General features: G+C 40.7%; 9 protein-coding genes across 16 annotated transcripts in view; 4 read left to right on the forward strand and 5 right to left on the reverse strand.

Moving 5' to 3' along the window:
• Window positions 1-30,627, forward strand: part of runx1t1 (RUNX1 partner transcriptional co-repressor 1) — a 73,552-nt gene extending 42,925 nt beyond the window's left edge. For 5 of the 8 annotated variants that reach the window (XM_054763566.1, XM_054763559.1, XM_054763562.1 and 2 more), the window contains 8 exons: window positions 3,704-3,793; window positions 17,138-17,319; window positions 19,755-20,017; window positions 20,428-20,525; window positions 20,793-21,009; window positions 22,029-22,097; window positions 25,930-26,162; window positions 27,368-30,627. In XM_054763566.1, the coding sequence (XP_054619541.1) occupies window positions 3,704-3,793; window positions 17,138-17,319; window positions 19,755-20,017; window positions 20,428-20,525; window positions 20,793-21,009; window positions 22,029-22,097; window positions 25,930-26,162; window positions 27,368-27,703 (1,488 nt within the window). In that variant the 3' untranslated portion in view covers window positions 27,704-30,627. The remainder of the gene's footprint in view (window positions 1-3,703; window positions 3,794-17,137; window positions 17,320-19,754; window positions 20,018-20,427; window positions 20,526-20,792; window positions 21,010-22,028; window positions 22,098-25,929; window positions 26,163-27,367) is intronic. The other 3 variants (XM_054763563.1, XM_054763561.1, XM_054763564.1) reach the window with 3 other exon arrangements.
• Window positions 30,628-50,039: 19,412 nt separating this feature from the next.
• Window positions 50,040-53,003, reverse strand: otud6b (OTU deubiquitinase 6B). Its single transcript, XM_054763494.1, has 8 exons — window positions 52,750-53,003; window positions 52,450-52,598; window positions 52,275-52,382; window positions 51,977-52,177; window positions 51,803-51,917; window positions 51,667-51,728; window positions 50,381-50,487; window positions 50,040-50,295 (listed from the first exon to the last, which is right to left on the reverse strand). Exons 1-8 carry the CDS (start codon window positions 52,823-52,825, stop codon window positions 50,211-50,213), a joined length of 903 nt encoding a protein of 300 aa, XP_054619469.1. The 5' UTR covers window positions 52,826-53,003; the 3' UTR covers window positions 50,040-50,210.
• Window positions 53,004-53,292: 289 nt separating this feature from the next.
• Window positions 53,293-63,295, forward strand: LOC129173048 (ras-related protein Rab-5A). Its single transcript, XM_054763496.1, has 6 exons — window positions 53,293-53,470; window positions 54,431-54,662; window positions 54,970-55,121; window positions 55,200-55,322; window positions 55,403-55,496; window positions 61,453-63,295. The coding sequence occupies exons 2-6, from the start codon at window positions 54,497-54,499 to the stop codon at window positions 61,566-61,568; spliced, it is 651 nt and encodes a 216-aa protein (XP_054619471.1). The 5' UTR covers window positions 53,293-53,470; window positions 54,431-54,496; the 3' UTR covers window positions 61,569-63,295.
• A 254-nt stretch (window positions 63,296-63,549) lies between these two features.
• On the forward strand, window positions 63,550-74,687 carry kat2b (K(lysine) acetyltransferase 2B). The gene is made up of 18 exons (XM_054763492.1): window positions 63,550-63,809; window positions 65,332-65,458; window positions 65,529-65,674; window positions 65,744-65,830; window positions 65,914-66,095; window positions 66,178-66,369; window positions 67,704-67,807; window positions 67,885-68,010; window positions 68,251-68,384; window positions 68,464-68,672; window positions 68,747-68,873; window positions 68,952-69,062; window positions 71,252-71,395; window positions 71,469-71,583; window positions 71,658-71,688; window positions 71,760-71,823; window positions 71,890-71,974; window positions 73,980-74,687. The coding sequence occupies exons 1-18, from the start codon at window positions 63,609-63,611 to the stop codon at window positions 74,171-74,173; spliced, it is 2,379 nt and encodes a 792-aa protein (XP_054619467.1). The 5' UTR covers window positions 63,550-63,608; the 3' UTR covers window positions 74,174-74,687.
• Window positions 74,449-79,795, reverse strand: sgo1 (shugoshin 1). The gene is made up of 9 exons (XM_054763493.1): window positions 79,679-79,795; window positions 79,358-79,499; window positions 79,085-79,284; window positions 78,951-78,997; window positions 78,757-78,815; window positions 76,493-77,233; window positions 76,247-76,417; window positions 75,967-76,126; window positions 74,449-74,959 (listed from the first exon to the last, which is right to left on the reverse strand). The coding sequence occupies exons 2-9, from the start codon at window positions 79,488-79,490 to the stop codon at window positions 74,824-74,826; spliced, it is 1,647 nt and encodes a 548-aa protein (XP_054619468.1). The 5' UTR covers window positions 79,491-79,499; window positions 79,679-79,795; the 3' UTR covers window positions 74,449-74,823.
• Window positions 79,796-82,663: 2,868 nt separating this feature from the next.
• On the reverse strand, window positions 82,664-89,918 carry LOC129173047 (zinc finger protein 385D-like). Its single transcript, XM_054763495.1, has 5 exons — window positions 89,558-89,918; window positions 89,158-89,355; window positions 85,049-85,233; window positions 84,333-84,431; window positions 82,664-82,912 (listed from the first exon to the last, which is right to left on the reverse strand). The coding sequence occupies exons 1-5, from the start codon at window positions 89,565-89,567 to the stop codon at window positions 82,691-82,693; spliced, it is 714 nt and encodes a 237-aa protein (XP_054619470.1). The 5' UTR covers window positions 89,568-89,918; the 3' UTR covers window positions 82,664-82,690.
• A 5,243-nt stretch (window positions 89,919-95,161) lies between these two features.
• On the reverse strand, window positions 95,162-104,336 carry LOC129173275 (ras-related protein Rab-25-like). The gene is made up of 5 exons (XM_054764028.1): window positions 104,129-104,336; window positions 103,572-103,767; window positions 103,211-103,404; window positions 95,617-95,697; window positions 95,162-95,549 (listed from the first exon to the last, which is right to left on the reverse strand). The coding sequence occupies exons 1-5, from the start codon at window positions 104,163-104,165 to the stop codon at window positions 95,425-95,427; spliced, it is 633 nt and encodes a 210-aa protein (XP_054620003.1). The 5' UTR covers window positions 104,166-104,336; the 3' UTR covers window positions 95,162-95,424.
• A 1,429-nt stretch (window positions 104,337-105,765) lies between these two features.
• Window positions 105,766-113,026, reverse strand: ubqln4 (ubiquilin 4). Its single transcript, XM_054764027.1, has 11 exons — window positions 112,837-113,026; window positions 111,774-111,925; window positions 109,708-109,859; window positions 109,364-109,626; window positions 109,113-109,271; window positions 108,814-109,036; window positions 108,479-108,618; window positions 108,319-108,402; window positions 108,087-108,202; window positions 107,833-108,007; window positions 105,766-107,752 (listed from the first exon to the last, which is right to left on the reverse strand). The coding sequence occupies exons 1-11, from the start codon at window positions 112,975-112,977 to the stop codon at window positions 107,600-107,602; spliced, it is 1,758 nt and encodes a 585-aa protein (XP_054620002.1). The 5' UTR covers window positions 112,978-113,026; the 3' UTR covers window positions 105,766-107,599.
• A 701-nt stretch (window positions 113,027-113,727) lies between these two features.
• Window positions 113,728-119,575, forward strand: LOC129173276 (lens fiber membrane intrinsic protein-like). The gene is made up of 5 exons (XM_054764029.1): window positions 113,728-113,894; window positions 117,400-117,575; window positions 117,650-117,799; window positions 119,159-119,293; window positions 119,366-119,575. The coding sequence occupies exons 2-5, from the start codon at window positions 117,401-117,403 to the stop codon at window positions 119,419-119,421; spliced, it is 516 nt and encodes a 171-aa protein (XP_054620004.1). The 5' UTR covers window positions 113,728-113,894; window position 117,400; the 3' UTR covers window positions 119,422-119,575.
• The last annotated feature ends 2,764 nt before the right edge of the window (window positions 119,576-122,339 follow it).

Raw genomic sequence — 122,339 nt, forward strand, 5'->3', positions numbered from 1 at the left:
CCTCATATTTGGACTTTTAACAGCCAATTTTGTGGCGTTGAAGGAGACGAGACATTTAAAGATTTTTCCTTCATAAAAGCGTTCTCTGGCAGAAGGCGTCTGATGGTTATCGGGCTGCACTCGGCACCAGTAACGACCCTCATTTGGGCCGAGGATGGTCCCGTGTCTTGACGGACAGCCAATGGGATCCTCCGGCTCAGGGCCGGTGACATATTTTCGGGTCTACCGCTTGACTTTTTTTGTTCCATGAGCCTCGGGATGTTTGAAGTTTGCCAACATTTTGCCTTTTAAAGGCTGTGCTCTTAAACTTTTGACGAACAGCCTATTTCACTTTTATTCTTCCTTGCGAAAACTTGCTTTTTTGTCTCACTCACGTTTCTTCTTTTTGCATTTTGAAGCTCCACTTAGAACCTCCTTGAGATCCAACAGTGCAAAATGTACATTCTTGCCATTTTGATGAGTGTGTAGATGTGGTATAGATGGCATCTCACTTGACTAAAAGGCTTGTGCATGTCATTTTTATGGATGTGGCAGACAAAAACAGTCAAGATTCAAGAGTTTTGTTGTCTTATGCACAGTAAAACAGGTAGTACTACTACGCAATGAAACGCAAAACAAATATGTTCGAGGTACAAATGAGCTTTCTCCTGTCACACGTCACAAACAAGACGTAGCCGCCTTTGAGTGCTTTTGCATGAGCACCCGCTGCTCGTTGAGAAGAGCCACAAGTACTTGCATGTTAGAGACGCCAAAAGTCTCTTATCGAGATTGGTCAGAAGTCACTAAGAGACAAAAAGAGTATGTAGAAGGCTCTGATTCTTTATAATATAGCAAGAAAGTCACTACGTTGGCCGTACTGATCCCTCCTGCTGCGTCTTCTTATTCTCTGTCTTCATATTCTAACGGAAGTTCGTTATAATGTGTTTACGAGCGAGGGCAAACAGATCTATCTAGAGGATTTGTGGCAGCTTTTATGTCACAAACAAGACGCAGGCGCCCGTGAGTGCTTTCAGACGAAGCAGGACCCGCTGCTCATTGAGAAGAGCCACAAGTGCTTTCATGTGAGAGTCACTAAACGTGTCCAATGAGACAGAAAGAGTCGGCAGAGTTGTCGCGAGTTTTGAAAAACCGAATCTAGAGGGGGTGAGAATACGAGCTAAATATAGCAACAACGTCGGCGACGCCGATCCCTCCTGCTACGTCTTCTTACCCCCGGGCTGTATGAGGTGTGTTAGGAAGCAGAATTAGGATGCCATCTGCTGTACAGAGTTGGAAGCACGAGCTACTTTCACAGACAGTCCGGTTATGGTGTGTTTATTTGGAGGCGAGAGCGGCAGAACAAAAATTGTTTGAAAAATGTGGGAATTTTCAGCAACCACTTTTAACTTTTGACCTGGACTTTGTCGGCCATCTTGGATGAGACAACAGATGTGCAGACGTAAAGAATCCATGCCGGCAGCTATTAGCTGGAAGGCAGAAGATGCCAGTGTCAAGATTTCTGGCACGTGAGAGGATGTGAGCTGGGAATAAACAAATAGCGGAGGAGGAGATTTGATTTTAATGAAGCAGGCAGAGCATCGCCTCCTTTTGGCTGGGCTTGTGTTTGTTTGTCTGCCTGCGTCTCCTGTGTGTCCTCTTTGGCTTGTCTCTACCTCCGCTCACGCTCTCTCCTCCCCCCCCGCCGCCTTATTGAGGAGAATGACACCGTTAATTAGCCGCTTTGGTGCCGCAGAGACGCCGACTCGCAATCTGGGCCAACAGATGTAAGACTGAATGCAACAAAATTCTGATGTGGGAAATAAGGCAGTGTTTTGTTGTGCTTTGTATTTTTATTCCGCGCCACGCGCCTCCCAGGTGGATGCTCACCTCGCGCTGTCAATCATCTTCACTGCCGTCTGGGAGTCGTAGCGCAGGCCCAAGGTTATAAATAACGTCTTCAACAATGCAGCTTTTTAGGCATCAGGCATGAATAACACGCAAAAAGCACATATAAAACATCTTTCACGTGTAAAAACAAATCATACACAAAATAATTACCATAAATTGGATTTTTTTGGGCTTTCCTTGCTCACCAGTTTTGCCATAATGTGCACTACGGTGGAAAAGTGGGGGGTTCAAGTGAGGTCAAATGCCATCTTGTTGCTGTCTAATGATTGTAGCCATTGAAAAAAGAATGGAAATACATTTTTTTTAAATTTGAATGCAACGACAAAATTAAAAATAAAAAAACAAGAAAAACAAGAAAACGTCCAACTATCTTGCTTGTTAGCAAATTAGCCAGCTAGCATGCTCTTGGGGAGGTTCAAGTGAGGTCAAACATCACCTTGTTGTTGTCTCATGATTGTAGCTCTTGAAAAAAGAATGGAAATGCATTTTTTTTTTATTTGAATACAACTTGAAAATTTTAAAAAAAGAATAAAATGTCTTTTTAGCTTGTTAGCAATTTAACCAGCTAGCATTTTTTGGGGAGGTTCAAGTGAGGTCAGATGTCGTCTTGCTGTCTAATGATTGTAGCTATTGAAAAACTGAATGTAAATGCAGTGTCATTAATTTGAGCGCAACTAGAAAATGAAAAAACAAAACAAGAGGAAAATAAGAAAAAAGTCCAAATATCTTGCGTGTTAACAATATACTGTAGCTGGCTAACATGCTCTTGGGGCGGTTCATGTGAGGTCAAATGTCACCTACTTGTTGTCTAATGATAGTAGCTATTGGAAAAAAAGAATGGAAATACACTTTTATTTCAATGCAACTAGAAAATTTAAAATAAAAACAAGAAAAATAAGGAAACGTCCAACTATCTTGCTTGCTAGCAATTTAGCCAGCTAGCATAGTCTTGAGGCAGTTCAAGTGTCATCTTGTTGCTGTCAAATGATTGAAGCTATTGAAAAAAAACAATGAAAATAGATTGTTATCAATTAGAGTGCAGCTAGAAAATACAAGGAAAAACCTGAACAAACATTTTTTTAAAAATGGTTTCTCTGTTCTGCTTGCTAGCAATTTATCTAGCTAGCTTCTATTTCTGGAGGTTCAAGCGACATCAAACATCATCTTGCTGTTGATTGCAGCTATTGAAAAAAAAAAAATCAAAAAAATAAAATAGTACAATATTTTTTTTATTAGAATTCAGCAAGAAACTGAACAAAAATAAGACAAAAGTTGTAGATTTGTCTAGCTAGCTGGGTTACACGACATCATCTTGTTCTTTTTGAATGATTGTAGATGTTGAAAAAAGAATGTAAATACAACATTTTATTGCCAGAATGCAGCAAGAAAATACAAAAAACCCTGAAGAAAAATAAGACAAAAGGTGTAGATTTATCTAGCTAGCTTGTGTGTCTGGAGGTTGAAAGGAGGTCAAACATCATTTGTTGTTTTTGAATGATATTTATGATTGCATTTGTAATAAAAATGCACTTCCACACTTGCCCAGATCTTTTTTTTTTGCTGCTGTTAAAACAATCAAATATTAGACAACAGTAGCATGCAGACAAATGTCCCGATTTCCTTGTTGCACATTTTTGAGGATGTGCCTGGCCTTGCTTGATATCTTTGATTTAGTGGCATAAAGGAAGATATTTGTTCCTGTGAGTGGGGTCCATATGGCTCCTGTTAGCGAACATTCCCCCTAGCACGCACAGTGAGTAATATTAGACTTAATGTCTTCCACATGGACTCATGTCTTGTCTCTCTCTGCCCGCAGAATTCCACGCTAACCATCGAGGAGTTCCACTCCAAGCTCCAAGAAGCCACCAACTTCCCCCTGCGACCTTTCGTCATCCCCTTCCTGAAGGTAGGAGCCGCTGGGAAGCACTTCAAGGACTTGAGCTGTGTTTTGCCAGTCAGAGATGATGAACGAGCGAGACGCACGGCCTCTTTGTGCCGCGCGTGTCGGATCGATGCGAACGACACGGACGACATTTAAGGCGGCGCTCGTTTGTTTCGGTCTGACATCTCTGGGCCGTTTTATTAATCCCCTTCATTCTCTCTTACGCCAGCGTTATTGAGCCGCACGCACACGCGTGAATGCGTGAACGCATGAACGCCAATGTATGCCGCCGCTCACTGCTACGCACGGCCTCCCGGACCATACGCACAATTTAACGAGAAAACTACAAAAAATACTAAACAGCAAACCCAGCAGTCACTTTTTACACAGAATAATCCAAATATTAAGAGACAAAATGTTGTCATCTGAAGGGAAAAGGTATGAATGTTACTAGAATGATGTTATTTTATCAGGAAAAATAAGTTGAAATATTAAAGAAAAAAAGACCTTTTTTTTAAGCCGTAAACTTAAAACAAAAGTTAAAACACAAAAATGTGTACGTTAGTTTGAGAAAAAAGTTATAATTTTACGAGAATAAAGTCAAAATATTATGGCAATAAAGTCATAATTACCGGAAGAAAATTTACAAGAAGAAAGGTGAAATGGAAATTTCATCAGAATGAACTCAATTAAGAGAGAATTCTTACCAAAAAAAGGTGCAATTTTAAGAGAATAAACTCATCATATTACCAGGAGAAAAAATGTCATTTTAGTCGCATATAGTTGAAATATTAAAGAAAAACTATGCCGTAGTATTTATGAGAAACGAACCAAATAAAGCCGTCATTTTGGGGAAATTAGTTTTGGGGAAAAGTCTGAACGTTCCGGGAATAAAGTCATAATATGATGGGAATAAAGTCATAATATAATGGGAATAAAGTCATCATATGATGGGAATAAAGTCATAATATTATGGGAATAAAGTCATCATATGATGGGAATAAAGTCATAATATGATGGGAATAAAGTCATCATATGATGGGAATAAAGTCAAAATATGATGGGAATAAAGTCAAAATATGATGGGAATAAAGTCATAATATGATGGGAATAAAGTCATCATATGATGGGAATAAAGTCAAAATATGATGGGAATAAAGTCATAATATGATGGGAATAAAGTCATAATATAATGGGAATAAAGTCATCATATGATGGGAATAAAGTCATAATATGATGGGAATAAAGTCATCATATGATGGGAATAAAGTCATCATATGATGGGAATAAAGTCAAAATATGATGGGAATAAAGTCATAATATAATGGGAATAAAGTCATCATATGATGGGAATAAAGTCATAATATGATGGGAATAAAGTCATCATATGATGGGAATAAAGTCAAAATATGATGGGAATAAAGTCATCATATGATGGGAATAAAGTCATCATATGATGGGAATAAAGTCAAAATATGATGGGAATAAAGTCATCATATGATGGGAATAAAGTCATAATATGATGGGAATAAAGTCATCATATGATGGGAATAAAGTCAAAATATGATGGGAATAAAGTCAAAATATGATGGGAATAAAGTCATCATATGATGGGAATAAAATCATCATATGATGGGAATAAAGTCATCATATGATGGGAATAAAGTCATAATATGATGGGAATAAAGTCATAATATGATGGGAATAAAGTCATCATATGATGGGAATAAAGTCAAAATATGATGGGAATAAAGTCAAAATATGATGGGAATAAAGTCAAAATATGATGGGAATAAAGTCATCATATGATGGGAATAAAATCATCATATGATGGGAATAAAGTCATCATATGATGGGAATAAAGTCATAATATGATGGGAATAAAGTCATCATATGATGGGAATAAAGTCAAAATATGATGGGAATAAAGTCAAAATATGATGGGAATAAAGTCATAATATGATGGGAATAAAGTCATAATATGATGGGAATAAAGTCATCATATGATGGGAATAAAGTCATCATATGATGGGAATAAAGTCATCATATGATGGGAATAAAGTCATCATATGATGGGAATAAAGTCAAAATATGATGGGAATAAAGTCATCATATGATGGGAATAAAGTCATCATATGATGGGAATAAAGTCATAATATGATGGGAATAAAGTCAAAATATGATGGGAATAAAGTCATAATATGATGGGAATAAAATCATAATATGATGGGAATAAAGTCAAAATATGATGGGAATAAAGTCAAAATATGATGGGAATAAAGTCATCATATGATGGGAATAAAGTCATCATATGATGGGAATAAAATCATAATATGATGGGAATAAAATCAAAATATGATGGGAATAAAGTCATCATATGATGGGAATAAAGTCATCATATGATGGGAATAAAGTCATCATATGATGGGAATAAAGTCAAAATATGATGGGAATAAAGTCATCATATGATGGGAATAAAGTCATCATATGATGGGAATAAAGTCAAAATATGATGGGAATAAAGTCAAAATATGATGGGAATAAAGTCATCATATGATGGGAATAAAGTCATAATATGATGGGAATAAAGTCATCATATGATGGGAATAAAGTCATCATATGATGGGAATAAAGTCATCATATGATGGGAATAAAGTCAAAATATGATGGGAATAAAGTCATCATATGATGGGAATAAAGTCATAATATGATGGGAATAAAGTCATCATATGATGGGAATAAAGTCATAATATAATGGGAATAAAGTCAAAATATGATGGGAATAAAGTCATCATATGATGGGAATAAAATCATAATATGATGGGAATAAAATCAAAATATGATGGGAATAAAGTCATCATATGATGGGAATAAAGTTATAATATGATGGGAATAAAGTCAAAATATGATGGGAATAAAGTCATAATATGATGGGAATAAAGTCATAATATGATGGGAATAAAGTCATCATATGATGGGAATAAAGTCAAAATATGATGGGAATAAAGTCATCATATGATGGGAATAAAGTCATAATATGATGGGAATAAAGTCATCATATGATGGGAATAAAGTTATAATATGATGGGAATAAAGTCAAAATATGATGGGAATAAAGTCATCATATGATGGGAATAAAGTCAAAATATGATGGGAATAAAGTCATCATATGATGGGAATAAAGTCATAATATGATGGGAATAAAGTCATAATATAATGGGAATAAAGTTATAATATGATGGGAATAAAGTCAAAATATAATGGGAATAAAGTCATCATATGATGGGAATAAAGTCATCATATGATGGGAATAAAGTCATAATATGATGGGAATAAAGTCATAATATGATGGGAATAAAGTCATCATATGATGGGAATAAAGTCATAATATGATGGAATAAAGTCATCATATGATGGGAATAAAGTCATAATATGATGGGAATAAAGTCATCATATGATGGGAATAAAGTCATCATATGATGGGAATAAAGTCAAAATATGATGGGAATAAAGTCATAATATGATGGGAATAAAATCATAATATGATGGGAATAAAGTCAAAATATGATGGGAATAAAGTCAAAATATGATGGAATAAAGTCATCATATGATGGGAATAAAGTCATAATATGATGGGAATAAAGTCATCATATGATGGGAATAAAGTCAAAATATGATGGGAATAAAGTCATAATATGATGGGAATAAAATCATAATATGATGGGAATAAAGTCAAAATATGATGGGAATAAAGTCAAAATATGATGGGAATAAAGTCATCATATGATGGGAATAAAGTCATCATATGATGGGAATAAAATCATAATATGATGGGAATAAAATCAAAATATGATGGGAATAAAGTCATCATATGATGGGAATAAAGTCATCATATGATGGGAATAAAGTCATCATATGATGGGAATAAAGTCAAAATATGATGGGAATAAAGTCATCATATGATGGGAATAAAGTCATCATATGATGGGAATAAAGTCATCATATGATGGGAATAAAGTCAAAATATGATGGGAATAAAGTCATCATATGATGGGAATAAAGTCATAATATGATGGGAATAAAGTCATCATATGATGGGAATAAAGTCATCATATGATGGGAATAAAGTCAAAATATGATGGGAATAAAGTCATCATATGATGGGAATAAAGTCATAATATGATGGGAATAAAGTCATCATATGATGGGAATAAAGTCATCATATGATGGGAATAAAGTCATCATATGATGGGAATAAAGTCAAAATATGATGGGAATAAAGTCATCATATGATGGGAATAAAGTCATCATATGATGGGAATAAAGTCAAAATATGATGGGAATAAAGTCAAAATATGATGGGAATAAAGTCATCATATGATGGGAATAAAGTCATAATATGATGGGAATAAAGTCATCATATGATGGGAATAAAGTCATCATATGATGGGAATAAAGTCATCATATGATGGGAATAAAGTCAAAATATGATGGGAATAAAGTCATCATATGATGGGAATAAAGTCATCATATGATGGGAATAAAGTCATAATATGATGGGAATAAAGTCATCATATGATGGGAATAAAGTCATAATATAATGGGAATAAAGTCAAAATATGATGGGAATAAAGTCATCATATGATGGGAATAAAATCATAATATGATGGGAATAAAATCAAAATATGATGGGAATAAAGTCATCATATGATGGGAATAAAGTCATAATATGATGGGAATAAAGTCATCATATGATGGGAATAAAGTTATAATATGATGGGAATAAAGTCAAAATATGATGGGAATAAAGTCATAATATGATGGGAATAAAGTCATAATATGATGGGAATAAAGTCATAATATGATGGGAATAAAGTCATCATATGATGGGAATAAAGTCAAAATATGATGGGAATAAAGTCATCATATGATGGGAATAAAGTCATAATATGATGGGAATAAAGTCATCATATGATGGGAATAAAGTTATAATATGATGGGAATAAAGTCAAAATATGATGGGAATAAAGTCATCATATGATGGGAATAAAGTCAAAATATGATGGGAATAAAGTCATCATATGATGGGAATAAAGTCATAATATGATGGGAATAAAGTCATAATATGATGGGAATAAAGTCATAATATAATGGGAATAAAGTTATAATATGATGGGAATAAAGTCAAAATATGATGGGAATAAAGTCATCATATGATGGGAATAAAGTCATCATATGATGGGAATAAAGTCATAATATGATGGGAATAAAGTCATAATATGATGGGAATAAAGTCATCATATGATGGGAATAAAGTCATAATATGATGGAATAAAGTCATCATATGATGGGAATAAAGTCATAATATGATGGGAATAAAGTCATCATATGATGGGAATAAAGTCATAATATGATGGGAATAAAGTCATCATTAGAACAAGACAATCTACAAGGAGAAAGTTGAAATAGTTGGAAAATTAAAACAAAAAAAACTGCAGAAATGGAAAAAAACAACTCTAATTTTACGAATCAGGTCAAAATATGAATTGGAAAAAAGGTGCAATTTTACAAGAATAACACTGTGAATAATAGTGTCACTAATATTTGGTGTGAAAGAGACTTTATGCACTTTTTAAATGAAACTTGTTATTATTAAGGGAGAAAACAAATCCTGTGTGAAGAAGTGATTGCCCCCTAAAGCTAATAAGAGGTTGGGCCCCCCTTAGCAGCAACAACTGCAATCAAGCGTTTGTGATAACTTGCAATGAGTCTCTTCCAGCGCTGGGGAGGAATTTAGCAGAATTGTTGTCATTCAGCCACATTGGAGGCTTTTCCTTTTTAAGGTCATGCCACAGCATCTCAATAGGATTCAGGTCAGGACTTGGACTAGGCCACTCCAAAGTCTTCAGCCATTCAGAGGTGGACTTGCTGGTGTGTTTTGGATCATTGTCCTGCTGCAGAACCCAAGTTGCTTTCAGCTTGAGGTCACCAACAGATGGCCGGACATTCTCCTTCAGCACAATTCATGCTTCCATTCATCACAGCAAGTCTTCCAGGTCCTGAAGCAGCAAAACCCCAGGCCATCACACTACCACCACCATACTTTACTGTTGCTATGATGTTTGTTTTCTGAAATGCGGTGTTACTTTTATGCCAGATGTAATGGGACACACACCATCCAAAAAGTTCAACTTTTGTCCCGTCAGACCACAGAGTCTTGGGGATTTGTGACAAAATTTTGACTTTTTGTTCAGCAGTGGTTTTGGTCTTGGAACTCTGCCATGCAGGCCGTTTTTGCCCAGTGTCTTTCTTATGGTGGAGTCATGAACTCTGACCTTAACTGAGGCAAGTGAGGCCTGCAGTTCTTTGGATGTTGTTGTGGGGTCTTTTGTGACTTCTTGGATGAGTCGTCGCTGTGCTCTTAGGGTCATTTCGGTCGGCCATTTGTGGATAATGGCTCGCTGGAGTCCCAAGGCTTTACAAATGGCTTCCACATTGATAGATCTAAATTAATGTCAGTTATGTTGTGCTTTAACAGGGGGTGGGGGGGCAATCACTTTTTCCACACAGGGACATGTAGCTTTGGATTTTTTTAATAATAAAAAGTTTCATTTAAAAACTGCATTTTGTGTTGAGTTGTGTTGTCGTTGACTAATATTTACATTTGTTTGATGATCTGAGACATTTAAGTGTGACAAACATGCAAAAAATAAGAAATCAGGAAGGGGCAAACCCTTTTTCACACCCCCGTGTTATGAGGACAAATAATTTCATTTTAGTAGCAGAGAGTTGCAATATGGAGGAAAACAAAATATATTTAAAAATCAGAATATTATGAAAAAGCAAAACAAAGTTGTAATTTTCAGAGAATTGGTTTGCGTAAAAGTTATAATATTATGCTAATAAAGTCATTATCACAAGATTTGTAAAAGAAACAAAAACAGCTGTAATTTGACCAGATTGAAGTCAAAATACGAGGAGAAAAAAGTCATTTTCTAACTACAAAAGAAGTCGCAATTTTACGAGAATAATCCCGTAATATGATGAGGAAAAAGTGTAATTTTAGTAGCAAAGCGTTGAAATATTAAAGACAAAATATGTGGTAGTATTTTGAGAAACAAACGAAATAAAGCTGTCATTTTTGGAAAATTAGGTTGGGGAAAAAAGCCATGCTATTATGGGAATAAAGTCAAAATATAATGGAAATAATGTCCTAGTTACAAGAAGACAATTGAAATAGTTGGAAAACAAAAACAACAAAAAAAACAGCAGAAATAAAAATAAAAAAAAATAAATCTATTCTGCTTGCTAGCAATTTATCTAGCTAGCTTGTACTTCTGGAGGTTAAAGTGAGGTCAGACATCATCTTGTTATCTAATGTTTGTAGCTCTTGAAAAAAAGAATGGAAATGCAATATTTTATTATTAGAACGGAGCAAGAAAATACAAACACTGAACAAAAATACGACAAAAGTTGTAGATTTACCTAGCTAGGTGGCTTGCACTTCTGGAGGCTAAAGTGAGGTCAGACATCATCTTGTTGTTTTGTACTTCTTAATAAACAACCACTTTCTCATGGACTCCACATCATTATTAAGGCCACGGCCTGGCAAAAACTTAGAGCCGGCGGGGGAGGGAAAACAGCTTGTTTGCCAGGTAGCTAATGCTACTTATGGCCATGCACAAACAATAAAAAATGAGAGTATCTCCTTCAATTTGGAGAAATGGACTGAAAGTGTCATTTGCAAAGACGCCACCAGGCAGCGCTAATGGCATTTTGACGTGTCATGCTAGGTATTGGAATGCATGAGAAAAGCAGGAGGGTCTCATCCCTGCCAAGTGCCAAGGTGGGATGCTGTGTTGTGTTTGTGTGCCGCCGCACAAAGATAAAGAAAAACACAAGCGCTCACTCGTCATCTTTCCTGCTTCCTAGCTTGTCTGCTTTGTCTTTAGCCTCCATCCTTCCTCTCATCCTGCCTCCTCTCCTCAGCAGATGCTTTGTGCATCACTGGAATCAAAGGAGAAACTCTTTTTTTCTCTCTCTCTCTCTCCATTGCAACTTTTCTGCCTGTCTAATTTTAGTGTCTCCCCGCTGCGGGACCTTAAATGCCAGCGAGCATATGGTAGCAGAGTGTGTGTGTGCGTGTGTGTGTGTGTGTGTGTGCTTTATAGGTGCACGGAAGCACAGCTGCAACAATGCACCCCGGAGCCCGCGCCGTATTTCATTATGCTAATGTTAGCGGCGGGTGACCCCTGTGTCCAACCCGCCGCATCTTTCTGTCTTTCTATTCCAGCGTAGCGCCAAAGTGCTGGCTGTGATGCTTTACTGGAAGGCGGCGGTGACGCCACGGCGGGACGTAGGCCAAACGCGGACCAAAACATTGTTTTTAAGGCTGAAAGTTAGCGTTTGTGTATGTGAAGCAAAGGCGCACAAAGTGAAAGCAGATGACGAATGTTTCACATGACTCATTCTCGGCCGCATTCGAGCCGCAGCACGTCGCTTTTGCGCTCCCGCGCGTCTTTTGGTGAGCGTAGCCGCAGCAAAGTCACACGATGACAAATGACGGCTGGCGTGCATTTCCCTTTAGTCGTCCTCTCGCGTCCCACGGCGCCACTAATCAGGATGACCTCCGGCACGTGAAATATGAGGTCAGCGGGGGTCAAAGCTTTCTATTTTACGCCACCTAGCTGCTCTAATCACAGGGCTATTAGTGCAGCATTAGCGCAGGCAGGTAATGCCAGGGACAGATTGACATTACTAAGATAGTGAAAGATGCATTTTGGTGGTGGGGGGGGGGTGCCTGTACTCAACTGCAGAGAGTACTGTAAAAAATGTGTAATTCCACAAAATATAAAAATGAATGACATGTTTAGCTTTCCCACAAAAATGAATAACCCTACTTGATGAAGATGTAATATATTACAATATTGTACAGACAGTGCTTAAATATGTGTGACGTTCTTGCAATTTCACATTTTTGTCAAACAACATGTAAAAAAAACAAGTCGTTTTATTCTGGCATTAAAAATAAAACTGTGAATTTCCCAGCTTCGCTCTATCACAGTTTTTCCAAAATATATTCATGAATAAATCATGATGTTTCGTGGTTGGATGTGCCTTATTATTAGTCCAGAAATATGCAGCTTTAAGTCAGTTGCACTTTTTTTGCCTAAGTGAAGCATTATAAGCATAAAAATGAAGTAAAATCCAAATATAAGCCGAAGACGTCTTCTAAGACATTGTGATGATATGTAGTATTCTGCACTGGTCACTAGGTGTCAGTAATGTTACATTGATGAGACAATAGCCACAGCAGGAAGTTCTGTACACAACAGGAAGTAAAAAAGGAACAACAAAGAACATGTCAGTCCATATTATGTCTTATACTGTATGTCTTATTTTCTGTTATGTCTACTATATTGGGTAATAGGAGTGTAAAAGTGACTATAGGGGTGTTGTTTAATGTCCAGAGGGCTCTCCAAAAGGAACTCTCCCAATGCTTACGTTTGCGTCTATTATGTCTTATTTACTTTGGTGTGAAAAAGTGTTTGCCTGCTTCCTGATTTTTTTTTGTTCATGTTTGTCACACTTAAATGTTTCAGATCATCAAACTAATGTAAATTTTAGTCAATGACAACACAGCTGAACACAAAATGCAGTTTTTAAATGAAAATTTTTATTATTAAGGGAGAAAAAAATCCAAAGCTACATAGCCCTGTGTGGAAAAGTGCACAGTTCCATGTTTTTGCATTTGTGGATAATGGCTCTCACTGTGGTTCGCTGGAGTCCCAAAGCTTTAGAAATGGCTTTATAACATTTTCTAGATTGATCGATCTCATTTACTTTCTTTCTCATTTTTTCCTGATTTTCTTCAGCTCTCGACATGATGTCTAGCTTTTGAAGCTCTTTTGGTCTACTTCACTTTGTCAGGCAGGTCCCATTTAAGTGATTTCCTGATTGAGAACAGGTGTGGCAGTAATCAGGCCTGGAAGTGGCCAGAGAAATTGAACTCAGGTGTGATAAACCACATTTAAGTTATGTTTTAACAGGGGGGCAGTCACTTTTCACGCAGGGCCATGTAGCTTTGGATTGTTTCTCTCCCTTAATAATAAAACGTTTCATTTAAAAACTGTATTTTGTGTTCAGTTGTGTTGTCATTGACTAATATTTACATTTGTTTGATGATCTGAAACGTTTAAGTGTGACAAACATGCAAAAAATAAGAAATCAAGAAGGGGGCAAACACTTTTTCACACCACTGTATGTCTTATGTCTTATTTTCTCTTACTATGTCTACTGTATTGGGTAACAGGAGTGTAAAAGTGACTACAGGGGTGTTGTTTAATGTCTAGAGATTTCTAATCATGTCAAAAGCTGTACAAAAAAAAAGAACAACTAAGAACTCTCCCAACGCTAACGTGTGTGAGTCTATATGATGTCTTATTCATGTCTTATTTTCTCTTTTTACGTCTACTATATTGACTAATTGGAGTTTAAAGATGACCGCAGCGGTGTTATTTCATGTCTGATGATGGTTCTACTAATGTTTCAAATCTTATTTAGAAATTAGTAAACAGGTTTTATGTCTTATTTTCTTTTATTATGTTTACCATATTGGGTAATAGGAGTGTAAAGGTGACCGCAGGGGTGTATTTCATGTCTGATGATGGTTCTACTAATGTTTCAAATCTTATTTAGAAATTAGTAAACAGGTTTTATGTCTTATTTTCTTTTATTATGTTTACCATATTGGGTAATAGAAGTGTAAAGGTGACTGCAGGGGTGTATTTCATGTGTAGAGGGTTCCAATAATGTTTAAAAGATGGTAAACAGGTTTTATGTCATATTTTCTCTTATTATGTTTACTATATTGGGTAATAGAAGCGTAAAGAGCATTAAGCATGACAGAGAGTACTAATTACCAGTGCTGGTAACTTGGGGTCGCTGTGACATCAACCTTACATTGGCTGCTGATCTCATTATAAAACATCGCGGAGAGAAGATGGAAGTTGTTCATCTAAATGTGTACAAACATAAAGAAGAAAAGTGGAGAAAAGGCATCAAGGATGGCTCCTCCTCCCAAGGCTGCAGTGAAGTATCGGCCGCCGTGATGCAACACTTTCACGCGCTTGCTTGCCGCGGCTTTGAAGTCGGCACTCGCGTTACCTGCGCCGCCTCGCTTTAAATACATCTCAGTGGAGAACACATCATGAAAAACATACCGCTGTGGTGAACGGGGAAGAGACTTGTGTTCATATCATAATGATGTGTTTTCTTGCATTTCATCAATAAAACATCAACGTGTCCTTTTTTGGATGAAAGCATTCTCCCTCGCCTCTCAAGTTCAACCTTTTTACAGCATTTGTATCTCGTTTTCATCTTTTCATAGCACATGCTGCTCTTCCTTTGCATCATTATTTCAAGGAGAAGCTCCTAAGGTTTGCCACGTGTACTTGGGAAATTCTTAAAAATGCTTCTATTTTGGAAACAGCTTTTGGAGGAAGTGTTTGACATAATTTATCATTTATTTTCATAATACTTAATCCAGGGGTGTCCAAACATTTTCCAGTGATGGCCACATAGTGAAAAATGAAAGGATATCAGCTTTGTCATTTTGGTGAAAAAGCCTATTATTAATATCAACGTCACTCTTTACTCTAATATTTTGACTTTATTCCCATAATATTATAATATTCATATTTTTTCCCCAACCTAATTTTCCAAAAAAATACAACTTTATTTTGTTTTGTTTGCTTCTCAAAAACATATTTTGTAAAGTCTTTTAAACCCATGCTGCTCAAATGACCTGTTTTTTTCTCATAATATTACGAGTTCATTCTCGTAAAAATGAGACTTTTTTGTGACTCTTTTTTCACAGCAGTTTTTTTCCATTTCTGCTGTTGTTGTTTTTTTTCAACTATTTCAACTTTCCTCTTGTAAATTTGTAATTTTTTTCTCGTAATTATATCTTCGCCTAATCCTCTAATATTTTGACTTTATTCTTAAATAATCTTCATACATTTCATTTTAGTAATATTATGACTTTATTCAGATCATTTTTTGCCTTTATTACAATGATATTCTAACTTTTTTCCCCAACCTAATTTGCCAAAAATTACAACTTGATTTAGTTTTGTTTGTTTCTAAAAATATTATGATTTTTTTTAATATATTTTAACTCTAGGCTTCTAAAATAACATGATTTTTTTCTCATAATACTATAACGAGTTTATTCTTGTAAAATTGCAACTTTTTTCTTGTTAGAATAGACTTTCTCTTAATATTTTGACTTTATTCTCGTAAAATTACGAGTTTTTTCAATTTCTGCTTTTGTTTTGCTTTTTATTTTCCAACTATTTCAACTTTTCTCTTGTAAATTTTCTTCTTGTAATTATGACTTTGTTTTCTGTAATATTTGACTTTATTTGACGTAACATTAGAAGGTTTTTTGCAACCAAATTTTCCAAAATTACAAATTTACTTTGCTTTGCTTGTTTCAAATAATATAATTTTTTTCATATTTAATATTAATATTTTACCTTAATGCTACTAAAATTGTGTTATTTTTCCCCATAATATTACCACGTTATTTCCATAAATTATGAATTTTTCTTGTTAGATTATAATTTTTTTCTCTAAATATTTTGACTTAATTGTTGTAAAATCACTGCTGATTTTTCCATTTTGCTGTGGTTGTGTTTTGTTTTTTTTGTTGTTTTTTTTTTTGTTTTCTTGCTTGATAATATTTTCAGAATGTGCCACGGGCCAATAAATAACCAAATGACCCCCAGGCAGCACTTTGGACACCCCTGATTTAATAGCTAGCGTGGTGGCGATGGAGAAATAAGATAACACGTCTGTTTATATCATTTGTGTTTTTTGTTTTCATTGTTTTCCGACACATTTTGGACGCAAAGAGCATATTAAGTTGCAGTGTTTGCTATACATTGCCATGCCCCTCCCCCATATAAAAACACTCAGGCGGCTCTGTCTTGTTTGTGACATAAAAAAACACAGAAGTAGCAAAACGAAAATGGTTTGTATTTGTAAACATATTTGGTTGTGCTTTATGCTGTTTTTGCTCACCTTTTGTCGCCCACACGTGCGTCATGACCACATATGCAAGCTAGATAATGACGTCATCTACACCACCCCAAAATCCACCACCACAAATAGATTGCCGTCCTGTAGTCCTCCAGTGACTTGCACACAAAAAAGTCACTTTCAAGAAAATAAACACGCTACTCAAGTCAGCCTCCTGATGTTGTTTTTTACCTCTGCATGCACTGTAAAATGTCACTACTAGCCTTGAGCCGTGACAACATTGGTTGTGTTGCTGATGGGGGGTTTTTCCTCTCCCTCCTGCAGGCCAACCTGCCCCTCCTGCAGAGGGAGCTCCTCCACTGCGCCCGGCTGGCAAAGCAGAACCCAGCCCAGTACCTGGCCCAGCACGAGCAGCTGCTGCTGGACACCAGCACCACGTCGCCGGTGGACTCCTCCGAGCTGCTGCTGGACGTCAACGAGAACGGCAAGCGGCGGACGCCCGACAGGTGGGTAGCCTCTGCTCTGCTAATCTACAGTATGACTGCAGATGGTGTTAGTGGCGCCCCCTGTGGGTTGTGTTGAAAATGCTTAGTATGACATGCTGGCGTACATGTAATACACATATCCTCCGTGTGTTATCATCGTTGGCATGCTGGGAAGCCCACCCGGCATGCCTTGCTGGTTATAAATTTGTATAAATGTTTTTTTTGCATGTATATTAGTGTGTGAGCGTCTCGCTTGGTATCCGCCTGGTTTGTTTGGTAAAATACAAAAAAGACGCACTCATTATGTAGTGTTTTACACTGGTCACTAGGTGTCGGTGATGTTACATTGATGAAAGAATAGCCACCGCAGGAAGTACTGTACAGAACAGGAAATTTAAAAAAGAAGAACAAGGAACTCTCCCAAAGCTAACATCTATATTATGTCTTATATACTGTATGTCCTATATGTCTTGTTTTATTTTTTATGTCTACTACATTGGGTAATAGGAATGTTAAGGTGACCATAAGGGTTTTAGTTCATGTCTAGAGGGCTCTAGTAATGGTAAAAAGCGTATTTAGAAGGTGGTAAACAGGTTTTCTATGCTCTAACTCCCAAAATATTCAATTTATTAATAAGAAATCTTACTTTGGGGAAATTCTGGAACCAATTAACCGCCATAAATGAGGGATTAGTGTACTTTGGTTGCTGACCTCGTGTTGGTTTGTGTTCGTACCTGAGAATGTACCTACTATACAAAGTGGATGTATGGTTTCTACGTGAAAGGGTCATGCATAAGACTGGTGGTCGGTGGGGGCTGTGGACATAAATGAAACGCCGTGGGAGAACATGGACGTCCCCCTTGGGCACGAACATTGTTGCTGCAGGAAGACGAGGAGGGAGGCGGGTAAGAATGGTGGGATGAGCCGAGGGAGGCAGGGAGCGATGGAGGGAAAAAGAGCATATGGAGCGCCGCGGATGAGCATTAGGATCCCATAAAAACAGCTCATTAAGAAGTTCAATCTGTTCATGGGAGAGAGATGTGTGTGTGTGTGTGTGTGTGTGTGTGTGTGTGTGTTTGTGAAGGGAGGGGGTGACACACACACACACACACACATGCAAGCCCATATGTGCAATCACACACACAAGCACACCTGGCTGCATTCATCTCTGCAAGCGGGCGAAAAACACCTGATCTTCCAGAAGCTACACGTGGGAGTACTGGATGTACACACCAGTCCAAAGTTTGGAGACACGCTAGCTTACGCTTTTCCCTGGCTGAGCAAATCTGTTTAGCATGTTGGGGCATCTAGATCAACAATACAGTCTTCCCTCGCTACATCGCAGTTCGCCTTTCGCCGGTGCAATTTTTGCATTTTGTTTTTACAGCAGATGTATGAGAGCAACCTATCAGTGCTCTTTTGTGTGTCTGTTGTTCTATTGCCAGTTACAGTTACCAGTAGAGGGTGCCGTATACATGTACTCATGTGAGAGTTAGACGTCTCCCCCCCACCTGTCAGCCGGTTAAATATACAGCCACAACATTCCTGATTGGCTAAGGGAGAACACGCCCATTGTGTTGTGCATTCTGATTGGCTGTTGTCAATCAGTCTCCTTTGTGCAGCACTGCTGTGTTTCCTGTTTGCTAGCTTTCATAGTGGTATAGCTAGGGCGCCATTATGGAATACTGGAATTGAATCTTCGGTTCATGGAGGACTACGCAGAGGAGTAGAATACTACAACAGGAGCATTATGTTTTAACAAGGGTACAAAAACACTACAGCCCAGCAGCGCCGGCACAAAGCACGTCAGAGGAGTGAATACGTGAGTCACTTCATTTCTTGTGTCCAAGAGATTGATCATTAAAATTCAAACAAAGGTTTGAACATTGAGAGTGTTTAAAAGTGTTTAGAAAAGTGTATAAAGTGTATGCTGGGGGCTTTTACAGCCTTAAAACATACAGTACATCATAATTGCAAACAAGTAAAGTTGTCTACTTAACAGATTTCACTTATTCCGGGCAATTTTGGGAACCTATCCACCGCAGTAATGAGGGAACACTACTATTTGCTCCGTTGGCTGGACAGGGACAGGACAGACACAATTTCTTATACAATAGCATGAGAAAGTGCCTCCAAACATTTGGAGAAAGTGTCTCCAAACTTTTCACTGTCGCCAAAGGTTTTTCATACAATAGCATGAGAAAAATTCTCATACGATAGCATGATAAAGTATTCAAGGTGGAGGTGGGACTGCATCAGGGATCAGCTCTGAGCCCCTTCTTGTTGGCTATGGTGACGGACAGACTGACAGACGAGGTTAGACAGGAATCTCCATGGACTATGATGTTTGCAGATGCAATAGCATGACAAAGTGTCTCCAAACCTTTGAATGTCTCCAAACTTTTGCTTGCCCGGTCGTGTACACGTAAGTAAAGACTGAGCTCGCTTCCTCCCAGAACCAAAGAGAACGGCTTCGACCGTGACGCCGCCCTGCATCCGGACATCCACCCTGGCAAGCGACCCTGCACCGTCAGCCCCGCCCAGCGCTTCAGCCCGTCCAACGGCATCTCCTACCAGCCCAACGGCCTGCCCCACCCGGGCCCGCTGCCCCCGCAGCACTACCGGCTGGACGACATGGCCATCGCCCACCACTACCGCGACACCTACCGCCACCCGCCCTCCAATCACAGGGAGATCCGCGAGAGAGCCCGCCCCATCGGTGATAACGTGACATTTACTACCTTTTTATTATTAATAACCAGCCAAACGTTTAGAGACACCTTGCCATTCAAAAGCACGTGCAAGTGTCTCCAAGCCTTTGACTGGTACCGCATGTTATAATACAGAGTACTTGTATACAGAGTATAATACAGAGAGAATAACACAGAGAATGCACATGTAGTCGCCACGTCCACCATTTTTATTTCTAGAAAGAATGTACATCCAGTCTTTATTTGTCACTCCTGTGTTGAGCCAAGGGGAGCATAACGTGGATCCAAAAGTAAAGCGTTCCAACGCTTACATGACTTTGCATCATTTGAGGTGTTCATATCACTGACTGACAGACTGAGTAACGACAGCGCCTCCTCCAAGAAATACTATAATATGCTGTTGGTCTGTTTCATAAAGGTATCCACGCGGGGGGCCGGCAGGAGGAGGTGATAGACCACCGGCTGACGGACAGAGAGTGGGCCGAGGAGTGGAAGCACCTTGACCATGTAAGAAAAGTAATAACATTTTTCTATTACTCTGCACCTTCACGCTGCATGCAGTCACTTTCGTCAACCTCTATGCTCATCTCTGTACGTGTACGCTACCAGTCAATAGTTTGGAGACACTTTGTCATCCCATAACAAGAGAAAGTGTCCCCAAACTTTTGGCTGTGTATGTGTAGATATAAGGGAATAAACCTGGATTTTTATCATTGCCATTAAAAATAAAGTGTTGTAGTCGGTCTATGTGTAAACTCAGCGCCTTGTCCGCTTTGCCCCCAGCTGCTCAACTGCATCATGGACATGGTGGAGAAGACGCGGCGCTCGCTGACGGTGCTGCGGCGATGCCAGGAGGCCGACCGTGAGGAGCTCAACTACTGGATCCGCCGCTACAGCGATGCCGAGGAGCTGAAGAAGGGCGCCGCCGGTGGGGTTGGGGTTGGCGGCGGCGGGCAATCGAGGCAGCAAAGCCCGGCAGCGCAGGACAACGCCACGTCAGGTTTGTCCATATTCTCGTATTTTTCACACAATAGTAAGTTGGAATTTACAAAGTTTAAAAGTGATTTTAATAATATGCCATTTTGTGAGCGTGTTTGAAGCGGGAGTTTAGCAGGAATGTAAAAAAATGCTGAAATAGCCACACTGTACACTGTTACACAAATACACTGCTAATAGATATGACCTGAGAATACAATGACCTGGATGAATGACAATGTTCACAGGCATGATAGATAGATAGATAGATAGATAGATAGATAGATAGATAGATAGATAGATAGATATACTTCATATCTATGTAATAATAGCAGTAATAATGGTGATGTAGGCAGCAGTGGTGTTCAAGATCCCGCTGTAAGTGACGATGATGATGGCTGGGTTTGCTTGAGAGATGAGGAAGAGTATCACAAGTAGATCAGACATTTTGATGCGCCGGTTTCGTGGAGACGGGGATCAGACACATTCTGAGCCTGGTGACGTCATAATATGAACATTAGATGAATACATTTACTCCCATCACAAACTTTGGGTCATACTGATGATTTTTCTAATTGACCTTATGCCTTTGTCGCTCATCATTTTCAAGCTACAACCTTTTTGAAATAGTGAGGTCAAAACTGGAAAAAGCTCTGGCGCCAAGGGGTTAAGCTGCGTAGCAAAGCCTTGAAAAGTGAGTGCTTCTCTCACTAAAGCGGAGCAAACAAGTGAGAGAGATGATAGATGTTTATCATAAACAGGATCTAGGGACACAACAGCATTATTAAAAAGTCCAATTTGCACAATGGGGGACTTTTAGAGTGAAAGACACCAACAACGTCGCTACAGTTTTTATGTAAAAAAAAAAAAAAAGGGTGGCGTTCCACAAGGCTTCCTTCTTAGCCCCTGTATGCTAATGAAAGACACATATAGAATATTCAAACAGCTGCATGTTACTGTATATTTCATGGTGCACATTAACAGTCATGCAGCAGAAAATGATACCGATGTCCACCCACCCCCCACCCCCAATCCGCCCAACAGAAATTCACAGGGAGCTTCTGCATCGGCCTGTTTCTGGTTACGTCCCTGAAGAAATCTGGAAGAAAGCTGGTGAGTGAGCAAGCTGCCTCACACACGCACGTACACACACACACACGCACGTACACACACGCACACACACACGCACACACACAGCAGCCTTCCTTATCGTCTCTCAGCGGGTGTATAAGCCATCTTGCCTCGTAGAAGCCCAGGCCATCTTTCTTTCCACCCACATGACTCACAGAGCTGAAAGTGGAGGAGGAAGAAGCATCTTTTTGAATCCCAATGTGGTCTGGCCGTCCCCCGCCCCCAACACACACACACACACACCAACACCCACACCGCTCTCTCTTTGAATGCATGATGTTTATTGTCACCACAACACTGCGCACACTTGCACACATGACGTGTTAGCTGCTGCTTCAATGGACCAATTATCCATATCATGATGTGCACTATCAGTCAAAAGTTTGGAGACACTTTCTCATGTTATTGTATGGGAAAGTGTCCCCAAACCTTTGACTGGTGGGGTATGTCAAGTGTTTCCCATGCATGAATATTTGTGGCGGGTGCTACATGGTTGCCTTTATAGTATACTGTATTAATTAGAACACATTATAATGGGACTGTCTATAACTCGTCTTAACACACCTCATACAGTAAGAAGCTAGTCTACCAGAGAATGAGAGCAATAAGAATCACTGTTGCCAACCGAGCAACATTGCTGCTATATTTAACAAGTAATCAGACCCTGCTAGATACTCTTTAAAAAAAAAAACAAAAAAAAAAAAACAAATGACAAATGTAGTGAAGAGAGGCTGTGAAAAGGGTAAGATGTGTCCTGGGATTGAAGTGGTGTAGAGCGGTAAAGGCATAGATGTATAGAGGTATAGATAAAGTATAGACGTGTGTGTTCAAGTTCAACAGCGCAGCAGTTTGCCTTCTGTTTGCTGGATTTATGCAGCTGTGGAAAGTTACTGCCACATTATAATGATATATAATCATATAAATTAAAATAAATAACCATAAATAAATAGAATATTTTATTATACAATAATAATAATAATAAAATACAACAGTTATAATGATATATAATGTAAATAAATAATAATACAATAATTTAAAAATATTAAAATAATATTTAAAAATAATAAAATACAATTATAATTAATACAATGAACAATTATAATGATATATATTAATATAAATATAAATAAATACAAAATTATATATAATTTATATTGTAAGGCAATTATAAAGATATATAATAATTACACTTTTTATGGCATATTATGGATCCTTATCTGCTGTGGCACATAACTTTGGTGCGTTCAAGGACCACTAAACAACGTGCGAAATTTTTATGCTTGATGAAAAATATGATCAACGTAACAAACAAACATGTAAAAAAAAAATGTTAAAAACCCGCATTGCTCTTCTCGACGAGCAGCAGGTGCTGCTGTTGGCCCCTCCCTCATCTCATAGCACCACCAGGCGGATCCGTCTTGTGACATTCTAGAAAGAAACGGCAATAAGAAAGTTCTAAATGTGTTTCACTCTGTGGGGTACATGCCGGTGGTCTGCAGCCTTGCATGTCTTTGTAGTGCAGCGTGTGTGTGTCGGGCAGTAATTGAATTATAGCAGGACATTTGTAGGAGCGCCGAGATGGAGTGGAGTCATTACTTCGTTCCTGCTCTTTCATTCGCGCGAAAAAGAAGAAGCAATTTTCCCCCCCGGAGGCTCCTCGTCTCTTCTTCAGGGATCCACTTTGTGTTTGCCATCAGCGCCGCGCTACATAAAAAGAAGACGGTGCCCCCGCCTGACGGAGCAGGAGGCGGCGTGGCAGAGTAATATGCATTTAAATTGAATCCGGCTTCGCCGTCGAGACGCCGCCGTGAATCTGCACTCGCCGCCACCGCCTTCCCGTGCGAGGCGCTTGGCGTGTAATCACAATTCCACGCGTGAGGCTAAAGACAAAACCACCTTGTCGTAAGGACGCTCCGTCGCCACGCACACGTACGACAAGTGTGAGGCGATGAAGCTAAGCGAGGGCAGCGTTATCCGTGCGGGATGAACGATGGCGCCTTCTGTTCCCGCACTTTTCACACTGCAGACTGATTTCAGTGTGACTGCTAAATATGTTTTTCCCATTGTTTCTTTTCAACACGACGCCACTCAATGCATCTGCCTGGAATGGCAAAATGTTTACAGTGGCTGATAAATATTCAAGCACCGCGCACGGTGTGCCGCGCGGGGCTCTGAGATGGCACAATGGAAATGCATCATTTAAATATAAATTGCCTCATTTACATACGCAATTAGTCAACTTACAGGCTTGACAGGAAGAGAAAGCTTCTTTATTCCACACAAGTTGGCAAATAGCACGTATCTTGGAAGCCACACCATGATGAGATGCTCATAAATGCTTTGATGATAAAACACTGCATATGCCATGGCAAAATGAAGACTCGCTTCCATTTTGGATGAAGCGGTTGAAGTGGTAACTAACATGTTTTTATTTGTTAGAATGTTGTGTGTTTCTGTACCATACCTGATATTAATATCTAATAATATATAATAATACCATACCTTACATACATACCGTACATCAGCAGTGTTGTACATCAACAGCGACCCCTCCGCAATTCGTCATTGTGCATTCGCGTGTGTGATGAAGACGCTCGCATCTTCTTCCGCTGTGGAACACACACGTAAACAAGAGGGTCGCGGAAGAAGATGCGGGCGTCTTCATCACATACACTAGAATGAAGAGGCGACAGTGCGCAGGGAAACGGGGGGAGGCAAATATAACGCCGAGCGATTTGTGGAGTCTGATTTTTTTTGAGGAGGCATTTTTGTGATGCAAATGTATTACTCTTTTGAACGCATATTGTTTTGAGAAGCCAAGCTCTTTACTTGAACGACCCCCGCAGCTAAGCGGAACTACGCTCCTCGTCACGGAAATCAAACCAGAACTGCTGATGGCGATGTCATACAGCTGCATGTCAAAAAATCCCGACTATCTCTTTAAGGGGGTATAGCAAGGTGTTATGCTTATATACTGTATCACTTTTCAGAACATAATCATGTTGTTTTTTAAATGTTTTATATATTTTTTTAAATTATTATTTCAAGTAATTATTTTTAATTGTTTTTATTCTTTATACATTTTTTATATATTTGTTTCTGTAGTTTTCGGTCATGTTGTTTTTTAAATGTTTTACATCTTTTTAATATTATTTCAAATACTTTTTAATTGCTATTTTATTGTTTATTTATATTTTTTTAATTAAAAAATGTGGCTTTTGTTTTTTTAATTAATTTTCTAATTAAGTTTCTATACTTTTCAGTATTTCGGTTCTATACTTTTCAGTATGTATTCATGTTGTTTTTTTAACGTTTTATATATTTCTTTATTATTACTTGAATTATTTTACATTTATATTTTTACTTCGTTTTTATTTTCTATCAATTATTATATATGTATTTCTATAGTTTTTTTAAATGTTATATATATATTTTTTAATTCTTTTAAATATTTTTATTAATATTTTTAATTTGTTACTTATTTATATATTTTTTAATATTCGTATTATATTTTTTTATCTATATATAAACATTTTTTATGTATTTGTTTCCATACTTTTATGTTTGTTTAAATTATTATTTTTAATACATTTTTTAAATGTATTTCCTTATTTTGTAGGATTTTAAAAAATATACATTCTTTTGAATTTGTTATTTTGCATGTAAATGTCAGGGTGCTGTTGAATAGAGTTTGCGTAAAGATGTGATGTCATTTCTTAATTCAGTATGTTAGAAATCAAGTCAAGTGTTCTTGTTGTGCTGACGGAGGTCGTTCCAAGGACGGGATAATGCAAAGTCGCTGACTGCCTTTCAGGTGCGGGAGGACTGACTTCCTGTGTCTCCGCCCTCTTTCCAGAGGAGGCGGTGAACGAGGTGAAGCGGCAGGCCATGTCGGAGCTGCAGAAGGCCGTGTCGGAGGCCGAGCGCAAAGCCCACGAGATGATCAGCAGCGAGCGGGCCAAGATGGAGCGCACGGTCGCCGAGGCCAAGCGGCAGGCGGCCGAGGACGCGCTGTCCATCATCAACCAGCAGGAGGATTCCAGCGAGGTGAGAGCACGCCTTACCATATCCCCCTTTCATACGTTTCTTGCTGAGCAGGATGGAAACCGCTTTTGCCCGTTTCCATCAATCCTTCTGCACTACTCGGCTACGACCAGCAGAGGCGCTGTGGAGTCATTCTCGCCTAGTTGACTGGAGAAAGACATGATGGGGAAGTTGCCATGCAGACCGGTATCATTCTGCTCAATGTGGCACTGGCATGGAAACAGGAGTTCAGAACATTCAGGGCATCGTGACATCTGACGCTAAATTTAGTTTTACATCAACATTACAAATATTTTCCTCCATTTTTCCAGCGTTATGACTCTTGACTATTATGACTATTGTCATTTCTAAAACGCTTTTGTGGTTAAAAAATAATAATAACAATAATCATAAATCAAGGTTGTTGTAGCCAATTAGCTGTTGTTAAACAATAGTGGACTGGAAGCCGATTGGTGCCACCTACCTCGACTCCTGTCTCGTTATCAATCGCATCTCCACATTTGGTGACCCTCGACGGGGGTAAAAATGTCGACTGACAACAGTGACAGCGGATGTCGGCGCTATCTGCGGCACACCCGTGCCCGTGGTTTCAACACATCAAGCCCAGTTAAAAATATTTTGAAAGTATTTAAAATCCACATATTGTATATAAACAGCAGTTTGTTATTAGCGCTTTTCATTATAGGGAAAAACCCGATACGGATGTCAACCGATATTACATCTTTATGCCAATATAGGTTGACCGATATTATCGGACATCCCTAGACATAACTTATCAAATTCCTGGAAAATGATTCTAGGAAATGACATTTTTGCAAAATATCACCCCGAAATTGTGGTAACGACACGATGAGAATTTTCACGTAACGGTGCGTCTCATCATCTTGTGACTTTTCTGTTAACGTAACAAAGCAATTCCTGGAAAACGATACGCTTTTGCCAACGATGATACATAATATCATTTTTGATCATACAAATGTTTCATGTGAAAGTATGACTTTATTCTCATCATATTTTGACCTTTTTTTTAGCATTACTTTTTTTGCAAAATATGATTTTCTCCTTTTTTGTTTGTTTTTTGTGAACATTTACATTTTTGTCAGCTAGTAATGCTTCCTACTGGCTAGGGCTTTGGCAGGGTGGTATCTGTAAAGCTGTTGTGTGCGTGTGTGTGTGCGTGTGTGTGCGTGTGCGTGTGTGTGTGGCAGAGCTGCTGGAATTGCGGTCGTAAAGCGAGCGAGACGTGCAGCGGCTGCAACACGGCGCGTTACTGCGGCTCGTTCTGCCAGCACAAGGACTGGGAGAAGCACCACCACGTGTGCGGGCAGACCCTCCAGACCCTCCAGACCCCCCAGCAGCAGCAGGGCGGCCAACCGCAGGGCGGCGCCCCGGGACCGGACACCCCGGCTCCCATCAGCTCCTCCGCCTGCACCCCCAGCAGCTGCACCGGGAGTCCGGCAGCGACCCCGCCCGCCGCGACCACACGCTCGTCCACCCCCGGCACCCCGTCGTCGTCCTCGGCGCCGGACGGCACGCCACGCTAGGAAGGGGGAGGAGCCTCACACGCACACACAGCATGACTGTCTGCATCGCCTCGCAAGTATGCTAAGCTAACGCGGCTAAGGAAGAAAAAAGGCAGTGTTTGAGTTTCTCTTGCAGCTGAATCGGGTCCTAATCGAGTCATATTGACTTTAGACGAAGAGGCTCTTGGGTCTTTCCCAGCCAAGCTCTGTAAATATTCACTTCTTCTTCTTCTCGTCCTTTTGTGCTCGTCCTCGTCCTTGTTGATGCTGTCGTCATTGTAGCGTATTTTCTTGTAAATATCAAGACTGAGCGGGCCGCCCACCAATCCCTCTGCCCCCCCCGGACCGGACACCCACCAGCCCTCATTCCCCCACCTTCTTGTCCTTTCATGATCCTCCTTTCTGATGCTCCCATCCAGACTGTGTTTGATTTGGTTTTTTACGGAATAAGCCACGGGACGCCCCCGGGCGCCCCATTGGACCCCCCCCCCCGGACACCTGCTGTTATCTCTCACATGGACGAGTGTCCCCCTGTCCGTGTCTTTATTTTCAATTCCTGAAAGGATGTTTGCTGCCTCCATGGACATATTTGGACGTACGTGAGGCGGGGAGCAGAAGGGCGGAGCCTTCCTGGCTATTTTTGGAGGGAAATATGGAAGAACGGACGTGACGTTTGCCAGGAATCAACCCAGCCTGAGCAGATGTTGGCCTGCTCTTCCGTCACGTTATTCCCAAAGAGGTCAGCCGGCTCAGGAAATACAAACCTCCCCGAAGGAATTCTTGGGACAAATTGCTGCCTGGAACAGGAAGTGAGGTCATGGAGAGACTGTCATGTGACCAGAGCGGCAGCAGTTGGACGCTCTCACCCCCCCGTCCTCTTTGCTTTCTCTCCCACGGTGTCCCCGGTGCTTATTTATTGTCGTCATAAACGTGTTGGACGATTACGCTGCAACAAGACACCCCCCCACCCGTAGTTGTTCACTTTGCGGTCCGATCTCAGAGCTGCTACTCGAGCCAGAACTTTTCCTGAGGTGGAAAGCGCTGAAATGCTGTTTGTTTTCTTTCTTTCTTTTCCAAAATGGGGAAAGTATTTGCACTGTCACAGACTACGTTGCCGCACGCCGCACATTCTGCAGCCGCGGTAGTGTTTCACGTGGCGGAGGGGGCGGGGCAATGGAAAGGTCACACCTTTCAAAGTGTTTTTTCTTTTTTTGGTAACCTGCTAGCCAAACGATAGTTAACTCCCGTCGACCGTGCATGCACGTGTTTTATACAAAAAGACAAGAAAAGAGGAAAAAAAACAACGTGTATGGCGAGAAAGTAACTTTCCAAATCCTATTGACAGCTTTAAAGCACCACCTAACACACACACACACACACACACACACACACACACACACACACACACACACACAACCTTCCAAACAGCCAAAGAATTTTGTCACCAAGGACCAAATCCTCATTTCCTCTTTGAATTGATTTGGTTTACGTGAAGCGCTGCGGGACACGCCGGGCAATAATTAGCAACAATATCACAAGTTTGTGTCACGGAGACGTGACTTTACTCATCCAGCTACGTTTTTGTCCCTGAAGGAGGTCGGTGTCTATCAAAGAGCAACACTGACACGCAAAAAGTCATAACGTAGCCAGAAGGGCGGAATATTACGAGAAAAAAAGCTCTCAATGTTACGAGGATAAAGTTGTTAGTTTAGGGGTAAAAAAGCATTTTTGTTGTGATGACATAAAGACCATTTTTAGCATTAAAATGCAGGTTTATTCTTATCGTGCTGACGGTTTTTTTCCTGGAAAATGACACGCTTTTGGCAAAATAGGGCCACTATTTTGGGGTTAAGACAGAACAATTTCTCACCTTTTATCCTCATCGTATTCTCACCTTTTTTTCCTAACATTTAAAAAAAAAAAAAAAATCTGGAAAATGACACACACTTGACCACTTTTTTGCAGCAATCACAGAAAAATTAAATCAGTTAATTAAGTGTATATATTAAATCATTCAATATTATTCTCATCATATTCTTTTTTTTTCCTGGAAAAGTGTGACTACTCCTTTGTCATCATCATTTCTTCTTATTCTCCTCATATTTGGGCTTTTTTTGTTGTTGTATTGAACTTTCTTTTTCCTGGAAAATAATTACGTTTTTGAAAAATTGGACGACTTTTTTGTCTTCACAACATAAGAATTTTTCTTGTAAAAACGCAACTTTTTTGTCATCATAGTCTCACTTTTTTCATAACATAAAACAATATTTTGCCTGGAAAATGACGCAAAACACGACAGAGCGTTTTTCTTGCACAAATGCAACTTTGTTTTCTTCATATTGTCACTTTTTTCCACAACAATGCAAATTGGAAAAGGACACGTTGTTGCAACACATGACCACTTTTTTTGTGGTAATCACATAACAATTTTTCTTATCAAAGTACGACTTTATTCTCATCATATTCTCACTTTTTTTTTTAAGTATACATTTTTTTTGTGTGTACATTTTTTTTTTCTAAATGTGACTACTTTTTGACATAACGATTTTTCGTGTAAAAATAAAACTTTATTCTCATCAGAGTTTGGCTTTTTTTTCAGCATTACACATTTTTTTTCATGGAAAATAATGTTTTTGAAAAATTTGGCAGTTTTTTTTGTCATCATGACAATTTTTTTTGTAAAAAATTTGACATCCATGACTTCATCATATTCTCACTTTTTTTCTTTTTTTTTCCTGGAAAAAAAATGACCATTTTTGTCATCATGACATAAGAACTTTATTCTCATCACATTTGGACTTTTTTGTAGTGTTAGTATTTTTAGTATTCATTTTTTAATAATGTTAAAATAATGTTTTTGACAAATTTGGCTATCAGGTTTTCTTTAAAAAAATATGACTTTATTCTCATTATATTTGGATATTTTTAATATTAATTTATTCATTTTTTCCTGGAAAAATAATTCAAAAATATGACTTTATTCTCATTATATTTGGATATTTTTAATATTAATTTATTCATTTTTTCCTGGAAAAATAATTCAAAAATATGACTTTATTCTCATTATATTTGGATATTTTTAATATTAATTTATTCATTTTTTCCTGGAAAAATAATTCAAAAATATGACTTTATTCTCATTATATTTGGATATTTTTAATATTAATTTATTCATTTTTTCCTGGAAAAATATTTCAAAAATATGACTTTTTGTCATCATGACATAACAGGTTTTCTTGTAAAAAAAAACCAACAAAAAAAAAGACTTTATTGTCATTATATTATGTATATGTAGATATTTTTAATATTAATTTATTAATGTTTCCTGGAAAATAATGTCTTTTTTGTCGTCATTACACAACAGTTTTCTTGTAAAAATGCGACTTAAATAAAACAAAAATCCTGGAAAATAATTAGGCTCATGAAAAATGTTTTTGTCAAAGTACGACTTTATTCTCATCATATTCTCACTTTTTTCAGAACAAAAGAAAACCTGCTAAAAAATACAACTTTATTCTCGTAATATTGGGACCTTTTTGGCGTAGTTTTTGTCATTTTTCCCAAGCGTGAGGTCTCGTTCTCCTTCCTGAGCATGAGACTTCTGTTTTATTTCTTTCTATCGTTGTCTTTCTGTCTTGTTAGTTAGTTAGTTAGTTAGTTAGTTAGCTAACTGAAGCCAGACTAAGGCACTTACCTGACGCACACACACACACACACACCTTGGTGCTACAACACACACACACACACGCAGACACGCAGCATGCATGCGCGCTAAAAACAAACGGTGACCTCAAGGAAGAAGCGTTTGCTCCAAAGTGGGGGGAGAGAAAGTGAAGTGTGCGACTCCTCACAAGCTGTGACAAACACCACAGCCGAGCTGTTTGTTGTCATGTCAAGTGCAACTTTTTATCCTTTCTTAGAGTCTTGGCGTGTGCAACTGCGGCCGTAGGCAACCTCCTGATGCCGCGGCTTGAAAATACGAACTAATTCTTAGATTTGGCCCTCCTAGGTTTTTGCTGCAAGTTTTTCTCGGCGGCAAACAGCTCTCCCTTACGACGGAGTATCAGGGCCACATTGAGGAAAAAAAGAGATTTCGGGAATAAAAGTCTTAAATTTTCAGGAAAAAGTCGTAAATTTACAAGAGTAAATGTAAAAAAAAGTTGTAAAAAAGGTGGCACATTTCCGAGAATAAATGGCGTATAGTAACGGGAAAAAAGTCTGAAATTTACGAGAGTAAAAGTCTGAAATTTACAACACGAGAAAAGTGGTAAATTTAGGAGCGTAAAAGTGGTAAATTTAGGAGCGTAAAAGTGGTAATATTATTTATAACGTGGCAGCAAAACACAGCAGCTGAGCACAAAAAGATTAGCATGGGTTAGCATCGTTCCACTCCCGCCTTACTTATTTTTGTAATCTGAAATTATTTTAACAATCCATCGTAACAGGCATTGTCTGAGACGGCTATGGACGGGGGAATTATGTGACCTTTGGCCTTGGTCAAAAGTAATATTAAACTTTTTTTCTCGTAAATGTCCGATTTTTATTCTCGTCGATTTACGACTTTTAGTCTCATAAATTTACGACTTTTATTCTCGTAGATTTACAACTTTATTCTCGTGATATTATACTTTTTTTTCGTCATCTCAGATTATTTTCAACATCCCATCGTAACAGGCATTGCCTGAGACAGCTATGAAAACGGGGGATTTATGTGACGCCTTTTTTTCTCGTACTTGGCATCTTTTATTTCTTTTGCAATGTGTCCCTAATACTCTGTCGTACTCACTCTACCTCTTCCGGTGGCGGCCGGCGCTGGTTCCGACAAAAAAACCAACAAACAAAACCAAACCAAACAAGAGAACAGACAAGCTGATGATAAAAAGACGAAAACCCCAAAGTGGAAGCTCATACAGCTGCGCTAAACCATATCATATCACCACTCGCTAACAATGCAGACCTCACACAGCAGGGGTGTCCAAAGTGCTGCCCGCGGGCCATTTGGGTCCGCAGCTTGTTTTGGTTTTTTTATTGTCAAAATTAAACAAGAAAACTACAACAAAAAAACGACAGCAAAAGGCTAAAAAAAACCAAAAAAAAGTGAAACGGATAAAAATGTCTAACAACTAATAAAAATCAGTGATTATTGCAGGCGGATTTGTATTGAAATACATAAAACCTCTCTTTTATTTTTTTAGCCTCGATTCCAAACTAGAAATATGAAAGTCCTTTCATTCTGTTTTAGTTTATTATTTTACTTTTTTAGGAAAATATTTTGGACACCCCTGGGACGGATGAACACCTGAAGTCCATTTTAAAAAGTCTTTTTTGTTTTGTTTTGTAAAGAAACTGCAGAGACTTCTTGTTGGAAAGTCGACTCGGTAAGTGAAAGGATGAAGGATGAAGGATGAAGGATGAAGGTTTGGGGGTTTTTCCGGGAGATTTTTCGAGTGTTGTTGTTTTTTTGCTTTTTTTTTCCTGATTTTCTTCTTTGATTTGTTGCGTTGTGGCAGAAAAAGAGGAAAGGTTGTCGTGCAATACGAAATAGTTTGAAGGCGCTCCTCCGTCGTTTCGTTCATGTCAGAACTTCTCTTCTTTTTCATTTCATTTTTCATTGGATGGACTGGAAGTGACGCTGATGATGATGATGATGATGATGATGATGATTAGAAACTAAAGTGTCTGTCAGTCTGTGAACGTTTGCAGTATCATTCTGGTATCGGTGTTCTCTTTACGGTGTAATAAATATCTTATTACGTAGCGGACTCCTGACACCCTTCATCACCTTTTTGGACACTTTTCTTTTGTTTTAATAAAAATAAGTGAGTTCAAATTCATTTAAAGAAGAAATGAAGTTCGTGTTCATTTTAATATTGCGTTCAACAAAACACCAAAATATTTCTGAACTATTTCGATCAACTAAGTATTTTTGTGTTCAACAAAACGCACAAAAAAATGTTTGGAAATCATTTGAAAAAGGAGTGTTGGGTTCATATTTTTGTTGTTTTTATTGAAGAAAACATTAACGTTGAGTCAAATGTACAAATAATAATCCAATAAGTAATAATAAATATCATATATAAGAATAATAATATCTAAAATAATCAAATGTTTGCTTAAGAGCATTTGTGCAATAAGTGAATAAATGAGTGCTGGGATTCATTTTTTGTTGTTTTTTGTTTGTTTAACAAAACTCTCAAGCATTTGATCAAACAAAAGTAAAATACTAAATAATGTTTCATTAACAAAACACCTTCTTTTGAAGTAGGATCATCGATTTGTGTGGGATTTCTTGTGTTTTGTTGTTGTTGAACAAAAACACATAGAATGAAATAGAAGTAAAAACAACAATAAATCACCTTTAACAAAACCCTAAATAAATAGGTTCATAAAGTTGGTGTGCCATTTATTTTCTTTATAGAATAGAAGTAAAAACAACAATAAATAATCATGTTTCATGAACCAAACGCTTGGTTTCATAGTTAAATAATAGTTTAATAAACCAGTGTTTGTTAGCAGTGGTTTATCTGTCATTTATTGGGGGGGGGGGGTGTTTACCAAAGCACACAGTAGATAAGTAAAATAATAAATAATCATGTTTCATGAACAAAACACAAAAATGACTGTTGGATTTGTTTTGTGTGTTTTGTTGTCGTCGTTGAACAAAACACACAAACGTTTCCTAAAAGTAAAAACACCAAAATACTGCTTTTTTAGATAGTTTAGTAAATGAATGTTTGATTTGTTTTTGTTTTTGTTTTTTCTTTAACAAAACAAGCAAACATTTCCTAAAATATAAATACAAGTATAAATAAATAATCATGTTTCATTGACAAAATGCTATTTTTAAATAGTTTAATGAATTAGTGGGGGGGTATTTTTATGATTATTTTTTGGTTTAACAAAGCAAACATTTCATCAAATTCAAGTCCAAATAACAAATAATCACGTTTCATTGACGCGATGCTATTTTTGTCAATAGTTTAATCAACGAGTGTTGCGTTTATTCAGTTTTGTGTTTAGCAAAATGCACATTTCATAAAATACAAATAATAGTCCAAATATAAATAATCATGTTTCATGAACAAACACAATTTCAAATATATGTTCATAAATTAGTCTTGGATTTATTGTATGTGTTTTGTTGTTTTGGTTTCACAAAAAAGACAAAAAAAGTCAAAATAACAATAAATCATGTTTCACCAACAAAACTTTTAAATAAGAAATAAAAGTGTTGGATTTATTATATTTGTGGGTTTTTTTGTTTATTTAGCAAAACACACAAACACTTCATGAAATATCATGAAAAACAGGACGAAATAAATAATAATAATAATAATGATAATAATAATAATGATAATAATAATAATGATAATAATGATAATAATAATAATGATAATAATAATAATGATGATAATAATGATAATGATAATAATAATAATAATAATAATAATAATAATAATAATAATAATAATAATAATAATAATAATGATGATACTAATAATAATAATAATAATGATACTACTAATAATAATAATAATGATGATAATGATAATAATAATAATAATAATAATAATAATAATGATACTAATAATAATAATAATAATGATGGTGATAATAATAATAATAATGATAATAATAATGATAATACTACTAATAATAATAATAATAATGATAATAATAATGATAATAATAATAATAATGATAATAATAATGATAATACTACTACTACTAATAATAATAATGATAATAATAATGATAATGATAATAATAATGATAATAATAATAATAATAATGATAATAATGATAATAATAATAATGATAATGATAATAATAATAATGATAATAATAATAATAATAATAATAATGATAATGATAATGATAATGATAATAATAATAATAATAATGATAATAATAATAATGAAAATAATAATAATGATAATATTAATGATAATAATCATGATAATAATAATAATAATGATAATGATAATAATAATGATAATAATAATGATAATGATAATAATAATGATAATAATAATAATAATAATGATAATAATGATAATAATAATAATGATAATGATAATAATAATAATGATAATAATATTAATAATAATAATGATAATAATAATGATAATGATAATAATAATAATAATAATGATAATAATAATAATGAAAATAATAACAATAATGATAATATTAATGATAATAATCATGCTAATAATAATAATGATAATGATAATAATAATGATAATAATAATGATAATGATAATAATAATAATAATAATGATAATAGTAATGAAAATAATAACAATAATGATCATATTAATGATAATAATCATGCTAATAATAATAATGATAATGATAATAATACATATGTTGAATGAAGATTGAAAAGGTGTGCGTATCACCAGCTTGATGGCAGGTGGTGAATCTACAGTTTGTTTCTGTTGAACAGACAAAGCACCTCCAGAATAAATCAATCAAAGTGTAGAATCCTAAATAAAAGAATAGCATGATTGTCAAATGGAATGATATCACTTGATAACTACTGATATCTACTTGGGCTGGAACGATTCATCCATGCATGGATTTCTATTCCTATGATCACGTTCGGACGGCATGTGTCCAACTAAAATGCTGTAAAGGTCATCAGTCGGTAGCAGGAAATAAAGAGTCGGATTGAAGCACAGCAGGCTTTACATGGATGTGGGGGGGTTTTAGCATTTTGAATGGTGAAGACCATAAAGACGTTCCGTCTGCCTGTCGGTGACGTCATCGTCTTCCGGGTACGTGGTGCTCACGGGATGTGTCGGTCGCGAGCGAATCGGTTATTAGAGTTGGGAGCCAATTGGGAGCTGATGAGGGTTTTTTTCTGTTAAAGATGAATGTCATTGGTGGAGACGTGTGTGTCCACACTGAGCAGGGGGAGGGGCGGGGTTACACACACGCTGTGGCGCTCTGAGAGACGATTCTTTGGGGAGAATCATTATAAGATTAAATACATCAATTTAAATAATAAACATTTGATATCATGTTGTTGTTTTTGTTGCATTAGTGTAATTCATTTTACACAAAACACCTCAGTTGGTGAGGCCACCACTTCAGATAACAAAATCGGAGGAGCCGACAAGTCCTTGACGACACCCCCCCAGAGCGACAAAGTATTTTTGAAACTAATCATGACATAAAAATGGGGGTAGGGTACATTTTTTAATAGAACTGATATCATTTCATAAGTGGAAGAAATATTTGAAATTCATATTCAACAAGTTCATTTCATTTCACGCAATAGTGATTTGGACTTCATGAGAAGATGTTTATGTACATGTTACAACACGGCAGCAACACAACCAATGTTGTAATTGCGCTCAGACCACAGCAACATTTGACAGCTACATTAGGATGCGGGTGATGCTTCCAAAGCCGCTAACCCCGCCGGGGTTAATAATAAACTACATCGGGAGGTTGCCCACAGCCACAGGTATTCATGGCAACGATGGCGTACGACGGAGAGACCGTATCACTTTCCGTTATCTCCATCGGCCTGGCGTGGAGGACACGCCGCCCTGGATGATGACGTCACTACACGTCAATGCTCTTGGACGTAAACTACGTCCTTGCTTTGCACGTTGTTCCCCTCAAATGTGGCTTAAAAGGAGTTTCAAAGAAAGACAGATGAGTTCAGCGGGAAGGCTGAATGAAGTGAAATCACTGGCCTCAAGAAGAAGAAGCAAATCAGCTGAATGAATGCATGCATGAATGAATAAATGCATGAATCCATGAATGCGTGAATGAATGCATGAATCCATGAATGCGTGAATTAATGAATGCATGAATGCGCGAATGAATGAATGAATGCATGAATGAGTGCATGAATGAGTGCATGAATGAATGCATGAATCCATTAATGCGTGAATTAATGAATGAATCCATTAATGCATGAATTAATGAATGAATCCATGAATGCGTGAATTAATGAATGCATGAATGAATGCATGAATGAATGAATGCATGAATGAATGCATGCATGCATGTATGAATGCATGAATCCATGAATGCGTGAATTAATGAATGCGTGAATTAATGAATGAATGCATGAATCCATGAATGCGTGAATTAATGAATGAATGAATGCATGAATGAATGCATGAATGAGTGCATGAATGAATGAATGAATGCATGAATCCATTAATGCGTGAATTAATGAATGAATGCGTGAATTAATGAATGCATGAATGAATGAATGCATGAATGAATGAATGCATGCATGTATGAATGAATGAATGCATGAAACCATGAATGCGTGAATTAATGAATGAATGCATGAATCCATGAATGCGTGAATTAATGAATGAATGAATGCATGAATGCGTGAATTAATGAATGAATGAATGCGTGAATGAATGAATGAATGCATGAATGAGTGCATGAATGAATGCATGAATCCATGAATGCGTGAATTAATGAATGAATGAATGCGTGAATTAATGAATGAATGAATGCATGAATGAATGAATAAATGCATGAATCCATGAATGCGTGAATTAATGAATGAATCCATGAATGCGTGAATTAATGAATGCATGAATGAATGCATGAATGAATGCATGAATGAATGAATGCCTGCATGTATGAATGAATGAATGCATGAATGAATGCATGAATCCATGATTGCATGAATGAATGAATGAATGCATGAATGAATGCATGAATGAGTGCATGAATGAATGAATGAATGAATGAGTGAGTGCATGAATCCATGAATGCGTGAATTAATGAATGAATCCATGAATGAATGCATGCATGCATGCAAGCATGAATGAATCCGTGAATGCATGCATGAATGCATGCATGAATGAATGCATGAATGAATGAATACGTCAATGACTGACAACATGTCATAAGTTCACGTTAGTACCTGATAAATTCCACAACCAAGCCATTTGTTCTTTTCATGTTGCCTCCACCCCACTTTCCAGCTTGGGAGATGGGGGGGGGGGGGGACACCGCCCTGCCCCTCATCGGGGGTCCCAAAAAGGGCAGAAAACGCCACCTTTGGGTTTGATTTTCAGCTAATATCCTAAGGTGGGGCTTCCATGGCACCTTTGTTACCTTCTTTTACCTTCACAGCACTTTTTCACCTGGGAGGGGGGGGAACAGAGGGACCCACAAAGGACAGCGAGGGTTTCAATTTTTCACTGTTTTTCGAGGTTGAACCTGTCGCAAGATGTCATTTTTTCAGGTGGATTCCACAGAAGCTTTCTGGAGTGGGGGGTGAAATAAAACACCCCCCCCCCCCCCCCCCCCCCAACACCCCCAACAGTACTTTTAGGCCTGTTTCAAAATTCTCAATGTTCAAATTCACGACACTTTTCAGGCTGGGAAGTGAGGGAACCCTCTTTGCCCTGGATCGAGGGTCTCGGCAGCACCTAAAAATGGCAGGAAATGACATTTTTACGAGGGGTTCATTTGGATCCCACAGAAGCTTTCTGGGCCGGGAGCTAAAATAAATCACCCACACCCCCATCGGGGTCCCAAAAGGACCCAGAAAGGGCACCCTCATTCAGAGTCCCAAAAGGACACAGAGAGAAACTAAGAATTTAAGGTTTAAGTCAAATGTTCTCACTACAAGGTAAGAATTCAGCCAAACGTTCTTGTAAGATTCTCAAATTGAGATCAAATTTGTGATTTAAGCAGAATGTTTTCGCATATTCTAGATGCAGGAGTATTATTCTACTTTCTTACAACATCTCCAACTAACCCGCATCCTGCAGATGGAAGCCAGTACACGGGGGGGGGGGGGGGGGGGGGTGAGCGTGCACAACATGCTAACCACTCGGCCGACACGCAGCTAACATCTTTTCTTGTCGGCATGCTAGCATGTCGGTTACTTCTTTCAATGAATGCATGAAGCAAATTACTTGATGGAACTTTTTATTTGAAAGGAAAACGTGTGATTGTGTCAAAGATTCACTTCATTCAGGAAAATCGATCGTCTGAACGCGATCAGGATTCTTTCTTGGCAGGATTTGCGTGTTTGGACTTTTACAAACTTTTAGACTTTTAGATAAAAAGAGATTAGATTTCATTGTTTGGAAATTGTATTTTTTTGTACAGGACCTTTGCAGAACAGGAGGTAGGGGTCAACCTCTCTGCCCCACATGGGGAGGGGGGGGTCTCAGCAGGACCCATAAACCGATAAAGGGCACTTTTCCCAGGGTCCATTTGGAGTACATTTTCAAAGGGGTGGGGCCCTGTCACCAAATCTCTTTTTTTTCATGCAGCATTCACAGAACTTTCCGGGTTGGGAGGTGGGGGCCCTCCTTGCCCCTCATCGGGGGTCCCAGCAGGACCCAAAAATGTCAAAAGAGTACTTTTCAGAGGGGTTCGATTTTTTTTTGCACTGATTTTCAAGGTCGGACCTGTCGCCAAATTTCGTTTTCTCAGGTCACTTCCTGGTTCGGGAGGTGAGGAAACGATCCTTCCCATCTGCTGGGGAGTGAAAGCATCACAGCGCCCCCTGCTGGCCACACGTCTTCAAAGTAGAAGAAGGATCGCTAACACGTCGCAGGCAGCAGCTAGCTTGGATGTTATTGACGGCTTCTCTTTTCTTCTTCTCTGATTTAGCGATCAATACCGCTTGTTTTCATGTCTGCCGCCGCTCCACGCCCCATCCGTCACCCTTCATCATCATCATCATCATCACCCATCATCTTCCTTCATCATCCTTCATCCTTGCGGAGGCTTGGCGAGCGACGATGCCAGGAAGGAAAACCTCACCGGCGTGCAAATGCTCATCCATTGATTCAAAATGCAGACAGACATCACAACATATCATAGCAATCTCCCTCAAATAAGCATCAAAGGGTCTTTTATTGGCTCAACTTGGGAGGATTGAGGATTACTCAACTACAGAGAGTACTCGACATTTATTGAGGATGAGGCCTTGAATTGTGCAAAATTGTTTTTGCCAATTTTATGATCATATCCACTAAGACTAAATCATTTTATACACACCGATACTTACATTTCAATCATACGATAATTAAGATAATTAAATAATCATATATATAATATAATATATAATATAATATACATATATAATCTATATATATATATATATAATATGTAGAATAATACTAATAATAAAAATACTTATATTGTACTATTATATTATTACCAGTTCAATTGTCATTACATATCATGTGAGATAAAATTCTGAAGTATTAATTATAATTATTATTATTCATTTTAGCGGTAATTCATTTTAATATTTTAATCACTATTTGTGCTTTGGAAATTAAATTTTTTATTCATTTTAATTCTACTATTTTAATCACTTTGTGATTTGTACATTTTTATTTTAAATTCATTTTAATTTTAGTATTTGAATCACTAATTGTACATTTTCATTTTAATTCATTTAAATTCTAGTATTTTAATCCTTATTTGTGATTTGTACATTTTCAACTAATTTTTATTTTAGCATTTTAATCACTATTTGTGATTTTCACATTGAAATTTTAATTAATTAAAATGTAGTATTTTAATTAATTACAATTTTAGTATTTTAACCACTATTTGTGATTTGTAAATTTTTATTTTAATTAATTATAATTTTAGTATTTTAACCGCTATTTTTGATTTGTACATTTCTATTTTCATTCATTTTAATTTCAGCATTTGAATCGCTATTTGTGATTTGCACATTTGAATGGTAATTAAGTTGAAATGTAGTATTTGAATCCAATTGAAATGACAGTGATAACAGCGATAACAGTGATAACAGTGATAACAGTGTGATAACAGTGATACCAGTGATAACAGTGATAACAGTGATTCCAATGGTGTGAGTTTTTACACGACTGGAGTCGTGTTGGTCAAATGTTGATACCAGATGTGTTTTTGTAAGTAAATATCAACACTAGGATGAAAAAACACGTCTTTAGAATTGATGACAGCATTAAAATGGCAATAACTGCCCAGTCATACTGGAGGTGGTTGCAGTCCCCTGGTGGCAACGAGTGGGTACTGCGGAGACGGGTCGTTGAAAAGAAGAGTGGATGGTGCACATGTGCCCCCCGGTGGCTCGGAGCGCAGTGGGTCGGTGAAGGCCGTGCCAGGCCAGCGGGGGGTCCGGAACGCTGACATAACATCCTTCCATGAAATTGTTGCGTTTCGAGGTGACGACACGCTAAAGCTAGGAGCCGCGGACGTGAGCGGACGGCTTTATTTATTCCGGCCTGACGGCAGCGACGAGGCGCTCAAAGGCTTTCAGTAATGAAGTCAAGGTGCCTTGTCTCTCATCCTTCCTGGAAGATGAACGTCTTTACTCAACACCCCCCCGCCCCAGATGAGGTAGTGGCGCCATGCGAGACCGATACTTCCTGCAACAGCAGTAATTATATCACCGCCTCACAATGCCTCATTAACATATGCTGCTGTATGCATGCCAGCAATTTACAACTTTTTCCACGCTCTGTGTGTGTGTGTGTGTGTGTGTGTGTGTGTGTGTGTGTGTGGGTGTGTGTGTGTCTCCCCCCCCCGCCCATCCGTATGGCATCTCCTCTGAGATTGCCACCCCCTCGTTTGCATACGTCAATCAAACCGTGCACGCTCCTTTTCGGAATAGTCATACGGGACGTCTTCCCGCCACAAAGTGGGCATATGGCGAGTGAAACAAAAGGGACGCGACATTAGGGAGGCCTGCGCTTGCTAATGAGAGCCAATGCAGAACCTCATCGAAAAATGTTGCCTTTTTCCTCGCGCCAGCTCGCGACGCGAGGGAACGCAAAGCGCACAACTGCAACGCATCATACTGGGAGCTGTTGGCAAGGTTTGGAGGCTCTCACTGGACTGAATGAGGCTTCCAAGTATTGAAAGTGGCGTTCCACAGGGGTCTGTGCTGTGCACCTTACAGTAGCTTTCCTATTGGATATTATTAGATAGTGCGGGTGTACGTAACGTATGCGTACAGTTTAGCAGACGTGTTCAATGTGGCGCCGAAAAAGTCACAATATCATGCGGATGAAGTTGTCTTTTTGACACATTTTTTATTGCATTTTTGCAAGAAAAATTGTTATGTCATGACAACAAAAAAGTAGTTGTATTATTTCAAAACGGTATTATTTTCCGAGGAAAAGAAATGTTAATACTGTGGGGAAAAAAGTCCAAAAAAGTCCAAATATGATGAGAATAAAGCGTTATTTTTACAAAAATGAATGATTGTTATGTCGTGACAACAAAAAAGTAGTCATATTTTTTGAAAATGTCATTATTTTCCACAAAAAAAGATTTTAATACTACAAAGGAAAAACAAGTCCAAAAAACTGCAATACTTTGAAAAAAGCGACAATGTGGGAAAAAAGTAAGAATGTGTTTTTATGTCATGATGACAAAATAGCAGTCATATTTGTCAAAAACGTAACTATTTTCCAATAATACTGTGGGAAAAACAGTGCAAATATGATGCTAATAAAGTTATATTTCACAAGAAAAATGATTATGATGGCAAAGTATTAGTCATATTTTTCAAAAACTGAATTATTTACCAAAAAAAACAATGTTAATACTGCGGGGAATAAAAAGGCAAAAAATATTAAATACTACAACAAAAGCCCAATGAGGACAACAAAGTAGGCATATTTTTCACAAAGGTAATTATTCTTCTACAAATAAATGTTCATACTACACAGTCCAAAAAATATAATACTATAATAAAAAGTGAGAATATGAGAATAAAGTTGGATGTTTACAAGAAAAATTGTTATGACAACAAACGAGTACCGGTAGCCAAAAATGTCATTATTTTCCAAGAAAAAACATGTTAATAGTATGGGGGAAAAATAGAATAAAGTTGGATTTTTACAAGAAAAATTGTCATGACGACAAACAAGTACTTTTATTTTTCAAAAAGGAAATTAAAAAGTTTTTTTTAAGTATATACTACAAAAAAAAAGCGCAAATATGATGAGAATTAAGTTTTTACAAGAAAAAGTTTTGTCAAAAAATAGTTTTCAAAAATACTACAGAAGGAAAACAAGTCCAAAAAAAATTAATACTTTGAAAAAATGTGAGACTATGACAATAAATTTGTATTTTTACAAGAAAAAGTGTTCTTATGTTATGATGTGAGAAAAAAGTAGTCATATTTTCCAAAAACATCATTACATTCCAGGAACAAAATATTAATGCTACACAAAAAGATTTTTACAAGAAAAATGGTTATGTCATGACAACAAAAAAGTAGTCATATTTTTTTTTAGACTGGATTATTTTTCTGGAAAAAAATGTTAATACTACAAAAAATAAGTAAAAAAAATGTTAATACTACAAAAACAAGTAAAAAAAATGTTAATAATATAAAAAAAAGTGAGGCTACAAGAAAACTTGTTATGTCACGATGACAAAAAAGTTTTTCAAAAACGTAATTACTTTCCACACAAAAAAATGTTAATACTGAAGATGAAAAACAAGTCCAAAAAAACTATAAAACTTTGAAAAAATATGAGAATATGAGAATAAGGTAAAAAAGTAGCCATATTTTTCAAAAACGTAATGATTTTCCAAGGAAAAAAAAACGTTAATACGATCAGAAAAAAGTTTTTTTTAAGTTAATACCGCAAAAGAAGTGCAAATTTATGTCATGACGACAAACAAGTAGTCATATTTTTCAAAAATGTAATTATTTTCCACCAAAAAAGTTCATACGACAGAGGCAAAAAATGCGACAACAAAAGAATAAAGTTGTATTTTTACAAGAACATTTTTTAAATCGTGACAACAAAAAAGGCATCATATCTTTTTCCAAAACGTAATTATTTTCCAGGGGAAAAAATGTAATACAACAAAAAAAAAGTCGCTAGAAATGTTAATACTACCAACAAAAAAAAGTGAGAATCTGAGAATAAAGTTGCATTTTTTTGAAAGGAAAACTGACGACAAAAAAAGTCATCATATTTTTCAAAAACGTAATTTAACTTAACTGTGTGACATTTTTCCAAATGTACGTGTTGTCCGTGGAAACATTGGTAATACTGTGAAGACAAGTGCACGTGGAAGAATGAAGTTGTCTTTTCCCATGAAAGGCGTCGCTGGCACGCGCGCTGCCGCACGCTACGCTGCTGCTGTCCATGCGGAAGAAGAAGAGTGACGTAAGTACGTCGGTTTGGAATCAAGGCGATGGACGGCTGCAGTGAGAAAGCAGCTCAATATCAGCTTGACAGGAAATCTGAAAGAATGAGATGATGAAAAATGTCATGCCCCCCCACCCCGAAGTCCATTCCTGCCCCTCTCTCTCTCTCTCTCTCTCTCTCTCTCTCTCTCTCTCATCACGGCCTTCCATTTGCGCCCCCACACCATTTGGAAATTGATTGAAACAAAATGTCACAATTATGCCCCGTAGCTCGCCGCTTCAATTATTCATCAATTAGAGGCCGAGCCTTTTTTCCTTCGCTCTCTCCTCCGAGCTGATTTTTCATTCAGTTTGCGCTGGATGTATGGCTCCCCTGCTGTTAACCAGTCCAAAGTCATTAGTTTCTGGCTTTGCAATTAAAGCTGATGTTTTATGCATGAGGCCTGCACTCCTCGCTCAGGAAGCAGCAGCAGCAGCAGCAGTTCGGCTCTCGAGCGCTGCGAGCTCGTGAGGCGTGGATGGCAAATGAATTTGCAAGGAATGAACTTCTCACGTATTTCTCGCTCGCTCGCTCGCTCGTCGGAGGACGTCAGGGTTACGCTGCTACAATATTTCATATTAAAAATCTTAAAAGAGAAAAAAAAATCCTGCATTGTCCGATGAGAAAATACAAATAAGTGTAATAAAAACATTATACAGTAATAAATAAACTCAATATATTGATTGGATTTTTATACACACATATACATAAAATTATAAAATCTAAATATAAAATAACAACATAGCCATGCTAAATAATTCTGGTAATACATTTTCAGTTTAAATCTGTATAAGAATACATATTTTTTCATGAACTTTTTAATTCACGCGTTACTAGGACGTTTCGGTGTGTATTTGCTGCCATCTAGTGGTAGAAGAGTGCAAGCCATTAACTCGTGTACGGACTCATTGAGAGTCCAAATGCAACTATGGTGAACAAAGGATGTACATTTTAAAAAAATAGTTTCTTTTTCTAAAAAAAAAAAAAAAAAAAAAAAAAAAAAGATACATGCTGTATCCAAAGAGAGAATAAAATACGTGTTACACTAAGTCCCCAACTAACGAACACAATTGGTTCCAGACGACCGTTCTTAAGTCGAATCGTTCTTAAGTAGTGGAAAAGGTAACATTAGCAATGATATAGGTACTACATGTACGTGTATACATATACAGTATATGTGTATGTATGTAAATATGAGTTTGGATGCAGTAGGAAGGGATGATGCTACCCACCATTCGTAGCGGCGACCATTCGTATAAAAATAGCGCCCTTGTATTTCGAAAAAATTTAAATGACAAAATATGGCAATTTTTTTTAAAAATCATAAAAAAAATAGACCAGTCGGCTTGTGTTCGTATCTACGAGTGTTTGCGCGTCGGATGTTCGTTAGTAGGGGACTTCGTGTATTATGATTACAATTACAGCATCGCCAACGGCGGCTCATTTCTGGAAATAGAAAGTCATTCCAGGACGTTTCCGTGTGTATTTGCTGCCATCTAGTGGTAGAAAAGTATCAAGTATTTACGAGTCCAATGCCAGAAGTTACACTTCATAGCTAAATATGATTTTTTTTAATATATGCAAATAAAAATAAATCCAGTCGTCCCTCGTTTATAGCTGTTAATTGGTTCCAGACCTGACCACGATAAATGAATTTCTGTAATACAGGATTCAATGTTAATAAATGGCATATTGTGGTCGAGCATAGAAAATACAGAGGAAACTACGCTTTAATTTCATCAAGAGCCCTTTAGACATGTAATAACATGGCCAGAGTCACCTTTACACTCCTATTATTCATTGTTTACAACACATTGCTCAACTCTTATGCTGCAGGGACTCGAGACGGCTGCTAGCTAGCAAGCTAACCAGTTGGCCTGGAATTTATTTCTTCCTAACTTTAGACTTGACTTCAGAAGTGACCAGAATACTACATATCACTTGTATTTTAATCTTTTGAGTATAGACCACAGTCTACCACAAAATGGCGACCATTTATTCATTCGTTTCTGAAAAAACGCAATATAGTAGGGGGCGATAATATCAGAGACTGTAGAGAACTGTAGTAGATACAGTGCAAATTCCTGCACTATCCCACGAGAAAATAAGATTCAAGATTCAAGATTCAAGAGAGTTTTATTGTCATGTGCATGGTAAAACAGCAGTTATACTATGCAATGAAAATCTTATTCTGTTCATTCTCCCAAGAAAAGAAAGAAAAACACAAGAAAGAATAAGAACATAAGAAACATAAACACATATACATAAATACCAAGAAATTAAGCAACAACAACAGAAGAGACATTAATACAAGTAAATAATACAAATAAATAAATAAATAAATAAAGTGCTATGAGTGTGTGTTGCGTGTGGCGTGTCTGAGTGCTTCGTTGAGAAGCCTGATGGCCTGTGGGTAAAAGCTGTTTGCCAGCCTTGTGGTCCTGGACTTCAAACTCCTGTAGCGTCTGCCTGACGGTAGGAGTGTGAATAATGAGTGTTGTGGATGTGTGCTGTCCTTGATGAGGTTGTGTGTTCTTCGTAGGACTCTAGTTTTATAAATGTCTTGCAGTGAGGGGAGGGCTGCCCCAACAATGTTCTGTGAGGTCTTGATCACCCGCTGGAGTGCCTTCCTATCACGTGTTGTACAGTTACCGTACCAAACAGTGATGGAGGCGGTAAGGACACTTTCCATAGTGCATCTGTAGAAGCAACTCAGGATTGTGGTGGACATGCCAAATTTCCTCAGTCTCCTCAGGAAGTACAGTCTCCTTTGGGACTTCTTCAGAATTTGTTGGGTGTTGTGAGACCAGGTGAGGTCCTCGCTGATGTGTGTGCCAAGGAACTTGAAGGTTTTCACCCTCTCCACCTCAGTCTCATCAATAAACAGGGGTCTATGCGGCTCCTTTTCCCTTGTTCTTGGGTCGATGATCATCTCTTTGGTCTTATCTGTATTGAGAAGAGAGATTGTTATCACGACACCAAGCTATGAGGTCCGCCACCTCTCTTCTGTATGATGTTTCAACACCACCAGTGATCAGTCCGATGACTGTAGTGTCATCCGCAAATTTAATGATGCTGGTGTTGTTCTGGGAGGCCACGCAATCGTAGGTGAAGAGCGTGTAGAGGAGTGGACTCAGCACACACCCCTGTGGGGTCCCAGTGCTCACAATTCTTGAGCTGGATGTGCGATTGTGGACTCTGACTGACTGGGGCCTGCCTGTGAGAAAGTTAAACACCCAGTTACAGAGGGAGGGAGATAGGCCAAGTGTGAGGAGCTTATCTGTGAGTTTGTGGGGGCTGACTGTATTAAAAGCAGAGCTATAGTCTATAAATAGCATTCTGACGTATGTGTCCTGGCCCTGTAGGTGAGAAAGGGCTGTGTGGATGGCAGTGTTGACTGCATCATCCGTGGACCGGTTCTGGCGATTAGCAAACTGTAGAGGGTCCACAGTTGCCGCCGGGATGCTCTTTTTGATGTGGGTCATGACTATTCTTTCAAAGCACTTCATAACAATAGGAGTGAGTGCTATAGGGCGATAGTCATTCAAGCAGGTCACGTTGCTCTTCTTGGGTACGGGCACTATGGTGGTGGACTTAAAGCAGGTCAGTACAGATGCTTGTGCAAGCGACAGGTTAAATATGTCAGCAAGCACATCAGCTAGCTCTGATGAGCAAACCCGAAGTGCACGTCCTGAGATGTTGTCTGGGCCTGCTGCTTTTCGTGGGTTTGTTTTGTTCAGAACCCTGCGCACATCAGCTGATGTCATCATGAGAGGTGAGTCCTGTGTGCTCCCCAGGTTCAGCCACCCTCTCTGCTCATCAGGAGTTTGGGTGTCAAAGCGGGCATAGAACTCGTTCAGCTCATCTGGAAGTGTTGTTTGGCTGGACGTGGCTACGCTACTCCGCTGTCGATAGTCTGTGATGTGCTGGAGCCCCGCCCACATGCGCCGAGGGTCTGAGGTGGAATAGTAGCCCTCCAGCTTCTGTCTGTACTGTCTTTTGGCCTCTTGTATGGACCTCCTCAGGTCATATCTGGCCTTTTTGTAGTCATCAGCGGTGGCCATGACAAATGCAGTCGAACGAGCACGTAGCTTAGCCCTTACATCACAGTTCATCCACTGTTTTTGGTTAGGGTATTTTCTGTAATACTTGGTGGTGGTAACAGTCTCTATGCATGTGCTAATGTAGCCAGTAACAGCAGAAGCATATTCATCCAAATCAACAGTACAATCTTCCCTCCCCGCTGCAGTTTTAAACACATCCCAGTTTGTGCAGCCAAAGCAGTCCTGAAGTACTTGATCAGTTTCTTCATTCCACACTAACTGCTGTACTTACAGGGGGAGCTTGTTTAAGAAGTTGTCTGTATGTTGGATAAAGGAATATAGAGATGTGGTCAGCCTTTCCAAAGTGGGGTCTTGGAACAGCCTTCAAAGCACCTTTCATGTTGCAGTAGACTTGGTCCAGGATGTTATTTTCCCTCGTGGGAAAGCTCACATGCTGGTAATATTTGGGGAGGACAGTCCTGAGGTTACAGTGGTTGAAATCGCCAGATATAATAAATACAGCGTCTGGGTGTTTGGTCTCGTGTTTATCAATGATGTCATGCAGGAGGCCTAGTGCATTAGCAGTGTTAGCTCGTGGTGGGATGTAAACAGCAGTTAAATACACAGCGCTAAACTCACGAGGCAAATAAAAAGGTCTGCATTTCACCATCAGCAGCTCAATGTCCTGCGAGCAGTGCTTTTCCATAATGGGTTATGTTGCAATTATAATTGCAACATAGCCATCTAATTATGGAAATGTTTTTTCAGTGTTAATATTCGTTTTATGCTAAAATACTAAATTATATCGCAATATATGTTGAGTTTTTGCAGACCTTTGTAAATTCACTCATTACAGGACGTTTCAGTGTATTTGCTGCCATCCAGTGGTAGAAGAGTAGCAACACATGTAATTTTGCACAAATGAATGGCAAGAAGTGTGTTACAAGTTCCACTTTAGAGCTAAAAAATAGTTATAAAAATATTAGGAACAGCTCTCTGTATGCGGCTGCTCTGGTCTAAACCACTAAACGCACAAGAATTGCTTTTTTTTTTTTTTTTGAAAGGTCACACTAAAGGCTGATTCACTGATTATTAATAAAGTTCTAATGGGAACGATAATGAATGAACAGTACTTTATTTCAGGTTGCTATGATTGAAAAGGCTGCCATTTCCTCCTCGTTGAGTGACAGGACAGCGCTTCCATCCTTTATGTGGGACCACTTCACATGTACGGAACAAAATGATGTCACAAATGCGCTTTATGACCCAAAAACTGCACTATGTTGGTTCTGTTTCATGTTCCTTATTTTCTTCTCAGGTGGTGTGAGCGTTGGGGGGCTCCTTCAGCTGCTCCACGGAGTTGTAGTGCTCTCCCAGTCCATAGGCGTGGCGCATGTACCTGCAACGCCACAAAGAGTAACAACACGTGTGTCATTTCCGCGCCGTAGCAACGTAAACATTGAAAGCTGAGTGTGTGTTCTTACACCAGAGTGATGGCGTCGCCGCCGATGTCCTCCCCGATTTTGATAGTCGGGGAATCGGCCTGAATGATGTCGATTGGCAGCTGAAGAACCTTCGTCATCGCTTGCAGCTGTTTAAGCACAATTCATAATAATACTACTCATCTTTTTACATGATTTGAAATATAAAGGTAGCGTGTGCCAAACTCAGCTGTTCTCTGATTGCTGCTCTGGTGAAATAATACCAGAAATGAAATGATATCATACATTTCTATAAGGTAGGGTTTCCTACAAACTTCCAGAAAAAAGAAATAGAGTGAATGAACATTATTGTTGTTGTGGTAAAATATCATTATTCTTATTATTATTAGGCAAGGCAAGTTTATTTATAGAGCACAATTTATACGTATTATTCACATCATTATTATTCTTATTATTTATATTGTAAAATGTATACCTGTTCAACCACTTATGTTGTGGTGATACAATAATTCAAATATATATTTTATAAGTTACACCTTCCTAAAACACATCGGAAAAACATGCAGGCAATTATTATTATTATTATCTATTATTTACAATTATTATTATTTAGGTAGGTTTTCCCAAACTTTTCGATTACTTATTGTTGGTGTGGTGGCAAGATAACATTTGTTAGAAAATAATAATGGGGCATGCAATACAATACATGTCAATAAATGTATTTTATGATTATTATTACTACTATTAATATTACTTGTATTGTATTTATTGTTATTATTATTTAGGTAGGTTTTCAGAAAAAAATACATTTGTTCAAGACTATTGTAATAATTACTATATATATATATTTATATATGTGATAAATAACATAATATATAATAAATAATAATATAAAATATATATTTAATTGATATTACCTATTGTGAATAAAAATAAATATATTATTACAGTCTGGAATTATTATTATTTTATTATTTTATTATTATTATTATTATATTATTATAAACACTAATAACGCCATTGTTAATTAAAAAAATAAAAATGATTACATTTGATATATGTGATAATAATATAAATCATATTTTTTGTACTAACATAGTTTCTTTATATTGACAATAAGGAAATAACTAATCAATACAATAATCATTCAAATGACACCACAAACTTCGATTTAAAATACTGCATAATATGAAATAATGCTATGTTACATTAAAATATGATAGAACACAAAAAAAACACATTTCTGACAGCAAACACGAATCCAAAAGTGCAGAAAAGCGTGTGCAAAAAAAGAAAAGAAGAAGTTTTAGTATGAATAACGGACTCACTTCCAGCTGGCCGCCCCAAGCTGCTGTGTGCTCCACATCACTGCAGTACTTCTCAAACTCATCTACAACATTCAGAAACATGAATACTCATACACAGTACAACCTTTCTCTGGGACTGTTAGCTGCACGATGATACCTGCCGTGTACACGTCCCCCGTGTCGGCGTTGCTGAGGAAAGGCAGGAAGTCGTCGGCGTGGCTCCTCATGTGCGCCGCTGTGCGACACCGCAGGTCTTTCACACTCAGCTCAGGCTGGAACCCAAAGATGACCATGAGATGGCAATGAGATGGTAGAAATGTGTAAGTGGTACCTTGCATCGTCTTGCCAGCTGATCCTGCACGGCGCGGTACATGCAGTGGCCGTCGGTGGATATCTCCTTGATCTGAAGACCTCGCTGCGAGAGCTTCTGCGCCAGCTTGAGGCCCTCCTGGTGGCGGACGCCCTGCAGGTTCTGCACCTCGGCCTCGGCGATTCTGCTCTCACGCTCCCTCTCCTGGGCCGCCTTCTTGTCCTGGCACAGCACGGCACGGCACGGCACGGCACGGAACAGTACAATCAACCAACGTCTTCTCATTCATTCCAGACTTCAACTACAACCTTCAGCTCACCCTTCTCTTCTGGGCTTTGGTGACACGAGGCTGTTTAACCTCTTCTTCCTCCTCCTCCTCCCCAACCTCCACCTTCATCACCTCCACTCCATTCATCACCTGCTCCACCTTCTCAAATCAAATAAGAAGAGCATCAAGTGAGTCGTAACGGAAGATGTTTTTGTAAACAGTGTACCTTTGTGTCTGTTGTTGCTTTGAGCTGCCTCAGTGCCTCGTCATGTTTCTGGTTGAGGTCAGCCTCCATCTTGGCAATCTCCTCTGTCATCTGTTTCCTCCTCTTTTTGTCATTTTTGGGAACAGCGTTCTTCATACTCTGGATTTTGGCTAGAAAAATGACAATTGACTGCACTGCACCATACTCACAACTGTTTACAACCAGGTGTAGCTAAAATATTAATACGAGACACGACTGCAAACTACAACCGCAATTGTTGACTTATTCCAGTAAATCTCCAAATGACATAATATTTCTTACCTTGCAGGTCCTTCTTCTCCCTACGATGCTGCTTTAGCAAGGTCTCCTCCGGCGTGTCCGCTGCCCCCTCTTCCATGATTAAGACGCTAATTTATGTTGTTAATAATAACACTACATATCATATTACTAAGTTTTTAAAAAAATTATCCCATAACTGACAAGCAAGAGTCAGTGAATAAAACGTGTTGCTGTTGTGGCCTCTTCCGGAGGCGCTAGGATCGTCTTCGTCGCTTCCTAGCAGCAGTAGAGTGGTCACAGCGCCTCTGCTGGCCGGGTAGTGTGTAACTGACGCCAAGACAAAACAGTACAGTAGGTGCAGTTGGATTTAAATCAAAGAGTAAAGGACGTGTTTATAGAAATCAGCATAAACTAGCTGATTTTGATCCCCTATTCGTGTGTACAAAATATAATCTTCCCTAACTTATGTTTTCCCATAGTTTTACCATACAACAAAGAATAAAGATACAGTTTTGTGAATTGAATTGAAACGTCACTGTGGATGACGCTACGCTCTGTGACGTGGCACGCAGGACGGAAGAGCTTGTTTGTGTTTTGATTCCTCCAAAGGGAAGTTGCGAGAAGAAAGGGAGGAGACGTGTCGGGGCCATTGGCCAACAAGTACAATTTATCCCCGCTTCTTGCGCCAGAAGTATAAGTGAGGATATAATATCTTCTCAGCGTTGACATTCGACAGGTTTAAAATCCACCGTCTGGCTCTCAGGTAGCGTGATGTCAATAGATAACTTGTTTTCCCAGCTTGCTAGCAAGTTAGCTCTGTCGCTAGCCTACTTTGGCGAACGTAGGTTGTTTTGCTGTACTGTTTTGGCAAATGCAAACACTCAAAGTATATTCTTATTGGCTAGTCAACCTACTATGGATTAGTACTTTTAACAAACAGTTAGCTATGCCTTGTCGCATGTACCCAACGTAGTCGGTGTTGTGCTAACTAGCTTGCAAGCTAACCTAGCTTCCCTTTAAATAACGATTACAACAACAACACAGTATAGCCGCCACACAATAGCTAGACTATCTTGTTGATTGATTAGTAAATATTTACCCTTTACTGTATTTGCCAGGGAGGAAGAACTGTTGGGCAGGAAACCTAGTCACTATTTGTTAACCACAAGTGAGTTAACTTGCTGTAAAGACAACAACCTCACTATGATTTAAAACAACGATGGCGCTTCCTTTTAACGCAATTAAAGCTAAGTAAATGTTGCTGATGGTGTGTGACTTGTTGCTGTCTTCCCGCGTATACAGTTTATAATTCCCCATTTTGACACAGGTTTAAGGTTACCCCATTGTTGTTTTGTGTCATTTGTGGCCAGAATATCTGCCATTAATCTGTGCAATTGGGGTGATAATAGTGTATATTTATGGGTGACATAACCTCCAAGGTAATCAGACCATGACAATGTATGTTTTTAGTGTACACATGACAATGGAACAAGTTAACATTCCAGGAGTCACGCTCGAGGCGCTCACACTCGATAAATAGACTTGTGCTTATTTCCTGACAAGCGCAGATTGTTATGTGGGACAAACAGCAATTCTGCTTGAAAATGGGTGACTAAGCAATGCATGCAAACACGCTGTCCATGTAAGAGGATCAAAAAGAACTGTTTGTGTTTTTGCTCACTCGTCTAATCATTTCGACAATTCCCTCTCCTTTGTTTTGCAGTGAAAAGGTGCTGACAGTGAAGCGTCTGAACACACACGGGACACCTGAGGGGGAACGTACGAGGTCATGGCCAGCAGGGGAGGAGCGACAAGACCCAACGGAGCCAACGGCGGCAACAAGATCTGTCAGTTCAAGCTGGTGCTGCTGGGGGAGTCGGCCGTGGGCAAGTCCAGCTTGGTGCTCCGCTTCGTTAAGGGCCAATTCCATGAATTCCAGGAGAGCACAATAGGAGGTGGGCGGTCTTGGAGCGGTGTTGCATGAACATGAACTGCACTGTGTGCACAAATGTATGATCCCAGTCGGGTTTTTATTATTGAGCGACTCAACTATCAGTTAAGGGCAGCTTTTGGCTACAGTGTTTCCCACAGGACTGCAATCTATTTGTGGTGGCATAATTATGACGCATGGCATTTTTATGGATGCTGTGGGAGTCGGCTGCTACGTCTTTTTATTCTCTAGCAGAGCAGGTGTATGGGAAACCCTGGTGTGAGTTGAATACATCTTCTCTGGGTTCTGACCGAGTCCTGTCTTTCTTTCAGCTGCCTTCCTCACCCAGACAGTGTGCCTGGACGATACAACGGTCAAGTTTGAAATATGGGACACGGCCGGCCAGGAGCGCTACCACAGCCTGGCCCCCATGTACTACAGAGGAGCGCAGGCTGCCATCGTGGTCTACGACATCACCAACGAGGCACGCCCCCACCTTGGGAGGATGCAGGTATATACGTATGTGTGGTATTGCGGGCGACTTGAACGACTGTTTTTGCAGGAGTCTTTTGCACGGGCCAAGAACTGGGTGAAGGAGCTGCAGAGACAAGCCAGCCCGCACATAGTCATCGCTCTGTCGGGCAACAAGGCAGACTTGGCCTCCAAGAGAGCCGTCGACTTCCAGGTCAGCTTTGACGCCCGCCTTCGAATGTATCTACTCAATGATGGCGCACCCATGCAGCTTAAGTGTGTTACTTTGAACAGGACGCTCAGTCCTACGCAGACGACAACAGCTTGCTCTTCATGGAGACGTCGGCCAAGACGTCCATGAATGTCAACGAAGTTTTTATGGCCATCGGTGAGTGAATTTGTCACATGTGAAAGGAGTGTCAGAGATGCCACAATAGTGTGTTGGAAGTATGTGAGCCTCAGTGCTGGAATTTACCAGGAACTGGGAGCATGCCATGTTGTGCGTGTGTGTGTGTGTGTGTGTGGCTTTGATGCTAATGTGCTGTGTTGCGTCTCCATGAAGCGCTATTGTGTACTTGATTCACTTTTTTACTCTGCACTGGTCCAAAGTAATAGATGCCATGTATCACTCACGCTCCTGATCAGGATGTACATTTTGCACTGTTGGATCTTAAGGAGGTTCTAAGTAGAGCTTCAAAATGCAAAAAGAAGAAATGGGATTGAGACAAAAAACAATATCTGAATATTTGAACGGACGTGACTCACCCCAGTCGACATCCTCCTGATATTTTGTTGTCTTATTCTCCAAACTGAATTGTAGAAGTAATTCCACTTTGTCGTACGTCTGTGATGAGCCTCTATGATGCAACTCTTTACTAATACGGCGCAGTCTGGACGCAAATGTTTTTCAACAAAAAAAAAATCCCAAGAACGTTCCCGTGTGGACGGGGCCTTAGTGTCAGGTATTCACACTCTCTTGGTGGCAAAGGCGAAAAAGCTTTCTCTCTTTGAACACAGTGGGATTGTTGAGCTGCATAAGCAAGGCCTCTCGCAGCACGCCGTTGCTGCTGAGGTTGGACGCAGTAAGACGGTCATTTGAACCTTCTTCAAACATCCTGCTCATGGGACAAAAAAGTCAAGTGATAGACCCCCCCAAAAATGTCACCGGAGGATCCTATTGGCTGCCCGTCAAGACACGGGACCATCCTCGGCCCAAATGAGGGTTGTTACTGGTGCCGATTTGCAGCCACCAGACGCCATCTGCCAGAGAAGGCTTTTAAGAAGAAAAAAACGTCTTTAAAGGTCTCGTCTCCTTCAAAGCCACAAAATTGGTCGTTTGGAATTTTCAGGAGAGCACCAAACATGGGACATTGAAGGGTGGTAGAAGGTTTTATTCTCTGATGAGAAAAAAATGTAACCTTTACGGTCCTGATGGCTTCCAACGTTACTGGCATTGGGGTGGCAATGAGAGCCCCCTCCACCCAGGACAAGACACTTGACCCACCTTGAATGTTGAATGAATGTTTGGTGGTAGAATCAGACTGTGAATGGCCTTTGCTCGTCACCTGTACAGCGGTACAAGTCCAATTGTGCAATCATCTATTCATACTAGGGATGCTCCGATCGATGGGCCACCGATCAGTATCGGACGATTTCTGTTAAAAATTGTGTGGTCGGCATATGCCGATAAATGCCTTTCATCGCCGATCGCATTTGGCTGACGGAGTATGGTGAGTTTTGGAGGCTCACGGTCACGGCAGCTAACGCAGCCATGTGGCTAACACTCGCCCGTGCGTGTGTGTGTGTGTGACAGTTGGACGGCTAAGCTAATAACCCGAAAAATAATTAAATTCATTGGACGAGATAAGCAGCCTTTCTCAGTCGTGGAAAACACTGGGTTCGCCAAAGTCCTCCCATCCTCTGGAAGTTTCACCTGTGATATGTTGTCTTCCAAAAGTAAGTAAAATATGTTTTTGTCTAAATTAAGGTAATTTTTATGGTCCCTTTTTTCATATCATATAGCCAGCAGCAGGGGTGCAGCCAGGAATTCTGGATCCCATGGAAAAAATCATGTTGGCCCGCCCCCTCTTTATTAATGAATTACTGATGTTATTTTTTTTGTGGTCCCCTGGAAGTCAAGGGACCTTGGAATTGTCCTGACTTTTCCCCTTCATACGGCATCCCTGGCCAATAGCCCATCCATCCATCTTCTATGCTGCTTAACCTCACTAGGCTCACAGGCATGCTGGAGCCTATCCCAGCTGACTTTGGGTGACAGGCGGGGTACACCCTGGACTGGTGTCCAGCCAATGGCAGGGCACATATAGACAAACAACCATTCACACTCACATTCATACCTATGGACAATTTAGAGTCGCTAGTTAACCTAACATGCATGTTTTTGGAATGTGGGAGGAAACCGGAGTACCCGGAGAAAATCGAGAAAGTGTGTGTGGGGGGGGGGGGGGGGTCGTATTATAGCGATTTAATTTGTCATGTATTGTGTGAAACAAAGACATGAACAACATCTGAATGCCGACCCACCATCCACCAGTTCAAGCCTGGAGTTTTTGGAGTGATGATTACATGGCTGTTTGACGTGTGTGGTGAAAGGCAGTGTGCTAGCATGAATTGAGACAAATGTGCACATTAGCACTCAATAAGTCATCAAAAGGTTACCTTTATGCATTCCCACATAGTATCAGCATCTGACACCAAATATGAGGTGAAAGAAAAATGGTAAAAATACAGTAGTAGTCTATCTGTGCGGCATGAGATAAAGTTAGCACACCCACAATGGACATGCTTCAAGTGAGACGGATGTAACGGAGAGAATCCGGCCACTTTTCAAAATAAAACATCATGGAAATTATAAATTCTTTCTGTGAAACCCGCTAGCAAATGACCCACAGCCCGGTACCGGGCCACGGCCCGAGCGTTGGGGATCACTGCACTAGGCCATCGTGTGGCCCTTGGCCAAGAGCACTCATCATAAATACATAATTAATAATAAATCTCCGTGATTAATCCTGATCGGGCATCGCTAATCCATGCATATACAACATACCATACAGTAAGACAGAGACAGGACGGCATGACTGGGCGATACAAGGAGGAAGAGGAAAGGGAACAACAAGAGGAGAGGGGAGGGAAAAAAGACATTGCAAACTAAGCTTCTATGGAGGAGTACAGTGGGAGGGGCAAAAAACCTCAGCAACATAGGCACAAAAACACTTTCACAACATGAACTCGTGACTTGCAACAGAGGACGGGGGAAAGAAGAGTAAAGGTGTTCCCAGCGCAGGCCGGAAGCCAACCACACTAGTGCAGCCACAATCGGCGTGAGATACGGACCCCGCCCACCAGCACTGGGGGGTATAGCGGCGAAGGCGTCAGATAGCGGAGGGGATGTTTCCGTGTATGCTCATGTGAGTGTCCTGGGATGCATGCTTGTGTGGGCCTGAAGACGTTTGCCCCGACTAGCGCCCAATCTTGGAGCCTCGGTCAGCAGGGTGTCATCGCGATAACACAGCAGTTGCCGTGGAGACGTCCGTCAGCGAGCCCAGACAGACAACATCTCCTGGTGGAGGAGTTGTCTGAGCAGCAACTTTGGATAGGCCGGCGCTGAGAGGAGGAGCCCGAAATGCAGATTAGATTGATTGGGTTTGTGCGAGTAGCCGAATTCCAATAGACTTGGTACTCCGTTGGTCCATTCTGGTCTCTCAATCGGAACATCTGCCCTCGCAAAGCTGAAAGCTTCTCCGAGATGTTTTCCTTGTTGTGATTGGCAGTCAGAGTGCTAACGGCTTTACCCACCGTACGAATCATGACGGGCGTGTTGAACAACTGTGTCAGCCTTAGGAATTCTGCGATACATCAGAGCAGTGCCTAATCCAATCAGCAACAGACCTGTTATCATGGTTCCACATAGGTCGACGTCTTCGATGTCCTCCACGGAAAGAAGAATCCCCACCAGGCACATGATTTTCCACTTCCTTCAAGTATAAGACAAGACTAAAAAGATTCCAGCAGAAGAAAAATAGCTGCAAATTGGCAGCCACGTTTCCATTAGCCTGCCTACCCCAGGGCAGCTGTGAGTACCAAAACCAGTGTTGGCTGAGGAATGAATCATGGGTTCGCTTCAATGTGAAGTGCTTTGGGTGCCTTTAAAAGCGCTATAAAAAATCAAATCCATAATCCATGGCATCGCACAAGGAGAGACGTTTTCCACACGCCATCATGATGGAGGTTGTGCTGGGGCAGCCGGCGATGTGGAGATGTTGCCCTCACGACTGAAGGCCCTCGTCTGTGTGGTAATGACTGGCTTTTTCAACAGGACAACGCTGCACTTGACAATATTCCAGAGGAATAAACTGCGTGTTCGCCTCATCTGAATCCAATGGAGAACATTTGGGGATGGATGGCAAGGGAAGTTGATAAAAATGGACATCAGTTGCAGACAGTGGATGCCCTCCATGAAGCCATCTTCACCACCTGGAGCAACATTCCCACTAGCGTCCTGGAAACACTGGCATCAAGCATGCCCACACCCATTTTCAATTCATTAACAAGAATGGCACAGCTACTCGCTCCTTTTTTCAACATTTTACTTCTATTTTAGGGGCGGTTTCAGGGTTGTTTTCTTTAGTTGTGGTCTTAAACTTTTGATCAGCTGATGAACAGCCTATTTCACTTTAACCCTTCTTTGCAATAAATCGATTTACTCTACATTTTCTTTGTCTCACTCCCATTTCCTCTTTTTGCATTTTGAAGCTCTACTTAGAACCTCCTTAAAGAAAAAACTGTACTTTTTTTGTATGTTGCCCATCTTACACAATCCTTATGTGAAACCAATATATTTCCCTTTTCTGTGCGTTCTAAAGACAGAAAACGAGTTTGCATGAGGGAGCTAACAATGGACGTCTTGAGACACACCTATTTTGACAATTGAGCACTAAAAAGGAAAAAGCCAACAATGTTCCACTTCCATAGCTGACCTGTATATTAACCAAGCTACAGTGATACTGTTATTGTAGCAGCTAACACAAACTATTATTTATCTGACGGAGTAACACAACGCCTTGCCAGTCTCAGCGTCACCCGCAGCGCTGTACTCCCTACTGCAGCTGGTGGCTGTGTGGTTGGTGAGAATTGAAAAGTTGACACTAGGTTATAAATCATGCCTCACACGTGTATTACAGTATAGCAGTTTGTGGCAATAAGCCCGTAATGTGGTCAACTTGGACATTCCACACGATACCAACTAAACCACAAGACAGACCGAAGAGTGGATACTACTGGCTCTCAACTTGGCTACAAAGACTCAGCGAGATGCTAGGTTGCTGTCAGCATTTTTTTACCCCAGGACTATATTGTATTCACAAGCTCTGCGGGGAGCACAAGTCTTGTGCTGAAAGGCACAACCACCCCAATGAGAGCAGACATTGTAAGGGACTGTTTTCATTTTACTGTTATCCACGAAACGTGTAGCACTAGCGCTAGCTCATCCTGCATATATTCAGGCTTACAAGATAAGGTTCTGGTTCCTCATTTGTCCAAAAGTAGTCATCCATCATTAGTAACAGCACAGACACGCTGTTTGAATGCTGCTTTGTTGACAAAACTAGCATTAGCTCCTATCGGCTGTGAGAAATGAATGCGCCGAGGAAAGAACTTGCGGTAATGTTTAAAATGATAAAAATAAGGCAATGTACTGTATGTATTACATGTTATCATGAATGTACCTGTTAATGCATGATCACAGCATGCATATAAAACCATAAAAACATTGTTAAGATTTTTTTTTAGGGGCTTGATCATCGACGTTGGTGTGTCCTGTGACGTGCACTGTTAGATTCCTCATGCTAACACGTTTTCTGTCTTTAGAATGCACAGAAAAGGGAAAGAAATATGTGCTCATTTTTCACATAAGGATTGTGGATGATGGGCACAGTTCTAAAAAAAGTGCAGTTTTCCTTTAACATTTTGATCAGGAGTGTACAGCGTAGTAACATTAAGGACAGGAGGACACAGACGTTAGCAACACGAGCATAGCTATAGATGCTAAAGTGCTAACATTTTAACAGCAACGTCATGCTAGGTTAGCATATTCACTGATGATCAAACTTAACAGCTCCCACCTCTAACTGAGTGATGGATAGCCTGCAGAGCTCCAGGCTGCGTTTTAAGACATGTAGCAAGCATTTGAGCGCCTCCTGTGATAGGTTTTTAGCACGTTTGGTGTTCATAAACAGGCCCTTGGGACACATTGCAGCATCATTTCAAAAGTGGCTTTTGCATAATGGGGCACCTGAGATGGATATTTTTGTGTTTTTGCTGCACAGCCAAGCGATTGCCCAAGACGGAGCCTCAGCTCGCCAGCGCCAACAGCGGTCGGAACCGCGGTGTGGACCTGACGGAGGCCGCCCAGCCCGCAAAGGCCCCTTGCTGCAGTACCTAGGACACTGCCCCCAACCCCATCCCCTACCCTACCCCACCCCACCCCACCACCACCATGCCTGCCCCTCATCTTCTTTGCCCGACCAACCACACATAGCAGTAACTATAAGGCGGGAGCGACACGAGATAAGCTGATTTGTGTATAATCACGACATATCACCATGGTAACGTATACTGACGGCCTCACAGCCATGAAGAGCTCCACCTAGTGGCCAGTGAAAGTGGAATTGAGTCCATTTAGGGTCCCTTTGCATCGTGTGTTATCATTCATTGTGTTAGCAGTGATTGGGAAACCTAATAAGAGACAAAAGTGCTCCATCTTAGAGGAAGCGCTCACTTCCCTTTTTTGGGATTACTCCAACTACTGCCTTGCTAACAACAGTCTACTGTTTTCTAATGTCATGTTATTCATAATCTACAAATGCTAAATGTTTTAAAAATAAATGGAGGATTAGAGCAGACGGGGCTGACACCACTGCCCCCTGGTGGCATCGTGGTGTGTCTGCAGGGATCAACAGCAGCAGAAATCCCTGAAAAGTTCCATTTCAAATACGAATACTGCGTGCATACGCAAACATGTGGACTTTGTCTCTGCGGTTATTCTTTGTCCTCGCTGCAGACTTCCTGTTCCTCCTTTGCTGGCTTTGCACGCGGAAGTGATGATATCCTTAAAAAGTGGGGAGTTGCAATACGGAAAAGGGCGCTTCATGATTTTGTTCATTACAATTATTAGTCACCTTGATTAGCAAGTGCTTTAGACACACGTTTGCGTGTCTATTTTCTATTTATGTGTTTATGTCAGGACACAAAACACGCAATTCCTTCCCCCCTCGTAACATGATTGTACACTTTTTACTCATGCCTTGCACTAATGACTCATGGTTATATCTCGTCATAATCACCGCCAGTGTGATATAAATCAATATATAGAAATAATATACTGTACATAGGGTGTTGTAGTCTTACCTGGATTGGATTAGCAGTGACTCATTGTTGAGATAAATCATGTCTAGGAAGGAAAAGTCCGTACAGGGAGGGGTTAGCACGATGCCTCAAACTCACAGTATGGAGATCTGGAATCCAAAAACATGCTTGGTTGGTAGGTTCTTTGATGAGAATATGTCAAAGGGGTTAATTGATTTCAGGAGTTGAATGAAGATAGAGAGCAATTAAAGGCTCAGAAAGCAAACCAGCTTTTTCACATGTTATGGCATACTGACTTTGGGCTTTTCATCCAAATTCTGACTATATGAGGAAGTACGTTGTAAGGAATCTATAGAATATAAGACTTTTTGAATTGAACTACTGAAGTAAACAAACTTTTCAGAGATATTCTCATTTTATAGAGACACACCTGTACGTGTGATTCCAGGCCAGCAAAGGCTCCAGCTCACCCATGACCCTGGTGAGGACAGGCGCTCTAGAAATGGATGGATAGTACAGTAGAATTGATTAAATTCTAAATGTATGACATTAATAACACCTGTTTGGTTTGTTTAGTAGTGATCTCCTAACATGCCAACATTTAGTTTTTATCATTCCAATGCCTTCTCTCTTTAAAAGCTTCTCCACGGGAGACAAAAACGCAGAATGGTAGTAGCCACAATGAAAAGAGGATGTAAATTGTATGTTTTTTGTTGTTTTGTTGTTCTCCAGGTCTAAAAATGAATACAGCTACAAACATTTTACAGTGCTGTTATGTATTGAGCTAATAAATACTGGAATACATGTATTGCTTGTTATTTGAAGCACAATGTTTGGATTGTTAACAACAATGTCAAAAGTGTTGCTATGAGATTGACCTTGAAATTAGGATCAATGCTTGGCATAGAAGTAGAAGTGTCCTCTCAGCAGCGCCCCTAGCGAAGGAAAAGGTCCCTGCAAGCGAGCTATTGCAAACGACTCTGATCGCCATGTCTGATCGTCGTGTGGAGGACTAGAGCGGCGGAGAGATCCTCCTTCATCCCAGGCGGCGGCTCAGGGAGGGGGGCGGGTGGTTGGATCCCCACCCCCCCAACCACCACCACCACCACCACCATCCATGGCTGACAGCGCGGGGATCCAGCAAGGCTCGCCGGCCATCGGCGCCGTGGGCTCGGCTCCGGCCGCTCCGGGCCCCGGGGGCGCGGAGGGCTCCGGCGCCGCTGGAGGCTCCGCGCGGATCTCCGTGAAGAAGGCGCAGCTCCGCTCGTCGCCTCGGCCCAAGAAGCTGGAGAAGCTCGGCGTGTATTCATCCTGCAAGGTGAGCTGCTCCGCCACACTACAAGGCGACTTTTTCTTTCACTGTAGTTGAGGAAATGGAAGCCATTTGCTGCTTTTTATGTTTGCATGGAAAACGCAGCGGATTTCATGTTTAAAAGCATTTTTGAAAAGCTGATTTTTAATGTGTGCTTGTGCAAGAGTTTGCAACATGGGGCCTTCTCTTTGCAGGCTTCATTTCACTGCTGTGTCTGGGGGGGCGGTGGCGGCAGGGGGTAAACATTGGATAGCTGCGTGCAAAAGGGGGCGTGGCTTCCCTATAAAATGCTAAATTTGATCGACTTTGGTTCCGAATAGGATATTTTTTATAGGATTTGTGAGGTGGTCTTTTGTTTTGACAGGGTGACAGCTGCTGGCGGGAGGGAGGCGGAGTTTGTTGTTATTTCAGCGAGCATGCGCACCAGCTGACAGTGACAGGCCTCCACTAAAGAGACACACACTGTCAATCATTGATTCATCTTTTTTTCCCACACAATACGTGTATAATCTATTTATTGTTGGATTCGCAGTGGCGCAGAACACCACCACACATCCAGAAATACCAGAGATGCACAATACCGATAACTTGGTGCTTCTCAAGACCCATATTGTACCAACAACCAATAACTTTTTTTATTTAGATTGGACTGTAGTTTGTGCACACCAGGAGCTAAGAAGGACTCGACAAATTTGGAACTGACCAATTGTACCTGTTGACTTGTCCTAATCAAATATCATTACTCTTACCACATCACTACCAGGAGAACCAGAGTATGGAGAAGAGGGAGCCACCTGCTGTAACCCAGCAGAGTGCACTATATTCGGACACATGCTCAGAGCAGCCTGGGTGCCACTAGGAGGTCAGGAGAACCGGAGTATAGCGTGGGAGGAGCCACCTGCCGTGGCCCAGCAAGGTGCACTGTATTACGGCAAACCTTTTGTACTTTTCAAACACTAATAAGGTTTTTTGTGGGGTATTTTATCCCCTCATCGCAGAGCATTTGGTACAACTAGCACGCAAAATGTCTTCCTCCAAAAGTCAATGTTTGTTTACAAGTGAGCTCGGGGGAAGTTACGACAGGTGGTTAACATCACAGGCAGGAGGAAAAAAAAAAAGGAACGCTTGATTTGCTCACTTGCACTGTACGGGGTAAGCTTAATTTATCCAAGCTATTTTTATGTTATCGGATTCATCAGTATGATGTCATATTTCCCTCATATCAGCCCCTAATTAAATACCTCTCTTCAGAGTTTTTATCTTTGGAAAGGCGCTTTTTGGTTTTCCTCAACCATATTGTACTATTTTTCACCAATTTTACACGTGGTGTCCAAAAGCTAGCATCTGTTCAACTGTCGCCACAAATAAATAAATGTATGCATGGGAAACACTGCTTACAGAATGGACAGACACGAATAACATTGCCTACTGGTGCTTGCTTTAAGAGGGGACCGCTGGACAGAAAAGGTGAAGCTGAATGGTGCAGGTGCAGCTAATACTACTAAATACACTTCCGTCATGTGGACAGGCGGAAGGAGCGTGCAAATGCAACGGCTGGAAGAGTCAGAACCCGCCTCCCACGCCGCCGCGCAGCGAGCAGCCGCCCATCACCGCCAACCTCCAGGAGCCCTGTCGGAGCTGCTCGCACAGTCTGGGTGTGTTTGCCATGCTCCCGTGTGTCATGTGACCACCGCGCTGACCGGGGGACCTTCTCTTCTTTACCAGGCGATCACGTGACCCACCTGGAGCACGTCCCCGAGGACGAGATCAACCGACTGCTGGGCATCGTGCTGGATGTGGAGTACCTGAACACGTGCGTGCACAAGGAGGAGGACGCCGACACCAAGCAGGTCTACTTCTCGCTCTTTAAGGTAAGGGTAAGGGTAAGGGGGCGTGACAAAGTCGTGACAAAGTATGACAAAGTAGTGTTTGTCTTGCAGCTGCTGAGGAAATCCATCCTCCAGATGGGCAAGCCCACGCTTGAAGCCCAGGAGAGTCCGCCTTTTGAACGACCCAGCATCGAGCAGGTGGTCACATGACTGCGTAGCATTCAGCTCGCCATGCCGCTTCAACCTCACCGTCTTTTATGTGTTTGTGTTCCACCATGTAGGGTGTCAACAATTTTGTTCAGTACAAATTCAGCCACCTGCCGTCCAAAGAGCGTCAAACCATCGTGGAGTTAGCCAAGATGTTCCTCAACCAGATCAACTACTGGCAGCTGGAGACTCCCTCTCAGAGACGCCAGAGGCTTCCCAATGACGACACGGCGGGATACAAGGCCAACTACACCAGGTAGACACCCCGGAGGAAATATTACAAAGGATTATGGTATACTGTAGATCTATGTGTGTGTGTGTCTGTGTGTTCGCTACAGGTGGCTATGCTACTGCAATGTGCCGCAGTTCTGCGACAGCCTGCCGCGCTACGAGACCACGCAGATCTTCGGCCGCACGCTGCTGCGCTCCGTGTTCACCGTCATGAGGAAGCAGCTGCTGGAGCAGGCCAGGCAGGAGAAGGACAAGCTACCACCCGAGAAGAGGACACTCATCCTCACCCACTTTCCCAAGTGAGTAAAAATGCGCAAACATTGAACGACTCTTGCAAGTTTTTCGACTGACTCGAGTACTCATCAGCGTTAACTCGTTCACTCATTCATCGGTCCTACTGCTAGCTAAATTAAAATAGGAGGGGGGTGTGAGTTTTTGCGCATGGACAGGTGACCCGAGTACCCAATTCACTTCAATGAGAACTCGAGTCAGTAAAAGGAATTAGTTCACTATGACTAAGAGAGTGGCCTTTCAGTAAATGACCAATTGAACGCTATTGGCTAGCTGCGTCACATGATCATTTGGGAGGCCATTTCCCGGAACCTCAGACTGACCAATCAGTGCCCTACATTTCGAAGAGGCGCTCATTTCAATTAAAAATGTTGTTTATAGCTTGACTTTTTAAATAAAAAAAAACGAATAATGCTTAAAAGGCGCGCTTGGAGACACAAGTGATACGCGTTATCCAGAGAAGATGGATGTTAGTATTTTTGTTTTTGTCCGTTTCCAAATACCCCAAAATACGATAGCATGCTAAAATATGCATGCACAAATAAAGCCATGCGATCGCCAGTCAGTTGAATTCCTCAATAGTTAATACATACTCTTTTGTGCACTTGTCACTTATCGTCTGTTAATTAACCGACTGTTGTTAAAGCTGTAACGCGAGCTGAAGTAGCGAACGCACATCTGTTAGCTAGCTCACTCGCGCTTGCTAGCTAGCTCACGAACGTCGTCAAATGAGCGCCAAGTTATTTTCTTAAAGATTGTAACAGTAAAGGGAGACCTACCCGGCTTTAAATGAAGTGTGGTAAGCCGTATTAATATCGCTGTGTCGCTAGTTCACTGTATCTCTGTCATCTCTACTGTTGCAAGTAATATTTCTCCGTGGACACGCCATTTTGTGTGGTGTAAATAGGGTCTTAGCAAAGATCAGTTTGCTTTTTGTCTGTAGTACAGTGTAATATGTGTTAATATGACCAGCTTTTAGCGTTACCGTAACTTTGAATCAAGTTCGTTTGGGACATACAGCTAGCTAGCACGCTCGTAGACCCACTTTGTAGTTGCGTCATGAGTCACCTACGGATGCCTGCTAGGAACAAAAGTGATGACAGTATGGGTAACCGTTCAGTATGAATTGAATCTGTCAATGTAAAAAGACACATTGAATATAGTGTGTCGTTGGGAGCCTGTCATTGATGACTTGCCACAACAAACTGTCAGGTTGTATGGTAACATATGTGGATATTGGTCTTGAAAGGAAATAGTAAATATTTGATATCACCACTACGTCTGATGCGACTTTAGACATCCACAGGTGTGTTCTTAAATATGGTCTTTTTTGTGGGGTCAGGTTCTTGTCCATGCTGGAGGAGGAGGTGTACAGCCACAGCTCCCCCATCTGGAACCAAGACTTCTTGGCAGGAGTTTCGGGGGGCCAGGTTCCTGTGCATACAGGTGATCCCCCTCGAACCACACAATCTTCAAGGACGTACTCAAACCCCCTTCATTTGCACTGTATATTTGTTCATTAGTTATCAGTGCACCCCCGGTGGCCAGGCCCCTGTACTACAGCATCAGCCCGGCGTCGTCTGTGGAGCTCTCTAGCGGCGGCGTCAGTCCTGCCAGGAAAACATCTTCGGTGCTTGAGCCAAGTCCAGGTATTTCTTTTCAAACTTTCCATATGTCCTTAAAGGGGTCCTATCCTGCTCCTTTCAGGGGTTTTATTACATTTAAATTTTTACATTATATTAGATTTTTTTAAATAAAATAGTTCAGCCTCCTCCTCCCTAATGTATGAAGTGTGTAAAGTTGCAAATGCAGGTTCAATCCCCTTTAAGGTCCTGTTCTTATGTACATTTAGAGAAAAAAAATAGATTTTTTTTTTTGTATGTGTTCAGTTGGCGAGAAGCGCAAACCCTCTGAGCCCCTCCCCCAAGAGGAGAGCAAGAAGCCCAGGGTGGTTGGCGACATCCCGATGGACCTCATCAATGAGGTCATGGCGACCATCGCAGACCCGGCCGCCATCCCAGAGGTAACGTGGACTGAGGTGGCGTACCGTACTGCTCTCCAATGGAATGGAAACAATTCCAAACCTGTCCTCTGCCAAGCAGAACAGCCTCCTCTCGGCCCACTCGGCTCGGGATGAAGCGGCCCGCCTGGAGGAGCGGCGGGGCGTGATCGAGTTCCACGTCATCGGCAACTCCCTGAACCAGAAGCCCAACAAGAGGATCCTCATGTGGCTGGTGGGCCTCCAGAACGTCTTCTCCCACCAGCTTCCTCGCATGCCCAAGGAGTACATCACCAGGCTCGTCTTCGACCCGTGAGTTAGCGACGCCCGCCCTCGCGTTCGCCGAAACCCAGTCGTGAAGCCCATTGTGGTTTTGCGTTGGACAGGAAACACAAGACGTTGTCGCTGATCAAGGACGGCCGTGTGATCGGAGGGATCTGCTTCCGCATGTTTCCCTCGCAGGGCTTCACGGAAATCGTCTTCTGCGCCGTCACGTCCAACGAGCAGGTTAAGGTAAGAGCGAGCTGCTCCTGGCGTTGATGATGGTTTCATTCCGGGCTGAACCTGATTGGCCGGGCTGTGTGGCTTTAGGGCTACGGTACTCACCTGATGAACCACCTGAAGGAGTACCACATCAAGCACGAAATCCTCAACTTTCTCACCTACGCCGACGAGTACGCCATCGGGTACTTCAAGAAACAGGTAACGTGTAACGCCTTCATCTGACATGTGCAGTTTCCCACAGGGCTGTAATCTATGCGTGGCAGTGTGCGTCATGACATAATCCAGGGGTGGCCAAACTTTTTCCCGAAAGGGCCACATAGTGAAAAATGGAAGGATGCAACTTTGCTCTTTTTTTTTTTCCAATTTTTGCTGTTTTTTCATTTTTTTAATTTTCCAAATATTTCAACTTTCTTCTTAAATAATCTTTGGGAATTTTATTTTAATAATATTATGACTTTATTTTCATAATATCACTTTTTCTCCAACCTGGTATTTCAAAAATGTTTTGTTTTGTTTCTCATAAAAACAACTTTAATACTAACTCTTTAATATTTCAACTCTATGCTGCTAAAATGACATTTTTCCTCATAATATTTCGTGTTTATTCTCATAAAATGTAAGCAGAAAGGGGGCGGGGTGGAACAGTTGTCATTTTATAAGAATAAAGTCAAACTATTGAGGAAAAAAAAGTCTAACAAGAAAGTCATAATTTTATGAAATCATCTCGTAATATGAGAAAATAATGTCACTGTAAATTCCGGTGTATAAGCCACTACTTTTTTCTTAAACTTTGAACCCTGTGGCTTATACAGCGGTGCGGATAGTTTATGACCATGTCCTAATCTCTAGACAACTCCTTTACTTCAGAACTACTACTAATCGTTGAAATACTGTGCTGAGTCAGTGAGGAAACAGTGAGCCTGGGGCTCCCTCTAGTGGACAGAGGAAGCATCGTAGTGCCTCGGCAGCCATCCATCCATTTTCTATGCCGCTTGTCCTCCAATGAAATGCTTTGCTGGTACGAAATGTGTTAAGGTTCGTTTGTTTTATTATTTTAAACTCGTGTTGGTAATTGTTTATATACAGTCAAACTTGTCTATAGCGGCCACTAGAGGGAGACTGCAAAAGTGGCCGCTATAGACAGGTTGGCGTCCAGTTTGAATGTTGACCAGTAGAGGAAAAAAAAGGGGGGGGTAATAAAAATAATAATGTTGACCAGTAGAGGGCACTGTGGGACTGCGGCTAAAAGTTGTACAGCACTACTAGGATTATTATCCACGACCCACAGAACAAAGCTGTGCTAGTAATGTATTACGCTTGTTTTTAATATTTTACTTTTTATACGGCAGAGTGTCATTACAGCTTTAGTTCATCAGGAAGTGACGGGAAGTGACGGTGGGCGTCCCGAGCAGGAGAGCTAGGCTCATTGCTAGCTGTGAGTTTGGAGAGAGTTGGGAAGTGTGTTTATGTTGGCGTGGATGTAAAGTCCTGCAGTGTTCTCCGCTGTTAATAAAGCCATTAAAGTGCATCGGCGACGTGAGTCTCTCCTTCCCCACAACAAGCGGCATTACGGTATTGACCAGTGCACACCAGGAAATAAACGGTGTCACTGTCTGCAACAAGCTCCAAAGAAGATGGCTTTTTTATGTGGAACAACTGACAGTTTGTGTGGATCTTGTGAATGATTGTGACTGAGCTAGGACTCAGTAATTAAAGTCTACACACGACGGCTTCATTGATTGAAAAACAAAACTTTTTTGTGCATGAAGCTTCTACTTGAGTTGGTAATTTGGCTGCTATATGCGGTCAGATATTGACCAAGGGAGACAAAATGGGTGGCCGCTGGCCGCGTTGGACAGGTGACTGTTATACACAGGGTCTATAACATGTACATTTGCTGCGGGGGGATTTTTCAGGGGCCGTTCTATAAAGGTGGGCGCTAAGACAGGTTTGACTGTATTTCTTAGCTACATTTGAGTGTTACGTTGCTGTGTGATGATTTTAGTGTTCTTTCTAAGATGACGCCATGAGTCAGACTGTTATGTTTCCAATGGGTTGACAAGCTCGTTGTGAGTTGTTTTTTTTTCATAGCTCATGATTGGTTCCTGTCAAGTAAAGAGCTACCGGGTCATCACTGACTCGTGCGTGCCACAATATGAAATGTTATGACGTGGACACGTGCCGCTTATATATGTACAAATCTGTTTTTCTCTCTAAACACCAGTGCATCTCATACACTGGAAATTACAGTAACTAAAGTTGCATTCTTTCACTTTTCACTATGTGGCCCTCGCTGGAAAAGGTTTGGACACCCGTGGTGTATGAGGTAGTGGCAAATGAATGTTTGGGAAACACGGGTGTGTCGCTAATGCGGTGACCTCCCTCAGGGTTTCTCCAAGGACATCAAGGTCCCTAAGGCCAAGTACATGGGCTACATCAAGGACTACGAGGGCGCCACGCTCATGGGATGCGAGCTCAATCCCAGCATTCCCTACACGGAGTTCTCGGTCATCATCAAGAAGCAGAAGGAGGCGAGTGTGCGTGTCTGCGGGTTGCTATGATAGGCTGCGTTTTGCGATGGTCTCGTGTGTCTGCCTTTTTTAGATCATCAAGAAACTAATCGAGAGGAAACAGGCGCAGATCAGAAAAGTCTATCCAGGACTTTCCTGCTTCAAGGAGGGAGTGCGCCAGATTCCCATAGAGAACATTCCTGGCATTCGTGGGTCATCTCCGATTTTTATTTCAGATTTTTTGCCCTTTATTGTTATCTCTAACCGCTGTTTACGTCAACAGGTGAAACTGGATGGAAGCCACTGAGTAAAGGGTGAGTGTCATCACGTGTTTGTTTAATTGTACGTACATGTGGTGTGGTGAATGAAGTTTAATGTTCTACAGGAAGGAGGTGAAGGACCCAGACCAGCTGTACAGCACACTGAAGACCATCCTGCAGCATGTGAAGGTGAGAGAAGCCTCCGGCGCTTAAAAGCTCGGCTCTCGGTGACCAATGCACTCTTTGCCACCTTAGAGTCACCAAAACGCTTGGCCCTTCATGGAACCCGTGAAGAAAACCGAGGCGCCAGGCTACTACCAAGTCATCCGCTTCCCCATGGGTAAGTCTGCATGCCTCATGGAGTTGGCCCTCGTTCAACAACAGGATTCCTTACTTATAATGAAAGAATGAGGATAGAAAACCCGTTTACCACCTTCTGAATACACTTTTTAACATTATTAGAGCCCTCTAGGCATGAAATAACACCCCTATAGTCACCTTTACGGGCGCCACAAACAATCGCGATAGGCCAAACTCATCGGCAACGCACAGCAAAGCATGCACACGGGAGAGGCGACAACAGCTGTGACCAGCTACAGCGACGCGTTCACATCCAGAGCCAATTGTACGAATCTCCCAAGGCTCTGATTGGCTGTCAGGTGTGGAGGGAAATTGGGGGTATCAAAGTAGTTCAGAGGAGGAAAAGCGGCCGGTGTTGATCGTTGTACTCTTGCTCATACCGGATCCTGCTAGTATTGACGATAAACTTCCATAAATGTCCGTGTAAATGAATGTAAACGTACCCCATGTGTTTACTCTGGCGCCAACGACTTCCCATGCCGCTACTTTTTTCTTTCTCTATATTCTTTTTTTTAGAAATGTCAAATAACTCAGAGAAATCTGACACGGCAAGTATTATTTTTTCCTCCATGTTGTCCTGCGAGAGCATGGCGATCGGTCCTCGTCTGAACTGAACATGTTTCAACTTTCTGAGATCGTGTGTGAGAAATTTTGCTTGTCTGGACGGTGACCGGTAATCTGCGTGACGCACGTTCCACTGAAAATGAATGGACTGGAGGCGACGTCGCCTCCCATGTGTGGGCACCCATTACGCTCCTATTACACAATACAGTAGACATAATAAGACATAAGGGGTGTCCAGCGAGGGCCTCGTAGTGAAAAACGAAAGGATGCAACTTTGCCACTTTGATATTTTGTAAAGCAACACATGTAGCCATGCTAACATATATATATTTCATCTCAGCTTTGTCATATAGGTGAAAATTAATATCAAATGTCTTTTTTTCCCAAATATTTAAACTTTCTAAATAATGTTTGGAAATTTATTTTTGAAATATTATGACTTTATTGCCATATTATAATTTATTCCGCAATATAATGTTTTAAAAATTACAACTTTTTTTGTTTAATTTTTCTCATATCAAGGCTTTAAAATATATATATTTTTATATGCTACTAAAATGACTTTTCCTCATAATATTACAAGCTTATTCTCATAAAATTGTGATCTTTTCTCGTTTATTTTGACTTTATTCTAAAATTAGACGTTTCTTCCCATTTCTGCTGTTTTTAATTGTCCAACTAATTCTGCTTTTTTCTTGTAAATGTTGTATTTATGACTTTGCCATCATATTTTGAATTTGTTCTGGTAACAAGTTTTTCCGCAACGTAATTTTCCAAAAATTACAACTTTGTTTTTTTTTGTTTTTCATAAAATTATGACCATAATTTTTTTTTATATTTAAATTTTATGCCACTAAAATTACGTTTTTTTTCCTCATGATATTATAATACAACCTTTATTTTCATAAAATGACGACCTTTTCTCGTTACATTATTTTAATTTACTGTATCTTTACTTTATCTGTACTTTATTCTTGTAAAATTACTGCTGATTTTTGCCATTGGTGTTGTCTGTTTTGGGTTTTTTTTACATTTCTTCCTAAATTCTATGTTTAGAATATGTGCTGTGAGACACACGTTGGACACACCTGGTATCATTGGGAGAGTTCCTTGTTGGTGTTTTTTAACTTCCTGTGGTGGCTATTGTGTCATCAATGTAGCATTCCTGACACCTAGTGACCAGTGTAGAGTACGACATATTGCAAGGTCTTCTGAATGCCTTATATTTGTATTTTACTTCAATTGGACATTTTTATGCAATGTGCAAAATATGTCAAACTTGCTTAAATATGCATATGAACTAATTAGAGGCCATATTGGACCACGAAACAGCGTGATTTATGAATATATGTTTGAAGACCTGTGATAGAGATCTGACCTCTAGCTGAAGCTTGAAGTATTGCTGCGTTGTGTCCGCGCAGACTTGAAGACGATGAGCGAGCGTCTGAAGAGCAGGTACTATACCACGCGCAAGCTGTTCATGGCCGACATGCAGCGCATCTTCACCAACTGTCGCGAGTACAATCCCCCGGAGAGCGAGTACTACAAGTGCGCCAACCTACTGGAGAAGTTCTTCTACACTAAGATCAAAGAAGCGGGCCTGATGGAGAAGTAACGGCGCCAAAGCAGCCAGACGAGCGTGAATGAATGAATGAGGAGTTCATCCTGCCAAACCAGGAAGACGAGCTTGAGATTTGTACATTGGGGTCATTTGAAAGAACGTCTACACCCCACTACAGTATATATTTGGAATATGTATAGAACTTATTTTTCTTTCGGCGCTGATGTTGAATTGGCTTAGAGCAGTGTGACTATCAAAAAGCACTTTCGTTTCTTTTCTCTCCAGTTTGCCTGCTGTCCACTTAGGACTTCAATGTTTATTTATGTGCTCTAATTCTTTCAAGTCTTAATTTATTCCTTCCTACGTTCGTCCTGCAGATAGAGATTGACAACTTTATACTTTGAGATTGTGCAATACTGTGTGCTTTTTTTCGGTTTTGTAAAGAAAAGAAGAAAAAAACATTTTGTATGAGACGCCTGGACTTTGATGCTCTTTGTACATTGGTTCTAACGACGCAGGAGTAGTCGCTTTTATAGACGGAATAAAAACAACTCATTACTTCTTTCTACGTGGTGTGAAAATTGTAAAAATTTATTTACGGCTCATAGGCTTCCGTCATATTCATGACTGAGCCATCACGATGGTAACGAGGAGACGTGTAAAAATACATAGTACGAAAAAACCTGGGGGGCAGGGGGGTGAAATCAGCGACATCCAACAAAGGACTTGTACTTCTCAAACTTCAGTGACGTCCTCGACATCCTGCGTTCCTTCTTCTGCTTGAAAACCGGCGAGCTGAGGAACTGCGTGTCTGTGAATTTGTCTCCCCGGCGAAGTTTCCTGTCGGGAAGACAATACATACATCCATCGGACGATATAATAACAATACAAAAATCCCTCATTTATTGCGGTTAATCGATTCAAATATTAAACTAAAAACATTTCAGATCACGCTTTTGAATGCATCTTAGGAATACCTTGTATTTGTATTTTACCTCATTTCGACATTTTAATGCTTGAAATACTTAAAAAAAGAAAGAAATAATAGGCCATATTCAATCACAAAACAGCAATGATTAACATTTTGAAAAAGTGTTAGAGTGAAGCCAGCAAATTTGAAGCGCGAAGTGGCAAGGGACAAAGGTCATAAATATAAAATGTTTAAAAATTAAATCCAAAATTATTTTTTTTTCTTTCTTTGAATGCGCATTTAGCCATTTTTATGCTTGAAAAGACTTCATTTAGGAAAACCCCCCCACAAAATTCATTTAATATTTATTTTTTTAATAATAGGCCATATTCAATCACGAAACAGCATTTCTTAGTGAGTGAAGCTGCCAAATTCACAGCTGGAAGTGGCAAGGGACAACTAATAAAATACATCATTTAAAACAATATTAACAATACTAATAAAAAAATAATCTTATCCAATCTGTGAATGCATTTTCTGAATGTATTTTACTTCATTTAGACATTGTTTTTATTTGAAAATGCTTTATTTAGGAAAAAAATATGCTGTTTTTCTGTATTCAATCACAAAACAGCGATGAGGATTTATAAAATATTATAATTAAATAAATGCATTTATTTAATTATAATAAAATACATCATTATATATATACAGTATATATATATATATTTTTTTTTAAAGGGTAAAAAAAAAAAAAAAAAAAAAAAGTATAAACTAATATGGCGGAAGTCCATAACCAAATTTGGGGTCGTAATAAGTGGAAAAACTTCCTTATCTCGCAAAAAAATTGTCTCTTCTTTTTTTCTTTTACCCATCAAAATGACCCCCCCCCTTGTAAAATCCAAAAAACAAGAGCAGCCATTGGGTGACAACGTACGCGTGCAAGGAGGGCTCCTTGTAGTCCACCACCATGGTGCGGCGCCGCTTGCGTGCCGGGACGGGGGTGGAGCATCGCACGTTGCCGTAAGCTGAGGAGGATATATTGGTCACGTCACACAGACTCAAGCCCCGCCCTGCTGTCCTTACACCGAGCACACCTGGAGAGGCGGTGAGGAAGAAGAAGAAAAGTGCAACAGTGACTGGCAGGGAAGGAAAAGCGTTGAGTGAAGAGAGCGTAAGGGGCGGCTAATGCTAAGCTAACAAGTCAAATGTTTTACGTTTCTTGGCTCGCTGGGGCGTCTGCGTGGGAAGAGGCGGCGGCGACGGCAGCGTAGCGTCACAGGGGGAGTCTCCAAAGTTGGACAGAACGTTGTCGATCCTCATGTGGGCCTCGCGCAGAGGACTGACGGCAGGGAAGGTCACCTCGTCAACTTCCTGTCTGAGAGGTTCTGAAAAGAACGAGAAAGGAATCAGAAGTATGTTTCCCTCCCAAATAGAATATTTCAAAGCAAACACAGACTCACCTTCGAGTAAAAACTCAGCAGGTGTCGTCAGGCGGCCATCCTTCTTGGATGGACGACCGCTCCGAGTGGCGATGGTCTTTGTGGTCTGGGAAGACCTACGCCCCCTCCTGGTGGTCTTGGGGACGTACAGGCTGTCCTCGGACTCGGAGGATGGCGACGAGCTGGAATCGCTCCCGGCGGTGGAGGGCGTGTGCGTTTCCGCTTCTGTCTGAGGCGGTGCCTGCCGAGCGTCGTCGGGCTTGGGCTTGAAGGGCGTGACGTGGACCGCCTCCTCGCAGTCAAAGTCAAACGTGTCGCTGAAGCCCAGCGAGGTGTTGGGGTTGTTTGCTGGAGGCGGCACTTTGGACCGCGTGGCCGAGCGGTCCCGACTCTTGGAGCGGGTCCTGGGTTTGGGGTTGTCCCATGGCTTCTTCAAAGGGGGACGGCCTCTCTCTGGGGGTTTGACGGTGGAGGGTTCCGGTTTGGGGCGGGGCTGTTGGCGGCCTCGCTTCCTGCCAGGCTGCTGCGTCTTTCTCATTGGCTGGACCGTTTCCGGGACATCAGGGTGAGAATCTTGAGTGTTGACATCCTGCTTTGGATCTTCACCACTTGGAGGCGCTGCTGCCGAGTCCAACTCACAGACGGGCTGCCACTCTCGCACACGCTCAGACCTCCTCCCGCTCTTTCCTCCTGCACGTCGCTGTCTCACGGCCACCGTTGGCGGCAAAACCAAAAGCTGCTCACGGTCAGGCTGGACATGCTCTGCGAAGATAAACACTGCATAATTATTCACGTACGGCGTTAAACACCACAGAGTCACCCGCACACAATAAGTGCCAGTCCTCAATTATCCAACAGCTGTTCAATATTCAACTGTGTTTACTGGATCTCATCAAATAGTGGCCTCCGCTCAAATTGACACCCTCTCCGAGTACTTCAATAAATAAACACCACACCTCCCTTTTGGGAAAAACTCCACAAAAAAGGGGGGTGGTGCCACGAGGGCACACACCAGCAGAGACATAGCGGCATCTGTAAAGCCGGTGTTGGCGAGGTGCTCCGCCTTTCACTAGTAACTCCAAAATAACACATCTACTTGTACGAATAACACCATTGGAAATACTTTTAACAAGTAAACAATCAACACTTCAAACAGAAATGTACCCTTCACTGAATTATACAAGGTGCGACAAAAGGAGGGTTACATTTACTTCCTCATCTGTTTCACCTTAACAGTGAAGTAAATGGAACCCTCCTTTTGGCCCACTCTGTATTTATTAGAAGTATTTAATTTTAAAGAATGACTTAAAACACTTTTATTCTAAGTTTATTAACAATTTTATTCAAAAAAATGTAATTAAAATAATAACTTGATCAACATTTACACATTTTTGGAAAAAAATCATAATTACGTAAAGCGATTTTTAAAAATAAGTTTAACAATAATTGTACTAAAAAAATGTAATAAAAATAATTGTATTCAAATAATAACTTGATCAACATTTATACATCTTTGAAAATAATTTACAATGACTTGAAACACTTATTAAAAGTTTACAGTAATAAAAATAATATTTTTATTGAAAAACTTTTATAAAATAACTTAACATTTATGCATTTTTGGAAATAATTTATAACAATTACTTAAAACACTTATGTTTATTAACAATAATTGTATTCAAAACATTTTATAAAAATATTTACTCTTAAATATTTTTATAAAAAATATTATTTAATTAAAATAATAATTTTGTCAACATTTAGACATGTTTGGAAATAATTTACAACAACTAAAACACTTTTATTCTAAGTTTATTAACAATAATAATTTAATTACATTTTTTTATAATAATTCATGAAAATAAATGTATCGACATTTATACATTTTTTAAATAATTTACAACAAATATTTAAAACACTTTTATTCTAAGTTAATTAACAAAAATTATTTAGTCAAAAAAATGTATACAAATAACTATTAAAATGATAATTTGTGTAGGGAAACTATTGTTAAAAAAAATCTCTCCCTCTCCACACACACACACACACACACACACACACACACACACACGATACTGTATGTTACAATGTCCAAACTTGCCCTTGAAAAAACACCTTACCCATCGGGACCTGGCACTAAATAAACAAGCAAATACAGCGTGGCCACTATGAGGTAACATTGTATACAACTGTCACTGTAATGAAATGGAAATAAAATAACATTTAGGTGACAATGTGCCCTAACATTGTCAAAGTGGTGTGTGTGTGTGTGTGTGTGTGTGTACCTGAACAAAATGTTGAGATGTCACACAACGCTGTCTTGATGCCGCTGTTACGCTTTCTCCTGCAGAATGGAAGGGAATAAAATGTAGACGGACAATAGATAATATTTTGGCGGTTTTTCACCATTTGCTTGGAACGACTCCACCCGTGAATTGTGGCGGCGCTTGTAGAAGAGTCAGCTTAATTGAAAACCTACCTTGGTGAGACTGTGTGGGCTTCCACGGGCAGGTTTGCTTCTTTGGTCTACATCAACAGCAGAAGACATTTATAGTTTAAAAAGCTACTTTTGAGCATCATCTTTCTTCTGTGGTGTCATATGAAGAGTAGAACCTGAGGAGAAGATGCTTCCTGCTCCTTGAGCTTGTGCCTGAGCAGCACACAGTGGAAGAGGAGTTTGTGCAGCTCGTGCTTCTGTTGCAGGATGACGTCACTGGCCTGCCTAACCTTGTCCTTCTCAGCCTGCAGCGCCAAGGCCAGCGCCTTGTTGTTCTGCTGTACCCCCTCCAGGATGCTGGCGTGATTCCTGATTCCTGGCAAACAACCAGGAGATATTTTACGATGAGTCACGCCATGTCAGACATGATGAGCCATTTGTGTCCTTACCGCTGTTTTTGTTCAGTAGGCGGCACCGTCCCCTGCTGAGCGCCGCTGCCCTGGCCAGACGTTTGTTCCTCTTCTCCTTAATGTCCTCCAAACGCCGCTCATACGACTTCTTCTGCGTTCGTTCTCTCTCCATGTCTTGATGCTGTCGGACTAGCCGGCACACTTTCCAGTCATTCGACGGATAACGAAAATCTCACAACAGCTAACGCGCTAGCCCGGCTAGCCACCTAGTCGTACTACCTGGCGACAGCTTCACGTCAAACACGCTAAAAAGAGCAACGAGATCGCCATATACGTGGTGGTTGTGTGAATAGAACCTACCGATAGCGGTATATAGGCACAAAATTCGGCGTCAAAGCGAGTATTTCCTCCAGTTAGTCACGAAAACACTCCATAACGATACCCGCCTCTTTTCGGGGAGATTCGAAATAGGTGCCGTGCGCGCTGAATGGTGGGAACTGAAGTGACGTCACTTTATTTGAGGAAATGTTCGCCAGAGGGCGCTCGTGTCACACACACGCAAACACAATAGTGACTGTCGCAAGGTCACAGTAATATTTTCACATTTAATTATGTCATTCACACTTATAACATTCTAACTTGATGCTTTTTTTCTTAATATTCTTATTCCGCTGTTTTTTTGTCCTCTTAACTCCTGACATTTGTCAACCGGTTCAAACCAATCCAGCATCAAATCGTTGAGCTCATTCGGGAATAGTTTGCTATCTACTCAGATATTTCAAAACATTCCCAGGTTTTCCAAAATTCCACAAAATTTTTCCCACTGAAAACGAATGAGCCATTTTTCAAACTTCCACCATTCATACATTTCTCAACCGGTTCTAACCAATCCATCATGAAATCAGTCCACTCATTCAGGACTTTCAAACTGATCTTTTTTTTTTTACCTTAAAAAAAAATCTACATTTTTGGCAAAAATCACATTTTTTTTTCCACGATCCTGAAGTGAAACACGAACACACGTCTTTCCCTTTTCTGTGCGTTCTAAAGAGAGAAAAGCAGTTAGCACGAGGGAGCTAACAATGCACGTCATGGGACACAGCTATTTCGACTCTGTCCTATAAAAAAAAAACCTCCAACAAGGTTTTATGGTTTTGTATCCGTGCTGTGAGCATGCAGTAACAGGTACATTCATGATAACATGTCATACTTACAGTATTTTGTCGTATTGCTTCTTTCCTGGGCACAACAATTTCACATCTAGTGCTACTTCCATCAGCAACGCTGTTTGTTACTACTAAGCATGGCCGACTTTGCGAGAGCCGGCGATGACTACTTTTGGGCAAACGAGGATCCAGAGCCTTACCTTTTTGAGCCTAAATCTACCAATTTTAGAAGCTGAGCCAGCAAGACGATTGTGAAACCTGGAGGGTAGCGGATGGGGGGGGGCAAGTCAAAAGTGGCATGCAGTGTTACCACGGACGGAAGGGCTCGGTGAGTATGGCGAGGAGGACATCGCTCCAAGAGATTCCGTCACAACGAGCAAAGAATTGTTAGCGCTGACAAACCCCGCAGTGATACAAACTTCTTTTCCCACCTACCCAAAATCAAGTGCAAAAGACGCCCCAGACGGACAAGTGTCCATGGAGTAAGTCACCACGATACTGCTTGTGATACGTGGAGCACATAGCACATGATATCACAACACAGTCCATGTGCTTGTTCTTGTTTCCCAGTCAGTACAGACTGATGTTCTAGCGCATTGTGTTGGAGTGGGCCCGTTACCTCTCGGTAGAAAAATAGTTGTTGGCGTTTTTTGGAGGTTTTCTTTTTTTAGGGCTTTGTAGGCGTGTTGAAATGGGTGTGTCCCGATGTGTGCATTGTTAGCGCCCACATGCTAGCTGTTTTTTTTTTTTTTTTTTAGCTTTTTAGCTGTCACACAAGAATTGCGGATGATGGGCACACAGTGTCTCACATCTACTTTATTTTAGTCATTTTATTCGGTCCTTTAAAAAAATACAGAAGCAAAGAATTTCAATGATTTTTTTTTTGCTACTCGTTATTTTCTTTAGATTTTCCACCTGACTTTTAAAAAATAACAAAAAGAAATAAATTGAGTCAAAAGAATGCTCATAAGCCACAAGGCGGTCTTCATTTAGACTGCAGGATGATTTTCTTTCCAAGTGGAATGAGGACTGTACTGTGGTATGGTGCATACTACAAAGTCAGATGCTCAGCTTGCTTCCTCTGAATAGTGCTAATAATGCAGTAGTGGTTCAGCTGCAGGGTGAATGAAAGCTGGCACAATATACAGTAAAGACAAACATGGAAATGAGCAGCTTGTTGGTGTGAAAGCCTTCAGACAAAAACTGTCCACTCTTTTGCCGCTAATGCCTTGTGACTGGCCAGGAAAAGTAAAAAGTGACACACAAACAAGTCGGAAAGGAGCTTTTCTGGCTGCATCAAGTAGTCAGAGAAGCAAAATCTGCTTTAAGAACGCCCCCTGGATGCTGAAGGAGGCTCTGTGTGCAGCGCATCTCGACATAAAGGGAAAAAAAAGGCAAACAGCACGGATGAGGATGCGGGAACAAGCCGGCATCCCACTCACAGATGTTCCCAATCGCCACCTCGGACTGTTTATAGCAGGGAAAACCGCCAGCGTGGGTTGAGCTGGTGAATGCTAACAAGATGATAAGCAGAGAAGCCGCTGACCTCTGAAGAAAGGTCAGATGATCATTAGAGAACATCAGCAGTCGCTTGCAGCACCAACACTCGCTGAAATGTGCAAACTGAGCTACTAGACGCCTCGGCTCGTCACAAACACAAGATGCAGTACGGGGCCGCCTATGGGAAGCGGCAACGGAGGGCAAGGTGGAGTTCCTTTGCTCCTTTTTTGAACTTAGAGGTCACTGAGCTAACGAATTCATACTCTAAGAGCTCCTAACCGATGAAGAGCTGTGTCCCAATACTTTTGCACACAACTGAGTATCAGCGAGACCTGTTGTCATGACAACTCAGTAGCGTGAGTCATTGCATGAAACCACCCCCCAAAAAACCTGTTAAAAAGGTGTAGGAAAGAAAGCCACCGCATTTAGCCATAAAACTTCAAAGCAAGGCGTATTATATTCTTTTTAAAAAATGTACTCTTTGAATTCAGTCTGTCTTTTTTTACGCTGCATTGCTGCAACGCCAGCTGAGAACATTCTAGAAATGATGTGTAATCACTGACTACGCTTAAGCAGGAGCGTTAACATAAAATGTGTCTTACAGTTGTTTAAAGAAACAGTCCACTATAAAAAAAAAAATAAAATACTTTACTGGAGTAAAATAGGGTTTTTTTTTCTTATTTTTTTGCATCCACCGAGGTGAAACTCAATAGTGAGGAAACAGAAGCGGCGTCGAACAGACGGACGCCGGGCTCGGCTGCATGAGAGCCTGCAGGAGGGGCAGAGCCTGACACAGGCTTGAGCTTGCGACAGGATGGAAATGGACGGACGGCAGAGAGGACACGGCGGTGGCGAGCTGGCTCCGCAGGAGAGTGGAGGAGACGGTGGGTTTGATGCGGTCTTGGTTCTTGTGTGAGGTCTGACAAAGCTGTACCAGGAAGACAACATGAAGGAATGGACAGGAACAGGAAGTAACGTTGAAAGTGTTGCAATACTGCATGTACAGCTAATGCTACATACAATTTGGACATTTTAACCAAGAAAACAACACAGTTACTTACCTGTATGACTATTGCAGTATTTGTCTGGCTAAGAAGACTAGTGGAAAGTGAATGGAGTGAGGTTCCCCAAGCAAGTAAAGTTAGCATATTGCTATGTCTGTATACCCTTCATTTAGTACTTTGGGAGTACATTTGTATTATTGCGTTGTATTATTAAGAGTCGCTGGATCATAATTTTGGAATTTGGAATAATGATTTCACACGTTTTAGTGAATTTCTGCTCTCAAGACGTAATTCATGAAATAATATATATATATATATTTTTTTTGAAATAATATTTTCAAAAACAGATGTTGTTCACTTGTCCTTTACTGAAAAACACATTTAATGTCATAAATACAAAAATGCATTTTTTTGTAGTATTGGTTTTATTTATTTTTAATAAAATTTTAATTTAAATGTTCTTTTATTTTTTTTTTTTAAAAATCATTTTCAATGTAATAATTGTATAATATATATAATATATAATGATTAAATTGTTAATACTGTATATTAACACTAGATATTTTAAAACATAAAACAATATATATTATAATATAATTAATAATTCCAAATTAATTAATTTAATTTAATTTAATCAAAATAAAATTATTATAAAATATTTTTTACAAATTTAAATAAATTTGAACTTTACAAAAATTCTAATTTAATTTAAATTTAAATAAATTCCATCCATCCATTTTCTATACCGCTTCTCCTCATTAGGGTCACGGGGGCATGCTGGAGCCTATCCCAGCTGACTTCGGGTGACAGGCGGGTCCTGGCGACCCTGGACTGGTGGCCAGCCAATGGCAGGGCACATATAGACAAACAAGCATTCACACTCACATTCATACCTATGGAAAATTTAGAGTCTCCAATGAAGCTAACATGCATGTTTTTGGAATGTGGGAGGAAGCCGGAGTACCCGGAGGAATCCCACACACGCACGGGGAGAACATGCAAACTCCCTTCTCCAAGGGAGAATCGAACCCAGGTATTCCCGATCTCCAGACTGTTACTGTGTTGGCCAACATGCTAACCACTAGACCACCGTGCGGCCCATTTAAAGAAATTGATTAGGTAATTTTCATTTTAAACTACTAATTTATTTAATTAATTTGGGGAAAAAATAAAATTTTATTTAGTTCCTTTAAAAATATCACATAAATATGAAAAGGAACACAAATGAATAAATGAACTTTAACAAAAAAAGCAATTCAGCGAGGAAAAAAAAAAAAAAAAGGTTGTTGACCAATCTTAATTGTGGAGGACTAAAAAAAAGGCTAAAATGGGAGAGGTTACCACCTGGAGGCTGGGATGACGCTGGCTGGGAGTGTAAGGGTTAAACTTGGGCTTGGCTGGTTTGCCTGCTGCTCGGTCTTTGTGTCTCCTGCTGCTGATGTGCTGCAATGACAACAACGGAGGAATAAGAACATTTCTGACTCACACCCTGTTGGGATGTTTTGTTGATTCTGGCTTAAAAGAACAACAAAACACACACACACACACACACACGCGTGAAAACATTGATTGACAGCTCACACACATGGATGATGGCTGACTGCAGGATGATAAATATGCACGAGCACCTGGTGGTGGCGTTGTGACACACAATCAGCACTCACAGGTTCAACCCTGCTGCAATGATGCGCTATCTTTGCCCGCAGTAGTAGGTAGGTGCACTGATGAGCTAACTTTGCCTACTTGTGGAACCTCGCTCCATTCACTTTAACCAGTTGTAAAAGTTTTGCAATTGTCTTTACTTTCTAGTTGAAAATGTCCAAATAGTAAATAGCATTAGCCGTACACACACAGTGTTGCTGGACAATATACTTCTACTTCCTGTTTCTGCCCGTTTAGGAAGCAAGGTAATGTCGTTGCCGAAAGACAGGTGTGCAGGTGTACCTAATAAAGTGTCCAGAGAGTGTCTTTCGTCGCCACCGATGCAGACGTGTAAAACATGTTGAAAATATAGTATTTGTTATTTACAGTATTACAAGCAAATAATGAGCGAAATGAACCTGCTTGAGTTGCGTCTCAGAGTTGACGTGCACATCACAGATCTCACAGTGGAACGTTTTGTTCTGGAGGCCGGTCCACGGCTCGGTGGTCGGCGGCGTCGCCTTGGCCTTGACGCCGAGCCTCGGGAAGGACTTGATGGCGCCGTCGCCGCTCCGCGCCTCCAGCATGGTCTTGTGCTTGCTGCCTAAACACATGTTTCACGTAGAAGGCCATCAATCTCAGTGATGTCAGCAACCAGCAGAGGGCGCAATTCATTCAGGCCCGAATACAACAGTTTGCTGCCTTAATGGGCAGAAACAGGAAGTACAAGTCGTACTGCAGGAAGCGGTATATTTTCCGCACTGGTTCCAACAACACTGTGTGTGCGGTTAATGCGATTGCAATATGTTTACAACTGGACGAACGTTAATGGAGCAAGGTTCCACAAGCAAGCAAAGTTAGCGCATAAATATGCCTGCTTCTATACAAATGTAGCACCTTTTCATTTTTTACATTATTGTGTTACACTTTCTCAGTAAATGGAGCGAAGTTGCCCAAGCAGGCAAAATTAGCGCATCAATACACCTTTTTCCTTGCATACCTAGAAACTTGGAAGCAGATTATTATTATGTTTTACTTTATTATTTATTTTGTTTATAAGTACAAGTGATTGGAACGAGTTTCCCCAGGTAAGCAAAGTTAGCGCATCAATACACCTGCTTCCACACAAATGTAGTTCTCTGGGAGCAGGTTTTTATATTTTTTACTTTATGTTGTTACACTTTGGATAGTGTATTTTTTTAGTGAATGGAGCGAGGTTCCCCAAGCAGGCAAAGTTAGCACATCAAACACCTGCTTCCATGCATACTTAGTACCTTGGAAGCAGGTTTTATTCTGTTTAACTTTATTTGTTTACAATTTGGCTAGTGTATTTTTAAATGAATGGAGCGAGGTTCCCCATGCAGGCAAAGTTAGCGCATCAAACACCTGCTTCCATGCATACTTAGTACTTTGGAAGCAGGTTTTTATTATGTTTTACTTTATTTTGGTACACTTTGGCTAGTGTATTTCTAAGTGAATGGAGCGAGGTTCCCCAAGCAGGCAAAGTTAGCGCATCAAAACAATTGCTTCCATGCATACTTAGTAATTTGGGAGTAGGTTACTTTTTACTTTATTTTGGTACACTTAGGCTAGTGTATTTTTTAGTGAATGGAGCGAGGTTCCCCAAGCAGGCAAAGTTAGCGCATCAATACACCTGCTTCCACACAAATTTAATTCTCTGGGAGCAGGTTTTTATATGTTTTACTTTATGTTGTTACACTTTGGATAGTGTATTTTTAAATGAATGGAGCGAGGTTCCCCAAGCAGGCAAAGTTAGCGCATCAAACACCTGCTTCCATGCATACTTAGGAATTTGGGAGTAGGTTATTATTTTTTACTTTATTTTGGTACACTTAGGCTAGTGTATTTTTAAGTGAATGGAGCGAGGTTCCCCATGCAGGCAAAGTTAGCGCATCAAACACCTGCTTCCATGCATACTTAGTAATTTGGGAGTATGTTACTTTTTACTTTATTTTGGTACACTTAGGCTAGTGTATTTTTTAGTGAATGGAGCGAGGTTCCCCAAGCAGGCAAAGTTAGCGCATCAATACACCTGCTTCCACACAAATTTAATTCTCTGGGAGCAGGTTTTTATATGTTTTACTTTATGTTGTTACACTTTGGATAGTGTATTTTTAAATGAATGGAGCGAGGTTCCCCAAGCAGGCAAAGTTAGCGCATCAAACACCTGCTTCCATGCATACTTAGGAATTTGGGAGTAGGTTATTATTTTTTACTTTATTTTGGTACACTTAGGCTAGTGTATTTTTAAGTGAATGGAGCGAGGTTCCCCATGCAGGCAAAGTTAGCGCATCAAACACCTGCTTCCATGCATACTTAGTAATTTGGGAGTATTTTACTTTTTACTTTATTTTGGTACACTTAGGCTAGTGTATTTTTTAGTGAATGGAGCGAGGTTCCCCAAGCAGGCAAAGTTAGCGCATCAATACACCTGCTTCCACACAAATTTAATTCTCTGGGAGCAGGTTTTTATATGTTTTACTTTATGTTGTTACACTTTGGATAGTGTATTTTTAAATGAATGGAGCGAGGTTCCCCAAGCAGGCAAAGTTAGCGCATCAAACACCTGCTTCCATGCATACTTAGGAATTTGGGAGTAGGTTATTATTTTTTACTTTATTTTGGTACACTTAGGCTAGTGTATTTTTAAGTGAATGGAGCGAGGTTCCCCATGCAGGCAAAGTTAGCGCATCAAACACCTGCTTCCATGCATACTTAGTAATTTGGGAGTATGTTACTTTTTACTTTATTTTGGTACACTTAGGCTAGTGTATTTTTTAGTGAATGGAGCGAGGTTCCCCAAGCAGGCAAAGTTAGCGCATCAATACACCTGCTTCCACACAAATTTAATTCTCTGGGAGCAGGTTTTTATATGTTTTACTTTATGTTGTTACACTTTGGATAGTGTATTTTTAAATGAATGGAGCGAGGTTCCCCAAGCAGGCAAAGTTAGCGCATCAAACACCTGCTTCCATGCATACTTAGGAATTTGGGAGTAGGTTATTATTTTTTACTTTATTTTGGTACACTTAGGCTAGTGTATTTTTAAGTGAATGGAGCGAGGTTCCCCATGCAGGCAAAGTTAGCGCATCAAACACCTGCTTCCATGCATACTTAGTAATTTGGGAGTATGTTACTTTTTACTTTATTTTGGTACACTTAGGCTAGTGTATTTTTTAGTGAATGGAGCGAGGTTCCCCAAGCAGGCAAAGTTAGCGCATCAATACACCTGCTTCCACACAAATTTAATTCTCTGGGAGCAGGTTTTTATATGTTTTACTTTATGTTGTTACACTTTGGATAGTGTATTTTTAAATGAATGGAGCGAGGTTCCCCAAGCAGGCAAAGTTAGCGCATCAAACACCTGCTTCCATGCATACTTAGGAATTTGGGAGTAGGTTATTATTTTTTACTTTATTTTGGTACACTTAGGCTAGTGTATTTTTAAGTGAATGGAGCGAGGTTCCCCATGCAGGCAAAGTTAGCGCATCAAACACCTGCTTCCATGCATACTTAGTAATTTGGGAGTATGTTACTTTTTACTTTATTTTGGTACACTTAGGCTAGTGTATTTTTTAGTGAATGGAGCGAGGTTCCCCAAGCAGGCAAAGTTAGCGCATCAATACACCTGCTTCCACACAAATTTAATTCTCTGGGAGCAGGTTTTTATATGTTTTACTTTATGTTGTTACACTTTGGATAGTGTATTTTTAAATGAATGGAACGAGGTTCCCCAAGCAGGCAAAGTTAGCGCATCAAACACCTGCTTCCATGCATACTTAGGAATTTGGGAGTAGGTTATTATTTTTTACTTTATTTTGGTACACTTAGGCTAGTGTATTTTTAAGTGAATGGAGCGAGGTTCCCCAAGCAGGCAAAGTTAGCACATCAAACACCTGCTTCCATGCATACTTAGTACCTTAGAAGCAGGTTTTATTCTGTTTTACTTTATTTTGTTACACTTTGGCTAGTGTATTTTTAAATAAATGGAGCGAGGTTCCCCAAGCAGGCAAAGTTAGCACATCAAAACAATTGCTTCCATGCATACTTAGTAATTTGGGAGTATGTTACTTTTTACTTTATTTTGGTACACTTAGGCTAGTGTATTTTTTAGTCAATGGAGCGAGGTTCCCCAAGCAGGCAAAGTTAGCGCATCGAACACCTGCTTCCACACAAATTTAATTCTCTGGGAGCAGGTTTTTATATGTTTTACTTTATGTTGTTACACTTTGGATAGTGTATTTTTAAATGAATGGAGCGAGGTTCCCCAAGCAGGCAAAGTTAGCGCATCAAACACCTGCTTCCATGCATACTTAGGAATTTGGAAGTAGGTTATTATTTTTTACTTTATTTTGGTACACTTAGGCTAGTGTATTTTTAAGTGAATGGAGCGAGGTTCCCCAAGCAGGCTAAGTTAGCGCATCAATACGAGGGCATCCCCACAAATATAGCAGCGAGAGAGCGGTTGCAAAGGCAGATTTAGAAGTAAAGAATGAAAGCGTCTCACCGCTGTTGTGAGCTTGCAGCTGTGAGGCGGAATTGACGACTACTTTGCAGAGCGAGCAGTAGAGGAGACGCTTGGCTTTGTCCTCTTCGTCCGTCGTCGCTGTCCCATTACTTCTGCCTTCTTTGCCTGTCACTCTGGCACGGGGCGACATGGAGAGTTCAAAGGGCACAGGCGCCTCAGGGGAAGACTCAAAGGACTCTAAAGACAACAACAAAAGAAAGAAGTGATTGAAAGGCACACGTTCTGTACCAGTATACGGTCTAGATGCACATGCACGCAGGTTAGGACAACATACACGTAGAAATACACACACAGAGAGAGACAGGAGGTTAACTGAAGTATCAAGAGGTTCCTTGCATGTGCGTCACCATGGCAACACAAGCAGCGTGCTGGTACTCACCAAAAGACATTGTTGGACAAGAGTCCCAGTTGTGTCCTTCAGTGTCCTGGATGCATGTGTGCCGCCGCCAATGAAGCGCTCCTTCCCATCCTCCTCTTCCTCCTCCCCCTCAGCCTCATCATCATCTGCACGTGCATGTGTCGTGCACGTGAAGCCAAAGCTTCTAACTCGTTCTTCCAGCGCTTCGGTGAACCAAAATCCCCACGTGGAGGTCATCGCCTTCAGCAGGAGGACGCTGCACTTTATTAGGTACACCTGCACGTGTCGTTCACCTTCAAATCAAATCCAATGACGTTCCATTGAGCTTCGAAAAATAAAGAAAAACAATTCTACTCATTGAAATACAACACAGTAAAATCAAACACATTTCATTCAATGAAATACAATAAAGTAACATAAAATAAACAATTCAAAGCAATACAATTAAGTCAAATTAAAGAAAGTTTTATTCAATACATGCAGTAAAATAATTTTTTTTTAATGAAATACAATAAAATCTAATCAAATTTTATTCAATTAGACACAATAAAATAAAATACAATAAAGTAAAATTAAATAAAATGTAATTCAATGAAATACAATAAAATAAAATGAAAGACAATTTTATTAAATAAAACACAATAAAGTAATAAAATGTAAACAATTAATGAAATGCAATACAATAAAGTACAATTAAAGAATCATTTATGATTTAGAATAGTAATTAAAGAAAACAAAACTCAATGAAATACAATAAATTAAAATTAAAGAAAATTGTATTCAACAAAATACAGTCCAGTCAACTAAAATAAAATGAAATTCTATTCTATTAAACAAAACAGTAAGATAAAATAAAATGTAATTCAATGAAAGACAACCAAGTCAAATTAAATTGCATTCAATTAAATACAACAAAGTAAAACTATTCAATTCATTTCAATAAAGTAAAAGAAAATAACATTTAATCAAATACAATAAAATCAAATAAAATGTAATTCAGTTAAATACAATAAAGTAAAACTATTCAATTAAATTCAATAAAGTAACATAAACCATTTAATTCAATGAAATACAATAAAATCAAATACAATTTAATTTAAATAAAATAAAGTAAAACTGCACAATTAAATTCAGTAAAGAAACATTAAAAAAATGTTTTACAATAAAATACAATGGTCACATAAAATAAAATAAAAAAAAAACTTTAAATGGAATGCAATGCAATTTATAATAAAATGGAGAAATTATTTAGTCAATTAAGTACAATAAAGTCAAATAAAAAATGTAATTAAATACAACAAAAGTAAAAAAAAAAAAAAGTAAATCGATGAAATACAATTGTCAAATAAAATAAATGTAATTAAATGAAATACAACAGTCAAATTCAATAAGACAATAAAATGTAAAAGTAGTTTATATTGTTTCATAAATGACGTTGAATGAAATCAGAGTTGCCAACAGTTGACCATGTTGACCCTACTGAGCAGGCGTGACGGTGTCCGGGGGTTCTTTGTGTAAAATCCAACTTTTTAGATCAAACAAAAGGCCATTTAATCAAAGCAAATTTAGACAGGGCAGACAAAAAGTCATCAAAGGCCAAGTAAAATAACAAAAATAAGCCAGCGTCAAAAACGTTGCCACATCTTGTGAATACAAAAATAGCATCAAACGGCTCAAATGCAAGCAGAAGAGACCAAATGAGCAGCTGAGCTGGACTGCTGAGGGTCTGTGACATGAAAAGAAGGCGTATGGAAAGGACGATCAATTAGGCTCAAGTTAACAAAGTCAATCGGTGGAAGTGCAAAGCGGGAAACGTAGACGCACACACGCTGAAAGCTGATCTCCTGCCTGGAAGGATGAAGACTTTTCCTCCTCTTCTTCTTGCGTGTCACCTGAGAGGCCTTCACACCTGCACGCTAACGCCAACACTGCTGCCGTCATGGCAACCTGGCACGAGGACTTTGTTACGTCACTCCATGACATGTTTGAACATCCTGCGTTACTTCACGCCAGTCTTCTCCTTCTCCGTGTCGCTGTGCACTTTCAGGCCCGCACACATTGCTGCCATAACAACATCACCATGACAATCTGCACGCATGCATCCTTACTCTCCAGCTCTTACAAGACGACGCTGGAGTGGAGGACAAGGAGGGTCAAAGTCATCTAATGGCGTACTTATGAGGACTTGTTTTACATGAAAACTGATTTCAAAAAAGCAATCCTTGCTCAATTCTGTTGGGGAAAAATGATTTGTATGTTAAAATATTAGCAAATCAATCAGATATTCTGGGGAGGTCATCACAAAAACAAAACAAAAAAGGACACAAATCAGCACCGCTAAGGACAAGATTCCAGGGGTTGTCACTTTAGCACTTCCTGATGTAGGGACCACCAAACAGCGAACGGCAATGTGTCCGCCCCTTTAAGTACCCTTGCACTCTGCAACACCAGGGAACTTTTGTTTTTTTTTTAATTATTAAAAAAACAAAACAAAACAGTAAAATTGCATTAAAAAGTTTCAAACACGTAATACTCTCATAATATTCAGAGGCTTAATTTGTGAATAAAGTGGGAATAAATGACATCATTTTAAGAGAGCAGACTTATTGTTTTACGGGTGTTTTAAGAAAAAAGACATGAAAACAAAAAGATAAAAGTTGTATTAAAAAAAAAATCTACATAATTATGATTTTAAAGAAATTAAATGGAATTTTAGTTAATATTTTAGTTAGTATTTTAGTTAACAAATTAATTTTATAAGATAAAAATCATAATTTAGGGGAAATAATTGTAATAATTATGTAGATTTAAAACAATTATTCTACATAATTATGCAATTAAAAATGTTTAAAAAATTAAGTGATATTTTAGTTTTTTTAAATTATAATTTTAATAAGACAAAAATCATAATTTAAGGGGAAAAAATACAATATTAAAAAAATAAAGTTTCTATTTTTTTTTTTAGAAAAAGTTGTAATATAAGAAAGAAAACAGAGCTCTAAGAAAAAAGTTCAATAAAAAAAAATCACTAATAATTAAGACTAGTAATGAATTACATCATTTTAAAAAATAATCTATCCATCCATTTTCTATACCCCATCTCCTCATTAGGGTCACAGGGGCATGCTGGAGCCTATCCCAGCTGACTTCGGGCGACAGGCGGGGTACACCCTGGACTGGTGGCCAGCCAATGGCAGGGCACATATAGACAAACAACCATTCACACTCACATTCATACCTATGGACAATTTAGAGTCTCCAATGAAGCTAACATGCATGTTTTTGGAATGTGGGAGGAAGCCGGAGTACCCGGAGAAAACCCACACACGCACGGGGAGAACATGCAAACTCCAGACAGAAATGCCCAAGGGAGAATCCAACCCAGATCTTCCCGATCTCCAGACTGTGACTGTGTGACCAACATGCTAACCACCACTGCGGCCCCTTAAAAAATAATTTTCGAAAAATAATATGAAGAGAGAGAGATAAAAGTTGTATTTTTAAAACTTCGGCATAATAATTCAAGAAAAACATCAGTAAGTGGTATTTTTGCTTAGAAAAAATTTATTTTACAATAATCAACTTTAAGGGGGGAAAAACTATTTGAAATTTTTTTTTTTTTTTAAATAAAAGGTTGTTTTATTCTAGGAAAAAAAACAATGTTCTAAGAAAAAGGTTGAATAGGTAATAATTTCTATAGCAAAAAAAACACCATTTTAAAATACCAAAGTTATTGTTTGTTTGTTTTTTTAATAAAAATAATATTATGACGAAAAAGAGGTGTTTACAGATAAAAGCTGTATTTAAAAAAACTCAGCATAATCATTAAAAGAAACACGAAGGTTAAGAAATTAAGTGTTATTTTACTTTAGAAAAAACAAGATTTTACAAGACAATACATTTTAAGGGGGGGGGGGGGGGACAATTTAAAAAGGTTATTTTTCTTTTTCTTTTTTAGAAAAAGTTGTAATATTATGGGAAAAAAAGTGTTTGAGGAAAAAAGTTAAATACAAAAAAATCGCCATAATGTTTCAACTAAAAAAAACCCCATTAAGGTTAAGAAATTAAGTGCTATTAGTTTAGAAAAAAATATTTTATAAAACAAATCGTAATTTAAGATAAAAAATGTTTAAAAAAAAACTCAAGTGTGTGAATTTTTCTTGGAGATCAATAAAGTATCTATCTATCTAAAGTCTAAAAAAAGTAGTCTCAACATTTTCGAAGAAAAAGCTGTAACATTCTAAGAAAAAAAAAACAGTGTTCTAAGAAAAAAGTTGTATCAAAAACAAATCACCATAATAATTCAATAAAAAAGATTAAAGGGGTAAAAGGGGTAGTTGGGCTTTTTTGACATTAAGTTGTATGACATCCCCATCACCAGTGTAATCCATCAATGGTGACTTAACCCCCCCTCGCTCTCCCCACCTTGGTCCCGCGGGTCCAGTTCTGGTCGGAAAAAAACTTTTTTAAGAAATAAGACAATAAATGGAAATTTAAGAAAAAAACGGCCAATGTTAAGAAAAAAAAAAAGACATTTTTTAACATAAGAAAAAGTGTTCTCAGAAAAAAGTTGTATCGAAAAAAAAATCGCCATAATAATTCAATAAGAAAGGTTAAGAAATGAAGTAGTATTTTAGTTTAGAAAAAAAAGAAGTAATTTTCCAAGAGAATAAATTGTAATTTACGGGGGCGGGGGGGACCAATGTTAAAAAAAAAAGGGTTTTTTTGTTGTTTTTTTGTTTTTTAGAAAAAAAGTGTAATATTATGGGGGGGAAACAGTGTTCAAGGAAAAAAGTTCAATACAGAAAAAAAAAATCAACATAATGATTCAATAATAAAAAAAAAAGGTTAAAGTTAAGAAATTAAGTGGTAGTTTAGTTTTGACAAAAAAACTTACAAGACAATAAACTGTAATTTGATGGGGGGGAAAAAAAACAATGTTAAAAAGTTAAATAGAAAAAAAAGAAAATAATCACCACAACGATTAAATAAAAACCGTTCAGAAATTAAGTGGTATATTAGTAATAATATAAAAATAATAAACCACAATTTATGAAAAAAAAACAACAATGTTAAAAAAATAAAGTTTAAAGTTTTTTAAGTTGTAATATTATAAAGGAAAAAAGTGCTCTGAGAAAAAAGTTGGACAGAAAAAAAAAATCCTCCTAATAATTCAATAGAAAAGGTTGAGGTTAAGAAATGAAGTGGTGTTTTAGTTTAGAAAAAATAATCATTTTCCAAGACAATAAATTGGAATTTAATGGAAAAAAATAATGTTCAAAAAAAGGTAACTACGGTGGTGTTCAGTGGACAAGAAACTACTTCTGATGATATCACGAGGAAAGAAGATGTGACATCACGTTGGAATGATAAGACTAAAGTGGTATGCACACGAGATCACACACCATGTGATTTCCTGTCCAACTGGTTGTTGCTATGGCGACCAGGCTACATTAGATTTGATGTCAATATGCTTTTGAACTACTGCTAGGCTGTGGCGATAGCAACATGCATGGTCAATACTGCCACCTGCTGGCCTATTTGCTGGCACAACAGCTTCAGCTGCGTGGCCAATGACCATCATAAGAATAATAATAATAATGATGATAATAATAATAATTTAATGATGATGATAACAGGATGCAAATAGAAGGAGTGAGTGTATGTTCATTCATCAAGTCATTGAGTAAATCAAGGAAATAATTTATTGCCAGTGTTTTCTTTGTATTCTAACAACAACAGCAGTTTACAATGAAAGCTAGGCATGTACAGCCATTCATGTTTTTCTTTTGTTAAATAAAAAAAATACCATGAGCACCCAAATAAGAGGAGCGTGTGGTTGTGGTGTGTGTGTGTGTTACGTTGGTTAACGCGCCGTTGAGGCCCGCTCAGCTCCTGCAGCATCCTCTGCCCTCCTGCTGGGCCTCACTGGCGGGATGGGTGGGTCCTGATAGGGTGACGGCGCTGATGGAACCCCGCGTCACCTGTCTGCTGGCCACCTTGCGATGGATCGCTGCGTGGTGGGGTGGGAAGCGTCAGTGGAATGAGATAAAGTCAAAAGGTTTGACAAACCGGCGTACCTGTGAGGACGTCAATGAACGCCGCTTCAACGTTGGTGGAATCCAACGCCGACGTCTCCATGAACATCAAACCATTCGTCTCTGATTGGGGGGAGCAGAGTAGAAATCATTCATAACTGACAAGACAAGCAATGCTAGTCAAAGATCCTTTACATGACATGTGCGCTCTGCTGTTTTTAGGAATTACTGAAAACAAATAAAAAACAAACACTGGTCTAGTCAAAAATCCTCTATATAACAGGAGGGCCGTGTTGTTTTAAAGGACTTAGCGAAAAAATTGTGTTTAGGTGTTTATTTAATTCATTTATTGGTATTAATGTTTCCTATATTCTTATTCGGCCGCACGGTGGTCTAGTGGTTAGCATGTTAGCCAACACAGTAACAGCCTGGAGATCGGGAAGACCTGGGTTCGATTCTCCCTTGGGCATTTCTGTGTGGAGTTTGCATGTTCTCCCCGTGCGTGGGTTTTCTCCGGGTACTCCGGTTTCCTCCCACATTCCAAAAACATGCATGTTAGGTTAATTGGAGACTCTAAATTGTCCATAGGTATGAATGTGAGTGTGAATGGTTGTTTGTCTATATGTGCCCTGCCATTGGCTGGCCACCAGTCCAGGGTGTACCCCGCCTGTCACCCGAAGTCAGCTGGGATAGGCTCCAGCATGCCCCCGCGACCCTAATGAGGAAGAAGCGGTATAGAAAGTATAGTATAAGTACCTGTTTTACTGTGCAAATGACAATAAAACTCTTGAATCTTGAATGAAGGTGAAATATTTCCTGCGTAGTATCGTTGGGTCAGTGAAATCTATTAAAGGTCTAATTCAATGAATTGTGTCTAATTAAAATGACAAACTACTCAACCCCTTCAGACCGCCACAGCAAAAAATAAAACTTCTGATTTTTACTCCACTCCAACAAAAAACTGACTTTTTTTTGGGGATGCATCATGTTTTTATACGTTGTGTTTCACATGCACAGCAGTGGACGGCAGGATAGTATGGCCGTAAATTGCATCATGGAAATTCACCAGCTTTACGGCATATTTAACATTTTCAACATGAACAGCGTGAACATGAGCTTGCTGGGGTAAAAGAGCGAGGGTAAGGACCAGCAGGGGTCAACACCAGGGAGCGTGGAGCCTGCAAAAAGAAAAGGAATGATATGACGCAATCCGAGCCTGCAGGAGTTTGAAGCTTGGCCATCAATACATTTAGGAAGTTCCAACATGTAACCATACTTTTTATAGTAGGCTAATTAACTGATTACCTGGGTTTTCTTTCATTTTTGGGATGGAACTTGAACATGAGAAGTCTTGTTTTCCACGAGCAGCCATGAAGCGCACGTGGCTGTTGCGCTGGTCACAAAAGACGTGTGTTTTCTCCTGGTTTCCAGTCTCGCATCTTGCATCTGGTAGGCTCATAAACTTGTCCGTGACCATGCTTGGTCTTCCGTGCTTTTTTTGGCCACCGTCTCACCAGACATTTGGCCACATCCAATTTGAAATTCAGAACATCCATGGATTTGGCTTTGGCTGTCTTGGTGTCCAACCAGCTGTTAACCACAGCGATGACCTTGCCCTCTGTCCTTTGTCTTTGTCCCCCAATGTCCTTTCTGGTTACTGTCATCTCCTCCTGTCCTTTGCCGTCCACACCTGTCACTGTCCTTCTCCCTCATTCTCAACAACACTTTCAGGCGTGCTCGGAAGCTCAATCACATCATCTCTCTTGACCTCTTATGTATTGCTTCCATATAAAAACACTGTACTTATGAAAACTACATCCAACACAAGTAAACACACAAGAGAAACTTAAACCGCTTGTTTCACCAAGCGCCTTATTTTCCGAACCAAAGGAGACGAGTTTGGATAACTCCTCATTTACCAGACGCTCAATAGAAAAACATTTTGTACAATAATATAGAAATAAAATGTATTAGCATGAATACATAAACTGTGACATCACATTTTGCCTCTGAAAAATGTACACAAAGATTCTTTCCAAAACAGCCGAGTGGTGCCCTACACCGCGTCACCACGGAATTCACTGGCTTGGCCAAGGTGAGACCATTACTCACATAGGGGTGGCAGTAAGGTGATACCTGAATTGTCTAAATGGCCGGTGGGGTGGCCAGGGTCGTAGCTCCGCCACGGCTTTCGGAGCGTCTATTAGAGCAACTAACAGCTCATGCTGCTACAGAGAGCTTCCAATATTAACAGATTTATGTGCCGAACCACGCGTCAGAATTTAAGTCAAAGTCAACATAGTGACACAACCTGACTGGAAGCGACCTAAGTAATCAACTTACCTACCGCTCGCACCTCATGCAAGACGCACTTTTATTGATAACGCCTCCACACGGAAAGTTGTGTGCTGCAGTGAAATGCATCCAAGCGGATACGGCGATTAGGCTGAACTAATCTCGTTTGTCAAAACTGTCCGCCAGCCACGGGGGTGGCCACGGCCTCCCCTGGTCACTAGTGACATGTCTGTCCGTCTCAAAATGAATGAGTTTGTGTCGTTTGGAGCCAATGTCTTCGTCTTTTTTTTCCTGTTAAAGGCGAATGTCATTCGTCAAGACGTGTGGGGGCATCACTGTGTGCACACTGAGCAGGGGGGGCGGGATTAAACGCGCTGTGGTGCTCTTAGAGCCGATTCGTTTTTGCATGAGATTTGACCTAGTTTGTCTATTGAGTTGGGTTTTTGTTTTTATAATATAACATTATAGTAGTTTTTTTTTTAGCTGTTCATTGAAGTTTAATTAAATAAATTTAAATAAACATTTGATATCACGTATGTTTTACATTGGTATTTCATTTTACACAATACACATAATTTAGTAATAAATTAATTTAAGTCAACCAAAAAATCTGAGTAGCCACTTGGGAGCCGAAAGAGTCGACTCTTTTTAGTGAGCTGAGCCAAAAGAATCGTCTCTCTAAAAATCACGACCGGCCATCCCGTAGCTCCGCCACGGTGAGGCACACTCGACTTTGTAATTAGATGACATATTTTCAAAATAACCGCTTACATTATCACTTGTAACCTTTAAAATGATAGTGTAAGCAAGTTCGTTTGGTTAGCATGAGTATACATATGCATTTTGGATCGAAAATGAGTACTCACGTTTGCACAGTTCAATCGACTGCGCCACGACCTTCTGGCAGACTTTCATGCAATCAAGGGAGAGATGTTGAACGTCTTTTCTTGATTGTGATTGGTTCATTAGGAGCCAATCATAAACCAGAAGTGCTGACATCATCCAAATCCGGCGTTCTGATTGATTCAGAGACGCAAGTATGTCATGTGCACGAGCATAGCCTTTGAGTCCCAAGGCGTAAGAAGGACGTTCCACATTATGAATTAAGCAGACTACCATTTTCAAGCAATTATGGGAAAGAAAAAGGATCTCTCTAGTGCCGAGAAGCGTGAGATAGCTGAATGCCTTGGACAAGGTATGAAAACCTTAGATATTTCACGAAAACTTGAGCGTGATCATCGTACTATTAAGAGATTTGTAGCTGATTCCGAGCACACGCGGATTCGTGCGGATAAAGGCACAATGAGGAAGGTTTCCGCCAGACAAATAAACAGGATTAAGAGAGCAGCTGCTAAAACTCCGTTACAAAGCAGCAAACAGGTATTTGAAGCTGCTGGTGCCTCTGGAGTCCCGCGAACCTCAAGGTGTAGGATCCTCCAGAAGCTTGCAGTTACGCATAAACCTTCTCTTCGGCCGCCCTTCAACAATGCTCGCAAGCAGAAACGGCTCCAGCGGGCCCAGAAATACACGAAGACTAATTTTCAGTCCTGTTCGCTGATGAGTGCCGTGCAACCCTGGATGGTCCAGGTGGATGGTTGGTGGACGGCCACCATGTCCCAACAAGGCTGTGACGTCAGCCAGGAGGTGGCGGAGTCATGGGGAGAGAGCCGGTCGGCCCCTTTAGGGTCCCCGAAGGTGTGGAAAAAGAGCTCTGAAGTATGCGGAGTTTCTGACTGACCACTTTCTTTGTGGTACAAAAAGAAGAACCGTGCTTTCCGTAACAAAATCATCTTCATGCATGATGATGCACCATCTCATGCTGCAAGGAATACCTCTGCATCATTGGCTGCTATGGGCATTAAAGAATAGAAACTATGGTGTGGCCCCCATCCTACCCTGACCTCAAACCTATTGAGAAGCTTTGGGGCATCCTCAAGCAAAATGTATGAGGGCGGGAGGCAGTTCACATCCAGCAGCTCTGGGAGGCTATTCTGACATCCTGCAGAGGAATTCAAGCAGAAACTCTCTACAAACTCACAAGTTCAATGGGTGTACGAATTGTGAAGCTGCTATCAAATAAGGGGTCCGATGTTCAAATGTAACTTGACCTGTAAGATGTTTTAATTGGAATAGCTTTTGATTATTACACGTCTAATTGAACAAATGATCATTTTAGTTCCTTACAATAATAAAATGGTGAATGGTTTGAAACTCTGCTGTGCATGATCATTTCAAACAGTGCATTTTAAGTTTTTATTTTTGAAAAGCATGCTGTTGCCATTGGGAGGTTTGCTCAATAACATTCAAATTGTACTCTAAAAGGTAGTCAAAGTTAGTTGTTGCTCGTCCAAGATCCTCTATACGACAGGAGCTCTTTGTTTTTAAGCATTTAAGGAAAAAACACTAGTCAAAGATCCTCTATATCCTAGTTCCCAAAGGGCACGCATACCCCCAGGGGTCACAGGTGGTACGTGAATAAAAATGGAAAACAATTAGTGCCTATCACTCACAATTGCGTGTGTGCCTCACGGCGCAAGGAGAACGCAACAGAAAGGAGAGACGGCATCCTGCTCATTGCTCTGTGTGCACCACATGAACAAGTTTGGTGATTATTTTGTGCATTAAGAGTGTTTAATCTTGGAGATTTCATATTGGTGTTCCAATCCCCGCACGGCACACCGGTGAAAACTTGTTACTGTGAGTGGGGATTCCGTCGAAAATGAGGCTTTATCGTTGGTTGTGTATGTATTTTTGTACTTTGTACTTCAGCTATGGCTTTATCATGATTGTTAAACTTTCCCCTTCAATTTGGTATTAAATTATACGGACTTAAACCATAGCCATCATGAGTGGACAATTCAACCCATTGGAACAGAAGAATGCCAACATCAGACTGGAATAAAAGATATGTAGGATGATTACTTATCTACAACCCCTGGCAAAAATTATGGAATCACCAGTCTTGGAGGATGTTCATTCAGTTGTTTAAATTTGTAGAAAAAAAGCAGATCACAGACACGACACAAAACTAAAGTCATTTCAAATGGCAACTTTCTGGCTTTAAGAAACACTAAAAGAAATCAAGAAAAAAGATGTGGTAGTCAGTAACAGTTACTTTTTTAGACCAATCAGAGGGAAAAAATTACGGAATCACTCAATTCTGAGGAAAAAATTATGGAATCACCCTGTAATTTTCCATTCCCAAAACTAATATCTGCATCAGATTAGATCTGCTCGTTAGTCTGCAGTTAAACAGGAGTGATCACACCTTGGAGAGCTGTTGCACCAAGTAGACTGACATGAATCATGGCTCCAACACAAGAGATGTCAATTGAAACAAAGGAGAGGATTATCAAACTTCTTAAAGAAGGTAAATCTTCACGCAATGTTGCAAAAGATGTTGGTTGTTCACAGTCAGCTGTGTCTAAAATCTGGACCAAGTACAAACAACATGGGGAAGGTTGTTAAAGGCAAGCATACTGGTAGATCAAGGAAGACAAAGCGTCAAGACAGAAAACAAAGCAATATGTCTTGAAAACAGAAAATGCACAGCAAAACAAATGAGGAACAAATGGGAGGAAACTGAAGTCAACGTCTGTGACCGAACTGTAAGAAACCGCCTAAAGGAAATGGGATTTACATACAGGAAAGCTAAACGAAAGCCATCATTAACACCTAAACAGAAAATAACAAGGTTACAATGGGCTAAGGAAAAGCAATCGTGGACTGTGGATGACTGGATGAAAGTCATATTCAGTGATGAATCGCGAATCTGCATTGGGCAAGGTTATGATGCTGGAACTTTTGTTTGGTGCCGTTCCAATGAGATTTATGAAGACGACTGCCTGAAGAAAACATGCAAATTTCCACAGTCATTGATGATATGGGGCTGCATGTCAGGTAAAGGCACTGGGGAGATGGCTGTCATTACATCTTCAATAAATGTACAAGTTTACGTTGACATTTTGGACATTTTTCTTATCCCATCAATTGAAAGGGCGTTTGGGGATGATAAAATCATTTTTCAGGATGATAATGCATCTTGCCATAGAGCAAAAACTGTGAAAACATTCCTTGAAGAAAGACACATAAGGTCAATGTCATGGCCTGCAAATAGTCCGGATCTCAATCCAATTGAAAATCTGTGGTGGAAGTTGAAGAAAATGGTTCAACCTGCAAAGCTGATCTGGCAAAAGCAATCAGAGAAAGTTGGAGCCAGATTGATGAAGAGTACTGTTTGTCACTCATTAAGTCCATGCCTCTGAGACTGCGAGCTGTTATAAAAGCCAGAGGTGGTGCAACAAAGTACTAGTGGTGTGTTTGAAGTATTCTTTTGTTTTTTTCATGATTCCATAATTTTTTCCTCAGAATTGAGTGATTCCATAATTTTTTCCCTCTGATTGGTCTAAAAAAGTAACTGTCACTGACTACCACATCTTTTTTTCTTGATTTCTTTTAGTGTTTCTTAAAGCCAGAAAGTTGCCATTTGAAATGACTTTAGTTTTGTGTCATGTCTGTGATCTGCTTTTTTTCTACAAAATTAAACAACTGAATGAACATCCTCCGAGACTGGTGATTCCATAATTTTTGCCAGGGGTTGTATTTATGAGCGCTCATGTCAAACTTGATCAAAATGTGACCATGCAAAATACACATTTTTGACCCGGAATTACTATAAAATAAATTAAAAAATGAATTATGTTCAATATTTCAAGTTAATTAAGATAAAGGTTCATGTTTTTAAGTGTGCAGGAGTAGGGGTACATGGCTTCATGTCAAATGTCTGAAGGGGTACGCCACCGTACAAAGTTTGGGAACCACTGAGCGACATGAAAGGAATGTGCTGCTGTTTTTAAAGGACCCACTGCAAAACATTAAATTTAAAATAAATTCAAAACACACTAGTCAAACATCCTCTACATGACAGGAGCACACTGCTGTTTTCAGAATTCTGCTGCAAAAATGCTAATCAAAGATCCTTTATTTGACAGCAGCGCTCTGCTGGTTTTAAAAAACATATTGCAAAAAGACTAGTCAAAGATCCTCTATTTGACAGGAGCGCGCTGCTGTTTTTCGAATTCTGCTGCAAAACTGCTGGTCAAAGGTCCTCTATATGACAGGAGTGCTTTGCAATTTGTAAGTATTTACTTTGAAAAAAATACTAGTCAAAGATCCCCTATATGACAGGAGTGCTCTGTTGTTTTTAAAGACCTACTGCAACACAAAGCAAAGATTCAAAGATCCTCTCTATGACAGGAACACCGCTGTTTTTAAGGGCCCACTGCAAAAGTGCTAATCAAAGAGCCTAAAGCAGGTGAGCTGTCCTGAGGTGTTGTGTTACCTGCAAAGGCCTTGGCCTCCTCAGCGGGTATGGTCCTCATGTCCTCCAGGTCGTTCTTGTTTCCCACCAGCATGACCACCATGTGAGGGTCCGCGTGGTCGTACAGTTCCTTCAGCCAGCGCTCGGCGCTCTCGTAGGTCACGTGCTTGGTGATGTCGTAGACCAGCAGCGCCCCCACGGCTCCTCGGTAATACCTGGGACATTTTTTTTTTCATATGACATGAATTGTGACAGCAATGGTTGGCGTTTGCACGCACAGTTGGTACAGTAAGGTGGCGCTATGCCGCCTTGCTGTACAAACATTGGCAACTGCTGGCCTGGCGGATATGTTACACGTGTCATGGTATGTTTGAGTACGCACGCGGAGGTGATGGCCCGGTAGCGCTCCAGTCCGGCCGTGTCCCACACTTGCATCTTGATGGTGCAGTTGTCCAGCTGGACGGTGCGGGTGCTGAACTCCACGCCGATGGTGGTGCGACTGTCGTGGTTGAACTCGTTCTTGGTGAAGCGGGTCAGAAGGTTGCTCTTGCCCACACCGGACTCCCCGATTAGAACAACTAGGAAAGAAAAAAAAAAAAAAAAAGAGCTAAAACCACAGAATGACAGCTGCAGTTCCAGTCATGAGCCACACGAGGGAGCCGCTAGCTGTTGCAATGTGTTGATTGCACATTTTGGTTGGGTGTCTCGGTTCTCATCATAAAAACGGAGTCCTTTCAGGGGGATATACGTTAGTTTTGGACATAAAAGATGGTTTCTAGTAATCATGACACTGCAATAAATGACACAAGAAAGTGCTAAACAGTGACGGCATTTTTCTCAATAATGTAATAATTTTTGGTCTGGATCAAAGCAAGTCAAAGGTAAAGTAAAAAGTGAGCTCAATCAGAGCCAGTCAGTAAGCAAGTAAGCAGGACTCACCCTTAAAGACAAAATTATACGTGTCGTCCGACCCCATCCTGCATTCACTGGCCTCCCGCTCTTCTTGGATCCAATCTGAAGCCACTCCACCAGAACCCCCCCGTCTAAACGTGTAGCAAATGCATCCAGTGTCCCTTGGTCTCTCTCCGGCTTGGAGAGTGCTGAGGTAGAAGCCAGAACCGGTTGGACCGCCTCCATCCACTTCCTTCTTTATTCTCTGCACAGGTGGGGGGGGCTCCACACTGTGGACAGGCAGGTGGAGCAGCGCTGAGCCGGCCCATCCCTCATCAGCGGACAGGCGAGGGAGGGAGGGGAGCAGGTGCAACAGGTAGAACCACTCGCAGGAATTGGCCGAGCGCTGACTCCACCCAGTGAAGGCAAGCAGTTCACCTGGCAGGTGTGCACGAGGCCCGACACACTTTGATTGACACCGGTTAGGATAAGCCACAAAAGAAAAGTGATGGTGATTACACGACTGCAGAGAGTACCTGACTGCTAGTAGAGTGAAGTTTTGGTCAAAATACACAAAACAAATTGTACTAAATTAAAATAGCAATACTGCATGTATTTTAATCTACACAAGTTATATTTTCGTGAAAATATTGTATGAAGTAATGTTTAAAAAGTTAAGATTTTACTTTGTAAAGATTTACAGGTGCCACATCTGCTCTGCAGGCAGTGTGTTACAGAGTGCTTGTGTATTATAATAAGTATATGTCTATTATATTATTATATATTCTTTTATTGTATTGCACAAGCATACCTAATGTTTTGGCAAATTCCCTTTTGTCACTGCAGTATTAGAAATATTCTTCCATAAGCAGATCTGAGTATAGTGTTTCCCACACATTCATTTATCTGTGGCGACCCATCACTAATACATTTGGTTGCACCTGTTTGCCAAATGTAAGTCACATATAGACAAACAACCATTCACACTCACATTCATACCTATGGACAATTTAGAGTCACCATTTAACCCAACCTGCATGTTTTGGGGAATGTGGGAGGAAGCCCGAGTACCCGGAGAAAACCCACGTGCACACGGGGAGAACATGCAAACTCCACACAGAAATGCCCAAGGGAGAATCGAACCCAGGTCTTCCCGATCTCCAGGCTGTTCCTGTGTTGGCCAACATGCTAACCACTAGACCACCGTGCGGCCCTATATAGAATTCAATGTTAATAAATTCAATATTTTCGTGGTTAGAGCAGAGAAAAACTTTATTACTTTCGCAATATGTTTTTTTTTTTTTTAATTAGAGCCCTGTAGACATGAAATAACACCCCTATAGTCATCTTTACACACCTATTATTCTTTGTTTACACCACTTTGCAACTCTTATGCTTAAGGGACTCGAGATGGCCGCTAACTAGGCCAGCTCACGACGTAACATCAAATGTATTTCTTCTAAACTTAAAAGGAAAACTGCACTTTTTTTTTTATTTTGCCCATCATCCACAATCCTTATGCAAGACATGAACACGTCTTTCTTTTCTGTGCATTTTAAAGATACAAAAACAGATAAAGAGCCAGCTCATTACTGCACGTATAAATTCATCTGAAAAAGTCCACCAAGCACCAACAATGCTCCACTTACAAATGACGTGCATATTAACCAAGCTACAGCAACATTGTCATTATTAACATTGTTACGCCGATCTAACTACATTACTGGTGTATTGACACTTAGCCATAACACACCAGTTAGCTACTAGTTTCACCACAGACTCGCCCGAAGCGCGTCAGCGCCGCCCTCACAACGCCTCAGACATTACCAAAAGGTTAGACTACCACTGCTGCTGTGTTTTTATTTCTGAGTTTGGGAAAGTTTGGAAAAGAGCAAGACAAGTGTTCTTATGTCTCACATAAGAATTGTGGATGATGGGCAAAATTCCAAAAAAAAGTGCAGTCTTCCTTTAAGAAGCCATAAACTTACCACTTCCAAACAGAATGGGAGAACTTTTTTTTCCCCACTCTATCATGTCAGACTTGCCATGGATGACTTCATGCAGTATTAAGGTAATGTAATGTAAGGTAATGTCATCAATGTTTTATGTCATCACCGCCGGCTAGTGACCAGAATACTACATCCATCCATCTATCCATGTTCTATGCCGCTTGTCCTCACTAGCGTTGCGGGGGTAGGCTAGAGGCTATCCCAGGTGAGTTTGGGCAAGAGGCAGGGCAGAATACTAAATATGACTTGTATTTCAATATGTTTTGGCTAATAACAGACCATAGTCTACCACCAAACAGCCATCATTTACCACTTCATTTCTGAAAAACTGTGATATGGCGATGAAGCGATAATCGAACCGCGATATTGCAAGGGATGACTGTATAACTATTTCATTTTTGGTTGGGATAAAAAGAAGCTTCAATGAGAGCGTAGACAGTTTTGACCAGCTTTTATTCTCATTTTTAGTACAGTACTGTTAAAAGTTAGTTCCAACATGTTCAATTGAGAGATGGATTTCTGTTTGTTTTTTTTGGAGCTGAGGTCAACAAACAAACAAAGCTGTAGAAGCAGTTGCCATGGTTACAACTACATTGCTGAAATTTTTCAGAAGGAAAAAAAAAAACCCAAAAAGATATCAGACGACCTAGCGCTAGATTTCTTTTAGAATGTTTGTAAAGCCTTTTCCATTTAACTGATTTTCGTCATTTTAATTTAAATGCGAGACACCTCAAAAAAAAGAAGTGAATAAAAGAAAGAAGTAAATCATCAGATTAAAATGAAAGATGAGCTTGTTTGCTTCATTCATATTCGTGACGGCGCCCTCTGCATCCGAGCTGCTCCGATTAAAGTTTAAAGCCCGGCGTGCGGATGCGTGGATTTAACTCAGGAGCCCCCAGCCCTCCCACCCACACCCACGGAGGTCTCGCATTGAATCGTGTAGACGTTGTGGTTTCAGGACAGGAAGTGGGGGTGGGGGGGACACAAGGCACAGCAGCGGTGCCTCAGACATACAAAGACACTGCACGCCCATGAGCGGGCGCTTTCACCTGGAATGACTAACACGTGTGGGGGTGGGGGGCGTCATCACTAAAGCACTTAGCCGTTATTTGGAGGCGCTGAAAGAACAAGGGGGTGGGGGGTTGTATGGACAAACAAGACCTTCATGCTGCTGGATAAATGCTAGCAAAAGTCCTCCTGCTGAACGCTGACGCAGCTTTGACACAAAGAAGACGACAACAAACGTGGGAAACGTTTGAATGCGTGTCCCTGTGTCTGGACCACTCCCCAAGATGCAGAGCGGTTGAGTGGATGACGCCAACACACACAAAAAAAAAAAAGCGGGGGGGAATATTGCAAGGGGCAGAAGGGGGTCAGAAGAAAAGCAAAATGGAGGTGTGTTTGTCTTTCCCAAGTGTCTTTGTAAAGTTATTTTTGCGGCATGGTGTTTTTGTATGAGTGTGTGTGAGTGTGTATGTATGTGTCAGGGCGCCAGTGTGTGTGTGTGTCTTTACGAGGGCTGGGAGCCCAACAGTCTCTCGATGGCGGCGTTGATGTCTCCTCCTGTGGCAATGAGGGCCTGCAGGTTGGCCTCGCGGTTGATGAAGCCCATGGCGTTCAGCTGGTCCAGCTGGGACTGGAAGCGCACCTCTGGGGTCTGGTTCTGCAGGCAGGAGAGATGATTGTCACGTTCTAAAAGAAGACGTTCAAATAAAGAGGCGTCTTTCTTTGCGAGGATTGTACCGCTACACCGCCTCCTCCTCCTGCGCCCGCTCCAGCAAACATTTGGAGCATCTGTTGCATCAGCTGCTGCTGAGCGGCGTTTGGCGGCGTGGCCGTGCTGCTGGGCGGGGACGCAGGGGTCTCTGGGGGCACGCTGCCCCCTGTGGGGATGCCGGGAATACCACCGGACATCAGACTGGGGCAAAAGATGTCAAATGAAGTCATAAAAATACTGCTTTTGCTTTGTTTGATTTTTTTTGGGGGGGTGGGCTGACCTGGGCATGAGGCCCGGTGCTTCAGTTTGCAGCGTCTGGAGGCCTTGTTGGATCTGCATGAGAGCCTGCATGGCCCGGGGGTTGGACATGACTGACAGCGCCTCTGGGTTTTGCATCTGCAAACAGACAAACCAAATCACTAACCGATCCAAATGAGCCTAATTCTACCCATCTTCTTTCCAACAAGTGAAGCTTTAATGCGATATTCAATTTATCACATGCACACACTTACCTGCTGCAGAAAAATGGGCAGCTGAGCTCGGAACTGTTCCTGCAGCTGTGGGTTTCCAGCAAACAAGGGGTTATTTGTCATAACCTGGAAGAAGAGAGAGACAAAAAAAAGAGTTTAAAATGAGTGTGACATTGGTGTGAAAGGTTCAAACTGGGCCCACCTGGGAGGCCAGCTCGGGGTTCTGGGCGAGTGACTGCATCATGCTGCGCATGTAGGGAGCAGACAACATGTTCTGCATCAACTGAGGGTTTTCTGAGATCTGCTGCAGGAGGCTCTGCATGCCCGGACTGTTGAACATTCCTGCAAAAACAACACAGAGTTAGTGTTTCCCAAACGTTCATTTATTTGTGGTGGCCCACAACAACGCAGCACCACAGATAGATTGCAGTCCTGTGGGAAACACTGCAATACACTGAGCACGTTGTCTTATTTCACGTCTAAAGTCACTAATAAATGTGAAAATAAAGGGTGAAATATTTCTAATTTCCGTCTTACCGTTTCCAAGACTGCCAGGGTTGACGCCCAGAGGGTTGGACACGGTGGGGTTGGTGCCCCCAGAGGTGCTCGTGCTTCCCGGTGTGCCCCCTCCGCTCTCCGAGGGGTTCGAGGAATTGGGCGGACCCCAGGGATTGGGCAGGGGTTCCCGGTTCTCAGTCCGTGATGGCTGGGCGCCCGACTCTGAGCCGCCGCTGAGAGCTGAGAAGGGGTTGTTGCCAAACTGGAGGGACATGAAATGATGACATTAGAAGACAAAGAGAGGGGGTAAATGTTTTTTGTTTAACAAGTGTGCTGACCTGCTCTCTGGCAGCACTGAACATGGGCTCCTGGATGTCTGTGTACATCCTGCGTAAGGCGTTGTAGCCCCCTGGGATGCTCTCTAAGTTGCTGAGCGCACGGTCCTGGTTGCGCATCATTTCCTGCATCATGGCTGGGTTGCGGGCGAGCTCCATGGTCTGGAGGTGAAGACAGAGGAGCCACATGAGAGCAAGAACAAACAGAGAGGAGAGAGGAGTAAGTCTCTCCATGAGGCTTTTAATGGCTCTACCTGTCGCATGAGCTCTGGGTTGTTGAGCATGTGCGAGATTTCTGGGTTGCGCTCCATCAGCTGCTGCATCTGAGGGTTGGCCATGATCATCTGCCTCATGAGGTCCGGGTTGGACATCATGCTCTGCACCAGCGGGTTTTCCATGATCTGCGAGAGCATTTCCGGGTTGGACATGAGCTGCCGCTGCATCTGCTGCTGCAGCTCCATAAAGTTGGCCGAGCCCATGCCCAGGCCGGCAAGGTTGGACAGGTCGCCGAAGCCGCCTGGCCGGGAGCAGATGGATGAAGGTTATATACACACACATTTCAGGTGAGTGGCACAAACCATATACACAACGGACTCACTCAGAAGGTTGGGCGTCTGTGTGGGAGGTGGGGCTGAGCCGGGGGTGGACCCGGCTGTGGAGGGCGGGGTGTTTCCTGGACTGGAGGTGCTGGTACCTCCTGTCTGGGTGGAGGATGAGCCGGAGGCTGACGTGCTGCCTCCATCTGATGCTCTGCACGCAGGAAGAAAACAAAAATTAACCCCATGCCGTCATCAAATAATGTATGCCACTGGGCATACTGGGGTTGGGAGGGGTAATGTAATGACGTAAACATAGAATTTGCATAATTGGCCATGACATAAGTGAGTAAAACACATGAAAACCAAACCAAATATGTTAAGTCACTTCACTAGATTTGTTGCTAGTCGCTTTTTTGTAAAAGCATCTCTAGAGCAGTCTGAATACTTGCTAAATATAGACTCCCGATCAAAATGTTAAGACCAGTTGAACAATGTACATTTTACACTGTTGGAGTAGTAGATCTGAGTAGTAGATTAGTAGTAAATACAAATAAAATGTTGAAAAAAGGAGTGAGTAATGAGCAGCTTTTTGAGTAGCCATTCTTGTTAATAAGCTGAAAAATGGGTTTGGGCATGCTTGATGCCAGTGTTTCCAGGAGGCTAGTGGGAATGTTGCTCCAGGTGGTGTAGATGGCATCCACTGTCTGGAACTGATTTTGGTAAACGTCCCTTGCCATCCATCCCCAAATGTTCTCCATTGGATTTAGATGAGAGGAACACGCAGGATGGTACAAAAGATTGAGCTTACTCCTCTGGAAGAAGTGCTTTGTGAAGTGCAGCGTTGTCCTGTTGAAAAAGTCAGTCATTACCACACAGACGAGGGCCTTCAGTCATGAGGGATGCCCCCTGCAACATCTCCACGTAGCCATCTGCCGTTTGACGCCACTGCACAACCTGAAGCTCCATTGTTCCATTGAAGGATCATGATGGCACCCTCTCCACTGTGCCGTGTGGAAAACACAGGTGGGATCTACTTGTCATGCCAATAACACCTGAAGCCATCAGGACCGTCAAGGGTGAATAAAACTTTCGTCCGCCCTTTAATGTCCCATGTTTGGTGCTCTGCTGCAAATTCCAATTTTGTGGTGTCGAAGGAGACGAGACCTTTGAAGATGTTTTTTTCTTCTTAAAAGCCTTCTCTGGCAGATGGCATCAGATGGTTATTGGGCTGCACTCGGCACCAGTAACAACCCTCATTTGGGCTGTGGATGGTCCCGTGTCTTGACGGACAGCCAATGGGATCCTGCGGCTCAGGGCTGGTGACAATTTTTCGGGACGACCACTTCACTTTTCTGTTCCACGAGCCTCAGGGTGTTTGAACAAGTGTCTTACTGTGTCCAGCCGCAGCAGCAATCAACAATCCCACCGCATTCAAAGAGAGGAAGCTTTTTTGCCTTTGCCATCATGACAGTGTGAATACCTGACACTAAATCACATTCAATCCACATTTTTGCCAAAATTTTGCCGTTTAAAGGCTGTGCTCTTAAACTTTTGGTCAGCTGAGTAACAGCTTATTTCACTTGAATGCTTCTTTGCAATGAATTGCTTACTCAAAACATTTTTTGTCTCACTCCCATTTCTTCTTTTCGTGTTCTGAAGCTCTACTCAGAACCTCCTTAAGATCCAACAGTGGAAAATGTACATTCTTGACATTTTTCAACTGCTCATAACATTTGGAGCAAGAGTGTAGCAACAAAGCGAAGCTGGCAACACCTATCCCAGGTGCATTATGTGTTATGAGGGCAAACAGGTAGCGCCATTTTTTTGGCCTATGTTGAGAGAGCACTGTTACAAGCACACATGCAGCCGCAAATAGATTTGGCGCTACCTGTTGGCACTCACTCATTCAACACATTATAATGGGACTGTCTGTGAATGGAGCGTGTCATTCCAACTCTGTACAATAGATGGCACGGTAACTGTACTTCTTAACACACCAGGTCTGCCAGAGAATAGGAAGATGTGGCAGGAGGAATCAGCGTTGGCAATTTAGAAACTCCTCTAGATTCTGTTTTTCAAAAAAAGACTTGTTGTCCGCTGTGTTTCCACGTCTGCGTGCCCTTACTTTTGCGCCGTCTTTATGACCAGGTGAACCGTCAGGCCATCCTTGATGCCGTGCTGGCTGAGGCTGTCGCCGTCCTTCAGGATCTTGCCGGCGAAGATCAGAACCAGCTGGTCCTGTTTGGCTTTGAACCGCCTGGAGATTTCTTCCTTAAACTAAGGGAAAGCAAGAGTAAAAGGTTTAAATGATGGCAAATAGAAATACAATAAAAACATTGCTGCAGATAATACCTCCGGAGAACTGTTTCTGTCAGGCCTAGATTTAATTTTTACCATCATGTACATAACAAGTACATTATTAGCTGTATTATTTTGCATTTTGCATTGTGAGTCCAGTATTTGTTTTCTGCAGCCATTCAACGTGCGGTCATGTATGACGATGTCCTATAAGGGGATTTAAATCCCAGCATTATTTTGATATGATTCTGTGTGTGCTTATAAGCACACGTTTCAATACTAATAAGGTTACCGGTAGCACCGGTATTTAAGTAATGTATTGAATTAAGCGTGGGCGTGTGATAGAAAGACGTCGCCAAGCCAACGGGCGCTGCGGGGCAGAGTATTCCCTTGGACGCAGAATGACTCAGTGGTGACAGTGAGAATGTTCTAGACTGAAAGCAGACGTGAGCATGGACTCTTAAGACGCCATCGCGGGAAGGAAATGGCAACATCTGGCCACGCGACCCGTCCAAAGATACTCATGGGGGGTGGCTCTGATGGTTGTTGCAATCGACAGAGTCAGCTGACACTTCATTGACGACACGCCGAGCTAACGTTCAGCTAGCCTGCTTAGCCAAGTGGCTAACCGGCTAGCCACTACACACGCGCAAACGCGACTGTGTACCTCTCTTTTGTAAAAACGTCGTTAATAACGCCAAATGTTTACCAACGCGACCGGTTATAGTCACGTTACAGTAAAGCACATCGATTCCACAGTCTCACACTTTGCCGCGTCAGATGCTAACGCGGCCAGCTAGCTAGCTCGCTAGTTGAAGTTGTAGGTAGGGGCATGACGCTCCGCGCCGGACTGCTCTCCCCCCCGCCGCCCGCCAAAAAAACACACCAACCTGCGTGACGGACGAATCCTCAGCGATGGCGATTTCTTCTTTGTCCTTGGGGGTCTTGACCGTGACCTTAATGATGGTTCCCTCCGCGGCGTCGAGTTTATTGTTGTTATTACCAGGATCTGCGGCGCTTTGGTCAGCCATCTTTACTCCACCGATGGAACAGCTCGCGACTAGCGTCAGCTTCCGGGTTACCGCGGGGTCAACTCTTGCCAGGCGGACGCGTGGGATTTCAGACTAAAAGGCAGAGTTGGGGTGAAAATGTTTCGTTCATATAGGTTTATGTATTTGCCTTTGCATCATTTGAAGTCATTCAAAAGAAGATGCACATTATTCCTAATTTTTTCAGAGCTTACATTAATATTGATATTAAATGGAATGCATTGAAAGTGAAAACATGCATTTTAGAGTGACTCTGAATGTGTTGCGTATTTGATTCACTTCTGTTGTTAAATAAATGGAATTGAGCTGTTGAGAATGAACGTGGAGTGTTTTTCCAACAATATAGCGGTTGGAGGCCGCACGGTGGCCTCGTCCATAGATGTGAATGTGAATGTTTGTTTGTATGTATGTGTCCTGCGATTGGCCAGCAACCAGTCTAGGTTGTACTCTCACTCTAAAGCCAGCTGGGATAGGCTCCTGCTCTCCCTAATGAGGAAAAGTGGGATAGAACATGGATGGCTGGTGGTTGGAGATGCAAAGACAAGCATCTCTTGCATCACCCAACAGTCTGTGTCGACACACACACACACAGCGGGACATTGCTGAAAGAGAAGTGTGTGTCTCAGCATGTTGCATGCCGCCTGTCCTGTTCCAGAGCACACCATTTATAAACAAACAAGACCTCCCTCCCAAACAACACCCATGGCCCCCCTTTTTGGAAGGCCCTGCAAATCCCACACCCATGCAGCGATGTGTGTGTCTTTCTAGCGCATCCACTGGCAGACACTGGCAAAAGATTCTGCTGCCATCAACAGAAAAAAAAAAACAGGCCACACGTTTTGGGGTTGTGGCACATCACCTCTGCTGGTGTCTGTCCTGTGGGAGCCACGAGAACCAAAGTAAGTGATGACTTTTATCATATATGTTGCATTTATTTTAGTCAAAGAATCACCTGGCCTGAGAAGGTCATATAAATTGAAACATTTTTCTGTTTTGTGACATTCCTACGAACAAAGTGGTCAATGAAATGAATACAAAGTTGCAAAAATGACTTTGATAGGGGAAACTATACACTCGGGAAACACTGGATTAGGTACACTTGTTCAGTCTGATGTTAAAATTGTTCTGCCATAACTAAGACAATGATGCTTACTTTTGTTGGTATGTATTTAAGAATTTGTTGATTAATTGTGGTTGTAGTTTTCAGGGATATACAAGATACAGCATCAAGCGCTGTTGCTACAATGTTGCCCCTTTTTGCAATGTAATGCATGTAAATTATATATTTTTTAAATTTTGTTTTATAATAAAACAATATGATGATAACTATTAAATAGTATCATTATTATCATTTCATTTTTTTATTGATATTTGTATTATTGTAATCTGTGTAAAAATAAACACATAAATTACTAATATCTAGCAATAAAAAACAATCTCATAATTGATATTAAAGGCAAGCATTTTTACTTTATTTATTATTAATATTATTATATGTATTATTAATATGTGTATTATTATATAAATATGTGTAAACATAAATAAATAAATACAGTTTTTTAATAAAAACAATAAAATAATTGATATTAATGGTGGACATTATTTTATTATATTATTTTATGTATCATTATTTTATTTTTAAATATACTTGTACAACCATTATTATTTGTGTAAATATAAAAATACAATTATTATTAAAAATCGGTAATAACTGAACATTCCTTTTTTTATTATTATTGTATTTTTATTGATTTTGTTTATTTTATAATAAAAAAATATAATAGTTGCTATTAAATCTGAGTATTATTATTGTTTATTACTGTTACTATTATTATTATTTTTTCTATTTGTATTGTAATCTGTGTAAAAATAAACACATAAATTAATAATATTTAGCAATAAAAACTATATAATAATTGATATTAAAGGCAAACATTATAAGTTAATTTGCTATTATTTTATTTATTATCAATATTTGTTCTGTATTTGTATTTTATAAATATTTGTAAACATAAATACTTGATATTTGTGTTATATAAAGATGTGTAAACATAACTAAATCGTATTTTATAATAAAAACAACATAATAATTGATATTAGTGGTGAACATTACATCCATCCATCCATTCATCCTTCCGTCCATCCGTCCGTCCGTCTGTCTATCCATCCATCCATCCATCCGTCCATCCATCCGTCCATCCATCCATCCATCCATCCATCCATCCATCCATCCATCCATCCATCCATCCGTCCATTCGTCCATTTTCTTCCGCTTATTCGGGTCCGGGTCGCGGGGGAAGTAGTCCTAGTAGGGAAGCCTAGCCACCTCCCCTAGCCACCTGTTCCATTTCCACCGCGAGGACACCAAGGCGTTCCCAGGCCATCTGTGAGACATATTCCCTCCAGCGTGTCCTATGTCTGCCCCTGGGTCTTCTCCCGTCTATGCACGTACTCTGAGCTCCTCCCGGATGACTGAGCTGCTCACCTTATCTCTTAGGGTGAGTCCAGCCACCCAACGGAGGAAACTCATTTCAGCCGCTTGTATCCGCTCTCTCATTCTTTCGATTACGACCCGAAGCTGATGACCATAGGTGAGGGTGGGAACATAGCTCGATCGGAAAATTGAGAGCTTTGCCTTCCGGCTCAGCTCTCTCTTCACCACGACGATCCGGTACGGCGACCGCATTACTGCAGACGCTGCATCAACCCGCCTGTCGACCTCACGCTTCCCTCACTCGTGAACAAGACCCCAAGATACTACTCCACCTGGGGAGGACCTCATTCCCAACCCGGAGGGTACAATCCACCCTTTTCCGACTGAGAACCAGGGCCTCGGATTTGGAGGTGCTGAGTCTCATCCCAGACGCTTCACACTCTGCACTCTTCACAGTGCAAACCGCCAGATGAGGCCATCAGGACCACATCGTCTGCAAATAGCAGTGACGAGAGTCTAAGGCCCCTGAACTGGAAATTTTATCCATGAAAATGATCAACAGAATTGGTGACAAAGGGCAGCCTTAGCAGAGGCAAAGGTTCACCAGGACTTACGGGCTCGACTTACTGCTGACAATGCAAACCAGGCTCCTGCTCCGGTTGTACAGGAACCTGTGAGGACGACCGTGAGGGACACGGTCAAATGCCTTTTCCTAGGCTACAAAGCACATGTAGACTGGTTGGGTAAACTCCCACGTACCTGCCAGTATCCTTGCAAGGGTGTATACCTGTTCCAGTCTTCCGGGACCAGGACAAAAACCACACTGCACCGCCTGAAGCTGAGGTTCGACTAATGTCCGTACCCTTCTCTCCAGCACCCTGGAATAGACTTTCCCAGGGAGGCAGAGGAGTGTGATCCCCCTATAATTAGCACACATCCTCCGGTCACCCTTCTTGAAAAGGGGACCACCACCCCAGTCTGCCAATCCAGAGGTACTGCTCCCGACTTCCACGCAATGTTGAAGAGACGTGTCAGCCAAGACAGTCCCTCAACATCCAGAGCCTTGAGGAATTCAGGCCATTCCTCCCAATCACGCCCCTCCAGGTCACACTGTCATTGCCCACATGGGCGTCGAAGTCTCCCAGTAGAACTACCGAGTCACCAGCTGAGGTGCTCTCCAGCACCCCTCTGATGGACTCCAAGAAGGCTGGGTACTCTGAACTGCCATTTGGTGCGTACGCACAAACACCAGTCAGGACCACCGAAGGCGTAGGGAAATGACCCTCTCGTTCACCGGGGATGACTCCAACACAGAGGCACTGAGCCGAGGGGCTATTAATAAGCCCACACCAGCTCGCCGCCTCTCCCCTGCAGCAGCTCCAGAGTAGAACAGCCCCTCTCGAGGAAGTTGGTTCCAGAACCCAAACTGTGGGTCGAGGTGAGTCCAACTATATCTAGTCGGAATGTCTGAACCTCTCTCACAAGTTCGGGCTCCTTCCCCACCAGAGAAGTGACATTCCATGTCCCAAGAACCAGATTTATAGAAATATAGAAATATGAAATAAAAACGTATTTTATTCGTATTTTATAATAAAAACAATATAATAATTTATATTAAAGCTGAACATTATTGATATTTTTATTAATATTTGTATTCTTATTATTAGCATCAGTGAAACTATAAAATAACTAAGTAATATTTCATAATAAAAATCTAGTAATTGATATTAATGCTGAACATTATGTTTTTTTTTATGATATTATTATTATTATTATTATTATTATTATGACTATAATAAGGGCAAAGGCAACTCTGCTTGGGATTGTGCAGGTGTACCTAATGAAGTGGCCTGTGAGTGTATATTTGATGTTATATTTTCATTTGAATGTGCTGTAATTCTGTTATTTCCAGCTCGTCTGCGTAGATAAGCATTACAGCTGCTGTTTCCGTACATGTCGTCGTGTTTCAGGATGTACAGCTTCATGGGAGGGGGCTTCTTCTGCGCCATCGTGGGCAACATCCTGCTCGTGGTCTCCACCGCCACCGACTACTGGATGCAGTACCGCGTGTCCAGCAACTACGCCCACCAGGGCCTGTGGAGGTACTGCGTGTCCAACAAGTGCTACATGCAGACGGACAACATAGGTGAGACGCTCCCAGGTGTGCACTCACGTATGGTGCCGTATTGTGATGCTGTGGTATCGTCGGTATCGTTGCAGCTTACTGGACCGCCACCAAGGCCTTCATGATCCTGTCTGGCATGGCGTGCTTTGCAGGCGTCATCGCCGGCCTCATGTCCTTTTCTCACTTCTCCTCCTTTGGAAGATTCAATCGCTCCTTTGCTGCAGGAATCCTCTTTTTCATCTCCAGTGAGTCCCGTGCACCCACTTCCACACCTGCAGTATACACTTTAGAGTAGTCAGTGTACATCTTGCATAGCAGTATGGATTTATTGTGAACACACACATCTATTATTGTCTAAATATCTGGCAACACAAGTGAGTAGCAAGATTATTGTGTCTTGGTGCACGAGTGCTGCCAGCACTGGGGAGCTGCGGTTCATAGTGGGAAAAATAAATTCCAACATGTACTGTGATGTTCTGAAGAGCTGCTCCCTTTGTGTGGTAGCGTCATGGTCTGGGGCTGCACGAGTGCTTTCGGCAATGGGAGAGCTGCGGTTCATTGGGGGAAAGATGAATTCCAACACAAGAGAGGAGTGCGATAATTGCGACTTGCCTACAGTCAAGAATGGCAGTGTCATGTACTGGGGCTGCACGAGTGCTGCCGGCACTGTGGGAGCTGCGATTTTGTTCTGAAGAGCTGCTCCCTTTGTGTGGTAGCGTCATGGTCTGGGGCTGCACGAGTGCTTTCGGCAATGGGAGAGCTGCGGTTCATTGGGGGAAACATGAATTCCAACACAAGAGAGGAGTGCGATAATTGCGACTTGCCTACAGTCAAGAATGGCAGTGTCATGTACTGGGGCTGCACGAGTGCTGCTGGCACTGTAGGAGCTGCGATTTGTTAAATGGAACATTAATTCCAACACAATTGAGTAGTGGGATAATTGTGTCTTGCCTACAGCCAAGCATGGATGTAGCAGCGTCATGCACCAGAGCTGCACGAGTACTGCCGGCACTGGGGACCCGCAGTTCATTGCGGGACACATGAATTCCAACATGTACTGTGTTATTCTGAAGAGCCACTCCCTTGGTGGTGGTAGCTTCATGGTCTGGGGCTGCACGAGGGCTGCAGGCACTGGGGGAACTGTGGTTCATTGAGGGAAACATGAATTCCAACACAAGTGAGTCGAGAGATATTTGCGTCTTGCCTGCAGTCATGCATGGCAGTGTCATGTACCAAGGCTGCACGAGTGCTGCCGACACTGCGGAGCTGGGGTTCATTGAGGGAAAGATGCATTCCAACATGTACTTTGATAGTCTGAAGAGTTATTCCCTTGGTGGTGGCTTCATGGTCCGGGGCAGCGCGAGTGCACTGGGGGAGCTGCGGTTCATTGAGGGGAACGATGAAATCCAACATGTACTGTGATATTGTGAAGCAGAGATTGAGCCCCTCCCTCAAAAACTGGGACATATGGAGGTTTTTATGACAGTATATCATGTGAAGTGGACAATATTATAAAAAAGTGTTAAATGTTGTACACTTACTACTCTAAAGTACTCTTGGAATAAGTAGGACCAGCAGGAGCAGCAGCTAACGTTCTTCTCCAGCCTTGTTTGTGCTGCTAGCAATGTCCATCTACACGGCGGTGACGATCAACTTCCTGGGCAGACGTTTTGGGGACTGGCGCTTCTCCTGGTCTTACATCCTGGGCTGGGTGGCCGTGCTCATGACCTTCTTTGCAGGTGAGGACGCACCACAGCAGCCCTCCAAAAAGACCCTCAATGTTGCGGTGTTTTTTTTGGTTTTGTTTGCAGGTGTTTTCTACATCTGCGCCTACAGAATGTGCGAGTGCAGGAGAACGACGCGCTAGAGGGAGCGAATCAACTCCATGAAAGGACAATAGAAGACACGAAAGCTGGTTTCATGCTTCTACTGGAGTCTGCATACCATTAGAAACATGTCACGCCGTGGATGCACAAACTGAGAATACAACATCGTAGATCATGTCAACAATAAAACTTGAAATCATGCACTGTATGTTATTTCTCTACTATAATACTGTAAATTATTTTTCATTTACCACACTAACAAGAAAGGATCAACACAAATCATTTCATTGATAATCCAAAAGAAATGATCCTGATTACTCTTAAGACTAAGCTGTCTAACCAATGCACAAAATAGTCACAAGAGGGCAGCAAAAGACCATGAACGTATGTGGGCTACTTCCACAGTCTTTTTTCAACTCTAAATCTGATAATACACACATTGAACAACTCAAAATGAGCATTGGCCCATCTCAGGCAACTTTATTAGCATTATATTTATTAGTATTATAGTAAATACATGAACTATAGCCACATGGCATTCATGCAAATAGCATGTCGACACTAAGCACTTTAGCAGTTCTTCCATTAAAAAAGTACTATAAAAATGAAATAATAATTTACGTACTAGGACCGTGCTGAAAAGTCATGGTAGAAATATGACAAATAGATGAATATATGGGAAACACGTAGCCCTTACCAGAAAAATATACCAGTTCTGCACAAAACTACCACCAGAGGGCGGAAACGGACAATGTAGAATTTGAAGCATGTCGCAGATTTCCAGGCCATTTATTATTAAGAAATATCGATTTAATTTTTATATTACAGCACTGTTTTTCTGGAAAAGCCCCCTCCCGGCCCCGCTCTCCTTGCCCCCCAGGAAAGGTTTGATATAGGAGGAGGAATGTATGCAATATAGACAGCAGACGGGAACTATTTGCCTCCAGCTGGTGCTATGATCTGCGCGGGTGGGGGGCACATATGGAAATAATGCAGGGAAAAAAGGGAGAGAGGCACCTGGGTGGGGTCTGCAGCCACCGATTGTTCTTCAATAACGACATCCTCCTTTTCCTCGTCATCATCATCGGGGTTGGGAGTGGAGGTCTGTGTGGGGGTGGAGGGGGGCTGCTTGCTGCTGTCGTAATGAATGCTTTGGCTGCTTGCTGACACACAAACAATGAGAGAAATGTAAACAGGAGCAGCGAACACACCGCTTGATCCAACTTTCCATACTTGTGGCTGCTGTGAGGAGATAAGACCCCCCCTCCCACACACACACAAACACCTCTAGAACAATGTCATAACTGTGTGGCAGGCATGACTTTGCACAAAGAATAGGCCACTTTTGGGTGTTTTCAGGTTTTGGCCTAAAAGACTTTAGAATCAGCGAGCATTTAAAGGATTGATGTGCTTTTTGCTTTTTCTTAGATGTTTGTGTGTGTTTTTCATGGTCACGCCAATACAGTGGTCTTGGTTTGACCCTGGAACAGACTATTTTGATGTCAATGGGAAAGAGCAACTGTGAAATGAACTTTGATTGTACAAATATGAAGGAATGCGGAGACGTTCCCGTCCATTCATGTTCCCAGGCCCATTATGTAAATCCTGACCTCTGCACATGCACATGCTCTGCGGGGGTGGGGGGCAGTCTTCCGGTCTTCAGCTTTTAATTAACTCAGACAGGCAAGAATATCTCCTGAAAGAAGTGAACATCAGAGGAAAGATGGACGTCTGCGTGGTCCAGCCAAATGCAGGACAGCGAGGTCAAGGGTCACCTATGCGGCCTGCTGGTGTTTGGACCTCCCTGTTACGCAACATCTTGGCGCTTCATCAGCTTCTGTCGCTGACATAACCTGTGCCCACACCGTGCCCACTGTTTGGTGCTTTTAGTTTGTTATATCTGTTTCCTGTTGTGGAATGAATGCATTACCTTGACTGTGGTTAGAGGGAGCTGGGGAGCGCACCTGTCTCTGATTTGTCTACGCCATCATGAGTTAGGTCATGTAATATGTTACAAAAGCTCTGTAAAAGTATATTTTGCTGGCTTTTGGTGAAATATAAGTCGGTAAATATAACAGAATAGAAAAATAAGCAAACAGATTTAACCCAGCTGATGATCTTTTGGTCTGGAGCCATGTAATACTTTACAAAAGCGCTTTAAAAGTAGTACAAGTTTTACAAGCTTTTTCTTATGGTTTCATCTATTTTGAACATGCCCGCGGTTTACATTTAATGCTTCGTATTACAATTCACAATTCCACATGTCCAAAAGGAGGTGGAAGAAGCAGAGCTAACACGTGTTCACTTCCTGTACACAACATGCACTAATTCACCGCTTACATTATTCTTCCATACAATCAGAGCAGTTATTCAAATTATTATTATGATGATGATTATTTTTGATTTTGTCATGGTGATATGATCTTCGATATGTATCCAGATCGCTGATATTGCTGACAACAAGCACTCTTGCTGTAGATTTTGCCGTTGGTGCTCCAAAGTGCTTTGTATCTTTCTCTGCTTCCTCAAGTCTCGTGCTTTCTTGGCGATGTCAGCGTTGCGTTTTGTCACATGCTCGTTCATGTGGACGTTTGTACCTTTCAGCCCTCTTCCACCCGTTGCAGCAGTGCAGCTTTGAATTCCCGATGATGACAGGGGTGCTGTTGTTTCTGCCATACAGCGGGATGCAAGTATCGATGGTGCTGATATTTACATCCACCTCCTTTGATGATAGGAAGATGGCAATCTGTTGCTTTGTTGAAGGAACATTCCATCTGCTTCTCCTCTGTTTTGGACTCCCCTATCTTTTGACCTGGATGTACTACGGAGCCCTGTGAGGATCACATCTCATCAATTACATTTCTCATTATATTTCTCATTGCTCAGTGATATTTTCCTTTGCTTTGTCTCTTCCTCAAGAGTGGTGTGCAAGGCAGCATTAGCCTCGATATCATCCTGT

Source organism: Dunckerocampus dactyliophorus, chromosome 20 (genome assembly GCF_027744805.1).
Source record: "Dunckerocampus dactyliophorus isolate RoL2022-P2 chromosome 20, RoL_Ddac_1.1, whole genome shotgun sequence".
In the NCBI taxonomy this organism is placed as follows: domain Eukaryota; kingdom Metazoa; phylum Chordata; class Actinopteri; order Syngnathiformes; family Syngnathidae; genus Dunckerocampus; species Dunckerocampus dactyliophorus.

Excerpts from the sequence above, each read along its gene's own strand:
- LOC129173047 (XM_054763495.1), bottom strand. Across the intron at positions 84,432-85,048 it reads CTGAGACGCAACTCAAGCAG|CACATCAGCAGCAGGAGACA; the intron begins GTTCATTTCGCT and ends TTGTCATTGCAG. Across the intron at positions 82,913-84,332 it reads AGCGTCATCCCAGCCTCCAG|CTTTGTCAGACCTCACACAA; the intron begins GTGGTAACCTCT and ends TTCCTGGTACAG.
- ubqln4 (XM_054764027.1), bottom strand. The coding sequence starts at position 112,977 with ATGGCTGACCAAAGCGCCGCAGATCCTGGTAATAACAACAATAAACTC. Across the intron at positions 108,008-108,086 it reads GCACCGGGCCTCATGCCCAG|TCTGATGTCCGGTGGTATTC; the intron begins GTCAGCCCACCC and ends CTTTTGCCCCAG. Across the intron at positions 107,753-107,832 it reads GAGGAGGAGGCGGTGTAGCG|AACCAGACCCCAGAGGTGCG; the intron begins GTACAATCCTCG and ends TCCTGCCTGCAG.
- sgo1 (XM_054763493.1), bottom strand. The coding sequence starts at position 79,490 with ATGGAGAGAGAACGAACGCAGAAGAAGTCGTATGAGCGGCGTTTGGAG. Across the intron at positions 77,234-78,756 it reads CATCTCAACATTTTGTTCAG|AGCATGTCCAGCCTGACCGT; the intron begins GTACACACACAC and ends TTATCTTCGCAG. Across the intron at positions 74,960-75,966 it reads AAGGAGCCCTCCTTGCACGC|GAAACTTCGCCGGGGAGACA; the intron begins GTACGTTGTCAC and ends TCTTCCCGACAG.
- otud6b (XM_054763494.1), bottom strand. The coding sequence starts at position 52,825 with ATGGAAGAGGGGGCAGCGGACACGCCGGAGGAGACCTTGCTAAAGCAG. Across the intron at positions 52,599-52,749 it reads GGAGAAGAAGGACCTGCAAG|CCAAAATCCAGAGTATGAAG; the intron begins GTAAGAAATATT and ends TCATTTTTCTAG. Across the intron at positions 50,296-50,380 it reads GGCGACGCCATCACTCTGGT|GTACATGCGCCACGCCTATG; the intron begins GTAAGAACACAC and ends GTGGCGTTGCAG.
- kat2b (XM_054763492.1), top strand. The coding sequence starts at position 63,609 with ATGGCTGACAGCGCGGGGATCCAGCAAGGCTCGCCGGCCATCGGCGCC. Across the intron at positions 68,011-68,250 it reads GGTGCTTGAGCCAAGTCCAG|TTGGCGAGAAGCGCAAACCC; the intron begins GTATTTCTTTTC and ends GTATGTGTTCAG. Across the intron at positions 68,874-68,951 it reads CGTCCAACGAGCAGGTTAAG|GGCTACGGTACTCACCTGAT; the intron begins GTAAGAGCGAGC and ends GTGTGGCTTTAG.
- LOC129173276 (XM_054764029.1), top strand. The coding sequence starts at position 117,401 with ATGTACAGCTTCATGGGAGGGGGCTTCTTCTGCGCCATCGTGGGCAAC. Across the intron at positions 117,576-117,649 it reads CATGCAGACGGACAACATAG|CTTACTGGACCGCCACCAAG; the intron begins GTGAGACGCTCC and ends GTATCGTTGCAG. Across the intron at positions 117,800-119,158 it reads AATCCTCTTTTTCATCTCCA|CCTTGTTTGTGCTGCTAGCA; the intron begins GTGAGTCCCGTG and ends GTTCTTCTCCAG.
- LOC129173275 (XM_054764028.1), bottom strand. The coding sequence starts at position 104,165 with ATGGGGTCGGACGACACGTATAATTTTGTCTTTAAGG. Across the intron at positions 103,768-104,128 it reads GTATAATTTTGTCTTTAAGG|TTGTTCTAATCGGGGAGTCC; the intron begins GTGAGTCCTGCT and ends TTTCTTTCCTAG. Across the intron at positions 103,405-103,571 it reads TACCGGGCCATCACCTCCGC|GTATTACCGAGGAGCCGTGG; the intron begins GTGCGTACTCAA and ends AAAATGTCCCAG.
- LOC129173048 (XM_054763496.1), top strand. The coding sequence starts at position 54,497 with ATGGCCAGCAGGGGAGGAGCGACAAGACCCAACGGAGCCAACGGCGGC. Across the intron at positions 54,663-54,969 it reads CCAGGAGAGCACAATAGGAG|CTGCCTTCCTCACCCAGACA; the intron begins GTGGGCGGTCTT and ends TCTTTCTTTCAG. Across the intron at positions 55,497-61,452 it reads CGAAGTTTTTATGGCCATCG|CCAAGCGATTGCCCAAGACG; the intron begins GTGAGTGAATTT and ends TTTGCTGCACAG.